This window comes from Lynx canadensis, chromosome B1, assembly GCF_007474595.2.
Source record: "Lynx canadensis isolate LIC74 chromosome B1, mLynCan4.pri.v2, whole genome shotgun sequence".
Classification (NCBI taxonomy): Eukaryota; Metazoa; Chordata; class Mammalia; order Carnivora; family Felidae; genus Lynx; species Lynx canadensis.
The window spans coordinates 31801093-31945271 of NC_044306.2; the positions used below are offsets into that span (position 1 = coordinate 31801093).

The window sequence follows — 144179 nt, forward strand, 5'->3', positions numbered from 1 at the left end:
GGCAAGCTGAGGGATGGTAACAAAAACGGGCCTTCTTCTTCCTGTCCTGTCAGATTTCAAGGCAGGATTCTATCAGGAGGAACAGTAGAATTGTAGCTTCAATTGGGGGCCAATGTGCAGCCAATCAGCTCTGAGTCATCCAGGAGCCAAGATGACTTCCTTGTGACGGTGCTGGACCAGAGGCATTTCTGGGCCGTTTCTGGGGGTGGTGATCCTGCCGATGGCTTTGCCAGGGAGAAGCTGGCATTGGATCCCTGGGTCTGAGTCAGCAGAAAATGCCGGGCTGGACGGAGCTGCCCTTCTCCCAGCGTGGCTGTGCGACCTTCTGTGCTTCTTCCCCAGGGAGCTGTGGCTCTCGTTTTCCCATGCTCCTGGACCCAGTCCTACTGTTCGCTTGAGTCCTGGCAGCTCCCTGAGAAAGCAGAACAGGCTCTGTGGCCTCTGAGGGAAGGGCTGAGACGTTTTACTTCCAGGTCAGCTGCTGACTCCCCAAGGGAAGTGATTTTTTTTTTCATTAATGACTGTGTTCTATGATCTACCGCACGAGGAGAAACCACAAACTCAACTCTAAGCTGTGGGGAAAGGGACGGCTCATATGAGGCAATCCAAGTCTTTAGTCTTTGCAGATTGCTGAATATTGAGCGTGTCAATGATCAAGCCTTTCTTCCCCTCATGGTGTTAAAATTTTAGTCATTCATTGAATTCTCCGCCATGTTCCCAAAAGAACTTGCGGTGGGTCCATTTGGCTTATCAGCACTTACTTCAAAGGCATTTTGGAGAGTAAGAAAGCCAATGGCATTGAAAGTCTCAACAGAGTTTTGGGGACTATATGCAACTTTCATGCATTTTTTGTGCTACCCTGTTTCCTGTGCTACCACGTGTGTGTGTATGTGTGTGTGTGTGCTGTGTACTTTGACGTGGCAATGGTATCTGTTCCGGTGAAGGAAATGAGCGTTTGAACCATTAAAGTTGAGGATCTCTGTAGATACCCAACACCTTTGCAATCTTTTTCTGAAGGAAGGTTTTCTTTATTTGAGTCATCGTGATTCTCTGGCCTCAAGTGAAGGTACTGTGAAGGCACGCATTCTACTCCCCTGGCTGAAAGAACAGATCTTATTTAATGAAGGGCAGGGATAATTACCTAAAATCCACTCTTACCTTTGGAAATGGTCTGGACTTGTAAAACACTGCATATCATAAAACCGGGCTAAAGAAAGAAAACCGATTTTCATCAGTTTGGAAGTTATTTAAGAAACTAGAGTTTTGGGGGTGCCTGGGTGGCTCAGTCGGTTGAGCGTCCAACTTCGGCTCAGGTCATGATCTCACAGCTCGTGAGTTCGAGCCCCGCGTGAAAAAAAGTGGAACAGATTAAAAAAAAATCTCTTAGTGGCATGTAAAAGAAAGATTCCATTTTTGGTACTAAGATTTGGAAGTTTCCAGAAAGTGAGTGATACCCAGAAAGTAAAGAGAGGTTTTAGAATCAGCAAAGTTTGAATGAAAAAAAAAATCAGAAATAATACCTGATTCCTGGGACCTCATGTAGATCTAGGGGTTGGGTTGAGATTAGACAAATGTCATCATCGGCCGCGATACTGACAACACTCTGGAATATTATTAGCTTTATCTGGATGCTTTTTGTATCAAATTCTTGACCTGATTTTTGTCCTAGTTTCTCTCTTCTATCATTTAGGTTTAGTGCTTCCTTTAAGGAAAAAAAAAAAAAAAAACCTTAAAACAATTCTAATGAAAGCCGGCTGACTCTACTATGAGTAATATAAGAAAATCTGTTTTGCTAAGGGAGTGACAGAATATTGAAATACCTGGTTTTATATTTTTATGTGGGTTTGGCAAATGCAGTCTGAAAGTGGCTAATATGATACCCGACCTGGTGTTAATAGCCAATGATAATTCCATATGTACCACCTGCTACCTGTCAGGTTACACATTCTTTCTTTTTTCCTTTTTTTGGCATGAAGGTTGCATTAACTGTGAATGTGGGTCTTCCCGGCTTCAGTGGAGGCAAGCCGTCATACATTTCAGATGAGGTAGAGCTTTGATGTCATTATCATCTCGGCTTCTTTGCTCCGGCCACCCCTTCTTCCCAACTCGCCTCCCCACCACGACTCTTGAAAAGCACAACATGCCATCCTGAATTTACGAACTGGGGAGACAGAGGGATGGAGACAGAATGAATCACGAGAAGAAACTGGGAGTGATAGTCAAGGGAGGGGAAGATCTTCCCGGTAAAGAGTAAAATTAGAGGAATTTCCTGGAATGTATATACGAGGGGGAAAAAAACCCATTAGCCACAAGTGATGTGGGTTTGTTAACGAATTGCTTTACACCTTAGTGTTTAAAGGCCACAAAGTCGTTTCTCTTTCTCCCTAATAAGTTGTCAGGAATGTCTCAAAACCTGACTGTGCATGGGCCACAACTGCTTTCTCTCGGCTCTCTCCCCCTGGTAAGTATTTTGAAATTGGCTGGGTAAAGCTGGAGAAAATATCCAAGAAAACCAAAACCAAAACCAAATCATTTGCCTATCCATACGTGGGGTTTGACTGGGTGACCTTCTGGCTCTTTCCATCTCTAAGCTCTGCTGCAGAGAGGATGTGGCGTCCTTGGTCCAACACTTCAGGGAGGAAGCGGGGAGGCCCTCCCTTTCAGTCAGAATTTAACGGTTAAGCCCTTTCCTCGCTTTAGCAAAACAGACCCGCACCCGTTCCCGACTACACAGAAACCAGGTTTCCTACTATAACCATCAAAAATGGGATGTGGGGAGTTTGAAAGACGAGCACGCTATATTACAGTGGGTTCTCTTGAAAATGAAGGTGTTATTCGGGATCTCCATGGCCATGCATGTAGTTTTTGACCGAAGATAATTGTTGCCTCTTATTAATAGCATTATTCCAGCTGTTGTTATGTCCCTTCTGAGTCACTACGAGATACACAGAGAGCTCCCTCTCTTTTAGGCTTTTACAAACCTGCCTAAAACCATTTTAATCTCCTCAGGTGGAAACCGAAGGCAAAAGCTATGGTTTGACTCTGAAAACCCGTCCCAGTGTCTTATGCTTCCAAACTATCCAAGTAATAACATCACTTCGCTCAGAAAAATTGTTGCACTCTTTCCAGGTGCTTTCAAGATATTTTTCTCAGTCTGCTTAGTCACTGCAGTAGCCCCAGGCCGTAGCCGGGGTCTAAGACGAATGCCTCTCGGGCGCCTGGGTGGCTCAGTCGGTTAAGCGTCCAACTTCGGCCCAGGTCATGATCTCACGGTTCGTCATGATCTCACGGTTCGTGAGTTCGAGCCGCGCATCGGGCTCTGTGCTGACAGCTTGGAGCCTGTTTTGGATTCTTTGCCTCCCTCTCTGTCTCTGCACCTCCCCAGCTCATGCTCGCTCTCTGTCTCTGTCACAAATAGATAAACTCAAAAAAAAAAATTAAAAAAAAAAAGAAAAAGAAAAAATAAGATGAATGCCTCTCAGGGCAGAAGCAGGAGCCGCCTGTCAGTCTGACCCCCTGGCATTGGCTCCTGGCAGTGGCCACAGGCCTCTGAGGGGCTAGTGCACGTCTAAACTTGCATTTCCACTCTGGGGTGCCCGGGTGGCTCGGTCAGCTGAGCGTCCGACTTGGGCTCAGGTCACGATTTCAACATTTGTGAGTTTGAGCCCTGCTTTCAGCCCTGTGCTGACAGCTCAGAGCCTGGAGCCTGCTTTAGATCGTGTCTTCCTTGTTCTCTGCGCCTCCCCCCACCCCCACCTCTCAAAGATAAATAATAACCGTTAAAGAACATTTAAACTTTCATCTCCACTCCTGAGCTAGCTTGTGTCCTAGCTTTGTGAAAAAAAAAAAAAAAAAAAAATGTTGGCTGCCTTGTAATGAGGAAGTATTTGGTAACGGACCTGGGAAAATGTTTCCCCTTCTTCGGAAGTTGCTGTTGTGTGCATTCCCTGTGAAAACCTGCCTTCCAGCGATAGACAGCCAGGCACATTTCAAGTGGCCCCGTCCTTTTGGCCTAACGATCTTTTTTGGCTGCTACTATTAGTGACTTCGCAGAGTGGGAGGGCCAAGGACCTCTCTGCTTTCTCCCAGCCTGTTATTTCTCTCTTTGAAAGTTTGATCACTCCCCCCTGCCAGAACATGCATTTCCCACTTTGTGTTTCTAGCTTTGTCCTCGATTTGTGTGACTGTTAAGCACACTTTGGCCTTCCAGATTCCCGCCTTGCCTCAAAATTTCAAACAAGTTATCGACCCATACCTGGACTCTCCTGCCCCTGGTTTATTCTCCGGGTCAAAATTGAGCCTCGTGCTCGGTCGTGAAACTATATAGTTTCACGTTTTCAAGCGCACAGATGCGTGCGTTTCTTTGAGACTGTACTCTTCAGCATTAAAGAGGGACCCTTCATTGTAATCATTACCGAATGGATACAGTACTAATGGAACTTAATTGTTTCCACTAGATGGATCTCGGGTGTTTTTGGCAGCCAAAATGAAAATGATTCCAAATACCATCAAAGGGGCTTATAAGCACCCAGCATGCACAGAGTGTTTTGATATACAGTGGAGTGTTAATATCATTATCTCTCCTAATACAACATACGGTTACTTTAATCCTCTCCCGCCTCTGTGATCTTGCAAGATCCGACGGATAGACGGCAAAGAATAAAACATTATATACAAGGAGACAAAGGGAGAATTAGTCCCCATCCTCTGAGTGAGATTTTTTTGATTGTTTGAATGTTGGCTTCAAATATGTACCTTTATCAATACTGACTTCTGTATCTTCCACACTAGTTTGAGTTTGTATGCGACATCAAACATACCTTTTCACACATGTTCTTTCCAGATTTTTTTTAACACTTACTTAGCAGTTTATAGAAGGAAGTGAATGATCTCCTCAAGCTGCTTACAAATTAAAAAAAAATCTGTGCTTATTAATTATGCAGGATTAGTCTAATTATAATTCAGCAAATTAATTAGCGACAGAAGGTGTTCTGAAACATTGGAGTACATTTGCATGTTAAATGGAGAGGCTAGTCTGTAATATATGTAAATTTATGCATGGCTTCATAGTTTAATTTAAAAATTTGCAGCTGCATATGGTATGGGAGCAGGTGAAAAGTCAGTTTTAGTTTAATGATGCTAAAAAACATTGGATGGTGTCCTGTCTTACCAAGAGAATGCGCTCATATCTGCTAATCTACGACTCTGTCATAAGAATATAGCATTACATAGATGCTCAAACTCAAGGTCATTAGTGAGTTGACCCATAGGTGCAGTAAGTATAAAGCTAAAAACTGCGGGCGGAAGAGGTGATAGGAGGGACCCAAACTCTGAACTTTGCTCGCCACTTTATCCAATATTGCATATTGGGTCGGTCCGCCTTAGTTTCAGGAAAGTAACCTTCCAACCTGTGTAGAAAGGGATATCTTTTTTGTCCGACCGTTATCTGTGCTGGCAGGTAGAAAAGTCGTCCAACCTTGATTCCCTTTCCAAATATTCACATTTGCACTTCATTTCAATTTCCTGGAGCCGTGGGAAAGTTATTACCAAGTTATGAATTAATGGTAGGGTAGAGAGTTTTACACATTGGCCTCAACCATCTGGCAAAACAGTAAAACCAGCGGACCAGGCAGCAGCAAAGGGCTCTTGGTGTAATTGGTGTTCATTGCTCAGCCTAGCATAGATGAGCTTCACAGGGAGGGCAGAGCCACGGGAGGGGGAGGGGAAGGCTGTCCAAGGGGAGAAGGGGCGCTAAGGAAATAGGATGGTAAGGACCCATTAAGCTGATGGCTGGCTAATAACTTCATTTCTCTCCTACATCCGAGTCGTCGTGGGCGTTAGAAAGGGAAAGAGATTTGTATTCCAATTCTGAAGTCTCCCTGAATGATGCTTCCTGAAGTCAGCCGGTACCACGTTCGGTTTCCCTCCGTCTTTTTTCCTCTTATTGATCTGAAGGGAGAGGGAAGGATCCGGCCAAAAAGAGGATGCGGGTTAAAAACAAAGCAAAACAAACACACAAACAAAAAACAAAAGGAAAAGCTGGAACAGCGCACATTGCCAAGAGCCCTCCAAAGACACTTTCTGAGAACAATTGGAATTACAAACATGCTCTTAGCGTTCTGTTTCACTCCAATTCAAGCCCAAAGAGTTCAATTATTATTTTCATTAATGGTGTCAGATTTTCATCCGAGTGCAAAAACAAGGACTTCTCCTTGGAGATTCTTTTCCTACGAACCTCATGTTGCCAAGTAATGGAATTCAGGGGAGTGAGGATGTGTGTCTGACTCCAGAAGGGAAAAAAAAGACAAAAAAAAACCTCCCGCCACATAACCCCAGGTCCTCAGAAACTATAGGGTGTTATTGGTCAGACGTGGAGAATCAAAGTGGCCCCTTGTTTTGGGAACTCAGCGACTGTTGACAGTCGGTTGTTTGCACTTGAGCTCTGGGAGACCCTCACTTCGGAAGAAATGCCGAAATGGCTCGGAAATGGAGTCTATCAATACAGAGTCAGAATGACACAGTGGGGGAAGTCGCTCCCTCCTGGTCCACTGGAGAGGCAGTGTGTTTGGTAATGAAGGATCTGAAACTGAAGTGCCAAACTGAAGTGCCACTTCCAGGAGCTTGTGGTTGGAGTGAACGCTGAATAGAAAATGATCTGATGGGGCCCGCTGCCAGTGAGGAACCGAATTGTTTTGCCTGACCGTAGTTTGCGGAAAACGCGGATGAGGACTCTGGCCCACGGTCTTCTGCTGTTGCTCTCTTCCTACGATCTGTTGTGACAGATTTAATGGCATTTTTGTTTTTCTTTTTACGGTATCTTTCCAGGGCATGCCCGGGTGGCTCCGTCAGTTGAGCATCCAACTTTGGTCCGTGAGTTCGAACCCCACATCGGGCTTGCTGTGGTCAGCGCGGAGCCTGCTTCAGATCCTCTGTCCCCCACTCTCTCTTCCCCAACCCTGCTCATTCTCTCTCTCTCTCTCTCTCTCAAAAATAAATAAACATTAAAAAAGTAATAAAATAGGGGTGCCTGGGTGGCTCAGTCAGTTAAGGTCTTGATCTCGCGGTTCATGAGCTCAAGTCTCATGTGGGGCTCTGTGCTGTTGGAGCCCGCTTTGAGTTCCGTGTCTCCCTCGCTCTCTGCCCCTCTCCTGCTCACGCTCTCTCTCTCTTTCTTAAAAATAAACATTAAAAAACTTAAAAAAAAAAAAAACAAACAAACGATCTCTCCCTGAAAATTAAGGGAAGATCTTTCAGTAGAGTATATATTAATACTGGAGAGGTAATCAATGCAGAGAGAACCAGATCTGAATTTATGGCAACTCCCTCTGGTATAATTTTGTTTAGAAAATGAACCATTTTCACATGTGGTGGCGAGGAAGGGGCAATTCAGGGCGAGGTGCCGTAAGTTCGCCTATGGAAAGGTGAGGGCGCTAAGTTACTATGCCCCAGCCCAGGTGTTTACCCAAACACTTGGCGTGGATAATTAATCCTCGCCACTGGTGCAGGGGGTCAGGTTACAGAGGAAGAAACTGAAGGTCCCTAACTTTTTTTACAATAAATACAAAGCAAGCAAAAAATAATAACAGTAATTGCAGAAGCCTTGATGTCGTGTGGCAGTGACTTGGTGGGGACACCCCAGTGAGCTGCCACATGTAAGACCGAAATTATCTGCGGCCAAAGAAATGAACTTGCTGGTCTATTAAAAAATCTCCAATGTAGGAGAGCCTCCTCGGTCCCTTGGGTAATGCTTTCAAAATTTAGCTTGGTGACTTGACTCTCAAAAAATGTTTTCCAAGATTTAATTCAACTGCTCATGTTGCACATTCGACTCCCAGCCTTTTCTGTCTCCATAGTCTTTTATTTTTTTAAGTTGATTTATTTGTTTAAGAGAGACAGAGAGAGCATGAGTGGGGGAGGGGCAGAGAATGACGGAGAGAGAGAATCCCAAGCAGGCTCCAACGTTGCCAGCACAGGGCCCGACACATGCGGGGCTCAAACTCACCAAACGGTGAGATCGTGACCTGAGCTGAAACAAAGAGTTGGATGCTTACCTGACTGAGCCACCCGGGTACCCCTTCCCTCCACAGTCTTGATGGACAAACGACCCCTAATCTTCATCATCCACTCAAGCAGTATTTTGTGTTCTTTTTCTAGAAGGCTGTAACTCTTTGGGTCATGTCATGTTTGGACCACGTGGGTTCTTGGGATGTCTTGTTTTCGGATACCTGATAGACTTTTGTCTGCTTGTTTTGTTCTGTGACATGAAGAATGACTTTACTCTCATTTCCATGGAATAGGGTGAAGGATGTCACATGATCCCCCCATAGATCAGTGAGGCCCTAGTCCCTGAAGCAAAGAGCCACTTGGCTGTATGTCCTACCTTTTTCTTCAAAAGAAGCACGGCCAAGGTCGCCTGGGTGGTTCAGTCGGTTGAGCGTCCCACTTCGGCTCAGGTCGTCATCTCATGGTTCGTGGGTTCGAGCCCTGCATCGGGCTCTGTGCTGCTGGCTCGGAGCCTGGAGCCTGCTTGGGATTCTCTCTGTCTCTCTGTCTCTGTCTCTCTCTCTCTCTGCTCCTCCTTCACTTGCACTCTTTCTCTCTTTCTCAAAAATAAATATACATTAAAAACATTAAAGACAACAAGAAAAAAAGAAGCACAGCCAACCTCCCACCAGAGCCATGTTTTTCTAAGAGTCAGACGAAGCGGAGTTCCTCTCCTAGCTCTTCTACTTATTAGCTGTTTGACCTTGGACAAGTAATCTCACCTGTGTGAGTGTTGTTCCTCTCCCCTGTAAAACGGAGATGTTAATTCTCCTACTGTCAGAGGTGGGTGGGTTAAATACAATCACACGTGGCACATAATATGAGGTCGATGAATGTGGGTTATTTATTTATTGTTATTACAATCATCTCCGTAATTAGTCTTTCAACCATCGGGAGTGAGGGGGTTGAGTGTAGTTGTAAGTAAGACAATGTAGTGCTTCCAGATTTTCCGTAAACTTACATTTTTCAGGTCTGAAATGACCTCTCACCGAAGCAGTCTAAGTGGATAAACTTTAATGGTAATAAAACTCTTCCATAGGGATGCCTGTGGAGATTAAAGATTCTGTCTGCTCTGTTCATGTATTTATATTTACATTTTAAGGGACTATTTAAATAAATAGATCACCTAGAAAATCAGCTTAGAGAAATGAGTATTTGATTTAAGCCTAAAGATCCCAGTCAGTCAACATTTTTCAGTTATCTCCCCTTTCCATGGATCTTCTTGAACCTTTGTGTTGGCTGTCATCTTACCAAGCAGATGTCAAGTTCCAACTATTCCCAGATGCCCCATTGTCAAGTTTTTAAGGCATAGCAAGAGCCAATGGGGAGTTTGACCCCCCCCCCCCCCCAGAGTCTCTTAATTTTTGTGGACTTGAATGAGACCCTTCACAAGGCCCTTAAAGCTTCAGGGCCCTTTCTTCCTTGGGCCGATACCTAAACAATCAATAGATTTATCAAGGACAATGTCATCTTTGAGCCAAGCATGGGGCCCACTGCTGCCCTTCATCTCACTTTGGCCGCCTGGGTTTGGATTCTGTTGTAGGCTTTTGGGAGAGGAAAATGCGTTCTTTCTGTTGTCAGAAGGTTCAAAGAGGATGTTACAGTTAAGACCTAGATTAAAGCTGGAGCATTATCATCATGTTTTTTACTGGTCTCAAGTGGAAACCCAGCACTTAGGGGTTTTCCTACCTTGTAAAGCAGAGGGAGCTGCCATGTTGGACGTTCTGAGTGAGAAAATGGCCCCCGCAGGTGTGTCCATCCAGCGCGGCCCCTCATCCTGCCTAGTCCCCCGAGGATCCAAGCGTGACAGGGCCCTGGGACAAGAGAGGCAACTGCTCATTTCTTTCAAATGTGACTGGATGATCCGGCCTCTCCCTACATTTGATAGTTCTCAGAAGTGGTATGAGTGCCTTAAAGGACAGGAGTTAACCTTCTTTTCAGGAGCACCCACAAGCAGTGGGAGCCAATTGTATTTTAATTTATTGGACTCTAGAAAAGGCGGTTTAGTAGTTAATCCAGATAACATGTGTCTTCCTCGAAAATCATTGGACTTCGGCCTTTAAACACCTACACGGTTTGTGAGGCATATCCAGTCTACATATGGCTCAGGCTTCAGTGAGCCAGCCTGCTTATGTGGCCATCGTGGCAGAGAGAGAGAGAGAGAACCAGAGAGAGTACCCCTTGCTCTTGGCTTTTGGAGAGGGTGGGGGTATTCTCATCTCTGTGGTGTGGAACATGTGATCATGGTACTGCAGAAATTATTTCCAGCATAGGCAGAATTAGATATGTTTTTTTAAGGGAAAAGGTTTCAAAGTGAAAGGTATTTTACACATTATTTTGTATAGGGTAAGGTTTTACCTGATGGTGGCTGTTACTGGTGCTAGTTCACATTCTTTTTTTTTTTTTTTTAATTTTTTTTTTTAACATTTATTTATTTTTGAGACAGAGAGAGACAGAGCATGAACAGGGGAGGGGCAGAGAGAGAGGGAGACACAGAATCCGAAACAGGCTCCAGACTCTGAGCTGTCAGCCCAGAGCCCGACGCGGGGCTCGAACTCACGGACCGCGAGATCATGACCTGGGCCGAAGTCGGACGCCCAACCGACTGAGCCACCCAGGCGCCCCTAGTTCACATTCTTTTGATACGCATCCCTGTCTAATCTTTTCCTTGCAGACGTTCATGTCTTCCCACAGTGCTCTCCGCAACACTTTTCGTGTTGCAATTTTTTTAGAAGGCGCTAGATCTCGGATTTCAAATGGGAGGTGAATTGAATGACCTCTACCACAAATCTGGACAGAATTCTGCTGTGTTTCGTACTAGTCGGATTGTTGGTTATAATTCTGGAATCCGGCGTGAATACTGAGTAATTGCCCTTCCTTAGATTTAGAGACACATCCTGCCCGCCCCGCTTCTCCCACCCTCCAGGCCGTCACTCTGCGCCCTATTTCTGCAACTGGTTTTAAACTCAGGTTCCTTTTGGGAAGGGCTCAGGACACTTCTAGACCCACCCTTCTAGAACTTTCATTCTATTCTTAACAGTGATGTGTGTTCCAGTATTCCAGATTGGGAGAAGAAGAGTTCTGGGGTACTAGGAGATCCCGTGAGATCGTAGACCCATGTTCAGGGGTCTCCAGACGCCTCTCACAATCTGAAGAAGTATATTTTGAAGAGGTTGATTGTGTGCTCCATGAGGGCAAAGATTTTGTCCATCTTATTTGCCATGGTGCTTGAACTTTTGTGGAATTTACTATATACTTTGCAGTCGATCAGATAGGTAAATACATGACTTTCATTAGTAGGCATTGACTTCCATGCAACTATCTTGGACCTAATGTTTCCCTCTTGCGATGCTATAGCCCTCTCACCAAGAAACCAGAATCCTTCACGTGGTTCTCTTTCTTTCCTCCCCCCTCCCCTTACCTCCCTCCGTCCCTCTCTCCCTCCCTCCTTCCCTTTTCCTTCCTTCCTCCCTCCTTCCCTCTTCCTTCCTTCCTGAGCATTTTCTGTTTTAAAACAGCTGTTTTGAGATATAACTGACACACTATAAAGTTCACCCATTTAACGTGTACAGCGCCATGCCTTCTAACCTGTTCACAGAGCTGTGCAATCATTGCCGTAATCTAATTGGTTCAGGAAACATAGAACGCCAGATGGAGCTTGCTGCGAGAAAGACCCAGGTTCAAATCCTTGTTTCTGCCACGGACAAGCTGTGTGATCTTGGGCAAGTGTCTGAAAAATCTGGTGCCTTTGTTTTTCGTGGCTGTGAGACGATTCATCAGTCATAAAGTTGTTGCAAGAAAAAAATGACGCGCTGTATATGAAGCACGTAGCTCATGATATTGCACAGAAGAGACAAACTTCCTTTCCGTCCCTTCTGTGATCCCGACACCCTTCAGCCGCTGGTCCAACCCAGAATGGTGAGCAGGGACAGAGGTGGCTTTGACCTGTGATGTTCCTGAGCCACCTTCCCCTGACTCAGAAGCATCCAGAAGGGGTCTTGAGAGAATGGACACTCAGCAGTTTGCCTGCCAAGCCCCAGGGTACCACCTGCTCTGACCAAGGCATCACCTAAGATGCCTCACTTTCCATCCATCAGCTGTCCTGCCTTATTTAGTTATTTAGTTAGTTATTTTTCCACAATCTCAGATCAGTGGGTTTGCCCTATCTCTAGAAAACCCTGCAAACATCCCACTTGGACTTTAGTAAATCGGGGTCTTTTTGTCTTCAGTGCTTTCTTCTATCAGTGCAGCCATTTCTGGAGGGCTCTCGGCTCTACACGCTTGACTTTGTGATCATAGAACGTTAATATTGCCTCAGCCCTGGAGATCATCCAGTTACACCCAGCGGAAGAAACTGAGGCCCAGGGAAGTGAGGTAACCTGGCTGCATAGCTGGTTGGTAGCAGGTCAAGACTAGAATCCTGGCAGCATTTAATATATATTTGTGGAGTGCAGGAATGCCTTTTGGTACCTTAGGTTGCCTCAGCGGACCTAGGAACCAGGTTGAAAGCTGATGGCTCGAGTTCCCATTCTGATCCCACCTCCCCGGGTCTATAAAACAAGGACAGTCCTGCAGTTGTTAGAGTTCGCTCCTCAGGAATGAGATCAGAAGCCTTGCAAAGTGTACTATATGCTGAGTGGCTATAATATTTATGGAGTCAACGCTGTTTGGAGAAAGTGGAAATAACAACATCCATCCTGATGAGAATCTGCACATTTGGTCCGAATCTTGTAATTCATTTTGGTTTCCCGTTTCTGAGTGCAGAGTGCTGACATTTTCCAGGCAGCTGTGGCTTCGGAGGGATCCAGACCCAGGGGATTTGTTCCCTGCCTGTGGCTAATGGATGGTATAGTTAGTAAAGGGTTCTCTAGCAAGCCCCTGAGCACGGTGGGTGGAGGGGGTGTGGGCGAGGGAGGTGGAAGACAGCAGGAAAAGGAAGAGAAAAAACTGGAGACATCAGTAAACCCCAGAATTCCTTTACATTAATTTTTAGGTTCACATATAAAATATCCAGGCCATAGTTTCTGGAGCTAGCCATTTAGAAGTCGCTGTGCCTTCCTTTAGAAAGTACTGTACAATGTAAGAGAATTTTCTCTCTCTCCTTCCCCGCTTGACTTACCCCCAGCCCCCCGCCACCACTCCCTTCTCCTTTGTGAACAGAGGGTTATATCCCTACTGTGCAGGGAGCTGTCTAGGTTACAAACTCCAATCCCAGGCCAGCAAAAGAGTCAAAACTTTCCATCCAAAGAACTCCTAATTGAAAATGAATCGAGCCTTTCGGCAGGCCCCTCGTTTCCCCCAATCAATTTGATTTCTTGTAAGCATTTATTTTTTTTGCACTTTTCCACCTACCACACCATGCGCGTAATAATGCCTTCGCGAACATTAATGTCTTCACCAGATACGTTTCAGGGAGAGGGTAGGGCAGGTAAGGGAAAGTCTAGCACACAGAGAGTGCATTATAAGGAGCTCCGCTGAAGCAAAACTTTCCAAACATCAAGGACTTGGTAAGAAAAGGCACTTGATTTGGTTTGAGGAGGGGAAAAGGTGTAAATCACCCATGGGGGGTGGGGGGGGAGGGCTATTGTTTGCAAGGGGACTCCTGTGAGAAAAAGCAAGTTTTAAAGGATCTCCGTGAGTCGTGAGTGGCAGTAGCTGCCTCTGCGGAGAATGTACAAACGGAGCGACATTTCCCCTCACAAAAATCAAAGGTTTGAATTCTGCTCGGTCTCCGAGTGCTACGGGCAGGCATTTCACTGCATTTTAGGGAGCAAAGGCAGGTGGTGAATTTGGACACTGCGTAAAGCAGTGAGGGGCAAAAGAAAAAAAAAATAAAAAAGCAGTGCGGGGCATCTTCTCTGCCCTGTCATTCCAGAGGTACCCCGGCTGGAGACCCCCGGTGGCTGCATGGCACCGGAAGTAATGCCCACCCCCGCCCCGCCCCACCCCCCACGCCCCACTCCCACCCCCGCCCCAGCAAAGATTAAAAGAGAGAAGTGAAAAGCAGATGTCGTAACAGAACGAAAAAAAATTTAGCTGTTATTTCCAAATTCACACCCCACCTTATTCATAGATAGGGGTCAGGAGCACTTGGCCAAATATTTTTAGCGAATCTGGAGTAAAAGAGACTCCAACACAGCAAACACTGTGCAGAATACTTTTCCCACTCTCTCCTCCTTTATCGTGTACTGCTTATCTTTCCATCAGGGCTATTATTATTTTTTTTTTCTTTAAGTGCTACATACAATTAACCGGAGCGCGCTCTAATTCTTTTGTGTGATTCTTTAAAAAAAAAAAATGAAAATAAACAGAAGGTCACCCTGAGAGCATCTCACCAGCCGTTGCTTTAAAATAGAATTTTTGGAAGCATTGTTGATTTCCACTTATTTTTGTTGGTAAATCCTGGGAAAAAAATGTATATCTTTTCCTTTAAAGTTCTAATTCAAGGCATGGATGTGAGAGTTCTGGAGGGACTTTGGGACTGCGGTAAAATTTCGTTGTCATAGTAACAGAAAGGGAAATAGGCCTAGCTCACCTGGGACTTTAACACTGCAAAAGCTGGATTTTTTTTTTTTTTTTTTTTTTTAAGGAAAAGGACTCTGCAAGTGAAATAAATGAGAAACTTATTGTGTTTTGCAACAAAATCCAAAACATGAAATAGGTAAATGGCTGAAAAGACCACCTCTGCCATTTTTTGTTGTTGTTGTTGTTCCATGTCCTTGTCTGATTAAAGGTTCCCAATTTTAAACCTGCACAAATAGTTTATTTCAGAGGCTGTGGGCTTTAAAATATGCCTTATGAATGATAACCTCAGACCATTGTGCTGCGCCTTTGTATTTTTCGGGATAATCTACAGATGGTCTGAGAGGACATTCACACTTGTTATTAATCATAAAAACCCCAGTGTATTCCTGCACAGACCGATCTGCCTTTGGATGGCAACATACCGTTTTCTGATTTTTATATACATTGGTTAAAAATATCAGGGGCCCTTTTGTGGGTGAGGGGATATGTGTGAGGTGTGCGAGCGTGAAGGTGTGTGTGGCCCGCGGAAAGCCACATGCGTGAGGAACCCTAGGATTCTGGGTGAAGTCATGCCATTTTTTTTTACCCCGGAGCAAGACATTTTTGCGCGGCAGGAGTCACTGCTGCCTTGGAAGGCTTATTTTTGGGAGACAGAGTGCCCTTGCAACTCGGGGTGGGGGGGGCGGGTAGACAACCAGGAGCCCAGCTTGGGAGCCACCTCACAATCCTCAACGGGTGATGGAGCAGAGTTGGGATTGCAAACATCCAAATTTGCAAATTGCAGTGGGTTGGGGCAGGGTGTTCCTTCCCAGGCGGCTGGCTGAAATTCCCCAGACTTTGAAACACAATCGCTTTCCAATCAAATCTAATATAATGCAGATCTATTTTCTCTTAAAAACTGTTTACTCCGGAGTGTAACACGTTGCTTTCTCTTCGCAGATTCTTTCTCAAATTTTTCCTCAAGTGCAATCAGAATTGTTTGAAAACAGCAGGAAACCCGAGGGACATGAGAAGGTTTCAGGTAAGGGGCCTGCGGTTTTTTTCCTGTTAAATAAGTCATCCTGTTTTCCCAGTCTTTAGCACTTGCTTCTTTTTTTTTTTTTTTTTTTCTGCCTTAGAAAACATTATTCACCGATGCTGCTAACAATAAAGATAACTCTAAATGATAACCCTCATCCCGTAGCATTGAGGGTTTCTTCATTTTGTAGTGCTTAGGCCCTCGGCCTCTATTGCCAAGGCCCCAGGGGAGGGGCACCAACCCGTGCTGGAGATTTGATTTTAAGCCCTCAGGCTGCCCTTCGCACACACAGCTGCCCACAGCAGGAACCGTGTTCTTGATACTCCGCCACCTTGGGATTTTTCAAAGCGGCTTCTCTGTGCTTTCTGCAAGCAACAGCCTCTTCCTTTCCTTTCCCACCGATTAACTATTCAGTGGTCTCTCTCGGAGCCTTTGGGAAAGCAGCAGCCCAAACAGCCGTGGTCACTTTAAGATCGCAGCATGACAACAAGACCCACGGGGCAGTGACCCAGCTGCCTGGCAGTTAAATCTGCCACCGGTTTCATCACCCTTGCCACTGATGTACTGAGGACACGAGCTAATAAAAACACAGAGAGAGGCAAAGTGTGTCAGCTAGGAGATGAGAGGAAGTGCAGTCCCCCTCGGCCCCCTTCCTTAATCTTTGAAGGACCCATATTTAATCCACCAAAAGGCTTTCCTGCCATTCACACCCCGGCGAAACATACAGCGCTCTCTTCCCCGTGGAAACATTGAAAACACGTTAGACAATAGCCTTCAAGCTTGAGACTTAAAAAAAAAAAAAAAATCCGGCAGCAACGGAAGGGATGGGGATTATTAAACTCGTGTTTTGGGGGAGGAAAGTGAGGTTCTAGGACCTTAGTGACCTGCCTCTAATCGCAGGAAGGATGTGATGGAACCAGGAGCCAGGAGCGTCTGTCTGCTCAAACCCCTTCCACCAGACCGCGGGTTTGCACTGTGTACAACAGCTAGGTGCGCGCTTTGCTGTTGACTTTTTGAAAAACCTGGATCATTTCTGAGCAAGGGGCTGCACGTATTCGTTTTGCGCTGGACCGCACAGATAATGTCGCTGCTCCCGCCCGAGGCTCAGAGAGCTTCTCGGGTTTAGGAACAGGGTCCTTAAAGAGTTGCCAGGGGAGGTGGGTGCACACACGGTGAGAGAACTACTTTGCAAAAAAAAAAAAAAAAAAAAGAAAATTCTTGTCATTTTTTTTTTCCCACCATCTGATGGCTATCGAACTATCTTCCTGGCACTGGCCCACTTTTTGCGCATTATTGAACACTATTACCAGCCTCTCTTCCTCTCCATCACACAATTTCTTCCCCTTGCCGTATGCCGTGAAGACAAATGGAGATAAAGTGAGCTTTCTTGGGGACCATGCAAGGAGGATTGTGCAAGGTGGAAGTTTATGGTATTCCATGTTCCACATGCAATAGTACAGCATGTCAGTCCAAAAAAAGTGTGAGATGCAAAAGAATTCCAAAGTACCTCGATGACCAGAATGACCTTGGCTTTCACTTCCCCAAGAAACAGAGTCGGGAGGAGAGGTTGGCAGTTTGCATTCCTATCTTCCTGTTCACTACCATCACTTCCAAAGAGTTTTGCATTTGAGAATGCTCTTATAAATGTGAAGAGGCTTTTAATAGAAAGCCTTGTCATTTTATTTTTCTCAAATTTTGGAAACGTACCCACTAAGCAAACGCATGCTCATATTTCCTCTACTTCTTCGGTTATTTACTAAGTGAGGGTTTCAACGTGTCTGAGCTTTCAACAGGGTCAGAATAAATATTGCTGATCTCAGAATGATGGCGAGTTCTCATCCCATGTGAAAATATTTAACTTCTGCAAAGAACGAGAAAGATTTTTTTTAAGCTTGTGGATTCTGATTGTCTTATTTTGGGGGTAGAGCTAACATCAATCGGCAATTTTCTTTTGTATTTTTTATTGAGTTAAAATTCAGAGAACATATCATTGATCCTTTTTTAAAAAGTTTATTTATTTGAGAGAGAGAGAGAGAGAGAGAGAGAACTCCAAGCAGGCTGTGTACTCTCAGCGTGGAGCCCGATGTGGGGCTTGAACTCATGAGCTGTGAGACCAAGAGCCGGATGCTTAACCGACCGAGCCACCCAGGCACCCCAGAGAGAACATATCATTCATCATTTTAACCATTTTAAATTGTGCAATTCAGTGGCCTTTAGTATATTCACAGTGTTGTGCAATGATCGCCGCTATATGCTTCCAGAACATTCATCATCCCCAAATGAAACCCCACACCTCCCAATTCTCTTTTCTCTCCACCCACTGGCAACCACAAATCCACTTGCTGTCTCTTGTGGATTTTTCTCTTGGGGAAATTTCATAGAATTGGAATCATACAATCTGTGGCCTTTTGGGTCTGGCTTCGTTTCACCTAGCATGATGTTTTCAAGGCTCATCTGTGCTGTAGCCTGTGACAGTCCTCCATTCCTTTTAGTGGCCGGATAATATTCCGTTGTAAAAATGTACCGCATTTTGTTTATCTGTGCATCCGTTGACGGACCCTTGGGTTGTTCCTACACTTAGGCTTTTATAAATAGTGCCGCTGTGAACATTTGTGTGCAAGTTTTTTCATGTGCAAACAGAACGTATGTTTTCAATTCTCTTGAGTATATACCTAAGAGTAGAATTTCTGAGTCATACGTTAACTCTATCTTTAGCTTTTTGAGGAATTGCCAAACTGGTTTCCACAGTGGCTGCATCATTTCACATTCCCACCAGTAATGTTCAAAGGTTGCAATTTCCCCATCTCTTTGCCAACACTTGTTATTTTCTGGTTTTTGTTTGTCTCTTTGTTTGTTTCTTTGTTTCTTTTTTAATTCTAGCCATCCTATGAAGGTGAAGTGGTATTTTACTGTGGTTTTGATTTGTCTTTCCCTAATGGCTAATGGTGTGGAGCAGTTTTTCATGTGCGTGTTGACCATTTGTGTATCTTCTTTGGAGAAATGTCCATTCCAAATCCTTTGTCCCTTTTTAATTGGGTTATTTGTCTTTTAATTGTTGAGTTCTGTGGGTATATATATATATGTATGTGTGGGATACTAGGCCCTTATCAGATAATTGATTTGCAAATATTTTTTCTCATTCCATCATTGTCTTTTCTCTTTTTGGATAGTGTTCTTTGATGCAAAGAAGAAATGATAATTTTTATACTGTGCTCAGATTCTATTAAGAGTATAGTCTTCAATGACTACTCTTTGCATAGAGAAAAGCCTTGACTATGACTGTGGGCTATCAGGGTCAAGTGGGAGACTTGGGTCAAGTTCAACATATGGAACCAAACCAGAGATTGTAGGTAATCATGGTGGTGGGGCAGGGGGCAGGTTGTGATCTGAAGGAATGGTGACTTGGGAATTTCTAAAATACATATCTTACTCAGAATGACAAAGGTAACACTTTTAAACCATACAGACAATTACTTCACTTCTCTACTTTGTTAAGTGATCAATCAAACATATTTAATCTGAAGCCTTCTTTTGTGGAGATTTGATGTGAACAGAATAAAAATATGAATCTCTTCTTACCAAATCACAACGCCAATCAACCTCCCTCTCCTCTCTCACCCCTCTTCTTTCCTCTGTCTCCAAAACACTGGTGGAACCAAATTCTTTTTCCAAAAAGGAGCACATGAGAACAAAACCATTATATTACATTCATTTTCTAACCTAAAACAAACCTTTCTTTAATTCAGTTCAAGTCCTAAGTATCTTGGACCTATACAAATACATATGTCTATTTATCAAAACACAATAGGTTTTAATCCTTTTTTGGCTCACAACCTATTGAGAATTTGGTAGAAGCTATAGTTTCCCCACCAAAAGCTACATTGAAACCAAGTTTTACTTAAAATATCAGGTGTGGCCAGACCTCTTGAAATGTTTCTTAGGGTTCCATGGACCCCTGATCTAAACAAATGAAATTCATCTACCAAACGGGCATCCTCCATGTAAGTTAACCCTTACAAAGAGGACCTGTTCATTTGGGAATTCCCTCATGATGTTCCCATTCTCTTATAAATGCCATCTGTTCCCAGGTGGCTCTTGGATCCCTGTCCTCAGACCTCACCCTTCTCTGGAGCTGCAGAATTACCATTCTACCTTCTTCCTGGGCATCTTCTCTTGTGTCACTAATGAGCACATGTTCACAGCAGATCTCAGTACTTCCTCTCTGGATCTGTGCCCTCCTCATTTATCGTTGAAGTATCACTTCCTCCACCCAAGTAGCGGTTAAATCTATCTCTCCTCCTGAAAACAACGGCAATAGGTCCCTGCTTCTACTCCTTCCTTGTCTAGTCCATCCCCAGCCCTACTGCCAAAGTTAACTTTGAAAACATGTCACTCCTCTGCTTAGAATATAAGTATCTAGGGGCGCCTGGGTGGCTCAGTCGGTTAAACGTCCGATTTCGCGGTCCGTGAGCCCGCGTCGGGCTCTAGGCTGATGGCTCAGAGCCTGGTGCCTGCTTCCAGTTCTGTGTCTCCCTCTCTCTGCCCCTCCCCCGTTCATGCTCTGTCTCTCTCTGTCTCAAAAATAAAAATAAAACGTTAAAAAAATAAAAAAAAAAGAATATAAGTATCTAGACAGAAGTTCAGGTTTTAAAAGGCTGAATAGTTTCTTCATAGATACACCAGGCAGTGCTCCTGTCACGCACATCTCCTGATGTTTCCATATACCCACCACTCACTAGGCACCTCTCGCTGATTTCTATGACATGGAATATTAGTTGGAACCTTTCCACACAGTCACCCCTCTGCCTGAGAACCCTTCACCTCTCTCTGATTTGTGACTTCTACTCATGCTTCAAGATTATACCTGGGGCGCCTGGGTGGCTCAGTCGGTTAAGCTTCTGACTTTGGCTCAGGTCACGATCTCACAGTTCATGGGTTCAAGCCCCGCGTCGGGCTCTGTGCTGACAGCTCGGAGCCCAGAACTCGCTTCGGATTCTGTGTCTCCCTCTCTCTCTGCCCCTCCTCTGCTCACGCTTTGTCTCTCTCAAAAATAAACATTAAAACATTTTTCAAAAAATTAAAAAAAAAAAGAGACTACACCTGAGTGTCACCTCCTTTGTGAGGCATTTTTCTCACTCTTCCTGACTGGACAGAGTGGTTGCCTCCTTCTTCTGTACATCATACCATTCTCTCCACGCTTCTTCTATACCATCGATCACATTGTCTTGTCATTATTGTTTGTCTGAGACTGTGCTGCTTGAGGGTAACTGCTATGTCTTCTTAATTTTTGTATTTCTCCCCAGTGCCTAGCACAATGCCAGCCACTCTGCAGAGCTCAATAAATTGTTATCAGATACATTTTTAAGAGGGAGGAGAAAAAAAAGGGAAGGAAGAAAGGGAAAGTAAAATATCTGTGGTCCCCAACGTATCTAAATCCATGGACCATACATGCAGAAAATCACTTCTGCCCTTCTTGAAATCGAACAGTTAGGTGAAACACCCAGATTAACAGCTCAGTGAAGAAAAGGAAAAGAAATTTGTGCCTAGTTTAAGCTGACAGGCCTGTTAGACGTGATGAACCCCATTCTTTATTTTGCTGCATTGTGGGTGGAGAGCAGGCAGTTGGAAAATCCAGAAGAAAATCAAGCCAAGACAAGGAGAAGTGAAATATGTTGCCATTTCCCCCATTCAGATTTGAAAGCACGGAAGTTGATAACAATCAGGGCAATTGTTGCCAGCTCATTCTCATAGACAGGCGGACTGCTTCTGCCCCAAGTCAATGAAAACATAGATGCCCTCCTTCATTCACTCACCCAACCAGTATTGTTGAGGAAATTCTCTTTGCCAGGAACTATCCTAGGTGCTAGAGATACGTCAACAAGCAAAACAGGTACAATTCCCTGCCCTTTAGAGACTTATCTCCCGGGGCGGGAGGGGGAGACCCAGGGAAAATATGATAAATGAGTGATTTACATGGCTTAGCTCTGCTTCCCCGTGGTCTTCAAGTGACCTGCCTGAAAGCACAGGGCCCAGCATGAGGCCAGTTGTCTTCGCCCTGACTGTCAGAACCCAGTGGTGTGGTCAAGGCCAGCTGAGGTAGAACTAAGCGATACCCGCCGTTACGATAGCAGTCAGTGGGGATACTCTTCCATGTAGTTTTCAAAGTTTTTTAGAGCATCAGCTGTAAGAGGACACTAACGTCAGCAGATCACTTACTTATTTGATATTGGGAAGCTTAAAGGCCTGGGTGTCCATGATTTCCCCTTGCCTCACGAGGACTCTGTTTTCGGGCGTCTGGCTCAGTCAGTTAAGTGTCTGACTCTGGATTTCTGCTTGGGTCATGAATCTCAGTTTGTGATATTGAGTCCCGTGTCAGGCTCTGCACTGACAGCACGGAGCCTGCTTGGGATTCTCTCTCTCTCTGCCCCTCGCCTGCTCGTGTTCTCTCTCTCTCTCTCTCTCAATAGATAAATTAAAAAAAAAACACACACACACATTTTTTAAAAAAAGGAGTCTGTTTTAAACAGGCCTGATCAGGGGCGCCTGGGTGGCTCAGTCGGTTAAGCGTCCGACTTCGGCTCAGGTCACGATCTCGCGGTCCGTGAGTTCGAGCCCCGTGTCGGGCTCTGTGCTGACGGCTCGGAGTCTGGAGCCCGCTTCGGATTCTGTGTCTCCCTCTCTCTGACCCTCCCCTGTTCATGCTCTTTCTCTATCTCAAAAATAAATTTAAAAAATTAAAAAAAAAACTAAACAGGCCTGATCACTGTAGAGGGCTGCAGTATTTTCCATCATATAGATAGCACCAACTTGTCCATTAGTCATTCTGAAGTTAGTAGCATGTGCCTTGAGATATCTCTCACCCGAGCATAATATGAAATGAACGCCTTCGTTTAAACCTAAAGCTTTCGTGTAGTTAGGATAAAGACCCTTACTGTCATTTGCTGAACTTTTCTGAGTGACTCTCGTATGCCTCAGGTTCACCCCTAAATGATTCCGTTTTTGGATTAGGTCCACCAAAATCATAACTTTTGTTTATACGCTGATTCTAGGGGGAGGACTGAGAAATATATACAGACAGGTCTCACCACCCGTGGCCTCAAGAGACAATCGGGCAAGATATGTGGAGGGGCACGGGCATCCATTTCTAACGAAAGGAAAGTCATCGTGGAGCCAGATTGGGAAGGACATCAGTGCTAAGTCGATTCCTGCTTGTTTATAGGGATCTTCACAGAATCCCGGGATGGGCCTGCCAGAAGGGGGTTTTGAGGGGTACTTGGAGGGGGTGAGAGAAAGGGTTGTGCCTTTTGAGGATACATCTAGGTCTGCCAGACCTGGGAGGAAGAGATGTGGAGAGAAGGGGACGGAAGGCGGAAAGATCTCCTCCATCAGAATGAAGAAAGGAAGTGAGGCCGCGTAAGCCCTGACTGGCATCGCTGTGGTAGCTGGATAATGTGAGAGGCCTGGGGCCCGGATACAGTCGTTACTGCCCAGGAACAACCGGGAAATTAATGTGGATGACAGAGACACCCAGTCCCCACAGCTGGGCGTCAGCCCTCAGTCTGTGTGACTAAACAACGCATGAGCGAAGGGCAGGGCTGCTCATGTCTTGGAACAGGGCCAGGATCCATCCAACAAACCCTTACGATTTCTTAACCCCCCAGTTCTTATATAAAACGTTTTAATGGCACCACCATCTATTTTCCTTAAATAAAAAATGTTGAATGTTTCTCTCACACCCATTGAAGAGGGAAACGAGAGTTTAAATGAACTCCAAATGGTAAAAATTTAATACAGCTCCAGCTGCCTGCAGGTTTCTTCAGTTCAAATCTTTCAAATCGAGAGCTCCCCCAGCTGCTCTGTGATCTCATGCACCCTTGGAAGGTTGCTGGGCTACTGAGTAGCAGGTTTAAAGCTCATAATGAAAATCACTTGACTTATGGCCTCTCTAATCAACAGGTGAGTCCATGATCTGGTGGTAAAATAAACCAGAGAGTCCAGGAAAGAATAATTATCTATCTGGAGTCAGAAAAAAAAAAAACAACCCTCCGAGGGGCTGAGGATATTTCCCTCAGTCTAGTGCTTTAAGCTCAGGGAAGGCTTTCTGTGGGTCACTTCAAGCTTTTCTCTGCTTGGCAGGATACCCTGCTGCCCCCCCCCCCCAACGCGTGACCTTTGGCATCTCAAATGGGGACAAGAATCAGGCGGATAAAAGATTTGACTCACCCCCATAGGGAATGTGTTTTGACTTCTTTGGGGGAGAAAAGGGAGAGTGGTAGCAAGTAGCTCTCTGGATAACTTTTGGGAAAAGGACACGTCAGATTTCAGGTAAGTGGAAACAAAGCTTAAATGCTCCAGCATTTTAGGAGACTCAAGCTTGGGCCCTAAACCCTACCTCTGAACGCATTCCAGAACAATCAGATGCAGAACTTCCTGGAAAAGCAAAGCTTTTTTAGTTTTGCAATAAGAGTGCGTAGATTTTTAGCTGCTTATGGGGACTGCATGCTCCTGGTTTTTGATGAGCGACAGGTGATTCATGAGGTCCCCGGTGGGCAGAGTTTGGTGGAAGAAAATGGCCCAACTGAATCGAGAACTGCATCAAATATGTTAAGGCTCCCTTGTGGCTCTCCAAATGTTTGCTAGTAAAATACAGCCCTTGACCAGAACCATCCCGCTCGGAGTACGTTTTGGACGGGGAAAGCAATGGGTTCGATGGAATAAAATGAGGTAGGGTGGATGCAGCAAGTGTCTTTGACCTTTGAGATGGGGCAAATGTAGTTGTAAAGCAGGCTCCCCAATGACACGAAAGGTGGGTTGGAAAAAAAATTGCCACTTGATTTTTGTACATATTTAATTCTTAAAAAAAAAACAACCCAAAAAACAGGCTCTAAAAGACAGCCATCCTAAGCCAAATTTGCAAAATATGCCAGCAGAAACTGTCTTTGGCATACTACTGCACTTATGCCCATTAGATTTTTGTTTTGTTTTGTTTTAAGTTCCAGAATGATGATTTCAGTAACCTCAAGTCATGTAACCAAACTTTTTCAGCTCTTCAAGGCCTATCTCAAGTTTCACGTCCTTGATGAAAATGGTGGTTACTGCCTTCGGGTTAACTTTTCTCACCTTTGGACTCCTAGGGTATCCAACGGCCACCCAATTTGGTCTTCAATTATGCATTACTATATAGTCATCTTTTCTGATTATGTGTAGTGTTTGTTATGCTTCATCAACTACCTGGTAAGCTCCTTGGAGCCGTGACAATGTTTTCTGTAAGTCTCCATTGCGTGTAGCCGTGGAGTGTCACTGGGAATGTCACTGGGAGTGTCAAAAAATACCATTGACTGCTTGAAACATAGGGCTGTCTTCTTACTTCAGCAAGTGTCTTCTCAGGAGTTATGTCATTAATGCCATGGTCCCCCCTCCTTTCATGCAAGCAGTCCCACAATGCCCCACATCTGTCTCAACAGCACTCAACTTTGTGTTCTCTCCTTCGGCACTTGATCCTTAACTGAACAGAAAATTTAGCCTTAGGGAATACAAAACAGCAGCGATTGCTAAGAATTCTGGGAATTCCTTTAAAAAAAAAAAAAAAGATGACAAAATCCATACTTGTGGGGTAGGTGTTTAAAGGTAATTTTGGAGACCCTGGAGTCCAGTAACAAAGAAGAATCTGGTCTTTAAATCTGGTTTGAAAATACGACGTGTGCCAAGAGTAAAGTGGTGGGGAGAAACAATTTTCAGTAGCCAATTGTTTGTTGTCAGCCTGGGTTGAATTAACGGAGGCTTAGACAAAACTGTTTCATCAGAGTCCCCTTGTCGAATGCGAGAATTAGCCAGGGTATAAAAACACCAGTGGAGTATTTTTTTTCTCGTGCTGTGGACTCCAGACTTGGTTGCCTACCACAACCAGAAGTCTGTCTTGATTTTCTCTGTCCCTTTAATGGTCTCTATGTCTCTTTCCTCCTACCACAGGTGGAAAATAAAATCCCACATAATAGTTACGCTTTGGGAAAGCTGAAATAACATATATAGCAACTGAACAGTTATAAGGGAAAAGCACATCATGAATTTAATTCCATTTCCAGATGTAAAATGTCATAAAGAATTTTTTTCCATACTTGGCAAAATAACAGGAATTTTCGAGGCCATTTTATGTAGCTTGGTGGACGCGTGTTTGTGAGTAGGTATACGAGAGCCTTCCACCTTGAGTGTGCTATAAATGCTACGTAGTGTAGCTTTACTGAGATTAAACTACGAAAGGCCCCACGTTCAGCTAGAAGGTGCATGACCCTCACTGAAATGGAGGGGAAACGTGTCTGACTGATGGTGGAATCTGGTGTGTTTTCAAAGCAGGAGCTCTGATCCATATGGGGAGGTTTCTAACCAGTGTAATTATTCTCTCATGACGACAGACACTAGGATTCTCGTCTGTTTCAAAAAGCAGATCGTGTAGTCATTCCACCCATTTTTCATTTTGACTTCTCTTTTTCCTTCACCCTCCTGTGTGAGGCTTAGGGCCTTTGTAGGAACACCTGGGTGGGAGCTGAGAAAGGCTGGCTGGGGGTAGAATCCAAGCTGGTCGTTCCTCTGACTTAAGCAATTCAACGAAGCCATACAGTTAGAGCTTTGAGAAGGAGAGATGTTAAAAAGAAAACCAAAAGCGTGATGTTCCAAAAAGCCAAAGACGTCTCAGAGTGAGACATAAAAAATACCTCAAGGGTGGGGATAAGTCAGGTTGGTAAAGGTTCCCAGGCTGCATGCTATCATTCTGATACCAAAGGGACAGTTCCTTTCGTGGCAAATTGGTTGTACGGGTGAATGGATGTGCCCATCTAAAGGGTAACTCCCGCCGTGGCCTTGTATAGGCAGGAGAGACCTCTTTACGGCTCAGCTCCTGCTTTGTATAAATTATTAGAACGAGGGACATGGGAGTACTTTTAGATAATGAGAAGAAAAATATAATTTGAGGAAGCCAATCAGTTTTCTTGGGTACTTTTAGCAGATTGCTAACACAGTTGTAAATTTTGTTCTTACAACTTTCTCGTACTTTTCAAGGGGAGATACAGACTTTTTATTCATGTAGCGAAAACTGCCATTGAATTGGCTGATTCTGAACGGAACGCACACGGCCACTCTCCAGTTGGTCTGTGCATATTGATTTGGCTTCACCAAAACTTAGAGATCACGCGGCGCAAAATAGGGAGTTGCGAGAAGTGCAAAGCTACTGTCACTTAAAAAATGCAAGCAATTTTGGGGCGCCTGGGTGCTCAGTCAGTTTAGCGTCCGACTTTGGCTCAGGTCATGATCTTGCGGTCTGTGGGTTTGAGCCCGCATTGGGCTCTGTGCTGACAGCTCAGAGCCTGGAGCCTGCTTCGGATTCTGTGTCTCCTTCTCTCTCTGCCCCTCCCCTGCTTGCGTTCTATCTCTCTCTCTCTCTCCCTCAAAAATAAACATTAAAAAAAATTTTTTTTAAATGCAAACAGTTTCAACGGATCCCTACTTCTCTTTCTTGGAAACTTGTCTTACAAGTGCCATGTCATAAATAATATTTGCATGAATATGATAGTTTTTGCTTTTGGGTTGAACTGAAATGTTTCAGTTGGGGAGAGCTATAATTTACAGTAGCGTGGGTTTCAGATCTGCAGGCTTTCCTTTGAGAGCTTTGAGCTAAAATACAGATACACCAGATATGAGAAACAAATGAAAGCTGTCATGGTGTCAGCAGCTAAGACCGGGGGTCCATCCCACACAAATTATGGACATCTGTATTCCTAATTGGCATTCTTTCGGGCTGTGCCAGCAGAACGGGAGTTCCAAGAGAGCCTGACAGCTTCAGAAAAGACAAGGTATCAGGTTTAGGTGGTCGGAGGCACTGATGAGACATCGAAGCTCTTTTGTAGGCCGTATTCTCCATAGGTTTGCCATAATACTCGTGGTTTTCAGTTTCGGCAACCTCCGAATGGTATTCCTTTGTCAATCCGAAGTTTGCTACTTCTAAAACAGATCAGCTTATGAGCTTGAGATAGCAAGTAGTGTTGATGGTTATATGATCAGAAGATCGTTGGCAGAGATGCATACAAATAGTTAACAAGGTAATGGTAAGAAATGTTGACCTTGATTTGTTTAGCTAAGATGTAAAGATTTTTGAAGGTCAAAGGTGTCCTTGTGTAGTGTTTTGGAGTCTAACTGTGTCTGACCCTCTAACATTAAGCTGCTGTGGCCTGCAGTTTTGAAGAGTGAAGCTAACCAGGGGAAAAGAGAGAAGGGGGAGAGAACAGGAAATGGAGTGAGGTGTTTCAGGAAGTTGTCAGGGGTTGACTGATTGATTCCAGATGGAAAAGGTCAGCCTTCGTGACCCAGGAAATACTCACTAGGGGAAAGAAGTTGGCTTGTGGAAGGGGAAGGCCTGGGAGTGGGGCGATGCTGGAATGCACATTCTACTTCCTTTAGTCCCCGAACATTCAGAAACTTTAACTTGTCTGAATAGAATAATATCGGTGTTGTCATCGTTCACCAGAAAACAGGGAAGGAAGTTAAATTCGAAGCTTTCAGTGTACCAAGTGCGTCTTCGCCTCCACGATGCGGTTCGTTTGCTTCCAGGAGTAGAGGGAATGCGCGTAAAAGTCAATATCGGCGTGTGCCTCCATGTACGAGAGCAACAAACAAACATGTCTGGTTTCACGCGGTGGAGTTTGAACGTTAAGTCCTCGACATTTTGCCAAGTCCGTTTCACTGACAGGCTCTCCTAGATACCTCACAGTCTAAGATAGGTTGGAGTATTAAAAATGGGAACTTGCCTCGTATCTATATATATACACACCCACACGCACATACATTTGGACATAATTTAAAATCTTGTAATAAATTTTGCAGACACTGAAATAATTCAGGTTAATTCCCTTGCTGTCACGAGAGGCCAGCGCTAGCCAGCAAGAGATTAAAATTTATTTCCATTGTTAATAGAAAATAATGAAGTGCATCTGAACCATCAGGGTATGTCATTCGGGAAATGTTCACTTTGGAACTGAATCTCACTCCACCCAAATGCACAATGATGAAATCAGCTGGCTCGAGAAAGCCCCACATTTTGTGGCAGGGATGCACGAGGAGCGTTACAGTACAGTATGACAAGGAGCTTGTGGAATGAATGAACGTGGTCTCAGAGAGAATGCTCTTTCTGGCCACATAATCCTCAGACAGGCTAGGGTTCCCCTCACTGTGCCTAGGACGGCTCATTGGCAATTAAAGCCAGAAGCACCCTTGCGTTTTCAGGTTTTCCCACAGGTGGCAGGCATGTCCTTGAAAATCCATTCGCACACACAAGTTACAAGGGTGGTCCGCTTCCTCTTTTTTTCCTCTGCCTTCTCCTATTGTTTTCAGAGGGCGAGCGTATACAGAGGTGAGTGCTTTCAACCTTCGTGTTCATCCTAACCCCGCGCTAGGAGACTTAGTTTCTCTCTTCCTTTGACTATGATGCCATCTGATGCTTGTCCCGATAAGAACTTGTGCCTCTGCGCATGTGTGAGAGAGTGATGGATGTCTACATCTTACAGTGGCCACCGTACGATAGGAACTTTCGGGAAGGACTTTCCCCAGACTCCTAACGTGTTAACTTGGGCACAGTTAAAAACAGACCCGGAGCTAGACAAGGCTGCATCCCTGATTTGTGAGCTAATAGACGATAATTTTCTGAGTGACAACTAAGGTTCCTTTAAGTTCATTTTGATGTCACAGAGAGGCAGGGACACCGTACCTGTGGTGCACTCCCAAGTCAGGAGCTGAAGTGTGGGAAGGACACGTAGCTGACTAGGAAGACGTTCTGTTGTCTTTCAATCTCCAGAACCTGGCGTAATACCCAACACGTAGCAGGAGCTCATTGTAAGCTTTTGGGATGAATGACTGAAGCCCACTTATGTCCCTGGAAAATTCCTATATGCCACTGTCATGCCCACAGCACCAGGCTAGGTGAAATATTTTGTGGACTTCTGTTTATGGGGGTTTTCTTGAACCCTATTACATTAAAATATATATTAAAAATTTTTAAAGATACCATCTAAAACTCCATTTAAGGTAAAAAAAAAAATTCAGAAGGGTTTTCTTGGGTGGGGGTTAGGCAGTGGATAGGACTGACTGAGAAGGAACACAAGATAGCTTTCTGGGGAGATGGAAATGTTCACTGTCCTGATATGGTGTGAATTACCTGAATGTATCTCTTTGTCAAAGCTGTGCAGCAAAGATTTGTACATTTCAATGTATGTAAACTTCAACTTAGAGAAAGGATTTATTACGCTATTCTGTTTATTTTGTTTGCTGGAAAGTATTCGTAGTGGAAAATTTTAAGTGCCGTCTAATGAATCTTATTTCATATTAGAGATAAGGCAGGGTCAAGGTTTCCTCCCGCCCTTCATTTAATAAGGAAGGAAGGGGTGTGCAGAAAAATTACCAGTAGAATATCAGCAAATTTAATTTGGGAGTAGACAGAAGAGTCATTTTTAAATACGGCTCCTCATTATGTACCTATTCAATGTCTTTCCTCCAGAGGTCTATACATATGCATGAATATGTATATAACACGTTACTTTCTCAAAAAAATTGCATGCATAACTGATAAAAAGATTCATGTCTAGCATGGCCCGTCTTCCTGGGTCAAGTAGGTGGTGGGTGCACTCAAATCCACCCACCTCTGCTATGCTTTCCCAACTGCTCTGGCCTTGACTGATCTCTGTCTTGAATGTCCCCTGCACCCCTGATCTAAGGCACACACATAGAACTCAATTGGATTTCATTTTGCATGCTGTTGGTTTGATGTGTTAGCCATATCTCTCTGGCCTGAGAGTGAGCTTTTTAAGGGTAGGGACCCTGCCTCGTAAATTTGGTACCCAGCCTGTGTGCCTGCCTTTCCAGAGGCTCCCCGGAGCTTACGCTGTGGGAGGGGCTCACTGAGTAATGTCACCTGTCCTATTGACAGGTCAAACAAGGCAGAGGTGAGGCAATTAGGGTCGGACGTCATCCCGATTTGGCATGTGCCAGGCCCTGCCCCAAACGCTTTACGTGAAATATCTCACCTTATCCTTCCTCTGTTTATTCAGCCCTTGAGACAGGCATTATTGTGTATGTTCTACAGATGAGGAAAAAAAGAGATTAGACAAGGTGAAGTAATTCGTCCCAGGTTACAAGGTTGGGGAAGAGCAGGTGTGGCGTTTCAGTTCTGTCTCATTCCCAGTCCATGCCCTTCCACTACTCCACACCCATCCCTTCCCTTTCCTCTGCTTAGATTTACCGACTGTCCTACATTTTCAACACTGACTTCCAGCTTCTTCATCCACTCACCAAAAGATCAGAGCATCTCTGCCGCAGCTCTCGAGTGGGCGGGGCCACCGCAGACCACTCCCCGGGCAGCGTCCTGGTGCCCAGCATTGCTTTAGCACACGCTAGAAGTGGGAGAACCCATTTCCAAGCTGGGAGAAATGACCTCCCCACTGGTGTCGAGATCTTCACTTCCTGAGCACACACAATCGGCTCCTTGGTGTGACTACAGATGTAGGGTCAGCTGGGAACGATTGTCCAAGTCCTGTGGTAGAGGACAAGGTTCTTATTTATCTTTTCGAAAAAAGTTTATTATTTACTTTGAGAGAGAGAGAGAGTGAGAGCAGGTGAGGGACAGAGTGAGAGAGAGAGAGATCGAGAGACCGAGAGTCTCAAGTAGCCTCCACGCTGGCAGTCCATGCCTTAAGGGGGGTTCGAACCCATGAGCCATGAGATCAAGACCTGAGCTGAAAGCAGGAGTCAGATGCTCAACCTCCTGGGCCACCCAGGCACTCCTGAGAATGAGGTGGTTTTTTTTTTTTTTTTTTTTTTTTTTAAATTTTTTTTTCAATGTTTATTTATTTTTGGGACAGAGAGAGACAGAGCATGAATGGGGGAGGGGCAGAGTGAGAGGGAGACACAGAATCGGAAACAGGCTCCAGGCTCCGAGCCATCAGCCCAGAGCCCGACGCGGGGCTCGAACTCACGGACCGCGAGATCGTGACCTGGCTGAAGTTGGACGCTTAACCGACTGCGCCACCCAGGCGCCCCGAGAATGAGGTTTTTAGAACCAGCAGGCGGATGGCCAGTTTCCCCACTTCATCACCTGGGCGTGGTTTGTGTGCAAATACGTAACAACACGTGAGCGAAGGGTGGCCTCTTTCTCCAGAAGGCTCTGCCATAATTATGAGGGGATGGCCTGCTGAGATGCTGAGGGCATGGCCCCGGCCCAAGATTCTGTTCCGTCTCTCATTAGCCATGGGGAAGTCTGGCAGATCAGTATGCTACGGCCTCTACTACTTTATGGACAACTAACTCCACCCCCACCCCACTTTCACCTGAAATACGCAGGTCGTGTTGTCAACAACGGTGAATGTGGATGGACACGTGCTGGCTGTTTCTGACAACATGTTTGTTCATAACAACTCCAAGCATGGACGGCGAGCGAGAAGGCTGGACCCGTCAGAAGGTAGGGCTGCCCGCTGTCTGAGCTGAGAACAGCACACAGGTCGAGATGTCTGCAATTGTCCTGGCTTGAATTTTCCATTTATGTCTAAGCCGGAGTGGGGAAAGCACACAAGATCATGTGGGTTTTAAGTGAAGTTGTAAACACGATGCCTGCCTATTCTGCTGCAACGCCACACACGTCCCAGCCCACACTCAGGCCCCCATGCCTCACCGTCTCCTCCATCCAGTTCTGTGTTTTTCTTTTTTGCTAGACGGGCATTTCAGGCAAACGTGGGCCTATGACATCTTGGTTAAACAGGAACGTTACCTTGCCAGACATGTATGAATAAGTGTCAGATGTACCCTTAAACAGATTGTGGGCAAAACAAAACAATGTGCAGAATGAAATTGACACTAATTGATTTTTGTTTGCTTGGACAAGAAGAAATCATGATCTGCTCTGGGTAGTTTTCCATGTGCATTAGAGTCGTCAGAAATAGTGGTGACTGTTCAACTTCAAGTTGTCCAAAAAATTAAAGCATATCAAGGAAGATAACTGACAAATACCTAAGTAAATTCCATCTTTCACACTCCCCAACTCGCCGGGGTTGGGTAAGGCTTTGTTATAGGGGGTGAATGGCTAACCTAGGCTACTATTTTATTGTGATGTTTTGCTGTGTACTGCCCACCAGCCCCCCGCTCCAGCTTGGCCCTTAAAATGTGTCTTGTATCAATTTAAATAGGAATTAATGAACTGAAAGAAAATGATTGAATCAGTAAAGAATTTGGAGTGGTGTTAATTCTCCCACAGTGGGCATTGAAAGGGGAGAAGAAAATCCCAGGGTTCAGAACTAGGAACCCATCCAGTTTCTTTTGACTGATTGGATGTGATTGACTGGCTGTTCAAAGGGGGCTCATGTTTTTGGAGTCCTGCCAAAGTTCTCCTCCACCTTTGACCCTGTCAACTTTGGAAATGGAGTGATGGATTGACTTTAGTTATGGCCTGAAAACCATATTGGGTTCCTGTTGGGATGTAAAGTCCAGAGGCCTTGAACATATGGAAGAAGGGGGGGGGGGTGGAATCCTTCCTACAAAGTTAGGAAACTGATTAGAAATTGTCTCTTAATAGAGCCGGAAAAAAACTCAACTATGATAGATTTTACTTTCTCCTCTCGCTAGCACATTAACAGGCCTTGTAAATCTTAACATCTTGGGGCAGAGGAGGTGGGGAGAGAAAAGGGATTTACACATTTCTAGTGTGATCAACTTATAAAAATATGGGGGAAAACAACAGGGTTTTAAAAACACCCTTTGCACAATTAGCTAAGTGTTCCACGTTTTCATATATAGTGGTCAACTCATTAGGCTTTAATGACCTGGTGAAAACCAGCAACCAATTAGGGAATGATGGCAAGTCAGCAAAGCTCAACTTGAACTTGAAATAACCAACAGCTTTCAAGAGCAGCCAATCCCCCAAACTCTAAATTTTAACCATCAAAGGACAGCCCTGACTTTTCCTTTCCTATCTTCCTAGCTACCCCCTGCATCAAAGCCATTAGCCCGAGCGAAGGCTGGACCACGGGAGGAGCCATGGTCATCATCATTGGAGACAACTTCTTTGATGGCCTCCAAGTGGTGTTTGGGACCATGCTTGTATGGAGTGAGGTAGGCAAAGGCAACTTGCTTCCCTGATTTTCTTTGGCCCAAAGATTGTTTTGATTTGGGTAAGTGTAATTCCTGGATCGTCAGCAAAAACGTGATTGCCTGTTGTTGAGTACTTGCTATGAGCGAGTCACCGAGAATTAAAAGACATGTAAACCACAGTTTATTGTAGGCACGAATCCCTTAAAAAGATAAATATTTGTTGCGCGTTGTTTACAATTGTGAAAAATTAGGAATAGCCTAAATATTGAATAATGGAATGGTTAAAATCCATTATTAAAAATTAGGTTTTGACAAAGTTCTAATGACACAGGAGAGGGGATCGTACTTACGCTATAATGGTAAGTGAAAAAAAATTCAGGATAACAAGATCTACGGATATAAAATCTAATTACACAACATGCATCCATAGAAAAACGCTAGAAACACACCAAAGATTAACAGTGGCTGTCTCTGGGTTATGCAATGCTAATATTTTACTTTATATTTTTCTATAATTTCCAAACTGTCCAAAGTAGGTATGTTCCACTGTCATAATGAGAAAACCAACGAGACATTACAAAAAGACGAGTACAGTGCTGGGTTGGATATGGAAAGTGGCAAATCACGATGTGAGAGAGTAGCAGTGTAGGAAGCAGGGAGGGAGTGAATACAGGGGGTGGTGGGACTTGAGCAGCACTGGTGGGGAAGCAAGGATCCAGACAGGTTACCTTGCAAGGAGATTCCAGAGTGGGAGAAACACGTGCGACACAGGGACGGGGCGTTTGGAGCGTTTGGAGCACTGTGAGTACAGCCAGTTTGCCCCGGGGGGTTGTTGAGGGAGATGCTCCTGTTCCCCATATCCTCGGTGATAACTTGTATAACAGGTATTTTATTTCCCTGCCTGTTCAGCTAATAACTCCTCATGCCATCCGAGTGCAGACTCCTCCCCGGCACATCCCTGGAGTAGTGGAAGTGACATTATCTTATAAATCCAAGCAGTTCTGCAAAGGAGCTCCTGGGAGGTTCATTTACACAGGTGGGTGAGAAAATGATCCAAGGGAGACTGGCTCCTGGTTCACGTTTGCTCTAGCTCCCAGTGTCTCCAATTTATAATGATTTTACCTTTTCTAGGCCTTTCTACTAGTGTGGGAAGAGTGGACTGGGTGATAGGTATTGACTGGGGAAATGCAGACTTGATTCTAAAGTTTATTTTATGCAAGCAGTTTCTCAACAGTCTGAGAGATGATCACGGGAGTTCATTTCATGAGTATATATCCTCATAGATTTAACTCAGCTGGAACCACCTAGAATGGAATTTTGTCTAAGCAATCAGATAAAAAAAAAAAAATAGACCAAGTTGCTGGCTGTGACTAAATTTTCTTGAAAAAGATTCATAAAAATTACCCAATGATACTACAGACTGATTCAAAGTATTTTAAAATTTTATGGAAGTGGAAATTATTATTTCGGTATCTGTTGAATATCTACTTTGTATCTACTTTTTCTACATGGAAGGTGCAATGACTTATAAGGCATGCTTCCTATTTGGAAATGTAGAAACTTTTGGAGGAGGGATGGTATATTGCACAGAACAGCCGAGGAATTTGAATATTCAAAGTGTTTAGTGTTTCCGATGAATGGAATATGAGTTTGGTGTGGCCTAGAGTAGGAGGAAGGGTTTTCAAGGAGGAGATGGAAATCAAAGACTGTCTTTTTAATGTTTATTTATTTAGTTTTGAGAGACAGAAAGCGCAAGTGGGGTAGGGACAGAGAGAGAGACACACAGAATCTGAAGCAGGCTCCAGGCTCTGACACGGGGCTCGAACCCGCGAACTGTGCGATCATGACGTGAGATCACAAACCGGGAGATCAAGCCAATGTCGGACGCTTAACTGACTGAGCCACCCAGGTACCCCAAAGACTATTTTTAAGGGTGGGGAGGATTTGAATAGGCAAAGAGAAGAAGGAAGAATGTTCCAGCTATGGGAATCTCACATACTAAGGCCCAGCGGGTGAGGTGAGCAGGTGTCTGGAGAAGAGAGGGCCGGTTTACAGCTGTGGCAATGCACTCAGGTAGAACTTAGACCAGAACTTAGCCCACATGAGCCACGCAGGGGAGGGAAGGAAAACATAAAACAGTTTGAGAGCCCTGTAGGGTACCTAGAGTGGTCAAAGTCAGAGACAGAACATCAAATGGTGGTTATCGGGTGTCGGGGGAGGGAGAATGGGAGTTGATGTTTAATGGGTACAGAGTTTCAGTTCTGTGAGATGAAAAGAATGCTGGAGATGGGTCGCACAACAGTGTGAGTGTACTTCACACGCCTGAACTGTACCCTCAGAAATGGTTTAAGATGGTACACTTTGTCATGCATGTTTTACCACAATTTTTTAAAAAATTAAAAAAAAAAAAAGCGCCTCGTATGGGAGTTAGGGCTTGATTTGTAAGACAACGTTAAATGTTCCCAGGCAAGGGAGAGTAACTCAAAGGGGTTATCATAAGAAAAACAAATGCTATTGATATAAAGACTGAGTCAATCAGGGGAATGACTGAAGGCAGGAAGATCAACCAGCACATTGTACTTTGAAGGAGAAAATAAGGGGTGTAGAGAAAGAATCATATGAACCTAAAAAATATATCAGGCACATTACGAAATTCTGATTGTATTTTATAGCGTCCTCGTCTCTCGTTTGGATCTAGCCTCCTATTCTCGTTTATGTGTAAGTGTCTGGTTAGATATCAATGAGGAGTAGATGGAGAGTAATTTTTAGGTTTATTTATTTAAAATTCCACCTTTGAATTTTCTCTCTCAGGGTTAGCGTGTGTGTGTGTGTATGTGTGTGTGTGTGTCTACGGAAGAGTCTATTGCAGGAACAGTAAGCTATTTGCTGCTCTCGCCCCCAGAGGGACACAGTTTACTCATTCATTTAAATGAGTGTTTCTTACATGCCTACTGCCATGGCCTGGCACATGTCTAGGCTCTCCGATGTAGAAATGGGCAAGAGAAAATCCCTCATCTTAATAAAACTGACTTCTAGAGGGGAAGACAGACAACACGGAAAACAGGTAATATAATTTCAACAGTAATAAGTAAGGGATAGAGAATGAGGGAGGGCTTGGGGTGAGGTGGTCAGCGAGTGATGCTGTGAGGAAGGGACGTTGCGTGAAGACCTGTATCACAGGTGTGCAAAGCTGTCCCCCTGCCTCCGTATCTTTCTCACTTTCTCTCGTCTCCATTCACACTGCCTTCCCTCTGCGCCTGGAACTCTTCAGGCCTGTGTTTCTGTTTGGCTCTTCAGTGTTCTCTAGCACAGTGTCTGACTCTCAGTGAATTGGGGGCGAGCGTCCCAAGCAGAGAACGGGTTATAGACTGAGAGGTCGGAATAAGCCTGGCATCATCAGGGAAAAGCATGAATGCCTGTGGCTGGAGTAGCACTGGGGGGGAGGAGGACAATGGGAGACGAGGTTGGAAGGGCACATAGAGCAAGGGGTTTGAATGGGAAGACACAGAGGATGTTGAACAGGGAAGCAGTGGGCATCCAGACAGGATTGAAGGCCACGGGGCTGGATGAGAGGGCCACAGAAGGGAGTGTAGCTACAGGATGGAGAAGTCTCAAGATGGCGCCCCAGGAGCACCAACATGTAGGGCTCGGGGTGATAGGAGGAGCCTGTGAAGGTGACTGAGAAGGAGTGGTTGGTAGGGTTGGAGGACAGCAGAAATGTGGGCTGTCCCCAGAGTTAGGTGAGGAACGGGTCTCACTTTGGGGGCACTTGCCACATTTAGGACTCTGGCATCTCTGTTTTTTTCTAGTATACTCACTGTATATGGGTGACCATCGGCCTGTGAGGGGACAGGTAGGACTAATAGCAATCCCACTGCAGCCAATCCTCAGCTCTCTTGTGAAGTAATGAAAGACATCAATCCTCAGGGAGGCTGTGGACGTGTGGAACCAGGGCTTGTGTGCTTGTACACGCATATGTGTGTGTACATGTGAAAACCGTCTCTGCAGCAGAAGTCCTCACCCTTTGCTGCACTTTAAGTCACTGACACCTGGGCCCCAGACCAAGTATCTCTGAATCTCTGAGGGCAGGACCCACCCAGGTATCCATGCACTTCATATATTCACTGAACAAACATCAGCTCTAAATTATGCTCAAGGCACCAAATCAGTAATTTCAGTATGTCTCTAGCAGCTTACAGTTCTAGAAGGGGAGACGAACACATGGAGATTATGATAATTGGCTTAAGTCCCATAAGAGGTATAAATGCATGGAGCACTGAGCAGGGAGTGGCTGACTTTGGGGAATCAGTGAAGGCTTTCCAGGAGGTGACAACGGAGTGACATTTCTAAAGCACAGTAGGAACTTGCCAGACAGAATAGAAGAGGCCGTGATCCACAGCCTGTGGAAACAAAGTGTTTGGCAAAGAGGAGCCCACATAACCATGAAAATAATAGATATTATCTTACTTGTAAATTCCAAGAACGGTAGAGATGATGAGCCATTGAAAATCACGTGGTCAAGCTCCCTCTTTTGCTGATGGGAGAACTGAGAGCCAGGCAGAAGTGACTTGTTCCCAGTGGCCCCTTGAATTCAAGGTAGAGTCAGAATAAGGACTCAGGTCTCTGGCCATCCTGCCCGGCATCTTTTATTTAGCAATTCTTGTTAACCAACAGCTCGGCCTTCCTGATGTGCTGAGATTTTATTGACTTATTCACCAAGCAGATATTTAAAAAAAAATTTTTTTTGGTGTTTATTTATTTTTGAGAGAGAGAGAAAGACAGAGCACAAGTGGAGGAGGGGAAGAGAGAGAGGGAGACACAGAACCTGAAGTAGGCTGGGCTGACAGCTCAGAGCCTGATGCGGGACTCGAACGCGCAAACCACGAAATCATGACCTGAGCCAAAGTCAGATGCTTAACCAACTGAGCCCCCACAGGAAGCAAATATTGGTGGAGTGTGTTTGCTGTGCTTAGCACTGTGCCATGTGCTGGGGACACTGTAGATGAGTCAGACCAGCAGGATCCTTCCTTCATTATGGTGCAGTGATGTGAAGATAAGCCAGTGATGCTCTAAGCTTGGGCTGCTTGGATGCCTCTAAATAGTTATGAAGTCTTGTATACGTGACTTCACTTCGTAGCCTTCCCGTCTACAAAATGGGCTGCCTACCTTACAGAGCTGTGGTGAGGACTAAAAATATGGGGCATGGAAACAGTGGCGTGCTGGTAAAAGTTTCACAATTGGCTCTTCAGGGAAAAGCCAGGGGGAGGGAGCAGTAGGGTTTGTAGTATTTGCTGATTTCCATGGTGCAAATACTCTGACTGTGGGTGATTTCTAGCTACCAGTATGACATCAGCTGGCTCACAAAATTTCTGAAAATTTAACAGCTTGCTCTCACGAGCTGGTGGAAACCAGGTCTAGAACACCTCTGTATGTAAGCATTTGGGAGGGGGAGCGACTATATCTTATTATTCAAAAGTATTTATTACTGGGGCCCCTGGGTGGCTCAGTCGGTTAAGCGTCTGACTTCGGCTCAGGTCACGATCTCGCGGTCCGTGAGTTCGAGCCCCGCGTCGGGCTCTGTGCTGACTGCTCAGAGCCTGTAGCCTGTTTCAGATTCTGTGTCTCCCCTCTCTCTCTGACCCTCCCCCGTTCATGCTGTCTCTCTGTCTCAAAAATAAATAAACGTTACACAAAAAATTTAAAAAAAAGTATTTATTACTAATAATATTCCTATGCTTACTATCAGGGTTATTACCATGGAAACTTTTACTATCAGGGTTATTACCATGGAAACTTGAGCAAGTAATTACAAATGTGATGAATCCTAAAAAGGAGTTGCATAGGATGCTGGGGACATATGCTTGGGAAATTGAACCCTCTTAAACTGAGATAATGGGGAAAGCTGAGAACAGTCCAAACACAGGAAGCAGAAGGTGCAAAGGCCCTGGAGTAAGAAAGAAAATGGGATATATATGATGGCCACTATGAACAGGGAAGAAAGAATGAGTTGAAGAAAGGTTGGCCTCGAGCTGGAAAGGGAGGGTTGGGGCTGATCATTTGGTTCTACCCCGAGTGCCATGGGGAGCTATTGGAATATTTTAAAGCCGGGGAGTGCCATGATCAGATTTGCCTTTTAAAAGATCATTCTGGCTGAGTTGTTGAGAATGGCTTGGAAGCCAAGGTGGATTCAAGGAGGTCAGCTGGAGGCCGGTGTGGTGGCCCCGGCCAGAAATGATGGCAGCTTGGACCAGAGTACCAGTAGTGGGAACAGGCAGAAGGGGATGGAATCTAGGAGGTAGCGTTGGCATCACTTGATGATTGATTGGATGGGGTGAAGGTTGGGGAAGGGAGGGGAGGAGGCAGATCTCAGGTTTCAAGTTTGAAAAATTGGGTGGGTATAGTTTAGAAAGGGATTTTTAAAAAGGTATAAAGTGCTAAGGGAGTTCAGAGGAAGGCCAAAATACTTCCAGCTGGTGGAGAGGTGAGAAGATTTAATATTGTAAAGATGTCAATTAATGAATACATTTAACACAATGCCAATCAAAGTACTAACAAAATGTTTGGGGAAACTTTACAAGAGTTCACCTGGAAAAATAAAGGTGCTAAATAGAACCCCTCCTTTTGAAAAATGAGAAGGGCCATGCTCTTCCAGACTTAAAACCTATTGCGAGTTTCAGTAATTAGAAGAATATGGGGCTTTGTAGGAATACATAGAAATGTTATGCCACAGAAGAGAACATTTAAAAACAAACAGGTTTTGTACACATGAGTACTATGGATACATAAGGAGCCATCTCAGTCAATGTGGAAAAGATGGAATGTTTAACCAATGGGAATGGGCTCACTAGTTAAGCATTAAAAAAAAAAGTTAGATAACTAATTTTATATTATAAACTGAAATATTTGAATTAGATGTTTTGAATGAATAATGTACACAGTTCAGGGTGCCTGGGTGACTCAGTCGGTGACTTTTGATTTCAGTTCAGATCATGATTTCGTGGTCGTGAGATCGAGCCCCACATTGGGTTTCATGCTGACTGTGGAGCCTGCTTGAGATTCTCTCTCTCCCTCCCTCTTTCTCTCTCTCTCTCTCTCTCTCTCTCTCTCTCCCTCTCTCTCAAAGTAAACAAGTAAACATTAAACAAATGTACACATTTCAAAATATTATAATCTTAAGCCTTGCTAACCTTGACCCCAAGGAAACCATCAAGCATACATCTGTGATGACATAAAAAGAAAATTTTTGCATGTCAGGGTGATGGTCATTAAGTCAAAAGGAAAAGGACAGACTGAGAATATATTCATTGCATGTGACATATTACCCTATGTATAAAAAGATTCACTCATTTGTTCAGCAAAAGCTTACTTTAGGCCAACCACTAAATTTGTCAACCACTATGTTATGCCTTGTGGGTAAAGTGATGCATGTTAGATATCTCACAAACTAAGGAGAAAAGGAAAGATATGTAAATTAAAAGCTAGCAAGGAATATCAGGAGTTAATTCATGAAGGAATACAGTTTAGCAGCAAACGTATTTTTAAAAATCCCAATCTCATTAATAATCTAATATATGCAAATTAAGGCGACTATAGGATAACATTTGTTTTCCCTGTCAGGTTGGCAAAGAATTGTTTTTAAACAAATGAAAATACCCAAGCTGGCAAAATTAGAAGGAAGTGGGACTTCTAACACTCTACTGCAGGAGAGTAGATGGCTCTAAAGAGTACCTTGATGGCACTGGCTTTAAAAATGTATATACCCTTTGACCCAACAATTCTACTTTCTGTAATGTATACCTAGGAAATAACTCAGTTTGCCTGAAGGCTGTTCATTGGAACACTGTTTGTGGTAGTGAAGATTGAAAACATCCTTAGTGTCCATTAGGGGACTCGTTGAATAAATAATGAAGTCTCTTTACACTGAAACACATTTTAGATGTTAAAAGTAATGCTATGGGGGCGCCTGGGTGGCGCAGTCGGTTAAGCGTCCGACTTCAGCCCGGTCACGATCTCGCGGTCCGTGAGTTCGAGCCCCGCGTCGGGCTCTGAGCTGATGGCTCAGAGCCTGGAGCCTGTTTCCGGTTCTGTGTCTCCCTCTCTCTCTCTGCCCCTCTCCCGTTCATGCTCTGTCTCTCTCTGTCCCAAAAATAAATAAACGTTGAAAAAAAAATTAAAAAAAAAAAGTAATGCTATGAATGAATATTTAGTTGCATGAAAGATGTGATATAGGTTAAAAAAAAGCATAAATTATATATATATAATATCCATATATATTATATATATCATATATATGCATATATATTATATATAATGTGCATATATTATATATAATATCCATATATATATATAATATATAATATCCATATATATAATAATATATAATATATATGATATATTATATAATATCCACATATTATATACATAATATTATATATTATATATATATTATATATAATACCCACATATTATATATATAATATATATGGATATTATATATATAACATCCATATATATTTTATATGTGTGTATATATATATATAATTATCCACATGCGTAACATAGTTGTTGACAAATGGTAGGCATAAAATAAGCTTATGCTAACAAATGAATGAATCTTTTTATACATAAGATAATATATCACAAGTAATGAATATGTTCTCTGTCCTTTTCCTTTTGATTTAATGAACATGTATACATATATACATGTATGTATATATGTGTGTGTATACATATATGTATGTATGTGTTTATATATATATATATATATATATATATATATATATATATACACATACACATATATATGAAAAAGGAATAGTTGTATAAAAAAACCCAGTAAGATTAAAAAGCCCTGCATATGAAGGTCTTAACAATGGTGGTTTCTAGGTGTTGGCATTATTGTTATTATTTTAAGTTTTGCTTACTTATATTTATTACTTTCTGAAAAAAATAAGTAACTTTTAATTAATAATTAAACAAAGAAAATGTGGTATAAAAAATTAATGTTCCCCATATTTAAATTCTGAAACAACACACATTGGTCGACTTGATTCTTTAGGCACAAAAAAGAGTATTTCCAGCCAGGGAAGCAGTGAAGCTTCTTCCAGAAGACTGCCTTTGAGAAAGAAGGACCATGGGAAGCAGTTAAGGGTGAGGAGGGTCGGGACACAGTAGTATATTCTTTCACAAATAGAGAAGAAAATAAAAATACAAACACTGTTCAGGTGGCTCAGGCGGCTGGTCACTCTCTCTAAAAACTTCTACCTGAGGTTACTGAGCCAAATGGGACTAGGGTTGGTAGAGACAAGTGGCTAACGTTATTCGCGGAGGGGCCCAGGCGCTACAGGAAGTGGTTTGGCGATCTCTCCTCTTGTCCACTCAATGAGCAGCCACCAACATGGAAAGTACTTTCCAGCCCGTCGGGAATCTTGGTCCAAGAGCTGGAGAGGCAGTGGCTTCCCCCCGTGACTGGAGGTGGGGCTACAATGCCTCCCGAGCCGAGGCCTGGCTTCAGGGAGCCTGGAGAATCCTGACCTTCTCTCGGGGTGGTGATGGGGAGAGAACTTATGGATTTCCAGCCAGCCCGGCCTCCCGAGCCACACGTGCGGAGCCTCAGAATGTGCTCAGCTGCAGGATAGTGTGTCAGAAACCCCTAGAGGTCTAGACAAAATACTCAGCTCCAGTGGTCACGTGGAAAATCGCATCTTGATTCCAGAGGAAAAGAAAACCTTGAGAAATCTAGAGAGCTTTAGTGGGGACAGACTGGGCACCAGCGATCGGCTGGCATCCAAGGGGAGGGTGCACTGGACTCAGCCAGAAGACGTGCTTTCGGATGCCGGCTGTGGCACCAATGACTTGTTTGTCCTTTTGACAAGTCAGCTAACCTTCCTGAGCCTCATTTTCTTCATCTGTAAAGCTCTGGTACTAATTATACTATTACCCATAGGTGTTTTCCTAATTTGGCTGAGCATGAGAATCATGCTTGGCTTCGTTCCAGACATACCGAATCATTCTCTTTGGGGAGGGTCTGAGAATCTGTATTTTAAACAAAGAAACAAGTTTGAGAAGCCTGAGTCCTGCTCATCAGGCCGTCGTGGAGACTTTCTTGCTGGTAAAGTACCCTGCGCACGGGGGCAGCTCCTTCGAGACTGAGTCGTTGCACCGCGAACACAATAATATTTACTCTCAGGTGGAACTTTCTAGGAGACTCAAAAAGCAGGAGGTGGGAAAGGAGGCTCCAAGGTCCAACCATTGATGGTTGCTGTATCCAAGGATACACCATCATAATAAACCCAAGCCTATTAGATGTAACTTACTTGATATAATTAGCCAAAATGCAGTAATCAGCTCCCCGCGGTTGTTGCGCCAAGTACAGCATAAACAGCATCAGGGCTCTGAAAAACAACACATTTGCTTCACACGTGTGACTTTGCAGATCTGTTTTCCTCCAACCGTGGTTTGCTAAAGCGTGGCTTGCTGCTGTGGAGTTGAGAGATCCACGTGAGACTACAGCTCCTCGGGAAAGGTCCGACTGCCTCTGTCTGCTTGGGGACCGAGGCATGGTATACCAGCCGGGGCTCAGAGGGAAGAAGGACCTCTGCTTTCCTCACAGACCCTTCCACAGTGAACTTGGAGGGCAGAAAAATAATCGCGGTAGAGGCGCCCAGTGGGATCATGGTTATTGGTTGTGCAGGTGCTTCCTGGCTGTCTTGTGGGTGCAGGAAGGGGATGTCTGGAGTGTGCATCTGGGGGTAGAATGGCCACAGTTTATAATGATAAAATCCGCACCACCCACAGAAACCAGTGAGAGGTCATGGTTTTTGAAGGCAGGTCATCGAGGATATGGGGGTAGATGAGTACAGCTTTTCAGTGCTACTCCTCTGGTTCTTTGGCCTAAACATCTGGTGTAAACGTTTGATTGTTGGTGAAGGAGTCTCCTGTAAGTTCTGTCATCAGATAAGACTAGCGAGAAAAAGAAATGATGATACGAATTCAGTAGTCATATCTGGCATCGTCTGAGGAGGTAGGGCCAGGCTCATATCTCACGAGCTCATAGCATCACTGCTTTTCCCCCATGGTGATGATTCTATTAGTATCTCGACCTTATAGATGAGAATGCTGCTGCCTAAGGTCACCGAGAGAGGTGCAGTCCCAGGTGTCTTATTTCAAAGCTGCCTTCTTCACCACTGACCTATGCTACTCACCAATCCCGTATAGCGAATAGAAGAAATTACACCAAGGCCATCTCTTTGGCTTCATCCAATATTTTACCTGGCAAATGCCAGTGGCCTTGCCTCCCTGGCCGGTACTCTGAGGAAATGCACAGGAGATAAGCCTGGCCAATGAGCACGGAGGGGCTCAGAAGATGCCTTGCCTGGAGCGCCTGGGTGGCTCAGTCGGCTAAGCGTCTGACTTCGGCTCCGGTCACGATCTCACAGTTTGTGAGTTCGAGCCCCGCCTCAGGCTCTGTGCTGACAGCTCAGAGCCCGGAGTCTGTTTCAGACTCTGTGTCTCCCTCTCTCTCTGCCCCTCCCCGACCCCTGCTCATCCTCTCTCTCTCTCTCAGAAATAAATAAACATTAAAAAGATTTTTTAAAAAAAGAAGAAGACGATGCCTTGCCTGTGCCCTGCTGTTCCACATTGCGAAGTGGGATATTTCTATTACGGTGTCGTGTGATCGGCTGAGACTCTATGGAGTGCTTCCAATTCCCTAGAAGTCATAGAAACTATCCTCTCCACGAATAACTGAAGTTGGGAAAGGAGTACCAACTCCACTTTCTTATTAAGAGAGAACCTACTGCTGGAGTGGAAGACAGGGACTGAGTTTGGAGGCCTGGATTTGAGTCCCAACTTTCCTGCAAATCACTTAACCCTTCTGCATGTCAGGTTCCTAAGTGAACAAATAGGAAGGTATATATCTCATGAGGAAAATGAAATGGTATAGATTTGCAAGTGCATATGCTTAGAAATATCGAAATAGAAGTCCAGCTCACTCCTGTCGGCGTTTGGCAGGGGGCACGCGTTTCTGGGATGAATTTTACGTGGCTTCGCCTTCTTCACCGTTGGATCCAGGGTGGGCTTTTTGGCATGTCTTCCCTTCCGAAAAAGGTGGATTCTTCTTGAAAGGCCCGCCACACCGTGCTCTTCATAGCTGGGACTAGAGTAGAAATCAGGATTCTGTCGGGGCCAGAGGGGGCTGAGGCAGCCTGAGAACATGGGCTCTGAAGGTGGAGAGAAGGGGGAGCGGGTTTTCAAAGGGGGACAGAAGACACCTAATCGGCCCAGGTGGCCCAGGCACGCACGGAGGAGCTGCTTGCCCAGGTGTGTGGTTGAACTTGGATGTTGGCAAATGAGAACGGATGGGGACCCTGGGACGCTGAGGAGCCAAAGAATTCATGTCACCTCACCTCCGTCCCCAGAGACCTTCTTACCTTTTGCTTTAGCACAAACAATTGCATCTGATTCCATGTGTTAACAAGACAAAGCGTTAACAAGAAAATGGCCAAGAACAGGCAGCAGTTGGGAGAAGAAATGGAAGACCTGGATTTTTCCACAAACCTTTCCATCATACCCGAGGCTTGGGGTAGGGCGTGGGGTCCTCTTTTCATAAAGCTGCACCTCACAGGTGTGCAAATGGGATTGCAAATGTGAATAGCTCATTGCAATTCACGTTTCGTTCTTTCTTTTTCTTAGAGCGGTACCCTGAAAAAAAAAATTCCCATTTAAGAAATGAATCTGATTTTTAGTTAAAAATACCCAGTTCAGACATCAAAAACTGGCCCGAGTACAATTGTTCCCTGTTCACCCTGGAAACAGGTTGAATCAATAGCCCTCCTGGTAGCCTGCAGTTTTACTGAGGTCGCCTCTGCCCCCACCTCTTGTAAAATTCGGATCCATCATTCAGCTGAGCCTGAAGAATGATGTCTCCATTGGAAGCCCCAGAATAGGGGGCTGTTGTTTCACTGGAGACATCTCAGCCCCTTAATGGCCTGGTGCTCTCGGCTATAATATTCTAAATACACATTACAGAGAGCGTGATCATATTCATAACTGCTCCATTGTGGCATTTAGATTTACCCTTGAAATTTATCTTTAATTTTTACAGTTGTCTCCTTAACCGCGTATATTACTCCCTTCTTCAAACAATCTGTCTTCCTGCTGCAGTTTTTCTTGAAACCAAAGCATAATTAAATATTAAATTAATATTTCATTTAAAATTAAATATCAAAGGCTTCAGTCTAATCTTTCACTTATGCACTGCTGGTTCTCACCTCGTGTTCTTGTTCCTGTATCCACGAAGGCGGGTACCGCCTCTTAATAATGTGTTCTTATATTATCTTTGTCCTTTTTTTTTAATTGGTGACACCGAACTTTTGCTACATTGAAACAAGCAGATGTGGGGAAAGATTTCAATGTAGCAAAGGTTAACGACGATGTAATTCAACAGCCTATGGCTTCAGCCCCACCCGTCTCCGCTTCTCAAAGAAGAATTTCACTGCACCAAATAAATAATAGCCTTCGGATCATATGCAAGGGCCTACAAGGGATCTTAGAGGCCATTTAGCCCCAGCTTCTGTCTTTGCAGAGAGAGAAACCAAAGTCCACCCGGCCTTGAAGATGGTGTATGGTCGGTCATGGGTGGGCGAATAAGGCAGATCCCAGGCCAGACCAATTTTACCTCCATTGGCTATCCAATGCTCTGAAAAAATTTAATTTGGGAGCATTAAGATGCTAATTGAACATAGGCCTTAAAAGAAATGAACGTAGGCTTTGCATGTTGGACACATGAGCAGTGGGGCAGAAGGTAGATGATTGGACAAGGACATTGGGAAGGTGAGGAGAGAGAGAAAGAGAAAGAGAAAGAGAGAGAGAGAGAGAGAGAGAGAGAAACTAAAATCAAAGCACAAAGAAGGCAGACCCCACAGGAATCAATATGGAGGCTCAAGGCTTTTTGAAGAGATGGACACTGAGGGAAAAGCAGAATGAAGTCCTAGAGGTAACATGAAGGCAAGAGCTGGTCTCTGTACATCTGAATTCTTCCCCATGCTGAGTTGTTCTCCACCTTCCTGTCCTGTCAACAGGACTTTGACCAGAGCCACACAGAGAGGTATTCTTGATGCAGTTTTTCCCCTTCGCTTGCGTATCAAAGTCCATCTTCTGATTTGGTGTTTGTCTGGCAGTCACATTGCAGAGATTTGATTCTTTTCCATTGTTTTCTTTATTATTGGAGAAGGATAAGATTTCAAGTTAGGACTAGAGAGATCCTCTATTTATGTGGTCTAGACCCCTCAGTGGACCATGGGCTCTATGCATATCTAATAAAAGTGAAGATCCTTTGTTGCCGATAAATGCACATATGTGCAAACATACAGCTAGGCTCAGACTTTTAGAATTTTATTGGCCTCTTGATGGCCATCCATACACTCTGTGATGATCGTAGGCTCCAGCTGAAGACTTACCAGTGAGGAAAGCTGAAACCCAGGCCAACATCCTAGAGTGACAGCCCAATTGAGCACTCAGATCTTCCCTCACCACATCATCTGATTTGTCTCTTCTCAAATTTCTGCAAAGGAATTTGATCAGCCTTTGAAGCCGCCATTTTTGTGATGAGTACTCCTGTCGGCCAAGGGCATAAATGACCTCCTGCCTGCAATGTCAATGCTGTCTTTGTTGAGGGTTGACCAGAACTGTCACAAAGACTCCCCATTCCATGTTAGCCAGTGTCCCCTATATTTTTTTTGGAAACAGAAGTAGAGGGTAGGCATTATCTGGTTTCTGTGCCTCCCTTTAAGGAAAGCAATAATCATATAGAATTTATACATCTCACCAACCTCTGGGGAAAATTAATATTGAACACCAGCCAGCTTTTTTTCTAATGAGTGGTTCCCAGTAGGTATTTTTAGTTAAATACTATTTACTTATAAAATAAAACCTTTACACACTGCTTATAGTTTATATCTATTTGCCGGATCCAAGATATGTAAGAAACCTCATATATTATACCCGCAATCAAAATGAGAAATGACACATAAGATCCAGGCTCTCAGGAGAAATATTATGAAATCTCAAGGTATTGATGAAAGTTTTTCCAAGGCTGATCCAAATGGGATTTAGATTCTGTGGCAGTTGAAATGTGTATTATTAAACTCCTTAAGCAAACCCGAATGACTCCCAGTGGAGGATTAAGACATTCTATGTATAGCAAAGACGAAATTCTCATGTCTGAGTTTTCTCTATTGAATTCCCCCTTGATTAGCTTCTGTAATATTTAACTTCATGCCATGCCATAATTATTTAATAAAAGGTAAATATAAATTATATTTCAGCGGGGATATGACCTTTTACCTTAATGTGATGTTACTAAAGAAAGACATAGATAAATAGAGCCTATAGATCGAAGTGCATTTTTAATTTACTCTGTTTTTGCCCTGCTAGCACTTCTCTGTGTCCCTGTCAGCCAAGGGGCCGGCAGCGTTTCACAGCACCCCCCCCACTCCATGTGGTAGGAGAGGTTGGAAATTCACACTGATGATGGTGGTTAATGATCTGGTTGGCCCTCGGAGGCAGTCTTGGTGCTGATCTTGGGCACCTCATTAGCTAATTGAGGTTTGCTTGGCTCGAGCCGAGGCCTGAAATGTCAGAGAACACCCAGGGAGATGGGGAGGAGGGAAGCCGGGATTCAACGTGAGGCTGAACCGACAGGATGCAAAACCAGCTGGTCAGTTGGGAAGTCAGTTTGGGACCAAAGTAAAGGTTGTCCAGTTCAACCTGGATGTTCTGACGGCCGAAAACTGGAGGCATTGACCGACTTTTCTTCTTTTGGCTTGGCGTTGACTAAGCACCGCCCATGATTTGTGCTTCAGACGTGCCCTTGATTAAACGAAGTCGTGTGTGTGCATGCGCGCGTGTGTGCATGCGTGTGATTTTTTTTTTCCTGTCCGTATAGGCGACAGTGTATTTTACCATTGTCTTCTCATCTGGGATACACACAGGACCCCTCCCACAGTTTGCTGTGAAGTCTGGCAGGGGCCTGCCAAAAAACACTCAACATCAGAAATAGATGAGGATGCCTGATCAACTTCTCAGTTTAAAACATGCATCGCTAACCCGGTGTGGCCAAGATAGTCTGCTATTTCTGATTTGGGTGGGGAGTGAGGAGAGGAGGGCAGGCAAGATAAAGCAGACATTACCCTTGGGACCTGGTGGTTTCCCATCCAACGGGAAGAACAGTGGGTACAAATGTGCGATCAATTCTGTGCAAGAGAAACTTCCATCTACATCCCACTTCTGTGTACTGATTAAAGCCCAGCCGTAGAGAATTCCTCTGCAAGTGGCAGGAAGCACAAGGGATACGGGGATTAGTGGTGATCATGGGGGGACCCCTGGAGCTGTAGTGAGGGGGAGTGAGAACCTGTCGGTGGGGGGGGGGGAGTAGCCATGCAAATGGCTAGAAAGGACAAGGACAGTAGTGGAGACTGTGTCTAGCCCCTCGGAGGGGCTAGATTTTCTACCTTAGGGGATCTTCCCTTACTTTCTAGTAAACACATTGTGAGCATACTAATTTCTATAACTTCCATTTTCTCCACATAAGAAAATCAGTACGTCAGGTAACGAAATGGTGCCTGTTTGAAAACAGACAAGGCAATGATTGATTTAGAGCATTTTGTCACTAGGTCTGTTCTCCCTGCAGCCCTGGGCAGCTGTTTGTGTTTGCTGATTGATACCAAATGGGGCCTTCTCCCACACTCAGGGACTGCGAAGTCAGGCAACCTGGCGAGGCTTCGCTTTGGAGATCTGCAGCCCTTTGCCAGAAGCTAGAGAGGAAGCGTGGGAAGGCAGAAGGGCGGGTGCAAAGAGTGGGTGGAAGCAGAAGGTGGCATGGCCACTTGCCAACACTCTCTGCTCTTTACCAGCTCAGCCCAGTAGCTCAGTGCAGAGGGGTAGCCTTTGACCCAGGCGGCCATCGGCGAATCTGGATAAGGCTTGAGACAACATCTCTAAGGTTCAGGGCACAGGCCTAGGAGTTAGAGAAGACAGGACACAAATTCCACCTTTACTGCCTGGAACCACATTCGAAATGGGGATAAAACCCATATTGTGGGGTTGTAATGGGGATTAAACGAGCTAACGTATGTAAAAGGCCTGTAATACAGCAAGCCTTTGGTTAATTCAAACGGCAGCAATAACGATTTTCATTATTGAATATTATAGCCACTAAAAATACTGTTATTAAAGAAAAAGGATTCAGAAACTGCTGATGTTTTAATGCTAAGTGGGAAAAAAAAAAGGTTTATGGAAGGATTCTAATTATACACACAGGTTTTCTCACATGTGGTTCTGGATAAAATGGTAATTTGAGTCCAAGTGTTTAATCTGCCCTCAGCCCCAGAAAATATCAGAGGATATTTTCAAGAAAACGACAACAACAGGGGCGCCTAGGTGGCGCAGTCGGTTAAGCGTCCGACTTCAGCCAGGTCACGATCTCGCGGTCCGTGAGTTCGAGCCCCGCGTCGGGCTCTGGGCTGATGGCTCAGAGCCTGGAGCCTGTTTCCCATGCTGTGTCTCCCTCTCTCTCTGCCCCTCCCCCGTTCATGCTCTGTCTCTCTCTGTCCCAAAAATAAATAAACGTTGAAAAAAAAAAAAAAAAAAAAAAAAAAAAAAAGAAAACGACAACAACAACAACAACAACAACAACAAAAATAAGGGAAATCTAGTCTTCGTGTTTGAAGCCAGTTTGGTGTCATCAATATGCCAGAAATTGTGTGCTGGTGTGTGCAAACAGGGTTATGTTGGAGGATGTGTAGAAAGCTGCACCCGTCATTCCCCTCCAGGCCTCCTCTGACCCCCTACCCAAAGGGTAAGAACAAGCCACACAAGCAGAAACTTGATCTTGAATGGAGACCAGGGTACCTAGCAGCGCTACATCCAGAGAAGTTGTCATTTACATGTGAGGGAGACAAAAAGATATTGTCTCATTGCAGGGGCTTGGATAGAATTCAGCTCTTCTTACTGATGTAACCTGACTGCTGGGGAATTGAACCAGTGAAAAACGTAAGAATGGAAAAGTTATGGTATCACAAGAGAGAAAGCAGTTAGAGTATTTCAGTTATTGTCAATGTAATGACAAAGCCTAATGTCAATGTGAAAATTAGTCTAAAAGAGACGGATCATAGAAAGTCTAACGATAGTAATGTTAGCTGAAGATGACAACCGAACAATCAAAATGTAAAAGTAGAAAGTATGAGGTAGAGAAATTAAGGGTGGACCAAATTCCTTCCGTGTGGAGGGGCTTACCGGACTCAAATAGTTAGAAAAAAAGATTTTCAGAGAAACCTAAAAGCACTGTTTTTAAAAATTTTTTAAAAATATTTATTTATTTTTGAGAGAGAGAGAGGGAGACGCAGAACCCAAAACAGGCTCCAGGCTCTGAGCTGTCAGCACAGAGCCCGACGCAGGGCTCGGACTCACGAACCGCAAGATTGTGACCTGAGCTGAAGTTGGACGCTTAACCGACTGAGCCACCCAGGTGCCCCTAAAAGCACTGTTTTAAGTTAAAATAGGATGTGTATCTTTCTCATTACTAGAGAGAAATATAGCCATTAAAAAACTATCAGAAATACATGGAGAATGTGGAAGGACAAATTTATAGTAGCAATTATATATAAAATATGTTAAATAATATGATCAAAAAGATATATTAAATAATATACTTGAAGCATTACCCATAGAACACAGTCAAAACTAATACGTATGAATTCAGAAAAAACTTAAATTCCAAAAGACAGATATTCTGCAGGCCACCTTTTAGAATCCAATGCAATTAGCTGGAATAAATAATTAACTAACAGCCAAGCATCTCAGATATTTTCTTTGGAACAAAAGGAAGACAGAATTAGAAATATGACTATTCATGGGGCACCTGGGTGGATCAAGTCGGTTAAATGCTGACTCTTGATTTTGGCTCAGGTCATGATCTCATGGTCATGATCTCACGGTGTGGGACTAAGCCCCATGTTTAGAAATTCTAAATATACTGTGTAGAATCTGTGCTAAAACATTTAAAATCGTGATGAAATGCATGAATTGTCTAGAAGAATACAAATGATATTGAGAAATAAAGAATGAATCTAAGGTTTCTGATTGGCAACCTAATGGACATGACAATTCACAGAAAGCCACATCGGCTTGGGGTATCTTAAGTGGGAGGAGTCTATCGGCTATCCTGTGGAAACTTCCAGCCAATACTTGGAGTGATAAGGCAGAATCTTAGGCAAGCTCTCTTGACTAGAGACAAAGGTTTGTGACAGTCGGCATGTAGCTTGACATGGAAATCATGGGGTCACTGATGAGGTGGTTGAGGGAGAATGTATAGCCAAACAGAAGACTGGCTTGGCAACAGTCATGGGGAGCAATAGCATTTACAAGATGGAGGAAGAGCAGTCCTCAAAGTGGCCTGAGATGGTGTGACTAAGGAGGTAGAGTGAAACAGGCAGTGCACTTTCAGGAAAGGCGATGGGTGGAAGAATTTCCAAGGGGAGAGTATTTCCAGTGTCAAATGCTAACTTGTCTTTATCATATGAGTGGAAAAGTTCCAGGGTGTCTGGGTGGCTCAGTCAGTTGAGTGCCCAACTCTTGATTTTGGCTCAGGTCATGATCCCAGGATTGTGGGATAGAATCCCATGTGGAGAACTCACCCAGTCAGCGCTGGGTGTGGAGACTGCTTGGGATTCTCTCTCTCTCCCTTTCCCTTTGCCTCTCTCCCTACGTGCTCTCTCTGTCTCTCTCTCTCTCAAAGAATATATAGAAAAAAAAGAAGAATGGCAAAGTTCCTCTTGGTTTGGTTAAAATGTTATTGGTGACTTTAATGAGAGAAATCTCACAGGGTTCTTCCAGACTTTTAGTCAAGAGAGAATATCCATGCCGTATAAATTTTACAAAGCATAGGATGAAATACAGAGCTTCTCAATTTATTTTTCAAAGCTCGTATAAAACACAAATCAACCAGAAGCTGGACAATACCAAGCACACAATCCCAATTATTAATATGGACACATAAACCCCCAGCAACAGTAATAGTAACTAATACTTGTTGAATGATTAGTATGTGCTAGGCACTATTCTCAATAGTTAAATGATTTAATCCTCACAGCAGGAATCTTAGGAAAATATTAACAAACTGTATTCAGAAATATACCATATCCGTGACTAAACACTTAATTGTGACAAATTGGGAAATCTCTTATCAAATATAATGTATACTTGTCAAATGAGCAAATTCATGATTATAATTTCCTCAAATTCTAAAAAGTCCTGATAAAAAAACCCTTATTGAAGCATAATAAATAATTTGACGGTGAAATGTCAATGTCATTCCCATTTGGAGAAAAACAAGCAAGAATTTCCACTATCACCCTCATTTTTAGACCATTTGGGACATTTTAGCTAACATGAGAATGAGATTAAGAGAACTAGTTGGAATTAATATACAGACAAAATGATCCTCATATGTTGATGCCATGAATGGATGGTCCTAAGAATGAACAGAAAACATTAATGACATCTGTCAGGGGTTTGGTTACAAAATAACAGATAGCCGCCCTTGGTTAAGAACTTCTCTGGGCCAAGAACTGAGCTGGGACATTATATAAATGGTTTTCTTTAATTTTGACAGCAAACCCATGAGATGGATTTTAAACAGAGGCTTAGAGAAATTAATGGTGGAGCTAAAATTCAAACCCAAGATCCATTTGACTCTAAAGCGGAATCTCTTAATGACTAGGCCATATACGACCACCCACTCCCTGCACGCTGCCTGCACAGACACATAAAAACCAAAAGTGTTTCTAGGCACTAGTAAAACTCCTAGAAAATGTGATGAGGGAGTAATCGTATTGACAAGAAAAATGATAAAAAGTGAAATACAGACCAAAAAATAAAAAACGTATTACCTAGATGATGAGCAGTACACATTTTATGGGTGGACCTGGGAAAAAAGAAGAAGAAAGAGAATTCATATATGTTTGTATATGTATATGCAAATACCACACGTATTGCATGTGTGTGTGTGTGTGTGTGTGTGTGCGCGCACGTACTTATCATGGAATTGGGATGATCTTTTTACATATAATACCTGAGGACAAACTGGGATATGATATTATAGCATGGGGACATTCAGAGTGTTAAAAATATTTATACATAAAGTGTTTTTACAAGTAAAAAAAAAGAAAAAGACTAATCCCCAATTGAAAGGACTATGGAAAGAATCAATAAGCAGTCCATAAAAGAAAAAAATTAAAATGATCAGCAAGTATAAGAAAAAGCTCTTCAGTTTCACTGATGAATAACGAAATAGACGTTAAAGTGACCACATGCACCGCTGGAGGGAATACAAATTTGTACAGTCTTCTGAGAGGAGTTCGGCAGGATGTGTGGAAGGCCTTAAACGTAAATCATAGTTTTGGTCCAGTAATTCTAATTCTTGGAATTTTCCAATTGAAATCATTAAAACTATACACAGCGGATAATTATGGCTCTGATTTTTATAATAGTGAGAAATTAAGGATCACGTTAAATGGCAAACGTTAGGAAGCCATTTAAATAAATTATAGGCCATGACATGGAAAAATATGCAGGAATTTTAAATAATGTTATAAAAGAATATTGAATAAGCTGGGGAAAAGTTTGATATGTTGCTAAATTGATAAAAAGTAGGTTATGTAACAGTGTGAATAATTTTAAGTATGCGTGCGTGTTTAGATCTGTAGGGATATGAGCAAAAATGCTAACCCAGCTCATCTCTAAAATGGTGAGATTATGGATGATTGTATTTTTATTTCCGCATTTAAATTTTTTGAATAATTCTTTTGAACCAAAGGTGTTGCTTTGATATTTAGAATAATAGCAACAAATATTCATAAAACATATGTGCAAAAAGGAAGATTAAAAAAGGAAGTACACCCTCCTGTGTTTACTGCTGCCTAATGGGAGTGCAGGTGATTATTTTTTTATTCTTTGCATCTTTTTTCTTTACTTTGATCATGCATTAATTTTGAAACTACAAAATTTAAACAACAGACTTATAAGAACTCAAAGAAGACAGGAAGAAGGAGAAAGGATAAGGGAATCCACTCCAAAAATTCTTTAGCATGGTAGAAATGGGGAGATGTGTCATTCATTCACTCTGTCCCTCACTCATTTTACAAATTGCTGATGCCAAGTGCCTACTATGTGCCGGGCACTGTCTTCAACAATGAGAACACAGTGGCAAAGCAAAGCATGTGTCCTGATTCTCTGGAACTTTCAGCATATGGTGGAGCCTGACAGTATACGAATGTACGTGTAGCAAAATGTAATGGGAAATTCTGAAAGTGTATTGCATAAGAACAGGGCTTTGAGAGAATAAATTCACAGAAGGTTTGTATATGTATGAATGGAAATATTTAGGAGAATAAGAAAAACTGATAATTAGGAGAATTAATAGATGATAAAGGTATACTTGGGAAACAGAAGAGGGGGGAAGAGAAAAAGCATGTAAGGGTAGTTCATTGTCTTTGTAGAAAATTGGGAGATGGTCGATTGTGTAATATTTCTGGTTATTTGAGAGTGAGCGGAGAATGATAAGTTGTATACACTTAAGGCAGAATGGTAAGTAAATGTAATAATCCCGAAATTCTGAAATATCGTTTGAATGCAAAGACACTAAACTACTGTGAATTCCAAACTTGCAAATGTGAATTAACCAATGTCGACAGCAAAAAATTCCGTAACGAATTGTATCCATTATGTATCGATTCTCAGATAATACCAGAACCTTTCTCTTTGCGGGTGGAAGACTTACTGAGAAGTTCTGCTTTATGACCATGAAACATACTCAAAAAGAGGACTTTTATTTTTCAGCATTAAATGAACCCACCATAGACTACGGTTTCCAAAGACTGCAGAAAGTCATTCCAAGGCATCCTGGGGACCCAGAGAGATTAGCTAAGGTAAAAAAAAAATGCTTTGGAAGTTGACAGGTGAAAACCTTATTATAGGATTTCAGCAAACTTAGATGAATCCAGAAAATTAATACCTGAGGGAATATGAAATCTGAAAATTTTGTCCTCAAAAACAGATACACTACAAGTATCCAGCTTATAAAACATTGCCAACTTTATGAAAATAAATAATTGTACAATTGCTTAAAAATGTAAGTCCTCCCTTTTTTGTGTTTCAGTCTAATTTTATGTGCCCATAGTTGCAAGGGCACATTAACCCACAATCAGGTATTCATAGAGGCACTACCCCGTATGTGGGTATTTTGTGAAGTGAAAAATGCCTCCATGTAAAATTTCTGTGAAATGAATCACTTTTAAGTGAACTTGCTTGTGGACAATTATGTCATGAACTTGGCCCATTATTTTAGCTTTCCGTATTGAAAAGCACATTAATTTATTAGACATTCAATTAAGGAGACATTATTAAACTTTAACGTCTCTACTCGCGTTTTGAGTACACACGTTACAATATGCTGTGTTCTCTTCTCTGTACTGTGAGTAAAATTCAAGTACCACATTCGCTTCTCCATCACACCTTTATTTCTCCTCTTGGAAAAATCCCCAGCCCCACCATTAAATTAGATGATATCTGGAAAGTAGGTTAATAGCAATTTAAGAGGCTGTTCAAAGCAGGAGGTGGAAAAGACAAAATGAGACGAAAGGGATTACTGATTACTAATTCTCTCTGGTTAAAGTGAACAGGGGGAAATATTATTGAAAGAATTCATCTTTATTAGAATAAAATTTTGCAGAAGGCCCTGCCAAGATCATTTCAGTATTACGAACAACTCCTTGGCAAGCAGCTAAACTCAGGCCAGTCAATCATTTGAAGAATTTCTGGTTAATTAGAGTACCAGATCTTATAAATGGAATGGTCTGAAAGTTTTTAATGGCACTTCCCAGACCTTATTAATTTTAACCAGCTCCACCTTGAATCTGGTCGCGTTTTGGTTTTGGTAGTGCAATCATGTATGGAACCGTTTTATCTAGATGGATTCCGTGTAGATACATATTTATAGAGGGATTTATACGTACAGGTATAATTCTGCCTGTCACACCAATTATACAGGACCCCTTAGCCAGTTATTTATATTTCAGGGAGGATGTCTGGACTTTTGATTTTTATGCATAATTTTCCTTTGTGGTTGCCACTGGGGGGGGGGGTTACCTTTGCTCATCCCTTACCCTTTCTTCCCTTTTCCTAGGAAATGCTGTTGAAAAGAGCTGCGGATCTGGTGGAGGCCCTCTATGGCACACCACACAATAACCAGGTTAGACGTTGACCTCTTACACTCGGTTGAGCTTGAGTCTTTGCGCTGAATAAAAACGCTCACCTCAACCTGCCATTCTGTAGGACATCATTTTGAAGCGGGCCGCAGACATCGCGGAAGCCCTGTACAGCGTCCCCAGGAATCCCAGCCAGATCCCAGCTCTCTCCAGCTCTCCGGCTCACGGTGGCATGATGGGCATCAATTCGTACGGCAGCCAGCTTGGCGTCAGCATCTCAGAGTCAACACAGGGAAATAATCAAGGTACAGCCTTTCCCGGAGGCAGGCTTCAAGCACCTTCTCCATTTAAAACGTTGGTTCTGCGTGAGTGGAGGGAGGTGAAGCTTGATTCATGTACCATCAGAAAACGTGTCCCCCCCTTCCCGATCACATATTGGATTATCTCAACATGATAGGTGATGTTTTGTTAGATTTGGGGCTTTTTAGGTCCCGGGTCGAATCCCCTTAACTGAAGATATTTAAGGTTAGGAGGGACTGTTACTTATTTAGAATGGTTTTGGCTTCCTGAAACTAGACTTACAGGTACTCTTTGACTCAAATGTGCACTTCTGCTCTTGGGATCATCAGCTTGAATAGTGAAAGGAGGCTGAGTCATTGCCATTATCGTTTATTTATTATGCCCAACCTCTCTTCCTAGGAGCCAAGGGTGAGTGGCTTGGCTTTATTTGGTGACTTCTATGTGTGTATTATCTCATATACAAATACATAGCAGCACATTTTCTAGTTAACAGTGCTTTCTACACCTGAAGTATATCGTGTAAAGATTTTTGTCACCGAGGTCGATTTTATTAAGGTGCTAAGTTTATCACAAATCATGTTTTAAAAGGAATAAATTTCCTAATCATGTCCCTAACTTTGGGATAGCTTTGTTTCCAATTTCATTCATCCATCGGAAGGCAATGCCTCATTTTCATGCCCAGGCTGCGTTTTTCTTATAGAAGGATGGGTGTGGACATATTATAGCCTTCTTCTTCTTCTTCTCCTTCTTCTCCTTCTTCTTCTTCTTCTTCTTCTTCTTCTTCTTCTTCTTCTTCTTCTTCTTCTTTTTCTTCTCCTCCTTCTCCTCCTCCTCCTCCTTCTCTGACTTGGGTCATTTTTTACATAGCTTTAGAGACTGTTATCCAAAATGGATTATTTCAGGATAGGTTAGGTGATGTCTCCGTGCTGGGGTTTCAGAAGTATGAGAACCCTGCCATCCCTTCCCATCCCTCCCACAGACCTGATCTCCCTGCACTCGATGGCGGATGCTTCCAAGTCTTTGGCCAAAGAATGGCACATTTAGATGAATTTAACAGCAATTTTTAAATGAAGATGTTCCCCACTCCCACCCAGGGCATGGTAACAACCTTGAACTCACGTTCCCAAAGCTATGATCTGCAGAGTCCTGGTGGCCCTTGGGAGGTTATCAGGATCCCTTTTGCCCACCGCTCCCGGGAAAGATACTGTGGTGTGTTAAATTTGGGAAACACTAGGTTAGCGGATGTGAACTGGTTTGCTTATTCTCTAGGCCCCACATACGCGAAAAGACAAGGGATAGCTACGGTATACAACTTGACCCCAGAATGCCTTCCTCAGTGACACCCTGGAGATCTCACAGGACTTGACGTGAAGGATGATTTGGGAGCTGTCACTGCACCCAACCGCTAGTCACTACTCCTCGGTCTGAGCCGGAGGTGTTGACTGCAAATGGGGACCAAGAGGAAGGAGGGGCTGTCAGGGACATGGCCTGGTTGTAGGATGGGGAAGGGAGAGGAGGATAGAAGGCTGAAGACAAAGTGCAGACATTCCACCCTGCCCAAGGGTGGCTCCGGGGGGGTTTCTGCCATCTGGGGGCCACGTGGGCCCACGCCGCCATGTTTGGCCTGTGCTGGCTGCGTGTGCCGGTTCCTTTACCTGGGCTTTCTCCTTGTTGTCCAGGGTACATCCGCAACACAAGCAGCATCTCTCCGCGGGGCTACTCTTCCAGCTCCACCCCCCAGCAGTCTAACTACAGCACCTCCAGTAACAGCATGAACGGCTACAGCAACGTCCCCATGGCCAACCTGGGCGTCCCCGGGTCACCAGGATTTCTAAACGGCTCCCCCACAGGCTCCCCGTATGGAAGTAAGTGCCCCTTCCCTCTGTCCGGCTCTCCCTGTCTCTCTGTCCCTGGGCTTTACTGTTCACCCTTTTGAGGGAGAGTTGCATCCCTACATCTGACTGACTCGTGGAGGAGGAACCCAGTTTCCCGAGGAAATGTCCTTCCTGCCCTCTGCTCTTCGCCGTTGGTTGGACTTTGGTGCACTTGGTTGCTCAAAGCCTTCTGAAGGAAAGACAAAGAGGGAAGATACTTGCTTTTTGCAAAGAAAGGGCAATGCGGCTCATATGGACAGGAGAGGGGAATTGAGATTCCATTTCAGCTACCATTATACACACTCTCAATTAGGCACTTTGGGATGTAATGTTTTATTTAATCCTTATAAGAACTTCCTCCTTGTTGTGGGTGAGGAGGTTCAGGCGCACAGCAGTTGACTTATCCGAGATCACACAGCGAGGATAGAGCCGGGCCATCATTTGAACACAGAATTTGTGGTTTGGTTGATTTGTGTATCACACCATGCTCCCACGTTGCTTTGTTACATGGTCCTCTCCTCCTTACGTACCTTCCGAGAGATGGAATTTAGCTGCTCATGAGAGAGTGTTGTGAGACGGACCTCTTAATCCTGTTATGGGCTAGCTAGATGTCCTAGGGGTTGTGAAAACTCTTTTGGGTTGCTTCGCGGGCTAAGAAACCTGAGAGAATATGTGTTCTTCAGACCTACCTGGGGGATACTTCAGGCCAGGGGAGAAGCCGTCATGGAGAGTCTGTGTGAGCAAGTGGAATGTTCTTGAAATTCTGGCTCCAATTGCAAGGCTCTACAGCAGGCCCTCTGTTCACCAGAATGGTTCCCTCAGGCCAGGGACAAGGGCAAGTCAAGGGCAGCACACAGCTCAGGCTGTGACATGCCAAGGATCTGGAGGCTCCCTTTCACAGCCTTGTGGTTCTCTGTGGACACACACCCATGAGTTATTTCTGTGTTATCTGTTCAATTCATTACCTTCAACAGTCTACTCAGTGTGATAAGGACGTTAGTAACCAAGTAGCAGAGAGACTAGAGGTTGGTTCTTCTACTACAACTAAAATCGTACTGCTGTAAAGACATGAGTTCTGTGTCTGTCATGTCCAATGGCCTGGATCAATTAGATCATGGCGGTCTAGATAAACTATCGCTTTCTTGATTTGTTTAGTTCTTTACTTGTTTTTACCTTATCTTCTTCCAAAAATATTTGGGGGCATATTAATAGTGAGATGAATGCTTTGAAAGTATAAAATAATGACCTCCAGAAACTGAGATAAAATTAAAAAATATGGATAGATCATGGCGGTCTAGATAAACAAACTATTGCTTTCTTGATTTGTTTAGTTCTTTACTTGTTTTTACCTTATCGTCTTCCAAAAATATTTCGGGGGGATATTAATAGTGAGATGAGTGCTTTGAAAGTATAAAATAATAACTATAAGAAACTGAGATAAAATTAAAAAATATGGATAGGAAAATTAGACGAACCCAAGGACTAACCTGGATGCTATTCAGTCTATTCAAGAGAGCCATAAACTTGGTTCGGAGGCTTACAAGATGGGAAAGCAAAGAGAGAAACGTTACTTGTCATAAGATTTTGTGTCCACACATTTCTTGGTGTGGGGCGGCGGGGAGCTCTGAAGAAACCTGATTTTTCTGTTGCTGAGATCTTGGAGAGATATCTCCCATGCATCACTGTGTAGAAGGGACCACATCTCCAATAGCCCCTACAAGCGATACAAAGGCAAGAGAGCCATTGTGTAAAGAATGTCACATAATAATGGTGACAACAAGAGTAATTCACAACTGCATTCCACTTTACAGTCTAAAAAGCATGTTCACATATAGACCCCAGTGGGATCCCCACAACAATTTATGACATGGCTATGATTGTAATTATTATTATCATTTTCCCTTTAAGTTATCAAGGGATATTAAATGACTTACTCAAGGATTTGTAGCCAATAAATCATAAAAATAGGACTAGAAATATGTCACCAGGTTCAGAATACCATGTTCTAAAATTATTCAATACTGTAGGAAATACTTTTTGTATTTATAATACATTATTAGACCAAACAGCATGAAATTACTTTTTTCCCCCAAATAGGTTCATATGTTCAACATACATTTATCAATAAAAATCCATGTATAAAGCTGAACCATATTAATTGTCATTTTTGTAGCTCAAAAATGGTCAATATAATAATATAGTATGTAGTGTGGTGATGAGGGAGAGAGACCAAAAGAAAGACAGGGGTGGATGAGTAGGGATGAGAGAGAGAGATAGAGGCAGGGAGATATATATATATATATATATATATATATATTGAGAGAGGGACAGAAAGAGACAGAGACACAGAGAGGGACAGAGAAAGATAGGGATAGAGATAGAGAGTGACAGAGAGAGAAAAGAGGAACAGCTAAATGAATATGCCCACTGGGTAATTGCTTGTTTCTTATTAGCTAATTCATTTGGTCGGGAGCTTCCTTTCCCACTGCAGCAGTGACAACTTCCTTCCACTATCCTTTCTTGATCATTCGATCCCACTGCCACAAGAAAAATGATAACACCCAATTCTTCAAATCACCCATTAAAACAAGATGGCTTATACAGACCAGAAAGAGGCACCCTGCCCAACGGGAGTAGGGACACACGACAGAGAACCTTCTCCTTGCTCCTCCTGGGTCTGTGTGATCTCTCGCACCGTTATTTTCTGAAGGAGGGTCTGAAGCAGTTGCAAACCGAGAATGGATTCCAAGCAGTGCATTCATTACAATAAAATCCCCTACTGCAAAAATACTGAATACCCCATGGAGTTCATTACAATAGCATCTGACCTGTATTTCTAGCCAGCTAAGTCTTAACTTCTCTGGGAAATATAAAAAACAGCCCAGGGGAAACCATTTTGTCAATTCAGTTGCTTGTGTCTGAAAACACCAGTCTATGATTTTTCGTTTTCTTTTTTAAGCGATGCTGATGCAGCCGGGCCCTGCCCTGGAGCAATCACTTGCCAGAGACGTTAAGAAAATAAATAAATAAAAAGCCAAGCCTCTCGGTCAAGTTGATTTGCATGATGTCCATCGCAGAGTATCAAAAACCTGCGTCTTCACTGCTTTCGCTCTCACACTGCTTCAAAAATGGCCGGACAGATGTTTTTTCAATTTCACATACAAACTTCACTTCCTGGCGGTAGCATGTGTGCCAAGTTCCAGCTCAGTGCAGCTTTTTATGGCTGAATTCTAAACCCCTGACAATAGGGGGTTATAATGAAATGCCGACAGACCCCTTAGCGCCAACAAATGCAATGGCTCGATGCAAAGGAGGATATGTGCCCGGTGAGTTCCAGCTGGGCCTATGCAGGCCAATCAATCCTTGTAAGAAGAAAAGTGGTTTTTCCTTAACTCCCCATGTTCACAGAGATTTGGGGGCCAGACGGACTTGCCTTTACTTTGGCCTCTATCCATAGAGAGAGAGTTGTCCAGAGAAATTCTCAGTTGCAAGTGGATGTGATCAGCTTTCCTAAAATGGCGCCCGCTGGTGTCCCCAAAGATGGTCTACTCAACAGGCTTGTGACACTTGTGGGACCACTTCTTCCAAAGCAGGGTAGCCATCGAGCAATTCCAAAGATTGGGGCAGAATCTATATGGGCAGAAATCCAACCCGTGCTCAGGGACTCCTACTTCATTTACATAGTTTTAGCCTGGGCCCTGGGGCTCAATATTTTTATGTTTTCAACAACAGATATCAAGACATTTTCTATGATAGAGTATTAAATGATTATTATAGGAAATTTAGAACATATGGAAGTAGTTTCAAAAAGAAAGCGTACTCCCACCATAAAAAACAACCTTGTTAACATTTTGACATATTTCTATTGTCTTTTACTCCGGGAAGGAAAAAGAAACCCTGTTACAATAGTAACATTCTCATTATACACAATTTGAAAAGCAAGTATATGTAAAAAGGAAAAGAGAAATGACACGCTTTATTTCCGTGCAGGGACAACCGCCGTTAGCTTTTAAAGGATAACCTTCTAGTCATGGATAGATACATTTTGAAAATTGCAGTGTCTTCTCTGACGCACAACAAATGGAATTCTGCCAGGGGATCAATGAAAGAGGGAGTAAAAGAAAAGTGGCAAAATTATCAAAGTCACAGATTGGAAGCTAGGCTCCATAAAATCTGTCAATGATGCAGACCTGGGTCCTGAGAATGGAGAACAGACAGAAGGAGTGATGTTTGCCTTGCGAAGTTCACTATAATCAATAAGCTTTTCCCGGGATTTTGAAAATTTATCAGTGTCTGCTTTTTTGTAGCAGAAAGGTTAACAGGCAACCTTGTTTACAGGTAGTAAAGCCTTAAATCAAAGAGGAGCATTAACAGCCAGGAAAGCTATATAATTTTTAGCCAAAGTTAACCAAAGTGCTAAGGATTATATAATTTTTAACCAAAAAAAAAAAAAAAAAAGGAGATTTTCCATTTGTTTCTTTTAACAGCTTTTATTGGTTTCTGCTACATCAAAATTAATGCATGTTCATCATAGAAGATTTTGAAAATATGGAGAAGTTAAAGGAATAAATTTAAGAACATTCATAATCCATCGGCCAGAGATAACATTGTTAAAAGTTTTGATGTGTATCGCATCCTTCTAAATTTTTGCTTTGTACGTGTTCTTCCTAGAAAATAAAATTGGGTTGACGCCCCTGGGTTGCTCAGATGGTTGAAGGCCTGACTCTTGATTTGTTAGGGTCTTGATTTGTCAGGTCATGAACCCAGGGTCATGGGATTGAGCTCTGGGCTAAGCGTGGAGCCTACTTAAGATTCTCTCTCTCCCTCCCTCTCTCTCCCTCTCTCTCTCTCTCTCTCTCTCTCTCTCTCTCTCTCTCTCTCGGCTCCTGGGTGGCTCAGTCGGTTAAGCATCCGACTTCTGCTCAGGTCATGATCTCAGGGTTTGTCAATTCAAGCCCGGCGTTGGGCTCTGTGCTGACACCTCAGAGCTTGGAACCTGGAACCTGCTTCAGATTCTGTCTCCCTCTCTCTCTGCCCTTCCCCGGCTCACACTCTGTCTCCGTATCAAAAATAAACAAACGTTAAAAACAAAATTAAGGGGCGCCTGGGTGGCGCAGTCGGTTAAGCGTCCGACTTCAGCCAGGTCACGATCTCGCGGTCCGTGAGTTCGAGCCCCGCGTCGGGCTCTGGGCTGATGGCTCAGAGCCTGGAGCCTGTTTCCGATTCTGTGTCTCCCTCTCTCTCTGCCCCACCCCCGTTCATGCTCTGTCTCTCTCTGTCCCAAAAATAAATAAACGTTGAAAAAAAAATTAAAAAAAAAACAAAATTAAAAGATTCTCTCTCTCTCTCCCTCTCTCCCTCTGCTCCTCTCCCCTGCTCACATGCTCCCTCTCTCTAAAATTAAAAAAAAGTTAATAATTAAAAAAATTAAATTGTGTTTGATGTATATGTTATGATGTAATTTGTCCTATTCACCTGAGGAGGCATATCTTTCAATGTCAGCAAATATTCTTCTCCAACATTAGCTTTAATATTTGCGTAGCATTCTATTTTATAGACTTAATATAGTTTACCCCATTGCTTGGTCATTTCCATTATTTCCCAATTTTTCACAATTATAAAAATGCCCTTGGATCGATTTTTTTTTTTTTTTTTTTTTGCAAATTTATGATTATCTCCTTGGGATTAACTTCTCAAAATTAAATTGCTGGGTTAAAAAATGGGCACATTTTAAAATACTTTGATTTTAAATACACATTGCCAAAGTCCCCCCAGAGAGATGAAACCTCCCCTTAGTAAAGGAAGAGTATCTGTTTCCCTGCCCTGTTCCTTTCTCCTTAATCTTTGGCAGTTTGGTAAAGTGGAAAGTAACCTCTCATTACTGTTTTAATTTGCATTCGATTACTAATCAGTTTGAACATGTTTTAGGCCTATGAAAGTCTTTTGGTCATTTTCACTCATGTCTCACTCATGTTTGTGACCTTGCTTTTCCGATCCTTTGCCCATTTTCCTCATTGGGATGTTTTTCTGTTTTCTAATTGATTTATAACAGCCTATTAGCTATTGAGGATAAGAACATATCTAAATAATTATGATAAAGATTTTTCCTAATTTGTCATTTGCCTTTTCTCTGTGTGTTAAGGAAGTTTTGCGTCATCGGGCAAATCTGTTCCGTGATGTTCTGTTTAGGCTTTGAGGTTGAAAGGATTATGTAGATTATATAACCTTCCTAATTTTTCTACTCGCGCCTTTATAATTTTGTTTTAGCAAATAACTCATTAATCCACTTACATTACTTTAGTGTTTAACACGAGGAAGCACTTTAAATTTTGTCTCTGGGGGGCTTGTATATTGTTCCCATGCATTTATGTCCCCATTAATTTGAAATGTCGCCTTTATTAAGTTTCAGTTCTCATATATATCCAGGTCTGTTTCTGGCCTCTATTTTCTCCAAGGATTTGTCTGCCTGTTTCTACACTCATATAACACTGACTTCATTGATGTAGATTTTTCGTAAGATTTAATATCTGTTAAGATAAATGCTTTCTTAGTACTTTTGAAGTATTAACAGAACTTTCTGGCTCTTATAGGGTTGTTGTTTTTTTAATAGATAAACATAACAATTGGGTTTGTGGACATAAACAAATTAAAATTCCTCTTGGGATTTTTGTTATAGTTGCATTAAATTTTAAATTAAGTTGGGTATTTAGCATTTCACAAAAATTTCCTAAAAGGTATTTTAATTGGGCATATTATAACTCTGTGCTTATTCAACTCTGCAACAATTGTTCCATGTTACTTAGAGAAGTTTGAGGCGACTCTTTCATGGAGAGGCAGCCACATTTGACCTAATGAATCTACTTTAGCTTGAGATCTGTTGTTTAGAAAAGAGGTATTTGTAAAAGTGAATCAGATGCTGAATATAAATGGAATCAAGGGTGTATATGTGTGCCTAATGTTATAAAAACCCTCCTCTATCATGGTGTAGGAGGAGAGGTGGTGCTTTGGCAGACTCAGAAGTCAAGGTGCCATCTTGGTGCCTGCATGGTTCACATGGAGTGGTGGAGATTGGACTGTGATCAGAATCAGGGCCTCCGGAGTCTCAGCTTTTCTTTGGCCTCTAATTGTGTGCCTTCCCGAAAGGGGAAAGGTCCCCGACTTCATTTTATTGATGTGAAAGCCAATGCTAGAAGAGGAGATTTTGCTTGAGAGTATGAATACAATCCACTCCCAATGGTTAGCCCTGTGTCCTATTCTGTAATAATAGTGAATTAGCCCAATTTTTTTTTCAGTTTAATTTTCAAGTATGATGTGAGATTCTTCCAAGACTTCATCCTCCTTTCCAATTTTTTCTCTTGATTCCTATTACTTGCGGAAAGACAGACATGTACTTAGATGCGTCTTTCTGCGCTTAAATCAGGACTACATAAGGACGAGCAGTTTTTAGATAAAGCTCTTTTTTTGAGGTCTTTGGTTTGTAGTTTGGCTATAAAAGACATCATATTGCAGGGATGCTATATGGTGATTTCATATATGTAATTGTGTGAACATAGCCCAAAGTGTGTCTTCATATGGAGGTAGAAAATATGGAGAGACAAGAAACGGGAATGGAGTCTTACAGAGGACATCAGAACAGTTGACCTTCAATTCACCCTGTACTTGGTCTTTGAACCATAAGTCACATACATGTCCTCACTTTCAAAATTTACTTTGTTGGGTAGCTGGGCCACTGAAGATACGAAGCAAAAGTTAGCACTCCTAGCCTTGACCATTAGGTTTCAGTAATTCCTTCACCACCTCATATGACAGTTCAGAATTCTGGAGACGGTGCTAAAATGAATCCCTGGAACTTGACATTATTCTCCAAGATGCTGTATCTGCCAATTTTACCCTTGTGAACTGGAGATCACCCCTTACTTGAGCTAGTTGAACAGAAAAGATAAAATTATCTTCTTGTATGATGTAACTTGGTGGAGTATCTGACATTAAGAGGTAGGGCATTTCATTGTGGAAATTGCCTTTATTTTTCTTGGAAATTACAACACTTAGCTTTTGGCTTCCTTTAAGTAATTTTAGTGTTAATATTGGTGTTTTTTTCTACACATTACATCAGAGGGGCCTAACTTGCAACTTCATTTCCCAGGGGCTTTGAAAGGAGAGAGAGAGAGAGAGAGAGAGAGGGAGGTAATCTCCTAGATGTTAATAAACGTTTACATTTAATGAGGCAGTGGCCCATAGAGATGGTACTCTCAGAGATGTTAACCCTGTAGATGAAACCTCTGGAGCGCTGAGAATTACCAGGGAAGCACAGAGCTCCCAGCCAGGACTTCTTTTTAGGGTGAAAAAGAGGTTTCCATTCTTGAGTAGATTTGATGATTTTGCCGATGTTGGTCTTAGTGTTCTCTTGTCAAGCTTCTAGTCGTGAGCAAAGACCTATCATCGTATTACCTCCTGCTGCTGTCTTCCTGACTCCCTGGCAGAAGAGGACTCTGTCTGCTGAGTCTCCTTAGTATCGTGTATGTTCCTCCAGTAGGACTGTGAACCTGTTCATTATTTTGTCTGTGTGTTCCCTCCACTGGGCAAGGCGGGGGCGTTGTTGCATTCTACTTTGTTTTGAATCCCCAGAATCTGGGACAATGCCTGGAACCAATGAGTAATGTGTGTTGGTTGTATGTCCTGAAGAAAGGACTTCGCGCCTAGGTTTGTCCCTTCCTAAGAGGATTGTGCCTTTGCTTTCCAGTCATGTCATCAAGTCCTACTGTTGGATCTTCTAGCACGTCCTCCATCCTTCCATTTTCCTCTTCAGTTTTTCCTGCTGTCAAACAGAAGAGTGCCTTTGCCCCTGTCATCAGGCCACAAGGCTCCCCTTCACCTGCCTGCTCCAGTGGCAATGGAAATGGATTCAGAGGTAAGCAAAGGTACCACTTTGGTACCGCCATGATTAGATGGGCCACAGGGCCAGCAGAGTAAGAGCAAACAGCACAGCATCATTCCCCATCTTTAACCATGTACCTACAAAGAGGTGCTTTGGTGTTTTCACCATGGGTCACAGACGGCTTGTACAACTGAGCTTGTACTCCATCCAAGAGCAAGATGGAGGAAAACAGAGAAGTCGGACAGCTCTTCGAGGTCACAGAGTTAACTATGATAGAGCCATATACACCCTCCGGGAGCGTCTGGACTCCCCAGACCCTTGGTTTCCACAGGGCCGTGTCACCGTTTCCCAGAAGGTGCCTCGTTGCCACATCAGATACCGTATGGTGATTGCTGCTTACCTGTCTTGCCGTCTACACTGCATACATATTCCCATGGCACAAATGGACAGGATCCATTGGAAGCAACCAGCCCATTGTGAGAGTTCTGGTTACATGCCAGTCAGATTGATAGCAGGTGCCTGATCTGGGGTGGGGCAGGAAAGAAAGAAAGAAAAAAGACATACACCGTCTAAGAACAAAAATGAATATCGCCCATCCAACCCATTTTTGAGCAATGTCTGAAAATAGAGTATGACATAACATTACACAAATGTGATGAGTGCACGAGAATCTAATCATCTCGCTGTGAATGGGAGCCAGCTGATGGCAAAAGAGCAAATTGGAACCTGCTGAACACCATGGATCCTGACGACCCACATTATTTTTAGGCTTTTTTTCATGTCTTGACATGAAAACATTCACGACTAGCGGCATTGGCTAAAACCGAGCAGGACAGAGGTTTGGTTAACCCCTTAAGGATCAGAGCCTCTGAGCTCAGCAGAACCTCAGATGACCTGTGCCGTCCCCAGGACGGCATCTGCCTAGTAGCTTTATGATTATGCGTAGATTCCTGACCCTCTGGGTCACCTGTGAGGGTTCATCTGCCAGTTGTGGCCGAGCAGAGCTCTGGGAGGCACGGTAGGTTCCTGTCCCATTCTACCATAAGAGACAGTGGTGTCTCCTCAAAGTCCAGTCACTGACTGGACAGACAAACTGTGAAACGGGAACTGGAAGCTCAGCTCTAAGAAGAGGTCCCTGGAAATTCTTTCACTTTCAACGAGACAAGCAGCTGGGAAACATGCCATCCAACGTGTGAGTAGTTGGAAACATCTGTATATTTGAGGGGGACAATATAGATCTGTTTGGTTCTAATCTAGATGCCTGATCCATAGAGAAAGAGGCTCAGCCCGCGGCTCAGTGTCACTACCTGCCTGGTCTCTCCTCAACAACCAGTGGTTTCCATCCCGTCCTTGGGGGATATGCTCAGAACGTTTTCTATGAATGGCCTCATCTCGAGACCGGGAAGTGGATACAGTTGTTGAATATTTGGTGTATCTTTCCCTTCTGCCTGCCGGCGTCGGTGATGATGTCTCCCCTTTCTAAGTGCTGTGATTTTTAGTCACGTCCCTTAACCAAGTGGGGGGCCACACAGTTCTCGCTGGGGAAATGTAGAGCGAGGGCCCCCCGAAAGGCTAAGAAGGAGTGCAGGTGTAGGAGGAAGTCGGGAGGGATGCAGCCCTTTCCTCCTTGCAGGCAACCCTTGCCAACATTTCCAGCTTCACTTCGAGGAGGAAAAGTATGACTTCACTTCCACTTGCCCTCCCTCCTTTATCTCTCTTGTGTGTGCACTCAGCTGGGCGAGTTGAGCTGGTTGCCTCAGATCTTCTGGGCAGAAGATACTCAACGATGGGCCCTGCCTGGCTTTTGGCCCTCAGGAATGCCGGGACAGATCTTTCACCAGCTCCCATGACCCGGAATCTACCCCCTGCCTGTGGCTGCTTGCCTAAGTCTAGCTGTGGTGTGACCCGTTCAGAGTTGAGTTGGCCCCAAATGCTGGAAGGGTCTGTGCGGTCATAGTGAGGTTTCTCTGCAGGGACAGCAGTCGCCAGAAGACCCTCCCTAGGGTCCTCAGCCATGTGAGCTTCTGGTCCCCCACAGGTCAGAATAGACTGAGGAGGTGGCTGAGCCACACGTTCCGTGTCGGCAGGAGTGACGATTTTATCAGTTGCGCGTAGGCACAGGCTCTGGGATCTAGTCTCCTTTCTATAGAATCGCTGAAATGTCCCGAGCCTCTTTGGGAACCCTACAGTTCCCTCTAAATTCCTCTGGCAATTTGAGCCTGAAGAAGAAGGAAGACAGTAGGGAGGAGGTGGAGGGGGAGAGCCATGCCTAAATTAGGGGTGCAGACTCCCACTTCTCCTCATTTGGCATCAGGTGACTAGAACTTCAAGGTCCAATGCTACCAGGTGTCCCGCTGATGCCTAGAAGGAGAAAAAAAGCTGGCTTCAAACGAGCTAGCCACAGTCCCCGAGCGAAGGAGTCTTGGGATTGCCGGGGCGATCAGCACGAAGCCGCGTCTCTCTAGAGACAGACGGCGGGAGAGTAAGAGTGTGGTCGGAGGTGCCTGGGTGGTCACAGGCTGGTCCGTAAGATGAGAGGGGCTCAATCATCTGCAGAGGTCACGTGCAACCAGCCGTCTCTGAGGCTTGCCGTTTTTGAGCACCACGTGCAAGACAGTGACCCAAACGCTTTACACGGATTACCTTGCCCAAGCCGCACATGTGACCAAAAAGGGAAGGTCGTACCATTCTCACCGTTCTCAGTTAAGTCGTTTTTCCCAAGGCCACACAAGCAAGGTGACCTCAGACGTTTGGATTCCAGAGCCTGTGCTGCGACAGCCCACTGTCTCCCCGGGGACAGGCATAGTGCAGTTCCTCTCTTCACCCTTCGCCCATACCTGCTTTCCACCTGGACCAAAGGGGGATTATTGCTTTCCTGGAAAACGCCAAAGGCAGAAAGAAATTGAACAAAGTGCGGTGAAGCACGCTCCCCTCGCGACAGTGAGCATGCTTACTTTTTCTCCACTTAACGTCTGCTTTCTGTCTGTTGGCGATGGTTTCTATAAGCAAAAAGTCAGGGTCACCGTGTAGCGGAGATCCAGCCCACCCAGTCCCCGAGGTGAGAGTAGGAAGAAGGAAAATATGTGAGATCTGTTGTTCTTCCTGCGGGCAGTGGATCTTCTTCTTTGAGCGGCTCTGCCCTAAGCAGCTTGGGTAACTCCCCGAGGACCCGGAAAAAGGAAGGGGGTGATGAGTTTTAAGTGTAATGGACAAGTTAAAGTTGAAAACGTGAGCCAGAATCCCACTGCCAGAGAGTTATACGTGTAGTGTTCACTCTCCCAGCTTCTACCTCATTTATCAGGCATTTGCAGTGATGAGTATAGATTGTCGAGATAATATTATGCACTATGTGCCTGATTCATTTTCCAGCTCCCTCCAGGAAAAGAAATAAAATAAAATAAAAAACCTCCTACACTCTGGGATAATTACCAGGGTTGCTATGTCTCCAAATCATCAGGGAGTGTCCAGAATTGAACTGCCTTTATTGAAAAGTTACATCGATTCAATATATAGTAATACAGGCAAAAATAATTAAGGCTTTGCTAGCTGTGTAAGACCTTAATCCAGATCTCACAAACATTCAATAAAGGCTGTATGGGCAGGGAAATAGGCGGCTGACAATTTTGCCCGAGCAGACTAGCTGGCACGGAGAGAAGGGGCAGAGGGAGGGGCGGGGGAGGAGGAGGAGGGGAGGAGGGAAGAGGGGTGGTGTTGGGGGAAGCAGGAAGAATCTCGGCCATTTGCTTAGAAGCTTGGTCAGCACCACTCAGCAAAATGCTTCTATGTATCCGGTGAGCTCTAGATGAGACAGAGACAATAAAACTCAAAGGATCAAGTTCTAGATAGGGTTTTCAGGTTTGATGCGAGGAAGCTCCTCTGCTGATTCCCAAGAATGGGTTCCTCACCCGAAAGCCAAGGTCAGAGGGTGCATTTTGCCGTGTGACTTTTCCACATTGTGCCGAGGCTACATTGTTTCCCATATCAAGGGGAAGCCTTGAACCCGATGCCCCCAACAGGTATCGTGTGTGTCCTCCTCACTAGATGGAGGAGACCTTGAGCACCACACTTGGCTAGGGGCTGAAGAGTGGAGATCAGGTGACTCCCAGATTAGGAACACAATTAAGTCTTCTATTCCAGGGGAATCAGCATTCGTTAGTGAACGAGTATCGCGTATCAGCAGTAAGCACCAAAGGAAGATGAGCTAGTTAGAAAAAAACAAGAAAAAAACTCATCACATTTCAGCTAGAATGGATAGAAACCTAGGATGGATAGAAAGCCCTACTGGTCATAAACGACACCCGGTGAGTGACGCTGTAGGCTCAGCACCTGGAGCTTTCTTTCCTGTTCCAACTGATTTGAGACCATACAATCTTCTTTGTAGTCTGATGCTACAAAATGAATGTAACGCAAGGATGTGAGTATTTAGTTTACATGTTTACCTCTGTTCTGTCAGGAATGCAACCCGTTGATACACAACAAGACAAAACATAGCTCCTGGCCTCCCAACAAAACTTCAACAAGGCTTGTGTAGATGTCAGTGATTCTGTAAGGCTTCGGTGCCTCTGACCGGGCTGTCTGCTAGACCAGACCTGGAGGAAATGGTTTCCCGTATCAGTGCACCGTCTCCCTGGATTGTACCAGACTCTGTCAGTCCCAACCCCCCGCCCCTCACTCCGGGTTATAGACACGAGTGTCAACATCTCTGAGTCTCATTTCTGTGCCACTCTTTCCTTGCAGCCATGACTGGACTTGTCGTGCCCCCGATGTAAAGAAGAGGAACTGCTTTCTTATAGCACAAAACTACTTACTCTGATGGACCAATACTGAAGAAAGCGCTATGAGCTCTTTGGGGAGAGTTGTGCCCCAGAACGAACATGACGGACAGACTTGGGTGTGCAAGGAGCCGCATCTCACCTGGCCTCCCGCTTCCTGGATAGCTCTCATGGTGGCTACACAAACTGAACCTCTTGGGGACAAGGACAAAAGATGTCATTGACGTAGTCAGTGCTAAGAGCAGAAATGCAATTCTTTGTTATGAACATTATGAGAACCACCTTCCTATGTTTGTAAAATATTTAAGAAAAAAAATTGGCAAACAATTCATGCTTAATATTTTGGATACTATTTGTTTTTCTTTGTAGGAAAAAAAAAGTTGAAAGTTTCTATTTTCTATGAAGCCTTTCAGATACCAATTTAGTTTATGCAGAAAAAAAAAAAATTGAACACAACAGGGTACCAGCATGGAAGACATTCTTAAACGAAACCTGAACTGAATGATGAAATGTTGTATGTGTGTTTGCTTATAGTTTAATCTCTTTAAAAAACAAAACAAAACAAAAACAAAAAAAAAAAAACAAAAAAGGGAAAAATTTTAAAATGTTTTACAATTATTTAAATAAATAAACGTGTAACTTATTGTAAGTAGAGGTAGAAATTAAGACCTTTTTGGAAGAGAGAGGAATTTCTCTTCCTGATGTAAAATGAAAATGATGCAAACAAGTAGTAACGAGTTTAAAAGGTGTGTGATTATTCCTGCAGTTACTTACTAGACTTTTATCCCCCCTCCTGCATCCCCTCCCCCACTTCTCCCATCATTTTATTGACCCATGGGCAAGAACGCGTACCTTCCACAGATTCCTACAGAAGAGCCCAAGGCAGAAGCAAAGATTCAGTCCATGCGCGTACACAAATACTCAAAGTCATCCACTCATTCCCAGCTCCGTCCACTTTCTAAATAGTCTACATGTCCCTTTTGGTATTCACTCTTTGTGAATGTTTGAAAAATTTATATTGGCTTTCAACACTCTCCTCCAAGCAGCGCGGAAAATTCCCATGTTTTAGTGTGTCCCAGGCTTTGCATCCCGGAGCAAGACGTGTCTCGCCTTAAAGAGGAGCCAAAGCCATGTGACTTTCCCAACCAAGTGGCCCCTTTGGAATTCTCCCTTGATAGAGCCACATGCCCCCTCCTTGTTGGTTACCTGGCTGAGCACAGAGGTTATGAGCTCCACGGAACTTCAGAGACAGGGTTTAAGGAAGATGATCCTGTTTCTTGGACTCGTAAGCACTAGTCTTAGAATGTCCGTGTCCTTTCTTCTCTCTGCAGCTTTCCCCTCTCATGGCATTCAACTTTCTTGAAAAAATCTGTATCTAACTTGACACAGTTTCCAGACAAGAATGGGATGGTTGTGTGGAAGAAGAATGTTAAAAGCCCTAAATCCCTCTCCTAATGTTCAAAAAGATGGACACCCAGATTCTTAGCAGGGTCAGAGACTAAGGACCTCTGTGCTGAAACAGCACTGGTACCCAGGTCTGCAATGGACTCTTCCTAGTTCTGGGACTAGCTCTTAGGGAAACTTTGCAGGAGCGGCTAACAGTGGCTGAGTCCTGAAAGTCTTTGTGATCCTGAAGATGTATCTAGACTCGTTTGGATTTCCGGTAAGGACGTCATTTATTCTAGGCCAGGGTTCTCCTCGTTGCCTCATTGGTACCACGGTACAGTCTGTATACAGATTTCGGTCTGGGGTTCTAACATCAGAAATTGTTGCAGCTCTCATGGAAACACATCTTCAGTGCATCTGAGCCAATTTTAGGTGACTTCACAAATCCCACCTCCCTTCTGTTTGCCCCATTGATACCTGCCCACAGCTGTCCAGCCCCCAACGGTCTTACCTGCCTTCAATCCATTCTGGAATTACTCAATATGACCCAAATATTATTTCTATGCACATGAGAATCCAAGATTCTAGAAACCTGGCATGCTTATAATTACTGCTGACAGTCCTTCATAGTCAGGGCTTACAGCACCAAAACATAGGGAACGCACCAGAGAAAGTTCCCTGTGAAAATTCTGATCGAAGAGGAAGAGTGTGTGGAATACAAACACCACCATCCAAAAGTGAAGGCAGAACAAAACTAAGCGTGTTTAGACCTGGATTCGAGCCAATCCAACATAAGGAAATGTTTTTTTAAGTAGCATTGCTTTTAGAATCTGTGAATTTTGCTCTTGCATGAAGATGAGTGGAGTACTGTCTTCAAAATGATTGTAGAATTTGTTGATAGCTTGACACCGAAAAATGTGTGTAACTAAATACCAGACATCCTTGACCATTCAGCTAGAACCTTGGCAGTGACAGATCTATTTAATTGTACAAATGTGTGTACGGATTATTTTTAGTGTACTAATAAATTAAAAACAAAGCTACTCTCTCCTCTTCAGTCTTGCTGTTGAGTCATTCCGGTCCCAGGTTACTTTTGTGCCACTTGGAATACGAGTATTTCTATAGGTAACTACAAATTCTATCCTATCTTTGTAAGAGGAGCTGTGTAAGATTTTCCATGTAAAGGGACAATTTACTTCATTATTTATCTCATTTTTTTGTTATAGCATCATATTTTTTCCAGTTTTTCTTTGCACATTTCAATATGCATGGTTTAAAAACCATTATCTTCTCTACCTTTTGTACAGTAAGGTCTCATTTTCAAACTGTATAGTTTCCTTTTATCGTTTTGCTTTGTCAGTTATATACAGTATAAAGTTGCTATGCACAGAGCTTTTTGTAAAGACAGCTTTTTTGTTTACTGTTTTTAATGGTCTTACTTATTAAAGAATATCTTGTTTGTAAAATGAATACGTCTACTTCAGTTTTAAACTTTAAATTATCCTAACAAAAAATAAAATTTTTGTACTGTAAAAATGATTGGAACTTTGCCTTTTTTTCCCCCCTGAAGTGCAAAAAAAAATAGTTTGGGATTTGTTCTTATGTTTGGGGATTTTCTCATAACTATTAGTCCCTGAGCTCTGGTTGAGGAAATCTTACTACAGCTTTTGCTTACATGGAAAGCGTTCTGAGGTTCTCACTTGCAGGAGAGAGTATGTATGACTTTAGGTCATTTTTCTGTACGCATTTATGTATCCATCTGGTCAAATTCCTTCATAAAAACTCAGAAGGATCCTACTTCCTGGGTTGGACTTTGGCTGTATGGAATTCTTGAGGTAGGTGGGTGGTCTACTTAAGTTTGAAACTGCATGTTGAACAAATGTTATAACTGACCCATCAGACACTGGGTCAAGATTTGGAGGCTGGACACAAAGGCTTGAGGCCAGTCTTAAGTCATAGGAAGAGAGCAAGGTGCATGCCCCTGGAAGGAAATAATCCATAGTGAATAGCTCATACAGGAATATAGAAGGGCTGCAGGAACTCGGAGAAGACAGCAATCACAGAGGGTTGGAGTGGTCAGAGAAGGTTCTATGGGGGGAGGCAGGGCTGAAAGGGCCTTCAAAGAATGGTAGGAATTTTGTGGCAGAGGTTGATAGTGAATGCTGCAGATGGAAGGCCGTCACAAACAGAGACATGTAAAGGGAAATTCACAAAGCACATTTCGGTGAATGTGCTCCTCAATGTCATTTTCAAGCAGACTGTTCACAAGCATACTCATGATTGGATTATCTCCTTTCTGTCTACAAGGGTATAGTTTCTTGAAACCACATAAACCGCGTTCCTTGCATGCGTGGATGAGATGGTATCTCTAAGCACTAATCTGAGAAAGTCACCTCAGTTCTGATTTTCTCTGTGAAGACTATCTCTCTGCCTTGACCGTGCTTGCCCTTGATCTTCTCACGGGGAAGATCTTGCTCTTTGCAGCCTGGTGTCTTGTCGTCCTTCAGGCCTGAGATCAAGTATCCTGTGCTCATGGAGGCCTTGGCCGACCTCTGATCATGCAGGTTTCCCACTTACTCTAACTGAACTCTGCTTGTGTCCTTGTCATGATTTGGATTCATTTGTTGTCTACTTTAGACTGAAGGCTCATAAGAACAGGGGCCATCTCTCTCTCAACACTTTATGTGGAGCACTGAGCTCAGTACCCGAGGTGCCCAACAAATACTTGTTAAATTAGTGAACGAACACACTGAATTTTGATCCCCAGAGGCAGCTCTGCCTTTCCATGTGGGAGAGGTAGCTGATCTGTCACAAATGGTAGGAAATAGCATCGCTTTGAGAGCCCACTCCTTAGGGACGATCTTGTCAGTCAATTAATCAAAAAAAAAAAAAAAAAAGATGAAGTGTGTCTATGATGTAAAGTGGCTGGTTGCTTAATAAATATAGAAATCTCAAAATGGAAAGAAAGCAAGAGAGAAGAGACCTCTCTGGCTGGTAGCCTCTTGGGTCAGTTGCTTGACCCCTTGGCCCTGGAACTTATCCCATGTGGATTTTCATGATGTAATTCCAGAACCAGAATCGGGAACTTTTAGGGAAATGTGCATTCCATTTCTGTTCCAGATATGACACTTGTCGATCCCACTCTTGAATCGCAAAGAGCTTTTAGGGCATTCACCAAACTGCAAGTTCAGAGTGGCTGTGGGGCAGTGAATGTGAGACTTTATGAATGAAGTGGAAGCGAGGTCCTAAAGGATCTTGGAGACCATGCCAGAGAGTTTGGATTTCATCCCCAGGACTGTGCAGCAGGTCACGGAAAACTCTTACAGGAACTTGAGTCAAGGAGTGACCCGATACTCTTTAAACTATAGAAAAATGACAGTAACTACAGTGTGGATTATGGATTGGAGCAAGTGGTTACTGGAGGCAAGGAGTCCAAGCAGGTGAGGGATGAAAGATGGCTCATATGCACCTGTGTGCTGTATTGGTGCCTACGGCAGGTGTCCATACTGACTGATCAGTACCTATGCCATGCCCGCTGATAAGTGTTTTTAAATGACTCCTGCAAATTAGGAGGAAGTCGCAATAATCCTGGTAAGAGTGACATACCTGACCTAAGGATTGCCAATAGAGATGGAAAGTAGAGGAAAGATTTGAGAGTGAGCTTTGCAGTTTGACAGGACCTACAGACTGATTAGATGTGGGAATGAGGGAGAAGAGGGGGCTGGTATTAAGTCCCAGTCTGCTGGTTAGACAATTGGATTCTGTGATAACGTTAACCGAAATAGGGAATAAAGAGGAACAGGTTGCGGGGAATGCGAAGATATCATGATTTTAAATTGGGGCACAACTGCCCCAGTTCCTTTTTTCTTTCCTGGTTAGCTGAAGACTGTTTGCCAGCAGTTGATTTAAGGACTCAGGAGAATTATTACTTTGGTTCATGCATATTTAAAAAAATGGTTGCTCTGTTTCTATTTGAATGGCTGTTCAGTTGGGTATAAAATTTCTGGGGTTACACTGCATATCTCTGAGAACATCATACAAGGGTTTGTTTTAAAGCTAGCTCCCAGTATTGAATGTTGCTATGGGGATGTCTGCAGTCATGCCTTCCCTTTTCATTCCTCTCTTTAATTTCCCTTATATAAGCAAGGAAATCCCATAATTGGTGAAGTCCAGACACTTCTGACCGTGAGAAGGGGCACAGTAAATAATTATGCCTGGAAAACAGATGCAAACTGGCAGTTGGTCTCACTCTTGATATTTTTATCTGCCTGCCTAAAAGTGCCTTTCTCTGTACGTGAAGTCCAGTGATTTGTCTTAGTGTTGATAGCTATGTGTAATTTTTTCCCCCTTGGGATACGGCATTCCCTTTCAAGGTGTAGCTTCCAGGCTTCTTTCATTTTTGGAAACTTTCCTTTATGGGGCGCCTGGGTGGCGCAGTCGGTTAAGCGTCCGACTTCAGCCAGGTCACGATCTCGCGGTCCGTGAGTTCGAGCCCCGCGTCAGGCTCTGGGCTGATGGCTCGGAGCCTGGAGCCTGTTTCCGATTCTGTGTCTCCCTCTCTCTCTGCCCCTCCCCCGTTCATGCTCTGTCTCTCTCTGTCCCAAAAATAAATAAACGTTGGAAACTTTCCTTTAATTGTAACATAAAATACATTCCTTGTTCCTTCATTGCAGTCTGTCTTGCTAGAGACTCCAGCTATTGATAAGTTGGATCTCTAGTGTCCATCATTCATATCTATCATGGTCTCTCTAGCCACCCTTGACTCTTAGTGTACCTGTATATTGCCATTCGTATGCTTGTCTTCTTCTCTACTCCCTCAAATGTGGCCTTAATTTTTCAGATGCTTCTATTTTTTCCTTCACTTTTTCATCAGCTGTACCAGCTTATACCCCATTGCTTTCTATTGTGTTGCTTGTTTACATTGAGCTATTGTATCTCTGCTTTGAGCTATTGTTTCATAGAGAAATTATTTTATTATTATTATTATGGCAATGAGCTTGATCAGAATTACCATCAGGTTTGTGAAAACTTTTCTTTTTTTTTTTTCTGGTGAGTGTTGTCATCACCTACCTTTTTTTTTTTTTTATTTTCTCTCCTGGTGTATGTATATAAATCATGTTTTGATACCTTCTTCATAATACTCATTTTTTATTTTTAATTTTTTTTTCAACGTTTATTTATTTTTGGGACAGAGAGAGACAGAGCATGAACGGGGGAGGGGCAGAGAGAGAGGGAGACACAGAATCGGAAACAGGCTCCAGGCTCTGAGCCATCAGCCCAGAGCCCGACGCGGGGCTCGAACTCACGGACCGCGAGATCGTGACCTGGCTGAAGTCGGACGCTTAACCGACTGCGCCACCCAGGCGCCCCTAATACTCATTTTTTTTTTAAAAAAAAAGTTAATGTTTATTTTTGAGAGAGAGACAGAGCATGAGTAGCAGAGGGGCAGAGAGAGACGGAGACACAGAATCCGGAGCAGGCTCCAGGCTCTGCGCTGTCAGCACAGAGTGCAATGTGGGGCTCAGACTCACAAACCTCGAGATCATGACCTGAGCCGAAGTCGGATGCTTAACCAACTGAGCCACCCAGGTGCCCAATAATACTCGTCTTTAAAGTGAGTTTTTTCTGTATCAGCTAGTTGCCAGAAGTTTGAAAGGGAAGGGTCTAGGACCATGTACAGGCTAGCAGGAATTCTTATTTCAGAGGGAGGTGGGGTGTGTGTGTGTGTGTGTGTACAAGAGAAGAGAGAGAGAAAGAGAGAGATGCTTGTTTTAGCTTTTACTTCCTCTTGGGCAAGGTAAAACAGCACTTGTGCTATTTCTCACAGTGGCTGCTACTCTTCCTCACTGACTACTTCATATGTCCATGGCTTCCTTGCGCCCTTCCCACATCAGTCTTACCTAGTGTGCTTTATGCCTCTGCCAAATGGGGTCCAGAGGTGTGTCTGCCATCAGACTATATGTTACTTCCAGTCGTTTCAACAGAAGACCATTGGTTTGGACCTTAGGATCATCACACCTCATCCTGCCAGCTTTGTCTGTAGCAGCTGAAGCATCTTTTCTCAGTCTCTACACATTCCTGTTTGACTCTCAATGCCATTGCCATGCCTTCCTCACAAATCGTGATTTGGGGTCACCGATTTTCCTAATTTCATCCAAGATGAAATTCATGCCTCTCTTTCGCATTTCCCTATTTTCTATTGAGTGATTCTGAGTGGGAATTGATGGGAAAGGTCTTATGATAGTGTGTTAATCTGATGGCTTCGTATTCTCCGAACCATAGTAATTCAAGAAAAAGGGATTGCTGGGTAGTGCTACGAACCCCTCCATTCTACCTTTGACCTTGTAGATTCCCCTTGCTAACCAGCTCCTGTGGCCCAGGCCGATGGCTACATTCTTCACCTTCTCCCCTGGATGATTTCAAATAGTCAAATACAAATAATAAGATACAAGTAATTCCCAAAACTACTACTGGAATTTGTTTCAATGAAAAAATATACAAAAAGGGACCCATGGCCTGAATGTTGGAAATATGTTGAAATGGCACATCAGTGCTTTTGGTTATTTCCCTATAGCTGATCCCACTTGGAACAGTAAAATTCTGTTTTCCATAAATTATTTAATTATATGCACAGAACATGGTATGATAAAATGGAAATGGCTAGAAAGCAGAGATCTGGATTCAAATTCTATCATCCTTAGCTACGCAATCTTTATTAAATCACTGCATTAAATCGTTATCTCCTCAAATGCAAACCAAAAACAACTATATGTATATATGTATACACATGTATTCACATGTATATCATACGTATACGTATACATATATATGGTTGTCCTTGGTTTGCACTTGAGGAGACAAGACTCAATGCAGTGATTTACGCAAGATTACATCAATAAAAATATACATGGCTAAGGAGTATATATACATATACATATATACACATATATACATATGTATGTATGTATCATTGTTATGGTTAAATAGCAACACCTACATACGTCAAAGAACATAAGCTCCGTGAGTGTTGAATTTTTGTTTTTGGTCTTCACTGCTCTGTTCCCAACACCTAGAATAGTACTGGGCACAGTGTAGGCATGCAACAAAAAATTAACAATTAAATGAATATGTGAAATGCCTGCCTTCCGTAGAGACTCAGTAAATTTGACAATAGCTCCAGCAGGGTTTTTGAGGCCCCCAGGCTCACTCTCCCACTTGCCAGTGTGTGAGACCTTGTAGTCTCTGGTTTATCATCTTTGAAAGAACAGGACTACTACAACTGCTCCTGCCTTGGGGTCAGTTAATATCTCCTTCTTATGGTCCCAGGTCCCAGGTGCCTCTCAAATAGGTGCTCAGAAGGGAAGGAGTCAGAGCACAAGGCTCAGTCCGGTCTGTTCGGTGGATTGAAGAGTGAACAGCACTGGGACCATTATTTGGTCATGATGCCCTTTGAACCGATAGCAAAAGTCAAGGAGGGATAATCGACCCCAGGCCAGGAAAGAGTTCTCTAGCGCTCTGCATACCTGGAAGTGGTCCACTCAAGAGAAGCCACAGTTCCAGTTCTTTGTAAGTGATCATAAGACTGAAAGATGTGTCCTTAACACCGTCTGTGTTTTCTTCCTTTAAAAACGAAGAAGAATTTTTTTTTTTTTTTTATCATAGACCAGAACATCTGGTGCATCATGAACAAAACTTCTGAGGACAAAGCAAGCATTGTTTTTAATTCCAGAGTTTTGCAAGTTCCAAGAGTTTGAACCCATGAAAAATTTCTTGTAAGACAGAAATGAGACCGAAATGACTTGTAATATCAAATCCAAATATTTGCCATTTTGGAACTGAGCAAAAGCAGAATAGTTGCATAGAACTCTAAGTGCCTCAAAGATTGTGACTTAATAATTGTGAAATATTATGGTCATTAAATATTACTAGCACTAACTGGTAACAATAACAGTGATAATCACCAATACAGCGAAAATGCTCAACTTCCGGTCTGCGTCCTATGGAGGAACAGAAAGAGTGTGAGCGCAGGAAATTCACAGACCTGAGTTCAAGTCCCACCTCCAGCTTTCACTTATAACTGTATAACTGTCAGAAAGTTACCTTTAGGAGCCGTCATTTTCCCATCTGTAAAACTGGTGACAAGAAGACCTCTGTGCCAAGATTCTTTTCCTGCCAAGACTGTCGTGAGGTTGAAAGAAAATAAAGAATGTGAAAGTGGCCGACACAGTTACGTGTTCAACACTATACATTTTTTTCTTTCTTTCTCCTCAGCCTTAGATAAAAATTAACATGTGTTGATCTGGAAAACCACCCATCAGCTCTTTTCTTACAACTCCTCCCTGCCAGCATGGAAAAGAGGCTTATTAATTAGTCCGTGTTTGTGAAACTCTTGGAAGATGAAAAGCACTGGGTGTGGAACAACACCATTTACATCACAATACATGAGTTGGCGGCTCCTTCAACTGGATCTGCTTACAATGTAAGGGAGTCCTAATAGAAGTGCTCCAGTCTTTCAAAAATCAGTGTGGGAGTCTTTGGAAAAGCCGTGGGTCTGCAGGCTGCACTACAGCCTGTTCTGAGCAGTAGGCAGGCAATTTGGGGCAGGCAATATTATAGATAATCCTCTAATAGCCAGGGCAATGGGAAACCAATAAAAGGAGGTCAAAAGTTGATCTGATTGAAATCTACAAATCACCCGTAAGTCCCCTTTAGTGACAACTTTTACCAACAAGAAGGATAGCTGGCCCATTTTGGTTTCACATTTTCTCCTTGCCCTTGTAGATCTTGGAATATAGAAAAAGATCGATTCTAAATGGATAAAGGCAGTATTCCTCAAGCCAGGGTTCATACGTCCCTGGGGGAGGAGCATGATGTTCTATGGGAGGACTTGGGGCTTGTGGGTCTCACACTGGTCTCTAATATTTCGTTCCCCTCTGCTTCTGGTCACATAGAAAGATCGCGGTGTTCCATGTTGTTTCAGCAAAACACCACCATCCATCACTGTAAATTCATGTTGTGAATATCCAATTGATTGATTTTGTGATTTTGATGGCCTTTGTGAATTATTTTTATTTAAAACAAGCATATATGAAAGCATAAGTATTCAATCTTAGAGTTTAGTTCTGTGCAAATTTTACAATTTTAGTATACGTAACTTAAGAAACACTGTAGCCTCTTAAAGATTTTTTTTCCGAAACACATTACTCAAATTTGAGAAGCCTATGGCAATGAGAAAGAGGAGGAAAAGGTCTGGTATTCTACAGATTGGGTCATCATTCCTTGAATTATCAAGACTTGGCTGAATGTTAATTCCTGTGTTCTGTAATTCAGCATCAATAAAAGAAATCTCCATGTATTATTCCAGTATTTCATTTTTGCCTCTGAATTATGTTCATATCCACAAATCTCAGCCAAGGACCTATTGAATAATTGTCCCCACATGTAACATTTTCCTGGTCATGTTTTCCTTGCCTTGGTTCTATGAAATATAGAAATGTGTTTCTAATTATTAGCAAAACCACCTGGTAACTGCACTGTATCATCTCAATAATATGACTCATTTGTACAGTGTGGCAGAACTCAGAGTCATCTTTGACACCATCCGACAAAAATTAGTTACCAAAATGACCTCACGTAGCACAGGCTCACCTATAACCAAGGTGATCATCCTTTGTAGGGCACATATCAGGACTTGGGATTTGACAAGCAGAGATGTATCTGAAACGGGTTGTCGTGGAAAATCCAGGATGTACAGAGTTCTACGGTATAAGCCATGAAAATCACCTACCACGTGATGCAGTGCAGGTGAAAGCTTCACTTTCTTATTTTTGAAAACTGAAAGCCACAGGTTCTTGTCTTCACCGTCCTTATGTATGTGTGGGCTGAGACCCAAGAATCTATCACTTCCCTGGGTTCACTAAGGTGGGCAAGAGGTGAGAACAGAAATCAAACCAGCTCTTCTGGGAAACGTACCCTGACTTTGCAAGGAAACCAGAAAGAAATCTCTTCCTGTATAATAAGCCTTGTAAAAATTGGTCCTTTCTTCAGGCTTAGCAGGGTTGGCATAGCGATGGTAGAGAAGGCAGTGTGCCCAGAAGCTTGGGGAAATGCTCACGCCTCAGGCTAAACTTCTCTTCTACGTTGAATCATATTGTACCGGCCAAAGGACCCAAGGTTGTAAGCAGATGCGAATTTGCATAGCATATAGTTTTCATTCTGGTTACTGTTGTCTTTCCTTAATTGTTTGACTGCACTTTGGGTTAAGGAGGAATGTCAGAGAGTGGAAGAAAAGAGAAAATGAAGACAGAACACAGTATGTATTTGATCTTTTTTTTTTTTTATTGAGGGATAGTTGACATACAACATTTTGTTGGCTTCGGGTGTACAACATAATGATTCGATATTTGTATATATTATGAAGTGATCACCACAGTGAGTCTAGTCAACATCTGTCACCACACAGAGTTACAAAAATTTTTTTCTTGTGATGAGAACTTTTAAGATTTACTCTTAGCGACTTTGAAATATGCCATACGATACCCATTTGATCTTAAAATAAGAACAGAGGAAGAATTTTCTAGCATGGCGGGTTTGGCTGGCATGGAACAGAGTGCCATGCTGGAGAAAAGTTCAGTTAAGTAAATTCTCAGAGGCAATAGGCACAAGCAGGAGAAGTCCCACTGAGGTTCTGTCCTGTAGGACACATTTCGACGTGGGGAATGAAGAGAGGGCTGTCCCTTCGTGGGAGCACAAGATATACGATTGATGGCATCCATTCTTCAGAAAGGACAGCAGAACGTGGAGCCTCACCTTGACATTCATCAGCATGGCAGAAGAGAAGGAGCCTATGGGAAAGGCAGCAGGTGCAGGAAGCAGGGAAGGAGCAAAGGAGGTGCAAAGCCGTAGGCAAAATTCTTCAGGTCCCTCATACAGGTGCCGGGTTCTTTCTGCCTAACAGAGGACTGTGTTGGCAATAGAAAGACAAGAGGGGATACATCTGGGAAGGGTGCTTTCCCCAACACGCTCTAGCCTAGTTTTCTAACAACCAAAGACTTCGACAGCTGTAACCAAGAAATCTACCGAAATATGCCAATGCCCTTTTGTGGTGTCCTTTCTGAAGCGCCAGTGGAAATACCAGGTGAAAATGCTTGAGGATTCTCTCACTTCCCAGCCAAGCTTCCTGCATTCAGGACCTTCACAAGGCTTTTCTTCAACCTGGCCAGGTTTAGTCATGTGCGTGTGATGCGGTATCAGGCTCTCTAACACACATACGACATGTGACATCTAAAGAGGGCAGCTGGGCTGCAAGGGAAGGACTTAGAATCGGGAGGACGGTTCGCAAATCTGTTTGCCTATGGATTGAATATGTCAGTTCTCGGCCTCTCTGGGACTCTACTGTGTTCTGCAAAATGGACCAACTCCTCCTTACTTTGTGCGGTTGTGATAAGAATCACATATGACTCCTGTGAATGCCCCTAGCACAGAGCAGAACTCAGTGCTCTTGAACATGAATCAAGGAATGGGCTCATGTTACAGAGTGACTTTTTCAATTCTGGTATATTGATAAGTAACAGATCATCAGTAAGCAATTAGAGAAAAGCCTTGCTAAAAATGGTTGGATTTGAAGATTGAAAGAATTAGGCTAGAGGTAGCTTGGTCCCTTTCCCTCTCACAACCTTGATGGCAAAGAAAGAGACAGAGATAAATCTGAGAGAAAAAGTGTGTAAAGACCTTGGGGTGATGGAACTGTTCTCAAATTAGGTTGTGGTGATAGGGGCCCAACTTTAGTAAATACATAGACTAAAATGATCGAGCTGTACACTTAGTGGCTGTGTGTATCAATTCGGCTGGGCTACACTACCTATTTATCCAACCAAACACTTACCGAGGTGTTGCTGTGAAGGTATTTTATGGATGTGGTTAACATCTACCATCAGTTAAGAGGACTTCCTTGTGATAATATGGATGGGCCTTGTGAAACCCATTGAAAAGCCTTAATAAGAGCAAACACCAAAGATTCCAGGAAAAGAAATTCTGCCTCGATATTGTGACACCGAACTTCTGCTTGTTTCCAGCCTGCTGGGCTGCCCTGGAAGATTCAGACTTGCCAGCCCCCACAATTGTATGAGTCGACTCCTTAAAATAAACGTCTCCCTCTCTCTCCATATACGTATTAGTGATGTGCTTCCGGAGAACCCTGATGAAAAGTAGACTTAACGCAAGTCGATTTTATTGTATGTGAATTCTCTCTCAATAAAGTGCTTATTTCTAAACTACATACTGTGGGATTCCATTTTTATAAAATTCTAGAAACAGCAAACTGATCTATAGAGACAGGAAGCGGACCAGGGGTTGCTGGGGGTTGAGGGGAAGATTATAGAGGAACATGGGGAAGCTTTGGAGGGTCATAGAGATATTCACTAGCTTGACTGCGGTAATGGTTATGTGAGTATTTACATATGTCAAAACTCGTCAGAGAGCACGCTTTACGTTTTCATAGTCTCTTTTTTCTTTTTCTTAAAACAGACTCTTTAAAAATTTTTTTTTGAAGTTTATTTCGAGAGAGAGCGGGGGAGGAGCAGAGAGAGAGAGAGAGAGGGAAAAAGAGATCCTAAGCAGGCTCCACACTATTAGCATGGAGCCCAGTGCAGGGCTCGAACCCACAGACCGCATGATCATGACCTGAGCCAAAACCAGGAGTAAGACAGCTTAACCGATTGAGTCACCCAGGCACCCCGTACGTAGAGTTTACTGTATGTCAATTATATACTTCATAAGATGGTTTAAAAGAGAGAGAGAAAGATGAAGAGACACAAAGAGACACAGAAAGATAAATCCAAGGGAAGAAGTGTCTAAGCCTTAGAGCGGCCTACATGCCTGTTTTGTTCTCTCTTCCTCCTGCTCCCCACTTTGCTATCCTTAGGCTGTACAAATAAATAACACAGGCAATGGAAACGAGCACTTCTCTCCCACTCTCAAGAATGCTGGAGGCATCCCATTCCCCTTCTAATTCAGGCGAAGATGCCAGAAAGGGCTGCTCCCTGAACGCACAGTGAGCCCATCCATGACAGGAAATGAAGTAGAAAAAATGTCAGAGTGCTGTCTGCTATGATCAGAAAGACTGTTGATAAAGGTGAAGGCTGTTGTCCACCGGGGAATCCATTTTTATCTTAGAACCCACATTTTGTCCAAAAGGAGTGGAAGACAGCAACTGCCTCCTCACCACGGCCATGGGACGGCCAGCCAGACAGCACAGAGCTTCCAGAATCGACTGAGTTGAGACACTACAGGGTTCAGGAAACAGAAAGAGCTGTTTCCCTCTCCCCGAGAGGGGGAAGCAACGAGCAGTTTGTGGAGCGCATGGGGATTGACCACGCTTCTGCTCAGACAGGGCCTTGAGCAAGGGACGCTGGCAGAGGCTGAGGAAGAGTAGCCAGGTATGTCCCCTGATAGACAAGGACAGGGAACTGCGGCGACTCTAACTCGGGAAGATAAATCTGGTCACGACCAGCACAGAGATCCCCTTATCTGCACTTGCTAAGCATTTTGGTGATGAGGAAGTAAAACTCAATAGGACTTAGTATCACAAGCCGCCGGGAGATGTTTACAGCCTTCGACTCTGAGTCTACTCAACTGTGTGGCTTCAGCCATTCCCAGCGACACCTTTCTTGTCCACGTGACGTCTGGGGTTTAAAACCACTCACGAGCTTTTTGTAGGTACTACAGAACCATTTCAGGCAAGATTCTGGTGCCCAGAGGAAGCCAACAGGGAGACTGAGCAAGCTCCCAGGGCAGCCTGGTGCTCTCTGGGTGGGCTTCTCTCTCTGGGTGGCTCGCAGATACCTGGGGGCTTGAGCTGTGTTTTTGGAATGCACAAACCCTGGGATTACTTGAGACTTCAGGACGCCTGGGGGTGGTCTAGCTCCAGGAGGATGTTGACTGCGTGAAAGGGACAGAACTGGGAGCAGGAATGGAGAACCCAGAGACCAAGATTCATGTGCAAGTGACCTTGTTCATGAGCATTTTGTCCATGGAAAAGTGACTCGGTCTTTCTGAGCACGTTTTATCCTCTGTAAAATGGGCCCAAAGAACAAGCTCACGTGAGTGTCGGAAGGATTAAATGAGATAATATGCTAGTACATGTGGAAGTGTTACTAACATAATCTGGGAGGTGAGTGCAAATGTTCTGGGGACGCCCAGGTGAGGAGACGCCCCATGTTTTCCTAGGGGCTTCATTACCTCCGGAGCTTCATTACCTGAGGGAGGAGCTCGTTTATGGACACACAACTCCAAGACGCCCAGGTCAGGCGGGAAAAGCCTGAACCACGGCCAGGGGGTGGAGGAGGGGGCACGGAGGGATGGGGGGCAGCTGGCAGCAGAGATCCAGCTCCGTCTTAGGAAAGGTGTCGCAGAAGAGGTCGCTGGGCGCACTGCTGTTGCTTTCGAGGACCATGGGCCTGTTTTATTTTCATCCACGAGAAGGCAGTAGTAATTTTTAGCGTTTAAAATGTTTCACTCCAAGGACAAAAAAAAAAAAAATCAGTGCAAGAAGCTTTCACTACCTAGTCTCTGATCCCCCTGGCAAGCCTGTAATGGACTGTGGCTACCCACATCTGAGAGGTGGCATAACTGAGGCCAGGAAAGGTTAGGGGCCCTGCCTGACGTTGAGCAGCTGGGCAGTGGCAAAGCCCTGCCTTCAATTCTCCTGATTTCCCATTTGAATGTTAAAATAATACAAGCAAGATGTTATAGGTGTTTGGAATGTAGAAATCTTTTAAAATAAGATTATTGTTTTCCTGTCCGAGATTCAAGCTGGGCCTCTGACCTGAGGCGAGAATGGGGAGAACTTGGAAAGGCTTGGGAAGGACGCGGCCAAAATGAACAAAAGCTCGGGGGAGAGGCAAGAAAACTCTTCCTGACAGGGAAAAATTAAAGAATTTGTTCACTAGATGGTAGGTTCCAACGGGGCCAGGAACGGTGTCATATAACTTTGCTTTAGTGGCCGGCCTCCTCCTCTCCCTCCGAGGCTCCCAGCTGGGGATGCAATGTATCCTGGTTGATCTATGGATCACTCTGGTCTGCACAAGGAAAGGCCAAGGGGGTGGAATTCATTACAACCTCCAAGAACCATGCCTAAAGGACTCAGAGGGGAGTGGTGATGAAGGAGGGTTTATGCTTCATCGTGTCACAACAAGAAGGAAAGTTCTAGAATGCGTCTGAAAACGAATTTTCCTTTTTCCTCTGAACTGGGTGTGAAACACTCGAACGCACCACCAAGGGTACAAGGCCTCTCTCTCTGTAGACCTTGAAGAGAGTGTTCAAGTGCCAGAGGTTTGAATGCGCCGGTCCTAGAGGTGACCTCGCCGTGTGTCGCACAGTCTGGAAAGCCAGCGGGGTACCCCCACTCTGCCCGTATCAAAAGGCTAATTCCGACATGACTTTGCAGGCCAAAATGACTTCTCCACCCATGGCAAGTCTGACCAACACCCAGAGGATTCCAGCGACGTGGCTCAGCCACCAGGAAGACCAGGAAGAGATTTTTCAATATCATCTGAGGCTTTGTGGGAGAGCGAATGTCGAGCCCATAATAGATGCTTTCTGATCCTCCTCACACTGTGTCTGGCTCTCCTAAGTATTGGTCTTATTACGTTTTTAAAAATAGCTCTGAAGTAATTTGTGTGCCGAACGGGCTACAGGATAAAAAAAAACCCACCTGAATAAATTCTCCTTGTGCCTATCGGCCAGAGACCAGGAACCGCGGCCACAGTTTCCTCGGAGCTAATTTTCAGCATTAGGGTTTATCAGAACCTAAATTCTGTTCTAATAAACGGTGAAACAGCAGCCACTCTTTCAGCCACTTATTTGGGCGACCTGGGAATTGGCAGACGAGTTAAAAATTTCCACTGGTGACAACACACAGCTGTTGAGGTGCAAAGATCTGAGACTCTAATCAGACCAGGTTATATAAGTAGCACTGTCTCATTATCTCTGCTTGGGGGATAGGGTGCGCGGGGCAGCTGGGGCCGAGCGCCGTGTCGACAGAATAGCTAATGGGAAGTTGACACACAAAGATATCAAGTTAGAAGAGAAGACGTGGGCAACCTATGCCCCCCTCGCAACCTTGAAGAGGAATACAGAGCGGGGGCGGCCACTTCCCAGCTCTTTTTGCATGAGGCGCTATCAACAGCAAATGTATTTATTCTGTGTTCATGAGAAATGACAGCCGGGGGCCTCCCGGTGGCACACGTGGCAGGGTTCTCCCACGAGCTTCCTTTCCCCTCATATTCTGATGAAAACTGCAAATGTAGAGCCAGAAATGCTCAGAGGGGGAAACCGTCCCGAGTGCCGTACACGGAGTAGGGAGTCCGTAAGTGGTGGCCAGGCACTCTGCTAACACGCAACAGGCAGAGGCGCGCTTTCATTTTATTTATTTTAATTTTTTTTTAACGTTTATTCATTTTTTCGGAGAGAGAGACACAGACAGTGCGAGTGGGGGAGGTGCAGAGAGAGGGAGACACAGAATCCAAAGCAGGCTCCAGGATCTGAGCTGTCAGCATAGCGCCTGATGCGGGGCTCGAACTCACGGTCCCTGAGATCATGACCTGAGCTGAATTCTGACACGTAACTGACTGAGCTACCCAGAATGCCCCTATTTGATTTATTTCTTAATGTTTATTTATTTATTTTGAGAGAGAGCATGCACATGAGAAAGAGAGAGAGAGACAAGAGACAGAGAGACAGAGAGAGACAGAGAAAGAATGAGAGAGAAAATCCCAAGCAGCCATGAGATCATGACCTGAGCTGAAACCAAGAGTCGGACGCTCAACCGACTGAACAGCCAGCAGTGCCCTTTTAAATTCTGATTTGGGAAGCAGGTGATGCTTATCTTAGACCTAATAAAGGTAACAGTGGTCATTGGCCAAACTACGTAATGATCAGCAATTCACCAAATATGCTCACATCCGTTATCCACTTAACTTTTCAATACAACTTTGTATGGTAGCGGTACTTATCATTCACCCTTCAAATATGAGGTTTCTCCGGGGCTCTATAGACTAAACAAATACCTCTGTTCTTGCCCAAGTGCGGAACCTACAGAAGCCAGGCGAGCGAAGAGGAAAATGTCAGCTTTATTACTGCTAAAACTTACCAGGGAGAGCGGCTGACATATGCAATGAGTCTGTTAACATCCCCGCCCCTCTCCCCACAGGCACACACAACGGACATCAGCATAGACCAAGGGCAGCCCATTCAAGTACAAGTTTGGTCTTCACAGCAGATTCACTTACCACGAATCCAGGAGGAGGGGGAAGAGAGCACAACCCTCATGCTCAAAGGCTTTTGATAGATGAGCTCCATGCAACTGAGGCTGTCATTTCACGAGTGGATAACTCCCTCCTCCTTATGAGGTTGAGTGGGTGAGAGGGCAGGAGAGCCAGCAATATTGTTCATGGAAACACAAGGAGGGGAGGGGAAGGGATTTCTCCTGGTACATCCCAGCTCTTTTGTTCTAATGCCTGGAATTTAACCGCCAAGCACATGGTCATCACAGGTGTGGCTGTTTGTTCTGAGGGGCTTTATCTCACAGCCGTGTTGCTCCCACTCTACGAGGCCAGCCCCCCAGTCCTTGCCACGGCTCCTTTGGAAAATCCTCCTGGGATCGTAGATAGACAGTTTAGAATTTGCCTTCAGAAGACTCCGAACGAATCCAAAGACTACATGAACTTAACCAAGTGCAAAGGCACGCCTGATTCTGTGTTCCTCCCCCCAAAACTGTTCAGCCATGTTCTCTGATATGCCTTTCAGAGGTTCTGCAATGTGGTTAAGTAACAATATACTCAATTGTATAATGCCAGCAACATAGAGGGGACCAAATTGGAATCGAAACTCCTTCCCATTAGGAAATTCCAAGGGGTATATTGAAGTCCAAAAATTAAATAATACTCCTCTAAAGAAAGTCCAAAGACATTTCAGGCCAAAATAATTAAGGCCCAAAGTTAAATTTCTTTAACTTGTGGGGTTAAAAGTCCAAAGAAATTAAAGTTGAATTTGAATTTTTCTTTTTTCCTGTGACTTGATACACAGAGAAATTCATGTCCAAAATTTCATCTCAATTTCCAGCCCTGCTCAGTCTCAACCAGAGGGTCTTGGCCTTTACCAGCTGCAGACTGGGCTGTCTTCCATGGGAATGGGCGTGACTCCTGCACAGTCCCCCAGGAGCTCCATTTTTAAAGGGTTCAAAGAGTTAATGGAACACAGAAGATTATCATCACATCAGGCCCATATTCCACAAAATTTAGAACCACACGAAATCTCCAGCCACCTGAGAAGCTAACTTATCACAATTACTTTTTTCAGAACCCAGTATGTAATGTTGTCAGAGGCAAGCAGTGTTGGGAGAAGGAGAAAATCTGTGGGCTAACCCACAATATAGGTCCTGAAATCTAAAATCTTGGCCAGTGCTTATGTATTTTACAAACCAGAGCCAAACGGGGGCGAATTCTGGAAAGTGTGAATAAGCCATGGGAATCCAATTGGAGTTTTAATCCCTCCATGGTTCTCTCCCTCAGCTTCTAAGGGGATCCAAAGCAACACAGTCGGATGACTTCCGGGACATCAGACCTAGCCTCGCTTTATCTGTGCCCGGCCCAAGACACCTTCGTGTTCTGTACATCGTTGCTGACCACACAGTTTAAACTCTTGGCCTGCAGACTTGGCTGAGATCCATGGTCAAAGATGCAAGCACAGTTCTGCCTACTGATGCCTAGCAGGTGACAATACCTCATCGAGCCTGGGTGGTTGCAGGTGAAACGGCACCAGTCGCGTAGGCAGGTGGACTTTGCCAAGACCCCAGCAGCCTGCTTGCCCTGGCAGCCGGAGTTCGCTGAAGTCCACGTGTATTTAAAACAATAAAAAATAGCCATTTTCACATAGACAAAGCTGTCACGATAGGGTGACCACGTAAGTTAGTGTTTAAACCAGGACAGTTTTGAGAGTGAAAAGGAAAGAAATGTATAAATACTGTGAGACAAAAGGCATTCACTGTGCTGGGCAAATTGTGATGTATGGTAACTGGAGCCATAAGCTCAAGCGTCAGGCAAGGTGAAAGTCCTAATTCTCCAGGGAAGCCCCTCCAGGGGGGAACATGAGGACTAGGACATAGGTGTGTCCCCCAAAGGAAATGGAGTCTTGGATAGTTAAGTGATTTCCCTGGAGTTAACAGGCTTATGAGCGATGCAACCAGAAATGAATTCAGGTCTTCTGGATACGGAGCTACAGTTCTTTCACTACATCCCGGTGACCCCTCCCCTTTGGATTCTGCTCCCCACCTCCCCACCAGCCACAGCTCCGGGACTAATTTCTTACAATCCCCTTGTTTGGCCTCTTTTTTTGAAATCATGTTTTTTTTTTTTTTTCCTACTACATGAGTAATAAATGTTCACTGTAGAAAATTTGGAGACTGCTGACCAGTGTAAAGAAAAAAAAATAGTTATTTTACTGTTAAGGAATACGCCCTGTGATCATTTTCTCCAGATTTGTTTTCTGTGTGTGCATGTGTATTTGTGTGCGTGAGTGTGTGCAGTAATATTTTTGGGCTGTTCCCGATTCCTTCCCTCTTTCTTTTCAGTCCATCTCCCTTTTCCTTCTCTCCCTACTTGAAGCAGATAGAAAGCATGTTGCTCATTGCCTCAGGGGAGAAATGAACAGGCAAAAAGCAGAAAATAAAGAGAATTTGGTTTCCAAAAGCCCAAGCCCATCAAGGATATTATTCTAGTAACCTCTGAGGCAAATCACAGTTTTTCTCTCCTTTCCAAAGTTTATACTTCATATTTCTTTCTGTTGATGTCCTGTTGACTAAGGGTTCCAGGAAAATATTAACTAACAAGTTGTGATGATAGCAAGCTCACATGCCTAGGTCTGACTTTTATATCCAGGTTTCCCAATTAAATGTGATATTGGCCAATTTGACATAAATATGCTTTTTCTGGTTAAGGAAGTCTCCTTTCTTGCTGAGAAGTTTCATTTGAAATTTTTTTCTTAAAAATCAAGAATGACATTGGAAATCACCAACGTATTTTGGCATCTAGTAAGATAATCATGTGACTCATCCTTTATTTACAAAACTAATGAATTATATGAATAGATGTTCTATCATCAAGCCATTTTTGCATTCCTGATTCTGCTGTGTTCTTTATTTAAACTAAGCTGCTGTGTTTGATTTGTGGACAAGGCCAAAGGAAGATTGGCTTTTATTTTTCAGTTTTCAAAGTGCCAAGTTTGTGTTCTTGAGGGATACATAGAACCATGAAATAAATTAGAAAATTTTCATTATTTTCTAGTTTATGTAACAGGAATTATTTTTCTTGAAAAAAATTTAAAATTTGTTCATAAAAACTTGTGGGTTTGGAGCTGCAATTAGAGATAATATTCTGACAGCTTTTTCTGTTTTACTCATCATTATTGATTAATTAAGGAGTTTTATTTCATCACTTGTCAATTTTATCACTTTAAATTTTCCTACATATGTGACCATTGCATTGAGAATTTTAAATTGAATGAATACCATAGAATTGCATACAGTTCCTACTGGATTTTTCTTATGGTCTAATTTAGTTCATCCTTTTGTTAGACTTTTAGTAATTTGGTACTTGATTATTTTTTGCAAAGAATCAGTTCTTAGCTTTACTAATCCTCTATTTAAATTTCAGGGTACTTTTATTAAGTTTCTCTTATTTCTTTCCTTTTGGGGATGGTGTAGTGGGGATGTTTCCTGTTTTAACTTAAGTGAAGTTTATTTACCTTTTCACTTATTAGAAACAAAATGATTTAATGTTATTTAATTTCTCTCCAAGGACAGATCTGGTTCCAACCCACTGGTTTTAACTTGTATTTTTCTGATCCATGGAGTCATAATAACTATTGTTTTTGTCTACTGAACTTGCTTCTCCCAGGTTTAGCTAAAGCCTTAGTGAGATCCCATGAGCTCCCAGTGTGAGAGTCTACAACAGCCTTCCGTGGCTTTCCTGAGACACCTTGGCTCAGCTTGTCTTTCAATTCTTTGTGTTACATCAGGATCCTCTCAATACATCCTTCTATCTTGTATAATGTGATCAGTTTTGTTGCTTAATGATGGAACTGATATAATATTCTTAATTTTGGATTTGCATTGTTTTTTGCAAGATTGGTACTGAATAGCTATTTTATTTTATTTTATTTTATTTATTTTATTTTATTTTATTTTATTTTATTTTATTTTATTATTTTTTTATTTTAGAGAGAGGGAGTGAGCATGAGGAAGGGAGAGGGGCAGAGAAAGGGAAGGAGAGAGAGAGAGGGAGAGAAAATCCCAAACAGGCTCCATGTTCAGCATGGAATCCAACTCAAAGCTCTATCCCATGACCCTGAGATCATGACCTGAGCCGAAATCAAGAATCAGATGCTCAGGGCGCCTGGGTGGCTCAGTTGGTTGAGCGTCTGACTTCTGTTCAGGTCATGATCTCATGGTTTGTGAGTTTGAGCCCCGCATCAGGCTCTGTGCTGACAGCATGGAGCCTGGAGCCTGCTTCAGATTCTGTGTCTCCTACTCTCTCTTCTCTCTGTCTCTGTCTCTCTCTCTCAAAAATAAATAAACATTAAAAAAAAGAATCAGATGCTCAACTAACTGAGCCACCCAGGTGCCCTAAAGGTATGATTTAGTGTGCATTCTAATTCCTAAGCAGTGGGGACTTTTATTTCATAATTTCGTCCTTAATTTCTATGCTTCCTTTGCATTATTTCAGAATGCAGACTGTACATTTTCTGATTTCCGGTGTTATTGACATGTTTTCTTTGTGGTCTAACATATGACCGCATTTATTTTTTATAAAAAAAGTAGTTCAGGATACTGGAGAAAAAGATGAAGCTTTGGGGTAGAAAGATATCTATTAATCAATGTTATTACATTATTGAGATTCTCCAGCCTTATGTATCCCTTACTAACCATTTATATCAAGGACTGAGAGGATTGTGCCCCCAAATTGTACTCAGCTTCCTTTTTTTTATATATAGGTTAATTTAAAGATTCATATTTTTCCCCCAGTGCTGTTGAAATGTAAATGACACGCAGAATTGGATGTCTGTTAAGGTGTAGGGGGGCTTGATCGACATATATTGTAAAGTGATTATCACAACAAATTTAGTTAACACCCACCATCTCATATAGATACGAAAAAAAAAAGAAAAATATTTTTTTCCTTGTGATGAGAATTCTTAGGATTTACCCTCTTAACCACTGTCCCATAGATCACATAGCAGTGTTCGCTACAGTCAGCTTGCTGTACGTGACATTCCCAGAACTTCTTTATCTTATGCCTGGAAGTTTGTGCCCTTTGACCACCCTCATCTAATTACCCCACACCACACCCCACTCCCCACCTCTGGTAACACAAGGCTGATTTATTTTTATATGAGTTTTTCTTCTTACTTCACATGTAAATGAGGTCATATAGTATTCATCTTCACCCACTCAGTAGGTTGTCTTTTCATCTTGTTGATGGCTTCCAAAATATGTTGTTGTGGCAGATACCAAAGAGTTGGCTGCCTATGTTTTCTTCTAGAAGTTTTATTGTTTGTCATCTCTTGTCTTTTCCGTGATGGCCATTCTAACAGGCTTGAGATGATATCTCATCTCAAGATGAGGTTTTGATTTGTATTTCCCTAACGATGAGTGATGTTGAACATCTTTTTGTGTGCCTGTTGGCCATTCATATATTTCCAGAAAAATGTCTATTTATGACAAGTACGGTGTTTGAGTTCTCTATAGACTTGAGATATTAACCCCTTATCAGATATATGATTCACAAATATTTTTCCCATTCCATAGGATGTATTTTCATTGTATCGATCACTTCTTTTGCTGTACAGAAACTTTTTAGTTTGATGTAGTCACAACTTGTCTATTTTTTATCTTATTGCCTGTATTTAGGTGTCATATCCAAAAACTTACTGCCAAGACCCGTGTCCAAAAGCTATTTACTTTCATGCTTTCTTCTAGGAATTTTATGGTTTCCAGTCTCATGTTAAGAATTTAATCCATTTTGACGTAATTTTTTTAAGTGGTGTAATATAGGGGGTCTAGCTTCATTCTTTTCCATGTGAATATCCAATTTTCCCCACACCATTTGTTGAAATGTGTTTTCTCCATTCTTGGTCAGTTTCCTTTCTGGTGCTGTCATTTTCCGCAAAAGATAAGAGCTCTGTTGTTTTATTGGAATAAATCCATTTACCATCAGTGCTGGCTTTGGACTTGAGGTACTTGGCTATTTTGGGTACTGACCATCACTGAGACACAGTGGCTGCCTTTGCAGCCACTCTTTCCTCCTAAGAGCTGAGGGATATTCGTAGGGTCCCAAATCTCTGCCTACTCTTTGGGCAGTAAATTTCAAGGATGTTCATGTTATCTCTCTGTTTTGGTTCCATTCTCTGTGCATCTGGCACAAACCTCCAAAGCTTAAGGAAGCTGGATTGTTTCTTTCCCAACATCTAGAAATCCTGGTTTCTTCTACTTTCTCTTGTCATTTCCGTTAAAAATGGAAGAAAGAGGGGCGCCTGGGTGGCGCAGTCGGTTAAGCGTCCGACTTCAGCCAGGTCACGATCTCGCGGTCCGTGAGTTCGAGCCCCGCGTCAGGCTCTGGGCTGATGGCTCAGAGCCTGGAGCCTGTTTCCGATTCTGTGTCTCCCTCTCTCTCTGCCCCTCCCCCGTTCATGCTCTGTCTCTCTCTGTCCCAATAAACGTTGGAAAAAAAAAAAATTAAAAAAAAAAATGGAAGAAAGATCAAATATCTGCGTTTCACTTGTTATTTTAGAAGTTCAAAATACTCTTTTCATATGCGGAAGATTAATCCATTTATGCTTAAAGGTATCAACAAAAGCCCTGTCTCATGTTTGATACACCACTTTTTATAGTTTGTGCCTTTTTGCAATTTTCTTTATTTAGCCGTATGCACCAGGTTTCCTTTTTCTCTCAGACTGAGAAGTTATTCACATCCTGTTATCAATTGTGCAACAGGTACACCAGTCTGAGGCTCTATCTACCTACCCTCCTAGCTAGCTATCATCTTTCCTATGACTACACGTTAAAGGTTTTTTTTGTTTTTTTTTGTTTTTGTTTTTGTTTTTCTTTATTCCCATTTGTTATCTTCTTCGGGACAATAGTTGCCATATGTCAAGTTTCCATGGTCTGACCTTCACATCTATACTTTCTTTCTCTCATTGCCTCTCTCTGTCCTTTGACTTCACTGTCTGCGAGAGTTTGGCAAACTTGTTGACTAGTTGAGAGACTTTATATTTTACAGAATCTGTGCATTCTCTGAAACCTTTTTTTCCTTGGTTACTTGTAAAATTGATTGTGATTCATTTTGACATAAAAAAATCCGTTTAAAGTATACAGTGTGGTGAGTTTTGGCACATCAACACCAGCCCAACTGAGATTAGAGTGTTTCCATCATCCCTAAACACATCCTCCACCCCTGACTGCAAGCATCTGCTCTGCTTTCTGAAAGCTCTGCTTTCTGCCTCCATAAATTAGTTTGCTTCTTGTAGAATTTCATATAAATGGAATTATATGGTATGTAATCTTTTGTATCTGTCTTTCTTCATCAAGCATAATGCTTTTGCAATTCATCCATGTTGTTGCATGTGTCAGTAGTTCATTCTTTTTTTATTGAGGAGTAGTATTCCGTTGTATGAATATACTATAAATTATTTACTCATCTACCTGTTGATAAATATTTATACTTTTTCTATTTTTTAGCTATTATGAGTAAAGCACCAAGACCATTCACATACATGACTTTCTGTGGACTGATGTTTTCATTTCTTTCGGGTGAACGACTAGGAAGGGAATTGTAAGCATATTGTTAGCATATGTCTTATTTTATCTCTAAGAAAGACTCAGTTGGGGGCGCCTGAGTGGCTCAGTCGGTTAAGCATCTGATTTCGGCTCAGGTCATGATCTCGCAGTTCGTGGGTTCGGGCCCCACATCGGGCTCTGCGCTGACAACTTGGAGCCTGGAGCCTGTTTTGGATTCTGTGCCTGCCTCTCTCTCTGCCCCTCCCCTGCTTGCACTCTCTCTGTCTCTCTGTCTCTCTGAAAAATAAACATTAAAAAAAAATTAAAAAGACTAAATTGTTTTCCAAAGTTACTGTGTCATTTTCACTCACACCAGCGATGCATGTGAGTTCCAGTTGCCCCACATCCTCACCAACAGTTGGTATTTTCAGATTTTCTGGTTCTGTCCATTATAATGGGTGTATAGCCTATCTCACTGTGGTTTTAATTTGCATTTTCCTGATGACTAATAATGTTAAGCATCTTTTGAGATCATTATAGACTTACACACAGTTGTGAAAAGTAGTAGAGAGACACCTCTTGCGACCCTTTACCCAGTCCCCCAGTGGTAACACCTTGCAAAACTATCAGTAGTACATTACAACCAGGATATTGACCTAAGTGCAGCCCACCCATCATATTCAGATTTTCCCAGTCCTATGTATACTCCTGTGTGTGTGTGTTTATATTCAGTTATCACTTGTGTAGATTCATGGATCCATAGTCAAGAAGCGGAATACTATGCTCCCTGTGTTGCCCTTTAATAACCACACCCACAGACCTTCCTTCCTCCACCCACACCCCGTCCCCACCCCCTGGCAATCACCGATCTGTTCTCCATCTTCAGGTTTTCATTTCAAAAATGTCATATAAATGGAATCATGTAGGATGTAATCTTTGAGGATTCCCCGCCCCCCCCCCCCACAGCATAATTCCCTTGAGATTCGTTCAAGTTGTCGCATGTATCAGTAGTTTGTTGCTTTTTCATTCTGAGTAGCATTCCATATACCAGTTTGTTTAACTATTCATTCACTGAAAGACATCCAGGTTGTTTCCACTTGGGGGCTGTTACGAATAAAGCCATGAACATTCACGGACAGGTTTTTGTGTGAACATAAATTTTCATTTCTCCGGGATAAATGCCCAGGAGTGCAATTGCTGGGTCATATGGTAATTGCATGCCTAGTACTATAAGAAACTGCCAAACCATCTTCCAAAGTGGCTGTACCATTTTACAATCTCATTAGCAAAATGTGAGTGATCCAGTTTCCCTGCCTCCTTGCCAGCATTTGGTCTTGTCACTGTTTTTTCTTTTAGCCATTCTGATAGGTGCATAGTGGTTTTCATGGTAGCTCTAATTCGCATTTCCCTAATTGCTGATGAAATTGAATATCTTGTCATGTGCTTTTTTGCCCTCTAAATATTTCACCTTCAGTGAAATGTTTCTTCATGAGTTGCTCATTTACTAATTGAATTTTTTTTTTTTGGTTTTTTACTCTAATGTTTGAGAATTCTTCATACATCCTAAATACTAGTTCTTGGTTGGATAAGAGATTTACAAATGTTTTTTTCCCAGTCTGTAGCTTGTCTTTTCTTCCTCTTAAGAGAGACTTTTGCAGAACAACAATTTTCATTTTAATGGGGTCCAATCTATCAGCTTCCCCTTCTATGGATTGTACTGTTTGTTTCAAGTCTAAGAACCGTTCACCTAATCTAGACCCTGAAGATTTTCTCCTAAAAGTTGTATATGATCCATTTGGAGTTAAGTTTTATAAAAGTGTGAGGCTTGTGTCTGGGGGCAAGGGTTATTTGGGTTTGGTGTGGGCTTGGGTTGGGTTTTTTGCATATGGATATACAACTGAAATGTCTTTTGAAGAGGTGAACTTTTGCATTTTTGTCAGATTTAATTTATCAATCTCTTTCAATTCTACAGATAGTGCTTTATGCATCTGGGCTAAGAAATCTTTGCCTACTCCAATGTTAAACGGTTGACTGTTGCAAAGATTTTCTTTTTTGTTTTCTTCTGGAACATTGAGTTTTAGATTTATATTTAAGTTATGATCTATTTCAGGTTATATTGGCGTTTGGTCTGAAACAAGGGTAAAAGGTTTTTTGTTTTTATTTTTAGTCTCCTAAGGTTATCCATTGTGCCAAAACCATTTGTTGAAAAGATTATCCCTTCCACATTGGGTTGGTTTTTTTTTGTTTTTGTTTTTTGGCATTTGTATCAAAATCAGTTGAGCATATTTTTGGTGGGGGCCTATTTCTTTTATTATGTTTCATCAATCTATATATGTACCTTCATGCCAATACCACACTGATTTTAAGAGCTTTATAGTAGATTTTGAAATCAGTCTTTCAACTTTGTTCTTTTTCAAAAAAAATTTTTGGTTATTTTAGATCTTTGTATTTTCCTATAAATTTTAGAATTAGCTTGTCAATTTCTACCAAAGAGCCTTTTGAGATTTTGATTGTGTTGACTCTATGGGTTAATTTAGGACGAATGACTTTCTTAATAGTGAGTCTTCTGACAAATAAACATACTATCCCTCACATAGCATATGTTTAGGTATTTTTTTTTTCCAACGTTTTTATTTATTTTTGGGACAGAGAGAGACAGAGCATGAACGGGGGAGGGGCAGAGAGAGAGGGAGACACAGAATCGGAAACAGGCTCCAGGCTCCGAGCCATCAGCCCAGAGCCCGACGCGGGGCTCGAACTCACGGACCGCGAGATCGTGACCTGGCTGAAGTCGGACGCTTAACCGACTGCGCCACCCAGGCGCCCCTCAGAGAGTTTTAAAAAATACCTAAACAGGGGCGCCTGGGTGGCGCAGTCGGTTGCCCCTCAGAGAGTTTTAAAAAATACCTAAACAGGGGCGCCTGGGTGGCGCAGTCGGTTGCCCCTCAGAGAGTTTTAAAAAATACCTAAACAGGGGCGCCTGGGTGGCGCAGTCGGTTAAGCGTCCGACTTCAGCCAGGTCACGATCTCGCGGTCCGTGAGTTCGAGCCCCGCGTCGGGCTCTGGGCTGATGGCTCGGAGCCTGGAGCCTGTTTCCGATTCTGTGTCTCCCTCTCTCTCTGCCCCTCCCCCGTTCATGCTCTGTCTCTCTCTGTCCCAAAAATAAATAAACGTTAAAAAAAAAAACAAACTCTCTGAGCAATGTTTTGCAGTTTTCAGAGACTGCAATGATATGATCATTTGATAATGTCCCACAAGTCACTTCACTCTTCACTTGTTTTCCCCAAACTTTTGCTCTCTGTGCCTCAGTTTGAATAGTTTCTATTGTCTTCAAATTTACTGAGCTCTTCTGGCTCTGCGTATAATATTCTACTGAGTACATTTGGTTAACTTTGAACTTTCAGATAGTGCATTATGAAGTTCTAAAATTTCCAACTGATTCTTTTTTATACGCCCATTCCTCCTCAACCCCTGAACATATTTATAATAGCCATATTAAAGTCCTTTTCTGTTAATACCATTATCTTTATAATTTCTGGTCTATCAACCAACTCTTTTCTTGGTTATGGACCATATATTCTTGCTTCTTTATATGTCTAGTAATTTTTTTGTTATTGTGGGATATCATATAAATATTTATAAATATTGTGGATCTAACACTGTTGCGTGTCTGGATTTTGTTGTCAGGCTTGAAAGAGCTGATTTTTATTTTGAAAAGGATTAGTTTGATCCTTTGTGGATTTGGTTAAACTTTGTAGGGGAAAATCTAGGGTAGTTTTTCTCTAGGGTTAATTTAACTCTCATTGAGACATGACCCTTCTGGGGTATCTACCACATGCCTGGGTGTTAGACAATGTGTCTCCTCTTTGGCTGATTGAAAATTGAACATCTGTCAGGTCTTGTGAGCTCTGCCAACTGTTCAGCCTTACCGTCCTCACCAGTGGATTTTGTATGGCTTCATGGACTTGCACCTTATAGATAGATAGCTTAACATTTAGCATCAGACTTTAGGAGGCTCCTCTGTAGATTTCTGGATCTTTCTCTCTCTCTGCATTGCTTCTTTGCCTCTAATAGTCTTCCCCACAACTCCCAACCACCTTAGACCATTTAAACCTCAATCTCTGTCTCCTCAACTCAGCAAGATGGCCCTGCTGTGCTTGATCTCCTCCTCCCTGTGCTGAGCTCCAGAAAGTGCTTCCAGGCGGAAAGCCACAGTAATTGTAGGGCTATGATTTCCCCTCACTGTTTCTTTTCCCTCACTGTCACAGTCATTCTCTGCTCACTTCCAGTGTCTGAAAGGAATCATTTCATATATTTTGTCTAGTTTCCTTGTTGTTTAAGAAGAAGGACTAACCTGGTCCCAGTTCTCCACCGTGGCTGAAACTTCTTACAGCTTTTAATTTCAATTTGCAATTCTGTATATGTTTCCTGATTTGTTCATTTTAGCCACTCTGACATATTAGCCACTCTGATATTATTTAGTGTCAGTCTGTTGGTCTTACAAAGGATATCTTGGTTACCATGCATGAGACGTACCCTTTTTCCGGCATGGTCTAAGCATTTGTGGCTTTCACCTTGTAAGAAGAAAATGTATAAAACACTACAAGCCTCACAATACATTTTTTCTATGGGTTAAAGTTCAGGCTGACTTTATTTTATTGATTCATCTTTAATTTTAATGTTTTTTCTTTAAGAGGTAATATTTTAACATGGTTCATAATTCAAGATAGTCCAAAGGTATGCTGAAAAATTTCCCTCTGACAACTGTCCCTTAGTCACCCAATTTCCTTCTTTGTAGGTAATCAATTTTACCAATTTCTTGTATATTTTCTAAGAGGTAGTCTCCATATATACATATACATATTATCCTCTGCCCGTCTTTCCCACAGTAACACAGGCTACTCACTGTTTTGTACCTTTTAAAAAAATATAACTGCACCATATATATATATAAATAAATTTATAATATATATTTATAAATATTTATATAAATATATAAATATAAATTAAATAAATATATATAAAATAAATAAATAAATATATTAAATATATATAAATAAATATATAAATATATAATTTATAAATATATATAATTTATAAATAAAAAAATATATATATATAAAACTAACCATCTTAAAGACTTCCATTGTGCATAAATAACAGCTTGGCTTTTAATGGTGTCTTGTAGTCCTTTTCTTTTTTTCTTTTTTTAAGAGAGAGCAGAGCCCAAGCCCTGGAGGGTTCTCCTGGTGGGAGGCGCCTACAGAGGGGTAGGAAGAGCAGAACCAAGAGGGAAGTCCAGGACCTGGTCCAGCCATGGGGCAAGTGGTCCCAGCAGCAGCTTTGGGCTCCCGCTGTTCTCTGATTGTGTCCTCAAACCATCTCCAGGCCCAGCGGGCAGTGCTTTTCCCCTTTCAATCCCTTCCAGTTGTTAATGTATATATTTTGTTTGATCATTCCTCTATTTATTGACATCTATGTTGTTTTCTATTTTTTGCCACTAATAATAATATAATTGGTATTTAATAAATTTGTCCTTTTGCACATATGTGAGAAGAGTTATAGTATATTTGCAGGACAAATTCCCAGAAGTGGGTGAACGAACATGTGCATTTGTCATTTTTCAAATATTGCCAGATTACCTTCAAGAGAGAGACTACCGTCACTCTAGCTTGCCAAGGACATTGTCCCAGTGTAGTTATTAATAATAATACCTCTTGCACTTAAGTGGCTGGTTTGGATGATAAACCAAATGGTCCCCTCTATCTGTAGAGCTTGCGCCAATTTCCACTCTCAGCCCGAGCCTGGCTTTTAGTACCTGTTTATATGCTGACATCTCTCACATTTATACTTCCTCTTTTGAGGTTCAGACAGCTGCTTACTTGGATATCTCACAGAAAGCTCAACCCAACATATCCAAAATAAACTTTTGAATCTCCCCAAAATGTATCCTCCAATCCAAGTGTTTTTTACATCAGTGAATGGTAATACCATGCATCCATTCATTCAAGCAAAAATCCTAAGGTTCTTTCATTCAAGATTCTGCCATTTTCTCCACCGGCTGAGCAACCATACGCAAGCCACCGTCCTCCCTAGCCTCAGCTTCTTCATTAGCAAAAGTAGAACAAGTTGTTCCAAACGTCTTCCTTTAGGCCCATTGTAGAATATGGAGTTTATTTCTGTAAGTGCATACCAGAAGTGTCCTCAAAGACTGAGGACGCTGAATATTGAAGAATAAACACGCTTGTTTGAAGTGAAATGATCTTAATACTATCAAAAGTCAGAATGGTAACATTTATATCTTTGTTATTTGTTTCCTTTCAAACGTTTCCCTGGCTAGGCCATGCTGTGGTGATTCACAGCATTCACTTTTCAAAATGACTTACACTCTCCTCTAAACTTCTTTAATTTTAGAAGACTTGGGATTTCCTGGATTACAGAATTTTCATTTTTTTTGGTTCTTTTTAAAGAGCAACAACTTCTGAATGCAATTGCTGTGATGTGCTGGGAAGAACACTGGCCCCGGAGCCATAACACCCGGATTGAAATCCTGGTTTGGCTGCCTCTCATCTAAGTGACCTCACGTGGGGAGTATGAGCTCCGTGAAACCCAGAGTCCTCGTTCTCTCTTGGATGCTTCTGTCCATGTTGTTTCATCTTATTCCTACACTGTTCTTCAGAAGATGAGTCTCGATGAGAAAAAAGTGTGTCAAAGTGCCAAGCATCTGGCAGGTACTTGTTCCAAGATTCATCAAACTAGATTTATACAAGCAGAAAAATGGTAGCTGTGTGCCCGGCTGGAAGAGCTGAGTACAGAGGCTTAAAGTGTGCAACCCAATGAAGAGTATCTGGGACAAAAGGTGCTCTGTTCTTTGAACTGTTCCACGGAGGTGGGAGGACCATTCTTTCACAGCACAGGTAAGCAAAGTAAGGCCTGCGGTGCTCATTGAGCTGCTCTGTCTCACGGTGCTCATTGGTGGTTGGGTCAGGGCTAGATTTAACTGAAGCTCAAATGCAACCTGGCCTGCAATGTTCTAGAAACTGGACTCTTACTCATAGAAATTCTCTTGACTGGAAAACCTAAGGTGACCTCTTCACTGAATCCTTTGCGGAACAATACCAAATGAGCCCCTGTGTTAGGATTTTAGGAGAAGGCTGTGCAAAGGAGAAGGTGTTTTGAAAGGAGAAGGAGAGGAAGTAGTGAAGAGGATGCAGCCATTTATGAAACATCTCTCAGATGCCTGGTGGGCCAGCTACTTCAGAATAGATCAGGAAATGATGTCTCAGAGAAAAAACCCATGAACATCCTTCTCTTCCCTAAAGAATAAGCCTGTGGGCATCAAGCAGGAGCCCCACTGTCCCTCCTTCCCTCTTAATTCCTGTTCATGACTTCTTCCCACAGCCACGGGACACGGAGCATATGTGGACAATGAGAACCCAAAGGCTGCCATTGCAGAGTCCCTGTTGGAAAGCCTTGGATGACCAAAAAGAAAAAAAGAAAACAAAGAGGGGAGAACCAACAAGGGGCAAAGGTACTGTGGCCAGTCCCCCTTCGTCTCTTCCCCTTCCATTAAAATCCAACTAATTCCAGGGTGGCTGTCCTCACAAGGCCATGGTGCCACCCAGGCCATTCTGGCTTGAATCTACTCACTTGTTAAAAGGAGGAGAATTGATTTTCTTCTCATTTTCCCCTCCTGCCAGATGCAGGAGATAAAAGAGGTGCTCTGACTTTTCAGAATACTTCCCATTCTACATGGATGACAGTATTAAATATGGAGGGCCGTACCTGTCCAAAAAATTAAAATGCGTGGGCTGACAAAACTCTTTATCCTGACTTAAGAATTTATTCTTGAGAAAAATCTTACAGAGGCTTAATAATGAAGTGACACTTGGTTAAGAATTTAACAAATCACTTTTCTGTTGTAAAGAATAAAATGACATGAAATCTGGGCCATCCTGGAAAATGGAGACCATATGGTCACCATAGGTATAGGTGACAGGCTACACAAGAAAGCATTTTATAGGTTTGCCAATTTGCCACCTAATTTTAATCAAATACTTGGGTATGTTAAAGAGGAAAGGCTTTCCTGTGGAATGTAATAATAACAACAAGCAATACTTGGGATAGCCCTCTAAAAATTTCAAAGTGCTTTCGCATAAATTATCTCGTTTGATCCGATCCATATGTGTACGAACAGTCACACATACCAAGGCAGAGGTGTCAGGACCAATAAAGTTCAAATTCTCTCATACACGGCTCACTGGCCCGGGCAGGTCCTGTTTTCTCACATGCGTGTTCTCAAGTAAACAGAGGAAGATGACCCAGGGCTGTGGGGAGGTGAGGGGTCAGGAGGACAATCCCCCTCACACCGTCTGGGGAACTTCTCCAGTTTCAGATCACCAGCCTGGTTTCCCAGGAGCTAGTCTCTGCTGTTCTCTCTCTGCTTTACCCATTCCTTCAACTCTAGAAAGCAGTAGTCGGGCCAATGGCCAGGCGCCATGAAATAATGTTAAGGGCATGGCGCTAGTTCTCAAAGGTTGGAGCTCACCAGGGGCACGGCTCAAAGGCCAGGCTGGATCAGGTAGGGAAGGAAAAATAACCCACAGATTAGAACTAGCACGCGCCATTGAGGGAGGGAGCCAGGGGCTGCACTAGAGGAACACAACTGGCTTCAGATCTGGGGAAGTGGGAGCAGGGCTGCTTTGCTCAAAACTAGGCAAGGGGATTGAAAGGAGTGGGGAATTGACTGGGGAGTGAGGGAAGCTTCAGGAATAGAGGGAGCCATTCCAACTGTGTCCTGGCAGAGTAGGGCAGGAAGGGTTGGCTTCCTTAAAAGGACAGGGCCCTAAGCCCGAAGACACGGCATAGCCCAAACATGGTTAGGTGAGTGGATGGGTGGTGCAATATTGTTGTCTGCTTCCCAAAGTAGTAATGTTTATTTTTGAGGGGGAGGAGAGACAGAGAGAGAGGGAGACAGAATCTGGAGCAGGATCCAGGCTCCGAGCTATCAGCACAGAGCCCAATGTGGGGCTCGAACTCAGGAACCATGAGATCATGACCTTAGTTAGCTGAAGTCGAACGCTTAACCGACTGAGCCACCTAGGCACCCATCCCAGGGTAGTAGATTCGGGAGTTATCAGATATCTTGTCTCTTCCTCTCCATGGCTTCAAATGCAATGTCTAAGTCCATGCTATCTACGTTTGTATTTCTGACCAAGACTTCTCTTCTGAATGCCAGACCTATATATCGACATTTGACATGACTGCTTGGAGTCTCTAAAGCAGTTCAATGCCAAAAAGGCGTTCTTAACTCTGTCACTCTCACCTATTCCTCTGTCAGTTTTTTCTAAATCTCAGTAATTGATGATAACCTCCTGAAATTGACGTCGTTCCTTTTGTCCCTCCTTTCCTGCCTCCAGGATATTATTCGTCACCAAGCTGTGTCAGTTTTATCCCAATGCACATCCAGAGTGCCTTCCTCTCTCCATTTTCTCTGCCAGCCACCAAGACAAACCACGGTCATGCCTCCTGTCTCTTGACTCCTGGACTCTTGAGTGATCTTCCTGCTTCTACTCTGACTCCATTCTATCTCTCACAGACTAGCTTGGGTGCGTTGGTGGTGGTGGTGGTGGTGGTGGTGTTTTTTTTTTTTTTAGTGTAAATTGAATTGTATCGCTTTCCTTTTTACAACTTTCAGTGGCTTCCCACTGCACTTAAGACAAAATCCAAAATGCTCAACACTGCTCACAATTTTTATTGTTTTCCCACCTGTCCAGTTCCATCTTGTTATTTTCCCCTTCACTCCACAACCTCCAGCCAGATAGGCATACTTTATGATTCTCAGACCCTGTAAGGTTTTTTTAATACCTCAAGGCCTCTGCATATGATTTTCTCTGCCTTAGAAACCATTTTCCCCACTTCATCTAGGTAACCCCAACTTATACTTCATTTATAAGCAAAAATGCTGCTCCACAGAGAGACACTAAACCTCCCAATGTAATTCATATGCCTGTGTCAATTAGTTCTTGGGTGTAAGCACAGAAACCAACTGGTTAATCTAGGAAGAAAGGGAATCCTTTGGATCAATATGAGATCATGCGGAGATTGAAAGGAAAGCTGATAAATAGGCCAGAAGGACAGGGACTGGGCATATACAGATCCAAGTGACAAGTTGGTCGGTGTATGGTTCTTTCACAGTAGAGAATGAAATGATACCTTTCCTTGTCTTTTGTGTCTCTCCAGTTGAGGCTAAGGTCCAGGGAGGGAATCTGATGGGCATAGTTTATACCATGTGCACAAGCCTGATAGGAATAGGATGGAGAAATAGGAAAACTTGAATGATAGCTCCACAAAAACTACACACGATAGAGGGTGGTTCCCTTCTCAGGCAATGAGGGCATTCTTATCAGGAAGAAGAATGGATGCCAGATGTCAAATGAGTGAATGTTTCCATTGCATGTTTTCATCGTACTATGTGCTTGTCCTCCATAGCACCAGTCACCATTTGTAATTGTGTAGTGCGGTGGACACAAAATCAGTGCTCATTTCTTCCTTTTTCTTTATATTTTCTAGCCTTTTTTGCAGGGAAGAAGAAGCCCTGTGATCAGTTTCAGCTAGTAATATGTAGGGGAAATGGAGTATGGCCGTCCAGGCCTGCTCTCTAAAATCTCCCAAGATCCTCAACTTTCTCTTCTGTCCCCACAGCTGGGAATGAAGAAGCCCAGAATTATGGGGTCGTGCAAGGGAAGAGCTGGATCCTTGAGCCACCGCTTAGAAAGAGCTGACCGAGATATGAACAAGAAATAGAATTTTATTATAGTAAGTTGCTGAGATTTGGAGGGCTATTTGTTACAGCAGCTAACAAGCTTTACTCTGACCAATACCAACTTATTTTAGTGTTTATTACTTATTGTCTTTTCCACAAGATTATAAACTTTACAGAGTTATCGACTAGGCCTGTAACTTAGCTAACGTAGTGAAATTCAATACATATCTGTTAAATACATGAATTAATTTTTCTGGTCCAACCTTTCTCTCTCTGATTTTTCTTTCAATAGAGGAAGGAAATGAGTGCTAAAGAGACTTTCCTAACATTATCTCTGCCCACCTGATGGGCTTCCCACTAGGCAGTGGGTTCATAGGCAAGAAGTCTTAGGCCATTTCTTCAAGTCGGTGTCACAGATGCATCAGAACTGCTTCAGCACATCATGGACACGTGAGGAATGTGATTGAAATCTAGCAGCAGGTTACCTGTGACACTGCAATTGCTTCAGTCACTTCTTTGTCTTTAAAATGCCATATAATTGCTAATGTAATTAGTAATGTATACAGAGGGGGCTTGTGCAATTACTGAGTCCTAAGATCAAGTAATTAATGTTCTGTCAACAAAACAGCAACTGTTTCATTAACAACTGCTTGGATCTGGAAACAAGCATAATCAGATGCAGACAGATCAACTAAACATTATCAACTCAGCTGAATTTTTTTTAGGCACTAAAATGTCAACCCCACAACAGTGAACACAATAGAACTTTAAGACTACCTTTCTCTAGTTCAAACAAATACACAGTTGGATGGATAGATAGATAGATAAAGGTGGGGGAGAGTGGTGGTGGGGGGGGGAGTAGAGAGAAAGAAAGATGATAGATAGATAAGAAATAGACAAAACCAAAAAAGCAAATAGCCTTGGTTTTTTCTCTAACCTGAAAGGTAATACGAATCTCAAGTCTATACGACTTCAGAATACGAATTCTGAAAATCAGGAAGGATATATGAATTTTAACTGCAGCTATGCCTCTATTTTCTCCAATGTGCCCTTATATAAAGCATCTAACCTGGGATGCAACTTTCTTGTATGAAAACTAAGGGACAGTCTGAATTTATACACCGCAACATGAAAGGTGAGAGCAAGGTACGACTACATAAGGAAAGGTTTGCTTTAGTGCATTAGCGTGCTCTGTGATATGCCATATAATAAATATCCCCCAATATATGCTATATAATAAACCCCCTAATTTCCATAGACTCCAACACCTATATCCTTGCCCATGCGTTTGTTGATTAGCATCTCAGCAGCAAGTTGGATTCAGGGCTGTCTCATGTCTTTCTATTTTAGGACCCAGGAAGCTGGAGCATGTCCTTCTTACGGGAAAGGGAGAGAGCACAGAACCCACACCACACCAGCACACCTCTGCTCAGATGTGGTATTTTCAAATTTGCTCACGTTTCACTGGCCAAACGGCCCACCAGTGGTGTCTAAAAGTCTACTCCTTTCCTGGGGGAGACAGAGGACAGGAAACATTTGCTCAACAATAACACCCCGATGAGAAATTATTTTCAGTTTCTCAGTTTGTTTCATAAGTCATGAGCTCCCTGTTTTCAGAAAAAAAAAATGACCTTCAAATAAGCCAAATACTTTTGAAAATTCCATGGTGTTCGCCTGGAAAAGATAGGGCGCTATCTGGAACAACAAAGCACTCAGATGAGAGGAGACACCTGTCCTGTTTCAGTGTTACTATTAGCTAATTTAATGACGTTAGGCAAGTCACTTCACAACTCTGGGCCTGTTACCTCACTGTTAAAGTAAGAGGCTTTGACAAGGTGATGTTCTCAGTGAGCTTTAGCCCTAAAACGCTAATCTGCAGTGGGTTACCTTTTAGAGTAGATGTTTAGCCCTGTTTGGGATAGTCAGCTAATGCCTATTAGAGAATGGCTCAATGCAAAAGAGGCAAATGTAAAAGGAAGGCTGCTCAGCTGAGGAAACGTGTGTTACTAGCTGGCCCCCCTCGCCGCCTCCAGCATCACTTAGGGTAGTAATAAAGTCTCACTGGATATCATGTAAATGAAGTCTGGGCCTCATAAGATAGAGTTGCCCATTCTAGAAGTAGCTCCACAGTGAATCAATTCAGAGCACCTGCCTTTGAGACTTCTAATTTGGGATTCGTATGTGAAACTCTTTTCCCTTTCCATGGAAGTTATAACATTGTAGATCAGAAGTCGTTGGGACATCCCAAGTAAACTCAGTTTCAGATGCTCCAGAGGATAGCTGTCTCTCTCTTTTAGGTGCCCCCTCAGCTCCTGAAAGCAAATTTCACAAACTTTACATAACCTAGATTTAAAACCAGACCACACCACATACCCCCTCAAGATTTACTGAGAAATCCATCCACGTGTTTACATGTGATGCATTTAGACACTAACAGACAGCAACTTGATTTTTTATTCCAGATTGACTGTACTTATCAGGGTGTCTTGTTTGGAACAAGAGGTAAGTGGGGGGCAATGGAGGGCATGTCACTGAGTGGGAAGCATCAAACTATTAGCTGGAGAACAAATGTTGCTTGCACGTTTAATTAGTAAAGCAGTCTGTCCCCTCTTTCCTCCTCAGAAACAGAAAAAGAAATTATACTCCAGAGTTAATGCCTAAAAATTCTTTGACATTCTTCACAACTTCTTCAGCTAGCTCTAGCTCCATCACAGCAAGCCGTGACACCCCAGGACTCGTGCATCCCTGTGTTTCAAATTCTCTGTCAAATAACCACAACGCCACTGGAAGTACTGGGAGCACGGTGTGCAAACCTGCTACCATGCACACTTTGTTTGCAGATGTGTATGGCTTTTTATAATTGTTATTATTACTATTTTGAGAAAGAGAGAGAGTGTGTTAGTGGGGGAGGGTTAGAGAGCAAGGGAGACAGAGGATCTCAAGCAGGTTCCACGCTGTCAGCACAGAGCCCCATGCGGGGCTTGAACCCATGAAACTTGAGATCATGACCTGAGCTGAAACCAAGAGTTGAATGCCTAACTGACTGAGCCACCCAGGCACCCCAAGATATGTTTGGTTTTTTTTTAAGTAGGTTCCATGCCCAACATGACCCTGAGATGGAGAGTCACATGCTCCACCAACTAAGCCAGCCCTTTTGCAGATGTGCTTTTAATCTTTACATATTGAAGTAAAGTTTCCATTCACATTTTTGATAAATAAAATGCAACCAGCCCCCCCAACACCACCAAAACCCCCACCACTTTGAATAAAACTGAGGCAATGTAAGTGCTCTGTTTATTGTATCTCCTAGCCATACACACAGTTTGGAACATTTGCAACCTTTGTGACTTCTGATGTGAAAATCAGATTTTCTTTCCCCAGAACTTCAGAATTAATTTTTGATCTGTGTACTAAGGATCATAGTACTTTATCTATAAAAGGATTTTGAGAGGTAGAAAATGAGACAGCTGGTGGAAGCAACCAGCAAAGCATCTGGCAGACTGAGGGCAAAGCTGCTGTCATCCACATCATGCCATGTTCCCACCCCCACTTCCACTGCTAGCTCTGCCACCATCAAGGTGTTAGTTTGTCAAGTTGGAGAGCAACTTTGTGCTCTGCAGTGCGGTTTGCATTTCTGTCTCTGGTGGAGAGTAACTGGATTGTTCCCCAGGGAGGTCTTTGAGATCCTTCAGAATTTCCACAGCAAATGAAAGGCTGTAGAGTTCCATCTTCTCCCCAAACCAGCTCCTGCCCCTAAGAACTCTTGATGATATCATCACTTCTGTACATGACTCCCTGCACAACCCACTCAGGAAATACCTACCCAGCTACAAGCTTATGTCCTCATGGTGGAAGACTGGGCCTTCTCTCATAGCAGGAGATGCCCTTATTGCCAAAGCAAACAGCAAAGGCTGTCTTCGTGGTTGAACCGGTTTTGCTCACACTTCTGACACCAAATGTGTGGCTTTTTCTCCTGACATCAACCAACTCTGACACCAGCTGAGTATCCTACAATTCAGTTCAATTCTCACACTACCTACCATTGAATTAGCACCAGACTCCATAGACTTAAGTGCTTAAGCCATAAGACTGCCCTCAGTTTAGACACAAGTCTCAAGTAGGGTACCCAGATTATTCACACTTCTGTATGACTTGGAAACAAATTTGGAGTTCCTCGATCCCTCCTCAGGTTTGATAATTTTCTAGAACACTCACAGAACTCAGGAAGACACTTCACATACTATTAGCAGTTTGTTATAAGAATACAACGAGGGACAGCCAAATGGAAGAGACACGTAGGGAAACACATAGGCAGGGCACAACACCCCCTCAGCACTTCAGTGTGTTTGCTAACCCAGAAACTCTCTGAACCCTGTAGTTTAGGGGTTTTTATCGAGGTTTCATTATGTAGGCAGGATTGATGAAATTGTTGGGTATTGGTTATTAACTCAATCTCCAGCCCCCTCTCTCCTCCCTAGATGTTGGATGGGGGTGCTGAAAATTTCAAGCTTCTAATCAAGGCTTGGTCTTTCTAGTGACCATCCCTCATTGAAACAATGACCAGCTGCCATCCGGAACCTATCTGGGGCTTGCCTAGAGTTGCCTCATTAGAACAAAAGGGGCTTCTATCACAATTATCACCCAGGAAATTCCAAAATTTTAGGAGGTTTGTGCCAGGAACTGGGGACAAAGACCAAATATCTTTCAATGGTACCAAAATGGTCACCATATTCTTCCAGTGAAATGGAAACAGAAAGCAAATGATTCCTGATTTCTTTCCTACATGCCTCCTGAGGATTTAAGAGCAAGAAGGAATTGCATCAGCACCTCCCCACTCTAGATCTCTAGATCTTCTATTAATATTTATTTATTCAATATGTTAAGCAGAGAACTTCTCAATTTTACTCAGTGTAAATATTTATTAGTACGTATTTTGTGCCAGCAATGTGGTAGGAAGATGTTAGAAATGTCATGCAGAATAAAACATAACTTCTGTCCTCAGAGGGCTCCAAGTTTAGTGGAGACAGTCAAGAAAACTTATCATGGAAACAGAGGTAAGTGTGGGAGAGGCCCTTCACTGAACCTTGGGTGAAGAACGCTCCCAGAGAGGGCTTCCCTGAGAAAGGGGAGCTGACCCTGCGTGACTTATGAGGGAGTAGCATAGAAGAGGGGACTTCTTTCTGAGCTCACATAAATTATAAACAATGCCATGCAGAATCAAGCAATACCAATGCTGGAAGGAGACTTGTGCATCTTTTCCAACCCAAGTCACTGGGCCTGTTTGAGTGTTGATCAAGGTCACTTAAAAGCAAATGTGACTTGGGGAGCTTGGGTGGCTCAGTAGGTTAAGCGTCTGATTCTTGTTTTCGGCTCAGGTCATGATCTCACGGTTGGTGAGTTTGACCCCTGCATCTGGCTCCATACTGACAGTGTGAAGCCTGCTTGGGATTTTCTTTCTCCCTCTGTCTCTGCCCCTCCCTTCTTGCAATCTCTTTCTCTCTCTCTCTCTCTCTCTCTCTCTCCCTCTTCCTCTCTCTCTCTCTCTCTCAATAAATAATAAAATTTAAAAAAAAAGAAGCAAATGTGACTTCACTTAAAAATTTCAGATAGAAGTTTGTACGCTTTGATCAACTTCACTCATTTCTTCACTCCCTCTCTTTCCCAACCCCCACCCCTGGAAACCACCAATATACTCATTGTTTCTATGCATTCTTTTTTTTTTTTTTAAGTTTATTTATTTTGAGATACAGAGAGAGCAGAGGAAGGGCAGAGAAAGAGGGAGAGAGAGAATTCCAGGCAGGCTCCATGCTGTCAGCATGGAGCCTGATGTGGGGCTCAAACTCATGAACCATAAGATCATGACCTGAGCCGGAACCAAGAGTAGGACACTTAATTGACTGAGCCACCCAGGCACCCGAATTCTGCATTTTTAGATTCCAGTGTAAATGAGATCATAAAGTATTTGCCTTCCCCTGTCTGATTTATTTCAGTTATCATAATGCCCTCAAGATTCATCCATATTGTCACAAATGGCAGGCTTTCTTTCTTGATAATGGTTGAATAATATTTCACTGTAACTATATACCACATTTCCTTTATCCATTCGTCTGTCAACAGATACTACTGTGGGAGTCATTCTGCAACATATATGTATAACAAATCAGCTCACTGTACACCTTAAACTTACGCAACGTTATATGTTAACTGTATCTCAATAAAGCTTGAAAAACTTTTCAAATTGAAAATAATAATAAATTTAGGGGCGCCTGGGTGGCGCGGTCGGTTAAACGGCTGACTTCGGCTCAGGTCATGATCTCGCGGTCCGGGAGTTCGAGCCCCACGTCGGGCTCTGTGCTGACAGCTCGGAGCCTGGAGCCTGCTCCGGATTCTGTGTCTCCCTCCCTCTGACCCTCCCCCGTTCATGCTCTGTCTCTGTCTCAAAAATAAATAAACGTTAAAAAAATTAAAAAAAAAAAAAAAGGAAAATAATAATAAATTTAAAACTTTTTCAAAAGTTGAAATGCAAAAACGTATCTGGCTACTAGAATAAATGATTTATCCCCTGACTCACATATTCTACCATACTTTTACTCAAAACGTGATTGTGCTTCAAGAGAAAGACGTTAGTCTGTCTGTTTTGGTTACAGGGTCATTTTGGTCATCTCTAACTTTCCATTGAAAACACAGCTACTTATTCACTTATTTGTTATATTCACTACAATTATATATACCTATATTATATACCTATATTATACCTATGTTATATTATATACCTATATTATATTTACCTATATTATATATTATATTCACTACAAATATATTAATTATATTCACTACAACTTATTCAACTTATTCAAGTTTATAACTCGCTTTCTGTAAGTCCTTTCATATGCTTTTCTTTACACAAGACTTGGAACGAAAAACCACTGGAGCAGGATCTATGACTACTGAGTATGTTTCTGCTGTGGCTCCACACACAGGATCGCTACCTCAATTCTACTTGATGTTCAGCAGGACACAGAGTATAAAGAGCCAATTTATTCAACTGCTATCCAGCGGACAAGCATCTCCAAAGATCTAGGCACAACCCAGACCAACAAGCCGCACACAGTTTAAGCAAGGGATCATGTTGGAAACGTGATGATGACATATTTATATACAATGTCTTTGCAGTATCTAGAGGCGTGCAATATGGGAGTTCAGGGGAGGAAGCCCCATTAGTATAGCCTTGACTAGTCCCGCCTGGATGATGGGCTTCAACAGAGCAGGGACCCGTATCTCGTTTGCCATTCTAGCCTCTGTCCCTAGCACCTAGGAGGAACTCCGCAATGATTTGGTAAGTAAGTGAATGAATGAATTTACTTTGTTAATGAGGAAATAGAGGCTCAGGAAGGGAAGTCATCTGATTTGACCAACCTCCCAGGGCGAGCCAGAGAAATCCGTACCCGGGTCTCCAAACTCCTCCTAATCCAATGCACATCACGGTGGATCAAATGCCAAAGGTTCGGTAAAATTTTCCAAGAATTTCAGGCTCACTGCTTCATAACTAGGCTGGATAAACTTATAACAACATACATCCTGGCATTGGACATGGCTGACTGTATAATTAGCTTATTTCCTACCCATATGGAGCAGCTCAGCTCCTGTGCCTCAGTGGGGAATTCCTCATATGTTGCTAGGGTCGCCTTCTGGGATTACATCTTCAGAGGTGTGCAGGAGGAGGAGTCGGCTGTGCTGATAAATGAATCAGAGAGACAAGAGGAAAGCTGGCAGGGTCCCTGCAGGCGAGATGGATGGGGGCCGAATCGTGCCATGACTGCTCTCCTCCCGTGGCTCTTCTCCCTCTGAACTAAAGTGGACCCAGTGGGGAAATGGTGCCTGCTTCTCCAGGACGTATTGCTTAGTCATAAACTCCATCTCAGGGCTGTTGGTGGGCTGGGGGCGGGGGAGGGCGACACTGAAGGCGGGGTGCAGGGCAAGGGAGGGAGGGAGAAGGAGCAGAAGGGATATGGGAAGAGGACAGAAGAGGAGACAAAGATGTCTGGAAAAGTTGAAGGGCCAGCAAAGCCTCTTTAACTCAGGTTTCATAAGTCGAGAAATATTTATCACCCTTGTGAGTCAAACCTCTGAAAATCAATAGGGCTTGAGAGTTGCCTATATTGATCTGGAAGCCTGAGATGTATTGAAATATTCATGGCTGGTTGTATGTGTTCAGAGAAGGCACTGGGGGGAGGGGCCTGTTGCCAAGAGGGAGATGGGTAGGTAGATTTCTAAGTAAAAGCCATTCGCATTTTCATTAAAAATAGATTAATTCTATTAGTTGGACTAAAACCTCACACTTAAAAGGAAATGAGCTTGTTTGTCAGACAAATAAGCCACTGGCAAACCCAGAAAAAAACATTTATTTATTGCTATTTAATAGCAGAAGAGCCAGGGAGAGTAGATAAAATTAGCACGGTATCCCCAGGGGGGATGCAAGGGGCTGCTTTGTTTGCAAAGGCAATTTGGACACTGCTGCTTTGATCTTCACTTTGAGCATTTGAACAGGCATGTTAGTATCACTCATTTCACAGGAGAATTGGGATTCAAGTTTCCCCAACAATCTAAAAAGCAGTACATTAGAAGGGGGTTGTCTGCCTGTAGTCTCAGAGTCTCAATACCCTTGATACTAATTTGATGTGATGCATTTCACCAGATGTGTCTACCTGAACGATAACTGATGCCCAGGAGACTGTGGTCCTGCCTGAGAGTATTAGACTTGGATTTTTCCTCCTTTGAAAATGATTGGATGAAGGCATCCATAATTTAAAATCTGCATATAGATATGACATATGTTACAAATATTTGAGAAAATTCATGCAAGGAATTGAACAACAACAACATATGGGAAAGCAGTTCCAAATAACAAGGCAGAATTAAAAATAATCTGTTACCTGTAGCCACCCTCCTCTTCTGTTCCATTGCAACTGATAGAAATGGTGCCAAAACTCGACTCGTGAAAAAAACAAAAAACAAAATACCTCAAGCCCAACAAGGCATCACGCTGCGGAGAAAGCATTTGGAAGTCTGAAGGGAACAGCAGATTGGTTTAGACTCCAGCAGGGCTCATCATTCCCACCTTCTTCAGGTGCGAGGACGGTCCTAAGGAAAAAGCAGCAGGCATGGAACTGGATGGATGGGGGTCTCAGTCTGCCACAATGTGACTTCAAGGAAACCAAGCCATTCTGAGCAGCTACTGCCCACTTTATGGGGGACAGCAAGTGCTATAGGTGCTCTTGGCATCAATGAAAATTCAATTAAACCCAAACTTAAAACAAAACACACACACACACACACACACACACACACACACACACAAACCATGTGCGGTGGAGCCAGCCCTGGCTTCCCTAAGCAGCTATTTTAGAGAGATAGTGAGGCTCGCTCAACACTCCAAGCTTCCCACTGCTTCAGGACACTTTCTTTTCTCCGGTTTCCACCATATTGCTGTCACATGGCAAGACAGTTGCAGAAGGCAACAAGAAAGGGAGGCAGGGCTCCCTTACTTCTGGGAGGGCCTTTAGTGATGGGGGAAATCAAAAGTCGGCCAGAAAGCAAGGATGGCTATAATTCTGCTGTGTCTACCAGTGAACCTGCCATCCGCCACCGTTGCATCACCTTCCTGCAGAGTTTACAAAATGCTTCTCCTTGTCACTCCTCCCAGAGCATGTTAGCACTTTTATTGTTACTCCCTTAGATGTAGAAATAGGAGTGCAGAGACACTTGCCAGGTTCTCCCAGGAAGAGTCGGGATTAAGTTCACATCTCCACATCCTTATCTCCTGCTAAAGGAAAGCACTTTTCCCTCTCTGCATGCCTGCCCGTCTCCCCAGTACACAGAAGAAGCAATGATGTCTTGCTACCCAGAGGCTTCCTGGTCTCCTAGTGAGATACCACTGTGGTTGTTAGAAGCAGACGACACACTCCAGGGGCATGTTCTCAGAGATGAACTTCTGGGGTACTAGCCTAGGCAATCTGTACCCTAGGGGCTGGCGATATCACCTGTAGATTACAGCTTCTTTTATTATCCTCCCCTTGCCTTCCCTCACAGCTGAGTTCAAGATCATTGGCGCCTTCCTGAGAAAGAATGGGGTGGAGCAGAAAATGCTCTGAGTCCAGTGATTGGGTTCTGTGCCTTATCCACCACCCAACAAAAGTTTTGGAGATGGAGGAGATTGCACAAAACCATTGTTTTGTCTAATCTGTGACTACGGGCTCCCAACTGTGGTCCCATCTTCCTCTTCTTCAGGCTGTACATCTTCCAATCCATCTTCTGTTTCCAGTTATTTGATGGACACATTCCTGCTCAACCCAAAATCTGATTTCTACTCATCTCTACTACTTCTAGGTGGGATGTCTTAAGTAGGAGTCCATAAATAAGTGTGTGCCAGAGGGCCCCAAACTGTCCCTGAAGTTGAATGTCAAATGTAAGAGTCATGTGTATGTGTGTGTCACTATAGCTTTTCTTTCCAGAGAAAAGGGACCAGAAAGCTCACTATAGTCTGCATCCCAGAAAAGGCTAGGGATTATTAATACACAGCAAAAAGCTCAAGCTCCTTATCATGGCAGCTGGGGTCCTTCATGCCTCATACCTCATTCTCATGTTCTTCTTCTTGACTTTTGGGAACAAACCATGACTCCTTTAGGTCGATGTACAAGCTGCTCTCTCTGCCTGGAATTCCCTTCTCATCCTCCGGTTCTGCCTCAGGAAAATGGTTCAGATGTCCTTCCTGTGTCTCCTCTGCAGTCCCAAAGCATTCCTTGCTTTCCACTGTGGTGGCGCTTGTCACATCATGGTGTGATTGCTTGACTGTTCGACCATCTCCACACTGAACCATCAGCTCCCAGAAGGTGGGGCTAGATTTTTTTGCTTCTGAATCCCAAGCACTTAACATATGTCCCCAAATAGTAGGTGGTCAGCGTACATGAGAAAACCCACAATAACATGGTGTGTGATGTCCCCAAACTTCGGTTGTGCAAAGTGTCATCTCTCATTTGTCCAAGGTTAATGAAATGACCAGGTGGACTTTGCACATGTGACCAGCTTGAAATTCTGGAAGCATTCCAGTGGTCTGGCTATGCAATCCAAATCCTTCCTGTGCGGGCTGTGGTTTGGTGCCACCTGATGGTAGTTCTTCACTCTGGCTTAAATATTGATGGAGAAGACTCCCGGTTTGTAGACGGGCATTTTTAGGGCAGTAGAAAGGATTTCAAGAATTTCCCCGTTGGTTAGAATCCGCTTCATTGTCCAATGTGAGTGGTTTGGACTGAGGATGTGAGCCCCCACCAACATGAAGTTTTTTTTATTGTTTCCAGTGCTGCTTCATCCCCTGCCTCTGTATCATACATCTCTACCCTCCCCCAAGAATATCAGGACTTCAGCTCCATTTGAGCAAATGACATGAGCTAATCACCAATACCATGGTAGTCACATTTGTGCACGTCTGGGGGTATTTTACTCAGTTTGCAGAAAGCACACAGGATTAGCGGAAGCAATTTAATTTTAAATTTCATCTTGCTGATTCTCCTAAGCCATATCCCCCTTGAAGAGAACATACAAGGACAGAGGAACAATTCTGTCAGTCTCTGATTCTGAGCATCCTCGTGCACCTGTCCATGACCTCACTGGCACCTCAACCCGATGGGGTATACCTTCTTGGTGACACCATCCCATAAAGCCAGCCTCAACACATCATGTCTCACTCCAAAAACCTTAAAGCCCTGTCTTATAAAGATTCCTAAGGCAAGGAGAATGTAGGTGCAGGGAAATTATCTACTCTGTACTGTACCAAGAACTCTATGTATATCAGCTTATTTAATCCACACAAAACCCTATGAGTTAAATATCATCATTCCCATTTTGCATAGGATAAAATGGAGGCTGATAAACATTAAATAACTTGTCCTGTGCCAAGGCCCAATGCTCAGGATTTGTGGGGAGACTGGCATGACTCGAAAGCCCATGTTTTTCTGCTATGAAGGCAGACTGTCATAATGCTAGGCAGCTGGAGCTCTGAAGTTAGGCTGAGCAACGCACTAGTTATGTGACCTTGGCCAAATTTCTTACCTGCTTGGTGACTCCATTTCCTGAGTAAAATGGGAAAAAGGAATTAATACTTATAAAGCGCTTAGAACATATGTCAGGACTTAGTAAACATGAGCCACTATGATTATTACAATATATGTCTGATAACTTGGTGACCATATTTTCCAAACAAAGCTTTGGACAAATAGTCTGACAAGTGAAAGTGAATTTGGGGGTTGGACTGGGTGACAGTTTCTATAATAGCTCTAGAAAGTGACCACCATATCTCTATTTTAGAGACCACTGATTGGCATTTTCGTTCCACTGTGACACATTCTGTATATTCACTTTTTAAGCTACAGAAAGGCATTAGGATAATAACATGAAGAGGTTTTTTTTTTTTTCCTACAATAACCTCTAAATCCCTTTCCTCATCAGTATGCTGGTAGGCACATCTATTTAATATGTATTCTTTCTCCTTTTTCCTCCCAGTGCTTCTTCCCCACACTCAGAGTGATTATTCTGTGTTTTCATTAAGAACATTTTCCATTTGCCAGTCCAAAAAACAGCTTCTCAATGTGATGGCATCATTTCCTGCAGAGACGAGAAGTCTTTCCATTTGCAACCAATCACAAGGCCAGATTCAAGCAAAAATTAACTTCCAATCCTTCTTCCTCAAACATAAATGGGAAGGTCAAAAGCTGACCCTGGAGATAGCCTCCTGCCCACCTCTGCATATAAATTCCAGGGATTCTAATGTCTTCCTGGCAAAATTTTCCTCTGTTTCTGTCTTATTCTTCTCATGCTCTAATTTGGTAAAAATAAATCTAGCAGGTAATGTCTCCTAAAAATCTTGCAAGGGTGACATTAGAGGTTGTGCCTCATGGGGTGATGATCAGTTTCATTAGGATGTACTGTTTTAATATAGAGAGGTCTAACTTACTTAATAGACTTTTATTAAAAATTGACAATGAGCCACAGACTAGAATCGTGGATGAGTAAGGCTAGGCTCCTCAAGGTGAGCGCAAGTCAGAAGTTTAGAGAGTAAGTAGATATGTTCAATGTCTCATGAAGGGTGTGGCATGAGACATAGAAACTGAAAGCTGTGGCAAACACAGAGAGAGCCACTCACCACACCGGGAAAAGAAGGAAGGCTTCTGCGATATTGTGATTTATAGTAAGAAATATATATTTGGTCTTCATCCAGTTTCTGAGTCAGAGCTCCTAAAACCCTAGGAATTTCCTAAGTGATAAGAGAAATGTGAGCATCTTTTGTTGTAGTACTTGGTCTTTTGTCCTTGATTCTTAAAATAGCTCCAGAGCCATAAAGGTGAAAGGAGTGTCCTGTTATTTATAACAAACTTCTTTGAACCATACTTGAGTATGTTAATGAGGTGACTTTTGGAAAGGCACTAAGGATGGGGTTGGTTCCCAGTGGAACTATGATTAAAGAGCTGGACCTTTCAGCCCCATCCCTAACCTCCAAACAGAGGAAAGGGGCTGGAGTTTGAGTTCAATCACCAATGGCCAAACGTTTAATCAATCATGCCTATGTAATGAAATGGGCATTAAAAAAAAAAAAAAAGACAGGTTTAAAGAACTTCCAGGTTGGTGAATCAGAGCATGTCCATGTGCTGGGAGGGTGGCACACTTTAAACTCCACGGGGGGGAGGGGACAGAAACCCCTGTGTTGGGGGCTCTTCTAAACATCACCCTATATATCTGTTCATCTGACAACTGATTCAGATACTTTAATATCTTTTATAATAAATCAATAATCTAGTAAGTAAACTGATTTCCTGAGTTCTCTGAGCCATGATAGCAAATTAATCCAGCCTGAAAAGAGGGTCATGGAAACCTGTGATTTATAGCCAGTCAGTCAGGTGACAACCTGGATCTGTGATGGTGTCTGAAGTGGGGGCAGCCTTTTAGGGCTGAGCCCTTAACCTGTGGGATCTGATGCTATCTCCAGGTAGGTAGTGGGAGAATTGGGTGAAGTTTGTGGGACACCCAGTCAGTATCCACTGAGATTTGGAAAATTGCTTGATGGTGTTGGACAAAACAGCTTTCAGAAGAGCAGCCTTCAATAAGCTGGTCTTGAAACATGAGCAGAAGTTTGCTATGGTTGATGTAGGAACACTGAGGGAATCTGGGGGAGTGAAAGAAGCAAACGTAGGAATAGGGAAAAAGCAATCAACACCGGGCAGAATATAGAATAACCTATATATAGGTGGAGAGGATGGTTGAGTTTTCTTTGGAAAGACTGTGGAGGTTCCAACACTGAGACATACCCATAATACTGAAAGGTCACTTTTTTAAATAAGAACAAAGAACCAGATTAGTGTTACTCAAGGATAAGTTATATTCAGACTCCTTGTCGTGGGGGAGAAAAAATTTGTAAACACCCAATGTTAATATATTTTTATATGTTTTGTACAAATATAAAATTCAGCATCACTTTTTATAAGTATTAAATAACTACAAAGGCATATTCGCAAAGTGAATAGAAACAAAACCCAAAAGACAATAAAAGTCATTAATTTAAGATAATAAGTAATGCTGTTTGGCAGAAACTAAATTGTTATCCCCAACATGAACAGGGTGATGAAGGCTACAACTCAGTTACTTTGGGGATTGATTGATATGTTTATATTTCTGTGTGTTATGTGATGACAAACTTCTCATATCACTTTCTTCTCTTAAAATTACTGGAAACTTTCATTCAGACAGTGTGCCATGATAGTATTTCATCTTAACTTTATGAAATGCATAATTCATCTATTAAACCTGACTCTGTTCTTTTTCATTAGCCATCTGTTATAGTATGTCATTTCCATGATGTCAAATCAAAGTCTTAATTTATTAAAAAAAAAACTTTAGGGACAAAAATCATAGTCTATGAAAATGTCTCTTAATTGTAAATTATCTTTGGCAAATAAGGCTTGTGTTTATTGCTGGTAAAGAATTCAGTGTGAGTATACAGAGAACAGAGGCTGGTAGCTGTCGTTGTGATATTAGGACCTACCAACTTGCTTCCAGCTGGACAAGCCCAAGTATAAGTTCCCTTTGGGTAGTGCCCTCCCCTCCAAAAAAACCATAAACACTGTCCTAGGATCACATAACTCTGGATCTGCATTCAGATGCCTTTGATACTCTGATAATATATTTATATCACCATCAGAGTGAGAAGACAAATTTTAAATCTCATAAAAAAACTTGTAGACTAAGAATATGTTTGTGGATCCCAAGAGTCTGCTGAACCCAGTTTGAGTAAGGCTGTGCCAGATGATCTTAAAGATTCTTTCCAGTTCTGAAGTTCTCCCGTTATCTTTAAAGTCAGGAATGATAGGGGCGCCTGGGTGGCGCAGTCGGTTAAGCGTCCGACTTCAGCCAGGTCACGATCTCGCGGTCCGTGAGTTCGAGCCCCGCGTCGGGCTCTGTGCTGACTGCTCAGAGCCTGGAGCCTGTTTCCGATTCTGTGTCTCCCTCTCTCTCTGCCCCTCCCCCGTTCATGCTCTGTCTCTCTCTGTCCCAAAAATAAATAAACGTTGAAAAAAAAAATAAATAAAGTCAGGAATGATAAACAGCAAACGCAGGTGAGTTCTAATTAAAACTGTCAGGTTATCCAAATTTGTCTTCTGTGATCCAGCCCCTCCTTCATCTTTCTCATTCCTGGGAATCTCAGAACTCTGTCCTCACAAAGATCTGCTCTTGGAAAAGAGCAGGATCCTGGTCCTTCATGTCTGAGTGTGGATTTAATCTATGTCACTCCTTGCAAAGGTGATACACATTAAGCCTGAGCCCCGTGTTTTAAGTGTTTCTTTTTCACTTCTTATTTCTAAGTCCCTATGCAGGCATTCCAGATATCAATAAATAAGTCCAGGGGAAAACTGTTTGGTGGGGGAAGACAGAGAGGCCCGGAGGCATACCAAGGAGGTGGTGAGCCCTGGGGACATTTCAACCCTGAACATCTGGAGCCTGAATCACATGAGTGATGACAGGGAGAGGTGCACAATTATAAACTGGGCAGATTTGAAAATTGATCCTGAATCAAACAACCACTAATTTTCCTGGTCCCCTCTGGCAATCATCTTTTCAAACTGTGCAGGGCTTTAAAATATGAAAATAATGAACTCCTGGCAACCCCCTTCCTTTCCTCTTCCCTTTCCTCCAGCTTCCCAACCCCCTCCTCATAGAAACCTTCTAGTTGGCTATCTATATTCAAATTACACTTTTCAAGCTGTCCCCTCAGTAAGTTCAAGAAGAGTTGATTTCCCCCCGCAACTGCTGCTAAAGTATAATTGCCTGCTATATCTTTTACCCCTTTTTGAATAAGTGGTGTTAGATTTGCCACTTTGGCTAATCCTCAGGAATCTGACCTGTCATTATACAAACTTCTAAAAATATCAGCTTGCACTTCACAGTTTCCGTTTTGTTTTCATGTAATGCCTCTTCAGTGTATTTTATTTGAACCTACTAACCTGCTTTGAAGGGGAAAAAATTTGTTAGCTAGCATTGCCTGTCATCTGCTGTGTTTGCTTGCTTCTCAAAACACCTCAAATGAGAATGCTGGTCTCTGGGTAGTTGAATAAAAATGAGAAGAAGGAAACAGAAGAAAGACTCATTGACACACACATTTCCCTTCGGTCTCTATGATCGCAGCAGAGAATGTGCCCCTTCTCCATCTTCCCTCAAGTAGGGCACTGTGGAAAGACTACAGTAATAGAAGGAATCCAGCACCTATCTGTCAAACACCTGCTAAGCACCAAGCACTGCACTAGATGTGGGGAATGTGCAAAAGTGAGCTAACGTAGGTGGTAAGGAGAGATTCTTGGTGGGGTCGGGGTTGATGGGAAGGGAAGAACTGCAAATCAGTGTCTCAAATCGTGCTGGGCAAGTAGAATAGCCCTTTACATAAAAACAACAGCCTGCCTACTCTGGCTGTCCATAGCAGGGAATAAGGCATGCTCCCTCAGATTACAGAATTGCTTTTGTGAGAGGAGGTTCAAAGCTGCTGGAGGAAGACCGACCGTGAGACAAAGCTGGCCATGCCTTCTCAACATTTAGGTACTATGTGTGGTTCTCTATAGCTCTTCCTGGTCACAACTATGAAAGGGCAAGAAGTCAGAGTGCCCCACCCTGTCCGAAGAAAGATCACTAAGAGATTCCTCGCCTGGACTCTACTTCTCCAAGAACACAGTGATAGACAGATTTTGCCCCTGCCAGACAACCTCCCATGTGGATTACTACACAATACCTTTAGTCATCTCTGTAGCTGTGTGAAAAGAACTGCCCAAGCTGGGCTCAGGAAGCATGCTAGATCCACTGGCACTCATGGTCAAGTCAAGTTCACTCTGCAGGTCCTGGGCTCCATGATGGGCCAGACCACTATGTCTCCCTGATCCACACCCTGCCTGAAGACTCTGCCACATCTCACAGAGAGTCATCACCCCGCACTCAGGGCCAGCCCTGGGAGCCCTTTCCTGCTAGCCCAAGTTCTGACCTGAAGACCTCCTGGTGGTGGCCTCCTTCTCCAAGTCTATCCCTTCTCAGTGAAGTTACCCATGATAGGTTGTCCACATGGTTCGAAGGGTCCGGTGATTTTCTCTTTTACATTCTCTTTTTAAATGGCTACCAAGTATCCCAACTTGGGCAGGCATTGGATAGGGTAAATATAAAAATATGATGACTAATGGACATTACAGCCAGTTTTACAGAAATAAAAGGGGTTATGAGACTACCATAAAACAGTTGTATGACAATAAATGGGATCACCTTGATGAAATGGGCAAGTTCCTAGAAATATACAACCTATCTAGATTGAATCATGAAGAATTAGAAAATCTAAACAGACCGGGGCCGAGGCTGGCGGGCGCGGGGAAAATGGCAGCGGCGGCGGCGAACGGGACCGGAGGGAACAGCGGGATGGAGGTGGATGCAGCAGTAGTCCCCAGCGTGATGGCCTCCGGCGTGACAGGGAGCATCTCAGTCCTCTTCATCCCCTTGTCATTGTCAACATTTCAGACCATTGGATTCGTATGCGCTCCCGGGAGGGGCGGCCTATGCAGGTGATTGGGGCTCTGATCGGGAAACAGGAGGGCCGAAATATCAAGGTGATGAACTCCTTTGAGCTGCTGTCCCACGCCGTGGAAGAGAAGATTATCATTGACAAGGAGTGTTACTACACCAAGGAGGAGCAGTTCAAACAGGTGTTCAAGGAGCTGGAGCTTCTGGGTTGGTATACCCCCGGGGGGCCGCCTGACCCCTCTGACATCCACGTCCAGAAGCAGGCGTGCGAGATCATCGAGAGCCCTCTCTTTCTTAAGTTGAACCCTATGACCAGGCACACACATCTCCCCAACAGTGTTTTTGAGTCTGTCATCGATGTAATCAATGGAGAGGCCACAATGTTGTTTGCTGAGCTGACCTACACTCTGGCCACAGAGGAAGCTGAACGCATCGGTGTAAACCACGTAGCCCAAATGACAGCCACAGGCCGTGGGGAGAACTCCACTGTGGCTGAACACCTGATAGAGCAACACAGTGCCATTAAGATGCTGCACAGCCGGGTCAAGCTCATCTGGGAATACATTAAGGCCTCTGAAGCAGGGGAGGTCCCCTTTAATCAAGAAATCCTGCGGGAGGCCTATGCTCTGTGTCACTGCCTCCCAGTGTTCAGCACAGACAAGTTCAAGACAGACTTTTATGATCAATGTAATGACGTCGGGCTCGTGGCCTACCTTGGCACCATCAGCAAAATGTGCAACACCATGAACCAGTTTGTGAACAAGTTCAACGTCCTCTATGATCGACAAGGCATCGGCAGGCGGATGCAGGGGCTCTTCTTCTGAGAGGCTACTTGAAGGGAGGATGCACAGGTTGGACAGTGGTCCCACAGGGGAGGGGTGTTACACTCCCTTTAGAGAAACCTCTGTCAATAATAAAAGGAGAGCAGCCCCTCAGCACCCCCCTCAAATCTAAACAGACCAATGAGTAAGAAAATTGAATCAGTAATCAAAAAACTTGCTAATCAAAAAACTGCTACCCCACGACCAGGTGGCTTCATTAGTGAATTCTACTAAGCATTAAAAGAAGAACTAAAGTAATCGTCTTTAAATTCATCAAAAAGGTTGAAGAGGAAGTAACAACATCCAAATTCATTTCATGAGGCTGGCATTACTCTGATACTGAAGCTAGGCACTACAATAAAATTATAGACCAATAGCCCTGATGAATAGTGACACATAAATCCTAAACAAAATCCTAGAAAAAAGAATTCAACAGCACATTAAAAGGATCATAGTGATGACCTAGGGAGCTTTTTATCCTGGAATGCAAGGATGGTTCAACAAATGAAAATCAATCAATGCAATATACCAACCAAATTAACAGAATGAAAGACAAAATAACATAATAGTCTCAGCTGATGAAGAAAAAGCATTTGACAATATTAAACATCCTATATGATAAAAACACTCAACAAACTGAGAGTAGAAGAAAACTGTATCAACATAATAAAGACCATATATGAGAAGCCCACAGCTAACACTTTTCCTATAAGATAAGGAACAAGACAAGGATGCCCACTTTAGCCACTTTTATTCTCATAGTACTAGAAGTCCTAACCAGAGCAATTAGATAAGAAGAAGAAATAAAAAGCATCCAGATTGAAGAGGAAGAAGTAAAATTACCTCTGTTTGAGGATGACATAATCTTATATGTAAAAATTTCCAGAGATTACACACACACACACACACACACACACACACACACACACACTATTAGAATTAATAAACAAATTCATCAAAATTGTGGCATACAAAATCAACACACAAATATTAGCAGTGTATCTAAACACTCACAATGAACAATCCCAAAAGGGAATTAAGAAAATAATTCCACTTTCAATCAGAAAGAATAAAACACTTAGGAATAACCAAGGAGGAGAAAGACTTACATACTGAAAACTATAAAACATTGATAAAAGAAATTAAAGAAGATACAAATAAATGGAAAGACACCATATATTCATGATTTGAAAGACTTAATATTATTAAGATGTCAATACTATCCAAAGCGATCTATAGATTTAACTCAATCCTTTGGGGTGGCCTGGGTGGCTCAGTCGGTTAAGCGTCCAACTCTTGATTTCGGCTCCTGTCATGAGCTCATGGTTCATGAGATAGAGCCCCACATTGGTCTCTGTTCTTGGTTACATTCATAAGTATGCACAAGTCCTAATATTTGGAGCAGTAGAAGGGAACTTCTTAAAGTGTGCATGTATCCTTCTAAGCTCTTGGGTTATGCGTGCATACAATAAAATACAGCATCTTGTGATTAGTGAATAAATCACGTGTTGGGGCTGGGGAAGGAGAGTGAGCTCATATTTGAATGAGATCTTTTTTTTTCTTTAAAGAGAGAGAGAGAGCATGAGAGGGGGCAGAGAGAGAGAGAGAGAGAGAATCTCAAGCAGGCTCCACACTCAGCGTAGAGCCTGGTCTGGGGCCCAATCCTGTGGCCCTGGGATCGTGACCTAAGCCAAAGGATTCAACCGACACTGACACTCAACCAACTAAGCCACCCAGGTGCCCCTGAATGAGATCTTGAAAGGCAGCAGTGGTCGTCATAGTAGTAGTAATAATACTAATACTAATATTAGCAGCTCGTCTTTATGGAGAGCTTGAATAAGCCAGGTATCACCTGTCGTTTTTCAGAACAGTTAACTCCCTCATGGAGACACTTATACAAATGATGGCAGATTGTTTATACATAACACTCACATATCCTCTCTCTGTTTAATGTTATTTTGTTAACCCCATTTTACTGATGAGAAAATTTAGATTTCACAGTTGAATAACTTGACTAAAGGTTATCCAGAATAATTAAATGACTTGTTCTTCATCACAAGGCATTACTTTAGGTATGATGGCATTTTGGCTGAAAAGAGGATATCATGTATAGTCAGATACTTCAATTCTACTACGTAAGCTCCAGATTAAAAAATTGATGAAGACCTTTCCACTTATCTGCATCACCAAAATCCTAAAAAGTTTTCTAGAATGTACTCTGGGAAAGGAATGTGTGGCCATTTTCATCAATTCTGAATGAACTACGGTAGAAAATACATGTGATATACATCTTCTGCATTACTTTTATGATAATTTTAAAACATTGGCATTCATTAAACCTTTTCAGAAATGCCCTGACTAGGGAAGAAGCAACTGATAAAAACAGAGCTTAGAAATTCCAGTTTAATTATGATGTTCTAAAACTGAGAGCTCACTAGAATAACAGAATAAAAATAGAATAACAGAAAAGAAAAACAGATCTTATTGTTATAATCTATCTTGTAGGCAGGGAGTTTTAGGAAGTTTCATGCTCTTACACTTTATTCTTTGGGCATTTTCATGTCTCACAGTCACGATTATTGTGCCAATTAAATAAAATTGAAATTCAGAATACCTGCTCTGCCTATTTTATACTGTGGTTTGGGAAATAATTATACTAATAGTAGTTACGATTAAGATTCATTGAGCGCTTTACTGTGTGAAATATGTATACCTTAAATTCATTTGATAATCAAAAAATTTCTGAGATGGGTGCTATTATTATTCTCATTTTGCAGAGAAGTAAACTGAGGTTCCAAGATGCTAATTTGAGCCAAGTAAGCAATGGACATAAGATGTGAATGCAGGCAAGCTGGTTCCTGAGCGCAGATTCCTAAGCATTTCACCATAAAATATGAAAATATATTAAAAAATAATCAAGATTTTCTTCACCAGTTCTCACCCAATCAGGGCACCAAGTATTTCAAATATTAGTTTAAGCCCCTCTCTTTAACTATACTTGAAGGGGTTAAAAATTGCTGCTGCAATCAAATATTGCCTCATTGTAACTTGGCAACCACTAAATATGGGTTCCAGAGGCCCTCTGAAAAGTTAGAAGCATTGCACAAATATTAGTATTACTAATTGTATTGGCTTGAAATACCATTCTTTTTTAATAGTCCCTGAATAGATGATATTGATACTCCAAATTCAGAGCTGAGTTTAGATTGTCCAAATATCATTCAACGTGAAGTTCTTTTGGAATGCCTTACATTATTTCTCCTAATCTTTCCAAAACTGAAAATCTTAGACTCTATGATGTCAGTCGGAGAGATGATGCTAGAGAGGGGGAAGAAAGGTTTTATAATTATTTTCACCAAAAACAATAATTCTCTGCCAAATTACCTACCATAATGAGGTCATAATGACTTTTGGCTCTTTCTTCAAATCAAATACATCCTCCAAGAATGAAGACTCACCATTGATAATATATAAAGGAATGTAACAAGTCCCCTAAGACAGTTTTCAAAGATGAGTTCCAGCATTAAGTGTATCCAGTGTTAGGATCAAAATGGCATCAGCACACAGCTGGCCTCAGTGAGTAAGTACATGAAGTCAGCAGTATTGAGCCAAAAGTGTTACCTTCTGGGTGTTTTGTTTTGTTTTGTAAAGAATTTGTAGTACTTAATATACATATCTTATATGTTTGTCCCCAAGCAGCCCCATCCTGTGTTAGTAATTTCGAGTCATGCGGCCTTCTTGTACAGAACTTCTTGGCAAATGATCAGCACTAAGCTATACTCAGAGTCAGAGCAGAAGGCTGACCTGGTGAACTCCCACCCTACCCCCCACTCTCCGACATTTAATATCCCAAGCTACAAGGCAGCTAATGGTGCTTGTGTTAGAAACAGCCAGGACAAAGGTCAGCTGGTGAAGAATGTCCCTAGGACCCCACTTAGCCAGCTCTGTGCAGCTGATGCAGAGGGCGTGATGATACCGCAACTGTTTGAGCCCTGTTATCTGAGCCAATGTAAACACGAACCACAAAAACTTCCCCTTCCTCCTCCAGGATCCAAATGTCAATTGCTTCCAGCTTCAAAGTTCTGAATCTCTACCACACCTCCCTTTGATTCAAACTTGCTTGGAAAGAGAAAAACATGCCTGACTCCATCTGTGTGGTAAAATTGAGTTTCTCTAGTTAAGTAATTAGGAGGTACGAGGCGTGCCCCAAACCTGGATCCCTACAGTAGAATACACCCTAGAGAAAATTCTGGCCATCTCTCAAACGACCACACAAACAACAGGTCAGCCTTTGGAAAGGCCATCCTCTAGGTGGGCGGGACCCAAGACAGATCAGATCTGGGGCCCAACTAGGAGGGCTCAAGGGCACCCAAGATACAACATACTGTTGAACCTGGGGGTTACTCACTTAAGGGCTTCGCCTGGGAACTGTGACAGAGGGCCTAACAAGGGTACCTGCCTTTCTCTGCCCTCCTTCCCAGGCCCACATTCTTTTGGCCAATAATAATAGCATTATACTTGCCATCCCTTTCCACTGTAAAAGTATCCCCAGAACTTTAGGTTAAAAGCAGTTGATCTAATGACTCATTGTAACAAGTTTCCCTAATAGTCAACCTCTTCTGAGTGCTTTTTTGACATTGTTCTGGGTGTTCTAAAATTATTTTTGGCTTTCCTTTTGGCATTTAAAAAACTTCTGTATCACTCCTTTTGCTACCAGTGCCGTAATGCTTCACTCCAGTGCTTGAGTTTTTCTGTCTAAGGTATCCCTCTTCCTACCCTCCTCCGCCAAATGTCGCTTTGTTCCTGGGCTTGGCCCGTGTGGACATCAATGTGATTTTTCAGGTGGGTGCTAGGTTTGGATAGTTCTTCCTGTTTTTGTTTCTTTGTTGTTGTTGTTGCTGTTGTTTTAAACAGCTTACTAAAGTGTTAGCTATGGAGGAGGAGGAAAGGGGCCAGAAGGAGCAGCTGGGACAGAATCCTTTAAATTAACAATGATGGCCTGACTCTTGACTCTTCTTGATGGCACCTTCCAAGATGAGACTAAATTCTTCACCTTGTCCACTTCTCCCCAACCCAAGGACAGCCTATCTCCAACCACATCCCTCCTTCCACTGCTATAATTCTCATTTCTATAACAGGCTTTTTTTTTTTTCTTTTGGTTCCAGCTCCCAGGCCATATTTTCATGATACATAATTCCCCTTGGGTTCACAGGTTGGAATTTGACCTCTGGATTCAGAGGGCTCTGGTTCCTGGCAAGTAAGAGAATGCTTCTTGTGAGAGCAAGTCAGTGAGAACCAATGGTGCTCTGGCCAACTGTTCCCAGAATCCCTGCTGATCTGTTTGTTAACTCCTTGCAGGCTCAGTTTTGCTCATTTTCAGAAGTGAGAACTGGCTGACCACGGCCTACTTTGATACAATTCTTAGGAAAATGGAAAGTAGTGTGAGAGAAAAGGATATAGGTTTTAGAGTCGGATGGGCTGAGCTCCCAATTCTGCTTTAGTCAGCCATATGTCTCTGGGAACGTGACCTCCATTTCCTCATGTGTAAATTGGGACTAATCATAGCCTCTTCAAGAACTATTCTGGAGAAGAACAGGTTGATGAACATAAGATATTAGACTTGTTTACTTTTCTTCAATGTTACATGCTTTTTTCTACCTGTGGGTCATCCCACAAGCTTATCTTTGCCCAGAACATTCTTCAGTTTGTTCCCAACTTAGAACCCATGCTTGTACTGGCTTTTACTCATCTTTGAGGCTTTAGTTTATACATAGTTTTGCTGAAGATGCCTTCCCCTCCCCACATCGCCAGACTAAGTCAACTATTCATTTTTGTATTCCTAGAGTATTCTATGTATTTCCAAATCTTATTCAGAGTTCCTTCATTTTTCACTTAACGTCTTTTTCTGTGCCAGGGTCCCATCTGGGATACCACATTACATTTGATCAGTATGTTTTCTTAGGTTCCTCTGGACTGTTGCAGTTTCTCAGACTCATTTTCTTGCTCAAAGTGTTCGAGTTTGGGCCCAAGAGCGCTCTTTCAGGTTGGCTGCTGTGTTCCTTTGACATACCCTCATCTTTCTGTCTGTGTGTCTGTGAGCACTTCATTATTTTCTGGCACTACCAGAAGCTCATATTATATATATATTCCCAGCCTCAGGTCTAGAGTCAGCCATTTTTCCCAAAAGCTGTGATTTCTCTTATTGGGGAAGATATTGGAAACCATGATCTGCATGCTGAATATGCTCATTGATGGCAGATCAAGGAAATATATGTATGCTAACTCTTGTACATACATGTATCTATCTATTTATCTATCTATCTATCTATCTATCTATTCATCAATATCCATATTAAATTAAACCTGAAATTGTACTGATGCCTCCAACTCTAATTCAGTACCATATGGATCATTCAGATAGTCTTTCCCTCCTTGCTTCTCTGCACCTTCCATTCCAACAGTGAGAACCTGGCTCACAACAACTGCATCCATTTAATCCGTTATTCGCTTCCAGTATACATGTATAGTGGTTTCAGAACTATTAACCCATACCCTGTGAGAAACAACTTTAGCAAAGAGAGCACAGCGTTTCTGTACAGTTCTTTATGGTTTACTCTCACAGTCTCCATCCACTTCTAAAGGTACGTAGGTCAGCATCACTCCCCACACACAGACACACTTCTTTCGTTGAGGTTATTTTATACACTTGTGGTACAATTAAAGTCTTTTGTCATAGCCCATATTCTATCCTGCACTTATTAAGGTTCATGGATTGCACTGCAAAGTTCTATGGGTTTTAACAAATGTAGGGTGTCATGTATTCACCACTACAATATCACATAGGGTAGGGTCACTGTCCTAAAGAATCCCCTGTGCTTCACCTATTCAACCCTCTCCCTCTTCCAAGTCCCTAGCAACCACTGATGTGTCTGTTTACCATCTCTATAGTTTTGTCTTTTCTAGAATTTCACATAAATTGCATGATTTCATATTAAGCATTTTCACATCAACTTCTTTCACTTAGCACTATGTGATTCTGTAATTTTTTTGAAAAAGTTCATTGTTGAGGACCAAGTAGGTGTCAGATAATGCTCTCAGCAGATTGACTATGCATCACAGTTTGCCTGGGGTAATCCCTGTTTACAACTGCTGTCTTTGTTTTCCATACATCTTACTATTTTAACACAAAAACCAGTGTCACAGTCTGGAAATAAATTATACTGTCGCCCTAGTTCTAGATTGTGAGAATACATCAGTGAACAAGACAAAAATCTCTTCCCTTACTAAATTTACATTCTAATTGGTAGAAATAGATAATAAACTAAAAAACAAAATGATAATTTCATATAACATTGTGAAGGGAAAAGGGAAAACATTAATTGAATTAAATAATCCGGGGGAGTGTGATCAGAGAAAAACTTATTTTTTTAAGTTTATTTATTTATTTTGAGAAAGAGAGACTGAGCACGGGAGGGGGCAGAGAGAAACAGAGAGAGAATCCCAAGCAGGCTCTGAACTGTCAGTGCAGAGCCTGATGCAGGGCTCGAAATCATGAACCGTGAGATCATGACCTGAGCTGAAACTGAGGGTCAGACATTTAACCAACTGAGCCATCCAGGCACCCTTCAGACAAAAACTTCTTTGATGATGGTGTAGTTGAGTCAAGACTTTGCAAAAAGCCAGAGAAAGAACCTCCCAGGCAGAGTGAAGAGCAGATACAAAGGATTTAAGGTGGAACAAAATCTGCTATTTTTGAACAGTTGAAAGGAATTGGGGGAGAAAAGAATAAGGTTGTTGAAATAATCCATATTAAGAGGATTTGGACTTTTTCTAAAGGCACTGGGAAGTCACGAGGGGCTTTAAGCAGGGAAATAACATGATATGATTTATATTATAAAAAGATCACTTTGTCTGCCACGTGAAGAAGAGACTGGAGTAAGACAGGCATGAAAGCATGCAGACCAGTGCTGTGGTCTGGACGGGAGATGATGCTGGCTTATATTTCAGTGGTGGTAATGAGAATGGAGAAAAGTACACGGACCCAAGATACATTTTGTGGGTAATGCAATGGATTGGATATTTGGGATAAGAAGTGATGAAGGATTCCTAGGCTGTTAGTTAACTTAGCAAATGGCTGGTAAAATCATTTACTGAGATAAGGGAGTAATGGGGAAGGAACAGTTTGGTGGGCGACAACTGATGGCTTGTTTGAGTTGTCTATTACACATCGTGTAGTAATATCAAATATGCATTAAACCTGTGAGTTTGGAGCTTAGAAGAAAATTTAAAGCTGATGATTAATTTTGAGCCTCCTCATTTTATACATTATTTAGAGCTATGGAACTGGGTAAGTTTTCATAAGGAGAGAGCGTTGATAGAAATGGAAGCTCCGGAGTAAGCCTTGAGAACTCCAATATTTATCAGCAAAATTATAGAGGAGCAGCCAGAAAAAAATAGAAGGAAAACCAGGAGTTTTGTCTCATCAAAATTAAGAGGGAAAATTGGTTTAAGGAAGATAGTCAATTTCTTTGAATGTTGCCAAGAAGTTAACTACAGTGGAGTCCTTTGGATTTGGCAACATGGAGGCCATAAGTGTCCTTGACAGAAGCTGTGGAGACGTAAGACAGAATGAAATGTGTTGAAGGTGAACTTGAAGAGGACCTATGGATGATTCATGAGCTTGTTTAACTAGACTATAAATTCCATGATAACATAGGCTATCCAGCCTATGGTTTTGCTGTGTTTCCAGTACCTACAAATACCTTTTATTAAATACTTTCACATTCTCATGTGTATTTCCAACCCTTATTGGGTAAGCTACTTATAATGATGGGACAAGCCAAAAGCTGCGCTGAAAAAAAAGATAACTCTTAGAAAGACCTGCAAAAAGGACCTATTTTAGTTATGCTACTTTAATTTTTCATTTATTGCAATTTGGGTAGAAGAAAACTGGGAGTACCCTCAAATATCTTCATCTTCTTTATGCTCACCAGCGCTCCATGTTATGGATGTGAGAAAACCAGAAGTGTGCCTATTCCTTAAACTGGAGCATTTCCAGTTTAACAGAGAAGATGGCTATTTAATATAACAAATTGAGAACAATAATCCTGATTTAAAATCCCAAATCATACCAGCAAAACCAAAAAGAAAAAAGAAGGAGGAATTTACATGATAAATTCCTTAACTAAAGTAGGACAAGACAAGAGATACTATCTCATTCTTGTTTTTAACAATTAGTGAAAATATAGACTAAAAGATACCTTGGGGTTGATTTTCAGTCTTCCTAAATGTTATTGTATTGCCAAGTTTTTTGGGGGCCAGGGCTAGTAAGAGAAAGCAGACAGCCTTAATATCAAGAAAAAAATCAAGCAGGCTGAAACTATGACACCCCAAATTTAACTGCAGAGCTTGAAAGCTGGAGCAACAATATAAACATGGTTTTGGGTGGGGGGAGGGCTAGGGACAGTTAATTCAAGACTACTAAATGGAGAGTAAGCTCAAAGAAAAAGAGGAAAAGAGAAAAAAAGCTACCCATTCAAAATGAGCCTAAAAATATAAATTCTAAAAAAAAACAAAAGATAGGGAGGAAAACAATAAAGCCAACAACCAGAATATGAATGTACTGCAGATAGAAACAAAGTACCAGAACAATCTGAAATAGATTTTACAATAAATATGTTTAGGGTCTTCAAAGATATAAATGAAGGATTAGCACCCACAAATAAGAACAAGATTATGAAATGTAAAAAAATGTAAAAAAATGTAAAAAAAAATGTATTCTCTAAAATATACACACAGAGCTGTTGAAAAATGGATAATAGATTGAGGATTCTCAGCTTCCATTAAAAAGTAGTTATGAAAATGGGGTGCCTGGGTGGCTCAGTCGGTTCAGCGTCCGACTTCAGCTCAGGTAATGATCTCATGGTTTGTGGGTTTGAGCCCCATGTTGGGCTCTGTGCTGACAGCCCAGAGCCTGGAGCCTGCTTTGGATTCTGTGTCTCCTTCTCTCTCCGCCCCTCCCCCACTTGTGCTCTGTCTCTCTTTGTCTCTCAAAAATTAATAAATGTAAGAAACAATTTTTTAAAAAGTAGTTATGAAAAGAAAATCACTCCTAAAGCACAAGCAACAAAATAAAAAATAAACGAGAGGGTCTCCATCAAACGTAAAAGCTTCTGCACAACAAAAGAAACCACCAACAAAATGAAAATACAACCTAAGGAATCAGAAAAAAAATTTTGCAAATCATAGATAAGGGGTTAATACCCAAAATATATAAAGAACATATACAACTCATAGCAAAAAAAGTCAGTTAAATAATAATCCAGTTAAAAATGGGCAATGAATCTAAATAGATATTTTTCCAAAGAAGATATATGAAAGGCCAACAGGTATGTGAAAAGATGCTCAACATCACTAGTCACTGGGGAAATGAAATGTAAAACCACAGTGAGATATCACCTCACAAATGTCAAAATATCCATCAACAAGACAAGAATAACAAATAGTGGTCTAGATATGGAGAAAAGGAAATTCTCATGCACTGTTGGGGAGATTGCAAGTTGTCACAGCCATTATGGAAAACAGTATGGAGGTTCCTCAAAAAGTTAAAAATACAACTAGCATATGACCCAGCAATTCCACTTCTGGGAAACCAAAGGAAACTGAAACACTAACTTGAAAAGATATCTGCACTTCCATGTTCATAGCAGCATTGTTTACAACAGCTAAGACATGGACACAACCCAAATGTTCATGGATAAAGGAGTTGTGGTATATGTATAATGTAATATTATTCAGCCATAAAAAATGAAAAAAATCTTACCGTATGTAATAACGTAGATTAATCTTTTTAAAAAAATTTTTTTAACATTTATGTATTTTTGAGAAACAGAGACAGAGAACAAGCAGGGGAGGAACAGAGAGAGAGGGAGACACAGAATCTGAAGCAGGGTCCAGGCTCTGAGCTGTCATAACAAAGCCTGATGTGGGGCTGGGACCCATGAACCGTGAGATCACAACCTGAGCCGAAGTCAGTTGCTTAACCCACGGAGCCACCCAGGCACCCCTAACATAGATGAATCTTAAAGTCATTATGCTAAGTGAACTATGTGACACAGATAAAGAAAATTACTATGAGATCTCACTTATATGTGGAATCTAAAAAGAAACAAACGAAAACACCAAACTCATGGAAAAAGAGATCAGATTCGTGTCTACTCTGACAGAAGGCTGGGGGAAGGGGAATTGGAGGAAGGTGGTCAAAAGGTACAAATTTCCAGGTACAAATTTCAGTACTTAAGATAAATACGTACTGAGAATGTGATAGCCGTTAGCCATCATGTTGTACATCACTGTCATATGATACATAGGAAAGATGTTAAGAGAATAGATCCTAAGAGTTCTCATCACAAGGAGAGGATTTTTTTTTCTTTTCTTTGTATTGTATCCATATGAAACGATGGATATTAATTGTAGTAAACATTTCACTATAATGTAAATCAAACCATCATGCTGTACACCTTAAACTTATACAGTGATGTGTGAATCAATATTTTTTTAACGTTTATTTATTTTTGAGAGACAGAGATGGAGTGTGAACGGGGGAGGGGCAGAGAGAGGGAGACACAGAATCCGAAGCAGGCTCCAGGCTGAGATGTCAGCACAGAGCCCGACGTGGGGCTCAAACCCGACTGAGCCACCCAGGCGCCCCTATGAATCAGTATTTTTTTAATAAAACTGGAACAAAATAAGAAATGAAAACGGAAAAGCTCGGTCACATAATAAAACTTTTAGAAAAAAGTATAGGCAAGTGTCTTTCAGGCTATGCGATAGGGTGGGATTTCTTAAATAATACACTGAAAGTGCCAACTTTAAGAAGAAAATATTGGTAGATTCAACTACACTAACATCACTAAAACTTCTAAAAAAATTTAAAAAGTGAAATTCAAACTAGAAATTGGTAGAAAACACTCATATAAACAAAAATATTCAAATTGAGACTATCTTTTAAAATTTCTGCAAGTCAATAATAGAGAAACAAACAACTCAGTTAACAACAACCACAACAAAAAAGATTATCTGAATTCTGCAGAAGAGGAAAGGAAGAGGAAGAGGAAATCATATGGCCAATAAAAAAGTGAAGAGATGTCCAACTCCATTGGTCATCAAGGAAAGTCAAATTAAGACAAAACAAGATGCCATTTTCTTACTGATTAGATTTGTAAAAATTAAAGAAATCTGACCATATTGAGTTTTGGCAAGAATATGTGTCAATTTCATCCCCAGGTGTAAGTTTTGGGGGTGTAAATTGATACAATTATTTTAAAAATCCGTTTGGCATTATAATGTGGAATTGAACACCCTTTTACCTCACAACTCAACAATTCCACTCCTAAATATATGTCCAAGAAAAACGTTAGTATATGTGTCTCAAGAGACATGTACGAAAATATCATAACAGCACTACCCATACAGAAAAAAATGGGAACTGCCCTAAATGTCAATTAACAGGAAAAAGTTAAATTGTGTAAATTCATGCAATGGAAATTTCACAGCAGAGAAAATGAAAGAACTACAGCCACATGCAATGACCTGGATGAATCTTAATACATTGTGTGAGAAAAAGCAAGTCCCAGGGAACTATAAGGTAAGACACCTTTTTTTAGAAAGTCCAAAATCAAGCTAGATCAAATAATGTAGTGTAGAGGCATAGATAGATGATGGATGATAGATGATAGATACATAGATAGACACATAGATAGATACATAGATACATAGATAGATAATAGATAGATAGATAGATAGATAGATGATAGATTATAGGTACATAGATGATAAAACATTTCTTAAAACAAAGAAAAGATAAACACAAAATTCATGCTAGAGATTACTTCTGGAAGGGAAGATGACAGAAAGATGGCATAGGAAAAGAACCCATTAAAAGATGTATGTTTTTGGTAGTAGTTTAATTTTTCTTAAGGGTTCATTAAATAGTAGATATTAAGTACTATATGTCTATATCAATATATATCTCTATCTCTATTTCTATATAAATATTAATGTACTGATATAAATGTATAGAGAGACATATAGAGATAGATAAATTACAATAAATAGATGGTAGATAGATATAGATAGATAGTACTTAGTGTTCATGAACCATGGATTATGATCACTCCAAATCTGTAACCAGAGGTCCAAAGGGAGGGGGGAAAAAAGAGTAAAAAGCCACCAGGGAAAAATGACACATTACCTACAAAGGATTTATAATTAGACTGACAGCAAACCACTCACCAGGAACAACAGATGCTAAGAAACAAAGGCTGAGGCAAACAAATAGTTTGTCTTATTCAATACCCTTGTAAGTTGTCATTTAAAAGCAAAGATGAAATAAGACTTTTCTAGACATATAGAAACTAAAATTGCTTTTCATCTTCCAACCCACACTGAAGGCACCACTAAAACGTGACCAGTGACCCTAGCAAAAAGGAGTGTTGTTAGAAACAGTGGTGAGCCCAGAAGCTCGTAAGGTATGCTTATAAATTTAATAAAATATTTTAACCTAACGTCATTCATTTTAGTATATTTTTTAAAGCAAACCTAAAGCTGCAGACAGCAATAACAAAGAAGATGGTGGGAGAGTTGTGCTAACGGATAATTCTAGCAATCTGAAGAACTTCTGGCCAAGGATTACTATACAGTTGTCATTAAAAAGAGAGAGAGAGAGAGAGAGGGAGAGAGAATATGTACTTTACTACTAAAAGACTAAAAATAAAAATTATAATTTCCAAACCAGAAAGGGTTAGAGTGAAGGGAAGGGAATATATAATGGTTGAAAGAAAGTCATAAATAAAAATTAGTAATGTGTCAAGGACCATAACTATACGTATAATAGAGATGTTTTTAAAAAGATCATGAGACCATTATAAGCAATTTTATCCCAATAAATTTTTGAAACTTAGAGAAATGGGTAGTTATCTAGAAAAATCTAAATTCTCAAAATTATCTCAAGAAAAAATTAAAAACCTGTCAATATCCTTGAGAGTTATTTGATTGGTAAAATTTTTCTCCCCACACATAAAAAAAATTACCAATAAAATGGTTTTATGGATTGATTTTTCTAGAGTTTCACGGAATAGCTATTCCATATCTTACATAAATAGTTTCAGTAGTTGGGGGAAAGTTATCCAACTCATTTTAAAGGGTAGATACAAAATTGACACAAACTGAACAAAATAAAACCAGAAAAATATAACATAATCTCATTTAGGAACATAAATGCAAAAATTTTGAACTAGTAGCAAATCAAATCCAAATATATATTATTTTGATAATGCAAAGAAGTTTCAATATCAGAAAATCCACATTATTATTAATCCTGCCATATGAATTAATAGATTAAATGAAAAGCAAGAGAGAGAAAAAGAATAAACTACAAGAAGAAAAGAAGGGAAGAAAAAAAAACCAAGGAGAGGCACCTGGGTGGCTCAGTCGGTTAAGCGCCG

At 42.6% G+C, this 144179-nt stretch overlaps 2 protein-coding genes across 2 annotated transcripts; both read left to right on the forward strand.

The window, feature by feature from the left end:
* Positions 1-9755: 9755 nt before the first annotated feature.
* Positions 9756-74334, forward strand: EBF2 (EBF transcription factor 2). Its single transcript, XM_030314455.2, has 13 exons — positions 9756-9943; positions 11616-11806; positions 12362-12417; positions 15482-15589; positions 31961-32078; positions 33591-33721; positions 34610-34736; positions 56597-56685; positions 57942-58007; positions 58091-58268; positions 59943-60128; positions 68878-69045; positions 73750-74334. Exons 1-13 carry the CDS (start codon positions 9756-9758, stop codon positions 73779-73781), a joined length of 1638 nt encoding a protein of 545 aa, XP_030170315.1. The 3' UTR covers positions 73782-74334.
* A 54376-nt stretch (positions 74335-128710) lies between these two features.
* Positions 128711-129678, forward strand: LOC115511461 (COP9 signalosome complex subunit 6-like). Its single transcript, XM_030311853.1, is given in 2 exon segments — positions 128711-128816; positions 128819-129678. Coding segments are annotated over 2 exon segments (966 nt in total).
* The last annotated feature ends 14501 nt before the right edge of the window (positions 129679-144179 follow it).

Coding starts and splice junctions, on each gene's coding strand:
- EBF2 (XM_030314455.2), top strand. CDS start 9,756: ATGTTGGACGTTCTGAGTGAGAAAATGGCCCCCGCAGGTGTGTCCATC. Junction 58,269..59,942: donor AACACAGGGAAATAATCAAG/GTACAGCCTTTC, acceptor CTTGTTGTCCAG/GGTACATCCGCAACACAAGC. Junction 69,046..73,749: donor CAATGGAAATGGATTCAGAG/GTAAGCAAAGGT, acceptor CTTTCCTTGCAG/CCATGACTGGACTTGTCGTG.